The sequence below is a fragment of the Dendropsophus ebraccatus genome, chromosome 11 (genome assembly GCF_027789765.1).
Source record: "Dendropsophus ebraccatus isolate aDenEbr1 chromosome 11, aDenEbr1.pat, whole genome shotgun sequence".
Lineage (NCBI taxonomy): Eukaryota > Metazoa > Chordata > Amphibia > Anura > Hylidae > Dendropsophus > Dendropsophus ebraccatus.
Genome location: NC_091464.1, coordinates 13,234,121 through 13,378,299, shown reverse-complemented (window position 1 = coordinate 13,378,299; position 144,179 = coordinate 13,234,121). Strand labels below are relative to the sequence as shown.

Below are 144,179 nucleotides of genomic sequence, written 5' to 3'. Positions count from 1 at the left end.
CAGCATGAGAGAAGGAACCAATGTCATTGTGATCGGTGAAATGTCTGGTGTAAAGCCTTCCCCGAGCCCAAGGGTCCTATTACACGGGGCGAATCAGGCCGAATCAGGCAGACGTTGCCTTGTGTAATAGAGAAAACATCAGGCAAGGAGCTGATCATCAGCTGATCGTTGTCTATCAACTTGTTAAAAATCATCGGCTGCCGACCGTGCATCGCTCCTTGTAAGGCTGGGTTCACACTGTTTTTTTGCAGTCCGTTTAATAAAAAAAAGGATGCAACAACGGATTCATTTGTTTCAATCCATTTTTCCCTTGACTTCCATTATAAAAATAAAAGCGGATCAAAATGGATCTTTTTTTTTTGTTTGTTTTTTAGCGTAAACAGAAATGTGGTTGATCACATTTCTCTGTGTAAAACCATTAACCGGTAACCATTCAAAAACATATCTGATAAGTGTGATCCCAGCCTAAAAGCGAAGTGCCGCCGATGGCTGATGAAAGAGTATATAAAATAATAAAGATTATACTTACCTGTCCAGGCTCCCCCCACCCCAGTGTCCTCCTGCCTTTTCCCTGCTCTTTGCAGCCGCCATTGACACTTTTGAACCCGTCTCTACACTGGCTGAGATGGGACAGCACCGCGGGGGGCATGGGGGGGGTGTAGACAGGTCAGCATCTTTAATATTTTCTATTGTACCTTTTAAAGCAAGGACTGCAGGGACATAACTGATGTAATACAGCCCTAAGCCGGCAATACACATAAGATCATGTTTTCTTAAGCTCCTGATTTTGTGTTGGTGGGCCTTGTGTTTATAGAGGCTCCCTGACTTCACATAGAGAGAAGGAATTAGCAGCTGGATTTCAGCATGCCCCATCCCATCTCTCAGAAGGAAGAGAAGCTGCTAGAGAAGTGTGGCAGAACATACTGTATACATGCTTAGCCAAGTATGCCTGGGCTTGAGGCTTAAAGGGGTACTTCGGCGAAAACAATTCTTTCAAATCAACTGGTGGCAGAATAAAATATAGATTTATAATTTATTTCTATTAAAGTCTTCTATGAGGATTTGCTACTGCTCTGCACAGTTCCTGACATAGACAGAGGTGGCAGCAGAGAGCACTGTGTCCAACTGGAAAGAATATACAACTTCCTGCAGGACATACAGCAGCTGATAAGTACTGGAAGACTCGACATTTTTTAATAGAAGTAATTTACAAATCCATATAACTTTTTGACAACAGTTGCTGGAGTGCCCCTTTAATGCTACACTGCCTCAATATAATAAATTGATAGGACGGGGAGAAGGTGCATTGGTGTTCTGGTATATTGTAACAGATCTGCCTCCATGATGGCAGTCAGTACGTAGACACCTAACAGTATACTGGTAAATGTAAACGGTAGTGGGTTATTGCCTATGATATAATGGCTATAAGTGATATAATGTCAAAGAGCAGTTGTGCCTCAGTGTTTGTGATGCACTCTGGCACACCTCACCACTCCTTCCTCCTCCCTGTTTTTCATGAATAATCTCTGCTGCCCGGCCTCCTGCTCTCTCAGCTGTCAGTCAGCATCTGCCAACAGAGGACTGATCTGCATTCAGATATACTTGAAGATCCTTGCCTGTGTTGGAGCTGTGGTCTAGGGGTAAATCACCTGTCTAGAGACCAGCAGTTACTTCTTTGGTTGGATTTCCCTGATGAAAATGAAATATAATTATTGTATCATTTTTAAAAGTGCAAAAAATTCCCAATCAGGTCCAAATCAGTTTAGTTTTTTTAATACAATGATGAGAAAAATAAAAAAATAACTATATTGCATTTCTATGAGGGGAATCGAGCCAAAGAAATAACTGCTGGCAGGTCTCTAGACAGGTGAGTTACCCCTAGACCACAGTTCTAACACATCTTGCCTTAGAGATTCAACTATATGCGTGGGTTCACACTACGGAATCCGTGCGGATAAGTCGCTCGTATCCGCTCACGGCGTTGCGAATATCCACTCGTTCCATAGATACCATTCTATGGTCGAGCAGATTCCGCCGTCTGCCGAAAAAATTCACATGTAATTTCTTTTGGCGGAATTCGCCCGCCCATAAAATTGAGTTGGTACGGGCAGAGATCCATGCTGCCGTGAGCAGGTACGAGCGATGGTATCCGCCAGAACTTATCCATGCGGAATCCCTAGTGTGAACCCACCCTATGTGAGTGTTTCTTTCAGACATAAACTGCCTACAGAGGACTGATCAGCAATCAGAGACACTGACTGAAAGCTGAGCAAGCAGGAGGCCCGGCAACATTGATTATTCATGAAGAACAGGGAGGAGCAGTCACTGACAGATTCCCTTTAATGATGCATTATATATTAAGGATGAATAAGCAGCCATGTAAGAAGATGATTTTCCGTATAGCATGCTGTTTTATCTAACTTGTACATCACCTCCCCAACAGCACCTGAACACTGGGACCTCAAAATATCCCCCAACAGCCACTGGGCAAACATCACCTGGGTATATAATGTACAGATGGGCACTGAGGTTATGGTTGAGTATATTGACAGTAAGCATCATTCTGCATGTGGAGTGTGTGTAGCTGGAATGGACCTACTAGCCACCACCAACAACCAGCTAAGGCTGCACTGTGCACCGCCATGATCTAGGATGGCACTTCAGGAGGTGGTTGTCACTAACACAGAAGCAGAACATATTTGTGGACATATATACTAATAACCACCCCATCCTAGAATATATTATACCACCACTCCTGGAGTGTCAGCATCACATTTACTCAGCTTGTACAATAAAAGCTCAAGAAACGCACCGCCATGTAGTTACATAGACATTTATGGGGACTCTTACGGAAATGAAATTATTTGCGGTAATTTACAGCAAAGATTTGACACGGCTTCCTGATTGGCTTTTTAAAAATGGTCTGAAAGTCCCACACATGACTATGTATGCTGTTTCGTTAAACATTACATATATATATATATATATGAGGTGGTTGGGTGCGTACAGAAATTGTCCATGCTTAGAGGCACTGCATTAATTTAAAGGAGTTATCTAGCCTTAGGAAAACATGGCCGCTTTCTGCCAGAGACAACAAGACTCTTGTCTCCGGTTCAGGTTTTGTTTGCAATTGAAGGGGTATTCCACTCAAACATAGCTTTTCATATGTTGTTGCCCATGGTGAGACTAACAATTCCTTCCATACTTGTTATTATCTATTCAGTCTCCTTTTCCCAATTCTGAGCTGCTGTTTCTGTTGAAGACACAAAAAATCTATGTGTGAGTGAGCTTTTATCTCTGTCCCCCCCTCCTCCCCCCTCCCTTGTGTGACAGCTGATGTAAACAAGTCCCTGGCAGGCTGTATCAGCAACTTTGTATGTCAGGAGGGATAATCACAATGAGTACATCAGCAACTTAACCTCAGATTAACCCTCTCTGCATTAGAAAGAAGCTACAATGTTGCATATACAGCCTGCCAGGGACTTGTTTACATCAGCTTTCTCAGAAGGGAGGGGGGAGGAGGGGGACAGAGAAAAGCTCACACAGATTATTTTGTGTCTTCAGCAGAAAACAGCAGCTTAGAACTGGGGGAAGGAGACTGAATAGATAATAATAAGTATAGAAGGAATTGTTAGTCTCACTATGGGCAATGACATATGAAGAGTAATGTTTGAATGGCGCTCTATTCACTTCAATGCTGTCTCTGGAAGTAAGTGCCCATGTTTTTCTAACCTTAAAGTGTCTATTATATCTTTTCTGATTGAAATATCTTGCCACCTCATATATTAAACATCTGATCAGCATGCCTTGCATTACATATGCTTTATATCATATATGATTGGGTCGGCTTTATATGTTGTGTGTCACATGCCATCCAGATTGACACTTCTTGAACTATGAGGATCAGCGTATTAGATGAGTAGCATTTCGGTGGTTTTCCTGTTCATCTTCTACAAGCAGTACAGTATTATAGACTGGTACGCCTATATACATGTGTACTCTGTCATTGAGGATTCTTATCGATAGTATACATTTATAGTGATGACTGTGCTGGCTTTTTTCTGCAACCTTTTTGCCTTATTGCTTTAATATCTTGGAATCTGTGCACAGACTGATATTCTTCCATAGACTTTAATGTAGCATGTTGTTAGATTTAGAATACAGCTGTGTTTTATACCGTATTTTGCTTTTATCGTAGTAACTATTAGTAACAGTTTGAGTAGGTAAAGTAAAGGTTCTCGAGGTGAATAATAACCTGTTGGGCACTCCAGTACATTTTTTTGCACATATAATGCAAATTTAGCAGCAGTATTTCTGCAGTGTCATTTGTTTCGTTCCGGCTCAGTTGGATCCATACATTTCACTCTAGGCACCTCTACCATGTGATCACAGTGTGACCACCAGTGCGGAGCTTGTTCTTCTGTATAAACAGATCAGTCTCGGCCTCTGTCAGACCTCCCCCTCCCTGACATTTTTATCGGGTGTATGTCGCATGCTCAGGAGCTGCGTACACAGTGGCTGCAGTCTGCAAAAAACTTCCATTCCGTTATATGGCAAAGTGAATCTTAGAGAACCAAAAAAAAAAAAAAAATCTGCACAAAAAAATTGCTGGAGTACTGCTTTAATATAACGCGAGAGAAGATGGAGGAAGAGCAAAAATCTTATGTGGTTAAAGGGGTATTCTACTCAACTTTTATGTTGAGTTTCTTTTCTTTTTTTTTAATCAGATCATTTTTATTAAAGTTTTTCCACATTTTAAACCACAAGAATAGAATAGGAACAAGGTAACTGGCAGTTACACCAAAGTTGACTTTTAATATGTTGCTGCCCTTGGTGAGGCGAGAACATAACAAACAGCCTATTATTACCTCCAGCATCCCCCTCTTCCCACCTATTTGGGTACCGGCTGATGGATCCCACCTCTACTTCCGAGATGGCCACGTTTGACAGTCACAGCCCGCTCAGCCAATCACTGACTGAGATGGGAGCAACACTGAGGTCAGTGATTGGCCGAGTGGGCTGTCATCCCCAGACAAGTCAGTCTCAAAACGTGCAGGTGGGATTGCTCAGCCGGGACCTGAAGATGGCGCAGGAGGACACTGGGAGAGTGCGGAGAGAGTAGGCTGTTTGTTATGTTCTCACCAATTAAAATTTAATTTTGAGCGAAATACCCCTTTAAGCTATGAAGATCAAGAGTAGCATTTGGTACATGTTTGTATAGCCACGTATATAAAGTAGCTGTAGCAATCATTAAAATCAGGGCCGGTTGATTGTGGTATTGGAGAAGGACACAGCTAAAGTCGTTTTTCCTTAGTATAGAAGAGTGGTGTGTTTGGAATGGAGCAAGGACATTGGCACAGTTAGATGTTGTGATGGCTTTTATACCCATGTTAGTTTATGTAGTGTGTGTAATGCTCTAAAGGAAGATAAACGACAGCCTCCATGTACCCCAGAAGTCCAATGATCAGAGCCACCATCTACCTGAATGTTGATGTTCGCTTCATTTGCATGACCCATCTGCTGTGGCTACCCCGTCCCTTTCCTGTCCCGTCAGACGACCTTCATCCTCAGCTCTTTCCTATCAGGTAATAACATGAGCAGAACTGTTCCTGTTAGGGGTCATCCCCCCTCAGCCATCCAGCTCTCTGACCTGCTCCCTGGGATGACCTACCGGGTACGGGTTTATTCCCAGGAGCACCACTCGCTCACAAGCCCATTCGTGACTTTCGAAACCAACTCAGGTGAGGAGGGATTTCTCTTTTCTGTGACAGCAAAGACGCATTGTATTTTGTATCTTCAGAGTGACGTCCGCTCCGTATGGGAGATGCCTCGTACTTGTGCAACTTCACATGAAATGGGAAGTGATAAAGAGGAAAATTGCTGAGCAGTAATACTAGCGCCATGTTGCAGTCAGACGCAGCTCCTCTCTTGAGAAAAACAGGCGACAGCCGACTGGATATATATAGAACTTTTACTTATTACTCGTGCTGAGCCGAGGCCGAACTGTTAAGGTTCAGCAACTTTTTCTGAACCCAAATGCTGTATCCATCTTTTCCAGGAATTCCCAGGGCTTCATCCAACTTCTGCAGCCGCCAGCAGTCAAATACTGAGCGTTCAGGTCCAGAGAACATTGCCGAACCCAAACAGTCTGGCCTCTCCGCTCAACACTGCTCATCACCGTTTGCTTCTTGTCCTCTTTAGTCCTTATAAACAGTTATCATGGGCATTGTGCCAAATTTTTGTTAAATATATAGGTTTTGTGCCCATTTTTTGGACTAGGTTCTGTTTATGAACCAGTATTCGAAGGGCGGATATTTTTTTGGATGCAATTTAAAAAAATAAAAAATAAAAAATTCTACCTGCGTATTCCTCAAAAAAGTTGCATAATCTTGGATTTGCGCCCAATTTATCACAATTTTATCACAATTTTAAAAAAAAATCCTCAAAACAGGTGATTTTTTTTTTCCTGCTATTATTCTGCCGTTATTTTTATTCACGTTTATGGATATTTGGTAAATTCGGCAGAGTAAAAAACAGACGAATACTCATGTAGAAAAATAGCACGTTTGAGACTCAGTCGTAAATGTCCCCCTTGGTGTTTTTTTTTTTTTTTTGTGTGTTTTTCTTCTGTTAACGATAATAATCGACACAATTCCATATACGATGTATGTTATGGCTGAGTAGTTTGGAGATGATGAAAAGGTTGTCTCGGTAAATGCCGCCTTATGGAATTATTCTTAGTAGATAAAACCAATTCATTTCGAGCATCTTCTTTGTTAGCGTTTCCTTTATCATTAAGAGCAGTTATGAATTGTGTGCCGGTGGCCGTACCCGCAGATTTCTCATAAGATCAGCAGAATATTCAGTGTATTCACATGAGGGTATTCACCATTGGGAAAACAAAAATCACCTTCAAATACTCGATTCTTGTTTTTCTATACTGGTCCATGTTACTAGTGTTTGCAAGTGGACAAATCTAGTAACATCTCTCATGTAAGATGTCTTGTAGTTAGTGAGACAGGCCCTGTTCTTGGACACCTCAATGTTCTGCTCATCAGAACATTCAGAACAATCATAGTTTAGCAGTTTAGCATGGTGTAGCAGAATGTTGGCAGTGCCAGGCTTGTCATACAACACATATACAGTAAGGGCCCTATTCAACCGGCCGATTATCGCTCGCATTATCGTTAACGATTAACGATCTCAAACGACTGCTATTGCGAAAGACCTAAAAACGTTCACTCATTTCCATAGAACGATAATCGTTACTTATGATTGTATTTGTGATAGTTTTTTCTTCGCTATTGCGTGTGTATCTACTACGAACGACCGAACGATGTCTTATTCAATGCGAACGATTTGCGAACGAACAACGAAAAAAATAGGTCCAGGTCTTATAAAGCGATCAACGATTTTTCGTTCGGTCGTTAATCGTTAACTGCATTTCAATTGAACGATTATCGTTTAGATTCGAACGATTTAACGATAATCTGAACCATAATCGTCCGGTGGAATAGGGCCCTTAGTGGTGTTCAACAGACCCCTAGACTTATAGTGTGGTCCATAATAAGGTTCTATTGTGTCCGTTGAATTGTCATGAAGAGTAGCATTGCTTGCTGTGCTGTTCTTCCTGTCCAATATAACTAAACTACTAGCAGAAGCTCCGAATGCAGCCCCTGCTGGTGTTTGAGTGCAACGGTAATGTATAGTGGTTGAACTACCAACTATAGTGTACAGCAAGTATAGGAATTCTGTTACAGGATGTAAACTAGGCAGGAGGTAGGGCTAATGAGGACAGCAGAGCAGACGGAAGGGAAAGAAAGTGGTAAAATTACTTTATTCATCAATATTGGGCCATGTTAGACTTTGCTGAATGGTACAGCGATCTTATGTAAAATGTGCACTGGTATGGCCATCGTTACTTTGAGGCAGCTGGATTCTCCCTATAAAATATGTATGTATAGATATGGCTTTGTTTCTGGATGTAACGATTTGTTCACCGGCCGCCGCCGCCACCATTCTTATTGTTGCATGGACTGTGTGTACTGTATGTGAAGCGGGGGGGTTGGATCCATCTACATGTTTCTATATTCCATTGTTCCGTCTCTAGTTAAACATTGTTCTCTTCTGATTTCCTCTTGCTCTTGAATATTTAATTAGAGGATTTCCCATCTCTGGTCCTCAACAGCCCCCAAAATACTGCAATTCTTGGTCTCTTCCCATGAGCTCCAGAGAATCTGCCTGATTGACTCATACGGAGCCAACTTCTATGCTGTAAAGAGATCCCAAAAAGACTGCACTGTCTGGGTTGCTTGAAAGACAAGGTTGGGGATCAGTATTCCACAAATCTGTGATTTACAGAGTTTCATCATTCTTTTAATGCTACTATTTAGACTTTTTTTTCTTTCTCTGTGTGGATTCTGTGTCCTTTGTTATACATGTCATCGTTGTTACGTCTATGTATGTGCACAGCTCTGCTATAACCAGTCTTCTGCTTCTCTCAGCTTATACAAAGAACCAGGTGGATATAGCTACCCAGGGCTGGTTCATTGGACTCATGTGTGCGGTTGCCCTCTTGGTGCTCATCATTCTCATTGTTTGCTTCATCAAGAGGAGTCGAGGAGGAAAGTACCCAGGTAAGAGGCATATACCTCAATGGGATTTGCTCTAAGGCAGTAACCCAGTGGAAATGCAATGTAAATGCATCACTTAAAGGAGAAGTCCGGCCCTGGCTAAAATCTAATGGCCAGCAGTAGCAAACATGAAAACCAGTCCTTACTTACCTCTCCCCATGCCTGTGATCTGTCGCATGATTGGCTCCGGGAAGGCATTTTCCCCCAAGTTGTGATGACGTCATCACGACTCGGGGGGGGGGGGGACGGTGGTGAAGACAGACCCATGCCCCCCATGCCTTCACCAATGGCCAAGCGATGTTAATGGGAGCTATTGGCAACATTGTGCTACCGTTGGTGAATGCTTAGGGCAGGGATAGGGAACCTTCGGTCCTCTAGTTGCTTTGGCTGTCCAGGCATGATGGAAATTGTAGTTTTGCAACAGCTGGAGGGCCGAAAGTTCCCCATCCCTGGCTTAGGGGATAGTGTCCTCTGCATGTGCTCACAGACACTTGGCCTTTACAAATGTCAGGTATGGTGCAGGCCGGGCTGCATGAACAATCACTAGATTATTCATCTGATGTTTTAATTTCATCACTGTCAGCTACACATCTCCCATTTACATGAAGTGATATACGGCCAAATGGTTCAGCTGCAGAAACCATCCAGTTAGAGTGAATAATAGGTTTCTTGTTCATTGGTTGATCCCTGACCCATTTGTATAAATATATTATCAGGAACAAGTATTTCTGTGAATGCCCATCCCACCTATAATCAACCTGTATAAAAGATAAAGGGCTCCCTATTGCGCATGGGGCTCTGAGGATGAGGGCATGTCTCTTACCTTCATCCTCCTCACCATTCCCACGCAGTTGTTAATGTAATCCTGTCCGGTGAGGACGTTTGGAGCACTGCCCTGCACCCGGCCAGACCACTTCAATGATTAAAAGGAGTGGGGTGGTCGGGGACGGGCCAGTACTCCAAACAGCCTTACTAAACACACGATTACATTAAGGCTGGGTTCACCCTACGTATATTTGAGGCTGTATGTTTGAGGCTGTATAGCAACCAAAACAAGGAGTGGATTGAAAACACAGAAAGGCTCTGTTCACATAATGTTGTTATTGAGAGGATGGCCGTCATTTAATGGCAAATATGTGCTGTTATTTTAAAACAACGGCTGTTGTATTGAAATAATGGAAGTTATTCCACTCAGTTTCAACATTGTGTGGACAGAGCCTTTCTGTGTTTTCAATCCACTCCTGGTTTTGGTTGCTATGAGGACCAAATACTGCCTCAAATATACATAGTGTGAACCCAGCCTAAACTGCATGGCAACGACGCAGAGGATGAAGGTAAGAGATATATCTTCCTCCTCAATAAGGGGCTATCAGCAGGTTAGAGTCGCCTAACCTGCTGATAGTTCCCCTTTAAATTAGTTTGCATAACTTGCAATTTTGTATAAAGCTTTGTTCACATGATTTTTTTTTTTATATATATATATATATATATAAATATATTTTAACTTTTTTTTTTAAACAAAGTTATAAAAGTCAAACATTTAGTAGAAACAAAAGCCAGGAGAGCCTCTAAAAATATTCACACAACAGGACATATTAAGGAACTCCGCAAAGTCCCATCAGAGGTGGGCAGGTCTTAAAGGGCGAACAAAGCCCACATAACGTTTTTTTAAGGTGAAAATATGACTGTATTTTGATAATTACGGCAGTGATCAGGGTCAGGGGGCAAGGTTGTGAGATAGAGTCGCTTTTCAGAGCAATAAAATTTTCAAAAATATTAAACTTTAGCCTCATTGCATTTGGCTGAAATGACCGTTAGAGATGAGCGAATGTACAGTAATAACCAAGTGACGCACTTTGTTGGCTTATCAACCAGCTTATCATCCGCTTTTTGCCGCTCTTCCCCGGGTACTGGGAAAAGTTGGAACCAGTCCTAGGAAACTGGGAGGAGTTTACCAGGACTGGCTCCAGCTTTTCCAGACACCCGGGGAGGAGCGGCACAAAGTGGGCGATAAGCTGGTTGATAAGCCAACAAAGTGCATCGCTTGGTTATTACAGTAAATATTCTCATCTCTACTGATCATACATACATTGAGCAAGCAGAGTTGTTCAACAGCATTTACAGAATTTAATAATAAAAACAGATTTTAAGCATTTTTTAGCATTTTTGTTTGATGAATAACTTTTTTGTCTGTACCTTTAGTGAGAGAAAAGAAAGAAGTCGCTCTAGGAGCTGAAGATCAAAAAGATGAAGATGGTTCATTTGACTACAGGTAAGAAAAGAGGAATATGTAGGGTGATATATCACGACAACACACATAATACCTAGCTATATAAACACATACAAGGACAGGGTGATAACCTTGCTGTACATTGACTATTACTTTATACATATAACACATTAGACATTGCTTATTGTCCACATTAATAAGATGTTAAATATAAATGCCACCATTCCTTAGTATCTCAATGTCACACTTGTTCAGTGCCCAACACCCCAGGTCACAGCGCCACACACAGGACAGTCCTCCACCGCTGTCCAAGACCGGCCTGTGCATGTAACGTCTGTGCCTTTGTCTCCCACTTGCTACCCAGGAAGGAGCACAGGTGAGGGACGTCACTGCCTATGTGTCCCCCTCTGTGCTTTGTGTGTGGCAGACGCCTCCCTCATAGGATTATCCTTAGATAATGAAATGTATGGACAAGCCCTAAGAATGGCTGGGACACAGTAGTGCCTATCTGAGTCCTCGGCCAAAGGACGATAACCGTAACAAACAAAGCTGGATAAAACTCCAGACCTAACATGTGCTGAGCGTAACATGACGCCATTGGACATACATTGTTATAAGCCTCAGTGTTATGTGCCTCCCTGCGTCACATGAAGTGATCATTGTCGTCATTTATGTCCATGGTGTCTCCTGCTCTTATTACAGTGTCTGCTTCTCTCTCCCTCCTCCACTTGTCTCTCATCTCTCTCTATTCTATCACATATGGCCCTGTCTCTTCTCTTCATAAAACATACTCATGTGTCCATTTGTTCCATGAAGGTTTTTCGGAAGGTAGGAGAAATCTTTTTTGCCTTAAAGGCTTAAAAATCTACTGTGACTAACCCGATATATTAGCAACTTTAATCCTTATAACTTCAGCTGATTATAGCTTATGTGGTAGTACACAATAACCTGGTTAATTTATACTAATGTAGATGGTAGAATACAGGGGTGTATCTTAAAGGGGAACTCCAGCGATCTGATAAAAATAAAATGCACAAAAAGCATATAGGTGCACTCATTGATTATCCTCTAAATGTTTGACACCTTTTCCACTTGTCTACGCTGCTCCTAGCCCTAGATTCAAACTTTTACAAATGATCCCAGTTTTACATCATAGCAGCCGGCCAAGAAACTACATCTCCCAGCATGCATTTCACCTCAGAACTGGGTACCTGCCCCTGTCTTGTTGTATCTACTCACCACTGTCTCCATCTGCTTCTGCTTTGCACAGTAAACACAGTATCTATCTATCTATCTATCTATCTATCTATCTACTCATATTCATAGATAGATTAAAGAGAAAAAGAGATGAAACAACAGTGTCTCCTTTCCCTTATACTACTCAGGAGAGGCTGTTATTTCCCTGACCTTGGTCAGGTGGTCAATATGTGGTGCAATGTGGTGGTTGGTAATACAGATGAGGTGTTACAGATTGACTGGCAAAAAAAGACAGAGATCATGTGACCTGGGTCTCAGAAGGGACGGGGAGGACAGAGGAGTGGAGCAGGAAGTGAGGATTTTCAGCAGCTTCATAGTGTGAGTCAGGATGTGCTGCAGACAAACCAACTAGTTTATGTAATAGAAACCTATTACACACAAGCTTAGATTATGGGTGGGGATTGAACAGGGTTAAAATTTTCTTAATTGGAGTTTCCCTTTAATTTTCTAAAGATATTTCTATAGCCTAAAGTACCCCGTGTAGCGCAGCACACACTTTCCCTCAGCTGGATGAGCAGACAGGGTCCTATTACATAGAAAGATTATTGTGCAAAAATAAATTTGTTTGAATTTAGGCGATAATCTTTCCGTGTGTATAAAGACAACGATCAAACGAATAATGAAAATTTCTTCGTCAAACATAAGAAGTCTGCTGCCCATTGCTGATATTATTCTCATGTATAGTAAGTAGTCACACATTGTATGAGGCAGGTTTCAGGGAACGTCCAGCCAGCACTTCTTTTCCCAGTTCGTGTATCTGCTCACCAGTTCATTGTCCATTTTTTTTTTCAATGCCAAATAACAAAACGTGAACTCAGCAGAATCTGTGCATTTATATACGATTTGCCGTTCTCAGCACTGTCGGCCATCTGCGGTTGATGTCTACCGTGGGGTGCTGGGTATTGCTCCTTTAACACTAAGAAGCTCTTACTCCGCATCTCTTGCATAAAAGATCAGTGTTTCAGTGTGACCGCTGAATAAGAAAACATTTCAGTATTATATCAGTTCAGATGTATTGTTAGGGATCCGGAGCGTGACGGGGGGCACAGAGCTCGGGACTCCTCCATTCTGTTCCTGGTTCTACTGTTACTAATGTTCTATCTCCAGATCAAGGTTATTGTTCTGTAAGGCCCCTTTCACAGATCCATGGTTGTTGTTTTCAAGGTCAGGAAACACTGATCAGGAGGCTTCAGGAAACCATCAGTATTTCCTGACCATAAATCCGGAGGAGAAAAAAAAGAATCATACTCACCTGCTGTAGCGGTGCTTCCCTCCATCCATGGTAGCAGCCTCTTGTGGCCAGAGGTATAATGCTTCCTCCAGCCACAAGAGTGATTGACAGAGCCGGGAGCCAATGGCTCCCAGCTCAGTCAATCACAGTGCTGCATTTATGTATGCGTGTACAGTTAAAAGGCCAGCATCAGCACCCAGTGGCTGGGTAATTGCGCAGGCCTGGGCCTCCCTGCAATGCATCCGGAATTCTGGAGGCCACCGAATGTTCCTATGGGTCATCCGTGCCAGAATACGATTGTAAAGGACATGAAAAATCCTATAGGGGACCCAATAGAACCCTATGGGTCTGGAAATTCATCCGGATTTCCTGATAAGAAAATTACGGGATGTGTGAAGGGGGCCTTACCCGATAATGTTTTCTACATTTTATAGCACCCATTGGTACTTTCTCACTGACCAGTGCTTGGTTAACACTGTCTAACTAAACCGTTATCCTTACTGCAACGTTCACCGATCCCGCAGAGGCCGATATCCTACAACTACTAGATCCTTCGCTTTAAACTGACCCGCCTTTTTGTTCTTTTCTAGCGATGAAGACAACAAACCACTTCAGGGTAGTCAGACTTCAATAGACGGCACCATAAAACAACAGGAAAGCGATGACAGTCTTGTCGACTACGGTGAAGGAGGAGAAGGACAGTTTAATGAAGACGGTTCCTTTATAGGGCAATATACTGTTAAAAAGGACAAGGACGAGACTGAGGGTAATGAAAGTTCAGAAGCCACTTCGCCGGTCAATGCCATATATTCCCTGGCATAGGACAATATTCATCCCCCGTTCCGTCTCCGATACTACCACCTCCATGTCTTTGCCTCTAAACTCTCTTGGGAACAAACAATACCCTTTCCACCCAGCTAGATCACAATAGGAAACCTGCACAGATTCCTACTATTATAACAACCTCATCTCCAGCTGAGAAACCGGCCAAGAGACCTGTGATCACGGACAGCCCTGGTCTTCTCCAGCTGCTACATCCACAGTATTACCTGCTGGGACATCCCCTTAGCTATGCCTTGCAATCTATTCTCATAGTTCCATTCAGTTCCACAGGAGGAAGACGGTGACCGTATAATCATTGCTGTATGATGTGACTCCTCCATACAGGATTCATTCAAGGAAACCAAGGATTACAGTCGCCTGAGGACCATATTTTGCCCCTTTTAGGTGACAACTTCTGATCGGAATCAAAGGAACATGTTGTTTTTTTTTAAAAGCAATGGGATGGGTGATCTAAAACACCTCTAACTAATCCCCATCTATCAAAGAGGTTACGTTAACTATTAATTTTCCCCTACCTCCAATTTTTTAATGTGAATTTTTTTTTTTTTTTTTTTTTTTGTGCTCCAGGGTGTTCTGTAATATAGACCGTATAGGGCAATAAGGCACTCTGGATATGTGTTGCTTCATCATCATTATTCCCCTAAGGACAGTATTGAACCCACCGCTATATGGGAGCCTGGCACTGCCATTGGACATGCCCCAACATCATGGAGCTGGTGTCCATTGATTGTAGCTGCTACCATTTACATATCTCATTGTCTGGTTTCCCAAGGGCCATATTCATTTGAAGGTTATAAGCGGAGCAACACAGTTATCCCTACCAGAGGATATTAAAGGGATTATCACGTGTTAGAAAAACATGGCCGCTTTCTTCCAGATACAGAACCACTCTTGTCTTCAGTTTGGGTGTAGCTCCTATCAAAGTGAATGGAGCTTAATTGCAAACCTTACCCTGAACTGGAGACAAGAGGGGAGCTGTCTCTTGAAGAAAGCGGCCATGTTTTTCTAATGCTGGATAACCCCTTTAAGCAACACAGGAAATGGTAATAAGGACGTACATGTCCCCATTATATACATCCATCCTTATTCTTTGTGCCACTAACAATCTATGCAGAAACACGTCCATCTATGTCCTCAGTTTTTTTTCGGATCACCCTCTTTTCACCTTTTTTTCCCCTTGGGAAATAGTAGTTGTTGGCCCCAGAATGGGTGGGACGGAACCATCACTGACAATGGGTAATGCCAGTACCCAGGATCCGTGTAAATGATTGTGAATATGATGAATGTTTGTGACACTGGAGGTGGCACCGCTGCTGATCGGGACAGTTAGCACACTAAGCCAATATGTGTGTGTGACCTTGTGTGTATATAGGAATGTGTGTTTTCCCGGAGAGGATGCAGTTTTTTGTTGCTGTGCATCTGTTGTATGTGTGTCTACGTCATTGCAGAGGTGCAAGTAGGACTGACAGACGTGCTATCCCTGCTGAACCTGAGCTAATAATAATGCCTTTGGTGTGCAAGGAGGAGGCTGGAACTTCCACTGCTGTACCTGTCAATACATATCGGGTTTGGCAGAGTGTGTACATAATAAGGGGAGCTGGCACTGCCTTAGTATATCTATCGCTGTATTCTGAAGCTTTGCCATATCTGGCCTTAACAATCACCAGAAACAATATCCTGTCCATGGTCCCGCATAGACGGCTTCTATAACACACACACTCTGCCTTTGTCTCTCCTTTTGCACTAAAGATTTCCTCCATATCTTTTGGTTGAGTATGCCTTGTAAATAGGACTTATATCCATATTTAAATACCACTCAAAGAAACACTAATATATTTATATCTTCTTCACCATACATTAACCACAAGCCTAAGTACTGGACTCTTATAAGGATCGGGTAGCCCATATTGGTCTGTGGTACTGAAGGGGTTAATTGTATAACAAGCGGAAACCCGCAGTGCATTCTATGGAGACTCATCGCCCTCTTTAGCGCTTTTCTTTGCCGGTCATATTTTCTGAAGAAAGAAAAGAAAAAAAAATATGCTTTTAAAGGAGAGTCTGTGGACTGCTGAAGAGTCCTGCCCCTCCTAAAGAACGAGAGACGATGAACCTCCTGTCCAATCTGCTTTTCTGTTTTCTTATTGTTTGGAGCGAGCAGAGAACTGCATGAGCGTCACTAATGGGTTTCTGTCTGTCTCTTGTCTGTTCCTCGTTATGTCTTTTTTAATCACTGTAAAACAATGAAATAAATTCCTTTTTTTTCTTTTTTTCTTCTGTTTTATTATTTCTTCTCTTTTTTTTTCTACAGGACTTGAAGCTATATGTTATACAATTAAACGTTACATTTCTCTGTTAGATGGAGGAAAACTTAGGTGAGAAAATTTATCAAGGGCTTTGTGCTTATTTTTAGGTGAATGATTGGATTTTTTGCCCATTTTTGTTTATTGTTTATGGACTGGTATTCGACGGGCAAATATGTTTAGATGCAACTTAAAAAAAAAACAAAAAAACAACTCACCATCAAATTTACACTAGATTTATCACGACATGGAGAGAAAGGAGCGCTGCACCTCACACCTATGGCTGACACTAATGCCTCTCGGCTACATTTAAAAACCAACGCCAGGATGTTGGTATATAATTTGGTCAAACCATATTGCCTCATGTACCACGTGCAGGTCCCCTGGATCACGTGAGTCCCTACACTAAATCAACACTATGTCGGTCAGCGACCGCAAACCCCGCAAGGCGAGCACAAGCAGGGAAGAGAGGCCATAGAATGGCCCTGCAACCCCAATGTCACAGGACCAAACCCCAAGAGCCCGCCAAACCCAGCAGGCGCCGCCGGTGGAGAAAGCTGCTACCATGCAACACAAGTGTGAACATGGTCTTACTACTCACCATTGCTCCCGCAGGTAGAATGGGAAGAATAGGAGGTACTTGCCATGTGTGCCCAGGTGCTTCCTGCTGATTGGGGTCACATGGGTCTTACCTGGAGGAGTGCTAGCACTCAGAAAAGAGAGAAACGTAAAATACGACATGGAGAGAAAGAAGCCGCTGCACCTCACACCTACGACTGACACTAATGCCTCTCGGCTACATTTAAAAACCAACGCCAGGATGTTGGTATATGATCAAACCATATTGCCGCATGTACCATGTGCAGGTCTCCTGGATCACATGAGTCCCTATACTAACTCAAACTGTGTCGGTCAGCGACCACAAACCCCTCAAAGCGAGGCCAAGCAGGGAAGGGAGGGCATCGAAAGGCCCTGAAACGCCACTGTCACAGGACCAAACCCCAAGGGCCCCCCAATCCCAGCAGGCGTCGCCACGTGGTACATTAGGCAATATAGTTTGATCAAATTATATACCAACATCCTGGCATTGTTTTTAAATCTAGCCGAGAGGCATTAGTGTCAGCCATAGGTGTGAGGTGCAGCAGCTCTCTTTTTGTCTGCATTACACTAAATTAATTATTTGCAACTTTTTAAAAAGTCGCACAAACTGGTGCAGGCCTATGTCTGGTCAGTACCAGGGGCATTTGTTTGCACAATTTTTTGTGAATATTCTCTGAATATTTTATTCACAATTTTCTGAATATTTTGTTAAATTAGTCTTACAGTATTCAGCTGGTTAAAAAGTAGACAAATACTCTTTAAAAAAAGATTAAAAATATTAAATATCCCAGTATGACAGGAACTGTCCAGAGCAGTAACAGATCGCCATAGAAAACCTCTCCTGCTTTAAGGTCCTATTGCATGAAGCAATTATCTGCCGAATCGATTAAAGATAACATGTCGAGGAGCAGATCATCAGCTGATCGTTGCCCTTCATCAAGTTTAAAAATCATCGGCTGCTGACCTTGCATGTGCAGCCAACGGCTGATGAGAGTATGTATAAAATACACACCGGGGAGCCTGGAGAGGTAAGTATATAACTTTTACTTTCTATATAACTATTATTTTCTACATACTCTCAGAAGCCGTCGGCCACGCCAGATGGACACTGTGGAGTGTGGAGAGGTAAAAGATAGCTTTGGCTGTCCAGGCATGATGAGAATTGTAGTTCTGCAACAGCTGGAGGGCCTGAGTTTGACTCCTGTCATCTAGATCAGGGGTCAGTGGAGACCAGCTATCCGGACCCCGGCTGCAGCTTATGATACCTGTATACTGAGCTGCACTGTTCCCCTATGCACAGTAACTATGAGCGCTCCTAACGAGCGCTCATAATTACCGTGCAGGAGCAGCACTGACAGAGAGGGAGCCATCAGCTCCCTCCCTGTCAGTCACTCTTGTGGCCGCAGCAGTCACAAGAGGCTGCTTTGTCCTGTCTCTGGTTTTGGCGCCAGGACAAGGGGAGAGTGGCCTCTAGTGACTGCTGCAGTGCGGCCACAAGAGGGGGAGAGAAAAGGAGACGCCCAGACCCAGGTGAGTATAAGTGTTAGTTTTTTTAATGTTATATGCTATATAGGAGGGGGAGAACAGGGGGGCTATATAACTGTGGGAGCACACAGCAGGGGTGCTATATACTACTGGGGGAGCACACAGGGGGGCTATTTACTACTGGGGAGCACAAAGCGGGCATCTATATACTACTGGGGGAGCAACAGGGGGGCTATATACTACTGGGGAAGCGCAACACATTTACTAATGATGTGCAGCTCGGACCTTCACCTGACAATAGACCCCGGTAAGTGAACCTTCACTAAAAGTTGTTGAGTACCCCTGATCTAGATGATGCCAAAGCATGCGGGTGTCCAGACCAGGAATGCAACAATCAGGAATAAAATAAACTAAAACAGTCCAGCACTCACCAATATCTTTCAAAGCTTCAGTTTATTCCATATGGATAGTAGTGCAGGAAGGGGAGGACAGGTGCAGTGGTGCTTCCTGGATCATTGATACCTGCACCTGTCCTCCCCTGCCTGCACTACTATTTATAGAGAATAGACTGAAGCATTGTAAGATATTGGTGAGTGCCGGACTGTTTGTTCTCCTAATGTTTATATTAGCAAAGAATCTGCACAAAAATCTTTATGAACTGGTGAAGCTATGCTAATAGACTTTTTAGGCTGAAGAAAATCTTTATATAAAAAGAAAACAACCAAAAGTTCCTGCTCACCAGTATATAAAATACCCGGCATGTAATATATAAGGAGAATTCAGCCTGCTATATTTTATACTGCGGTTTATTCCCAATGATTAGTGAAGACTTCCAGAGACATTGTTCATCCAAGGACGGATCTATCAGATGACATCAAGACCCTTGGTTTATCCTGTGACCCAACTTTGTAAGCAGGAACATTCATTAAGATTCTAAATGAACAAAGAAGCCTTTCATATAGGATTGGGCAGCCAAGGTTATATGAGATAATTGAGGTGAGTGAAGCCGGGGCATTGATCTCTGTCCGTCCGATAGAGCAAAACATTTTTGATCTCTTAAATAGATCTTGGCTACTGTATCCCGTGTATGATGAATACGTCCTTCCTTTTAGTTTAATCGTGTTATACCTAAACTGAGATACGTTTCATGTAACCTCCTAAAAATTTCAGGGAAAAGAAGAAAAAGTCAGAGGCACAGACAGTGTTCAACTCAGAACTTAAAAAAAAAAAACACCCATGAGGAACCATCAAAACTTTTCATTACTGAACGATTTATCCTACCGGTCAAGAAGAGGTGCCCAGTATAGACATGAAAACATAGGGTCATCACTGACCAGGCAGAAGGCCATGTAACATGTACTGCATCAACAGAATAGCTATACTTACTGTATCCAGGTCCAGTCTCCTGACAGGAGCTATATAACAAAGCTATACTTACTGTATCCAGGTCCAGTCTCCTGAAGGCAGCTATATAACAGCTATACTCACTGTATCCAGGTCCAGTCTCCTGAAGGCAGCTATATAACAGCTATACTTACTGTATCCAGGTCCAGTCTCCTGAAGGCTGCTATATAACAGCTATACTTACTGTATCCAGGCCTAGTCTCCTGAAGGCAGCTATATAACAGCTATACTTACTGTATCCAGGTCCAGTCTCCTGAAGGCAGCTATATAACAGCTATACTTACTGTATTCAGGTCCAGTCTCCTGAAGGCTGCTATATAACAGCTATACTTACTGTATCCAGGCCTAGTCTCCTGAAGGCAGCTATATAACAGCTATACTTACTGTATCCAGGTTCAGTCTCCTGAAGGCAGCTATATAACAGCTATACTTACTGTATCCAGGTCCAGTCTCCTGACAGCAGCTATATAACAGCTATACTTACTGTATCCAGGTCCAGTCTCCTAAAGGCAGCTATATAACAGCTATACTTACTGTATCCAGGTCCAGTCTCCTGAAGGCAGCTATATAACAGCTATACTTACTGTATCCAGGTCCAGTCTCCTGAAGACAGCCGGTATATAACAGCTAAACTTACTCTCAGTGTCGAACTGGGATACCTTGGGCCCACCAGGGAATTTAATCCTAGTGGCCCACCCTACATATACCAGATATAACCAGCGTCAAACTTTTCACAATACTATAGTGACTTTGCACAGAGCTGTGGATGTGACCAGCGATACTAGCTCACTGCTAGTAACTTGTCAGTCACTCTATGCAAACAGCACAGTGTGCCACTTAATTTTCTTGAAAGTAGAAGTGTCATGAAACTAACAAATCTGAGGCAGCCAGGGGAGCGCAGCAACATAATAACGAAAGTATACTTACCAGTCCTCATGCCTTCATAGCGCTTCATTAACGATATCCGACAGACACAGGCCTCCTTCAGCTCCTCCAGCTGCAACGCTACACATTCGGCTGATGGATCATCCACTCAATCAGTGACTGGGATGGGACACCTGGCTGAGCAGGCAATCCATTAGCCGCTCCTTGACATTGCAGCTGGAGTAGTCAGGGCTGAGATGTACACTGAACCTGGGCGAAAATTACTTCTGGCAGCTGTGGGGGAGACCCGAGAGCAGCGCTGTGGGGCACAGGGACTGGTAAGTATACCTTCTTTATTATCTTCACACACCCTACTGCCTGCCTGTCATTTGTTAGTTTTACAAGACTTATCCTTTAGGGAATCTGTCAGCTGTAATTTATGTTCCAAACTGCTGATACTGTTAGACGCTGTTACATCAAGAAGACACATGGTACCTTAAATATATTTGTCTGTGCTTCCATTGCATAGAAAATGTTTTTATTCTATGGTAAAAAGAGTCAAAAAGGCTTCTCCCTGCTTAATTGACAGTTGGACGCTGAGTCCCCAGCAGGTGTAGGTATAGGAGGGGGAGTTACAAATTAGTGAATATAACGTGTACATACATATTACATACAAATATGCACAGTATATACACACATCATACACAGATATAAAGAAATGCACATTACCTATATGTGCGCTGGGCCACTCCGCGGAGGGTAGTAGTACTGGTGGTGGTGGTAGTACTGGGTAGGAACCCAGCTAGCCACTTGCCTGATGGTAGTCACGGTATGGGCACGAGGGATAGCAGCTGTAGACCGGGAACCTGACCAAGCGGAGGCCGAGCAATTCTTCGTTGTCCTTAGTCAGGGCACCAATAATTAAACCAATGCCGAGGTTCAGAAACAATGGTAGTTGTGCATTTATTGAAACAGTGATAACTAGTGGCAACAGTCTCTCCGGATGCAACCGGGAATAAGGCAGACTTGGATAAGGCAAAGCAATGGGTGATGCTGCAATAGGCTGTGATGGTAGCGTGCTGAATGATGGGAGTAGTAATACTGAGAGTAAGATACTGGGCGGAATGAAGCTGAGACAAATACTTGCTGTGAATGATGATGGGAGATGATGAGAGGAATGACTGAAGAATCGGCAACCAGATCTTTGGATGAGATGAGAATCTTTAGGACTTGAGAAGGAAGACACAGCCAGGTCCCGACTGGACCAGAGCACTTCTAGTAACGCTGGAGCAGCCGAGCACACGTGTCTCTCTCCTGACAGTGGAGAGAAGACACCCACAGCCTGTCCCCTTGAAGGTAGAAGACAAGACTGAGGTAGGGAGGAAGTCACATGGTATCCCCAGCCAAAGCTCGACGGCTATTGGGGTTACCATGGTAGCAGGGGCAGTCACGTGACATCAAGCCATTGCATCACCACACCATTAACACTGATAACTGACCATAGTTTCCAGAACAGGGACAATAAAATACTGACTGACTCACATATAAGGATACACTTTTGAGAAAAAATAACAAGAGGAAAACTCTGTTCTGGGACACTGCATATGCATACATAGTACACACACACACGATACATACATCAAATCCCTGATTTCCCTTCAACGTATATATATGATGTATATTTATGGTGGTGTCCATGTTGTTATGTTATGCTGTGATTACTGTGACCCTGTCACTTGAAAAAACCTTTTGACAAGTGCAGATATAGGTATAAACCTTGCGATGCATGTTTTTTCTTCAAGGTTTGAGTGCCCCTTTAGTCCAGGGATACGCACATACATGCAGGAGTTCTACCATCCACTGCTCCATCCTACTTACGCTCATTGTGCAGGTGATGGATCTGTGTAGCAGGCAGATGTCCAGCTTTACGACTCTGCTATATGTGATGGATCCCCAACTCCCAAGCATAATAAATTACACCAAAGAACGCAAAATAAAGACACATCACATTGTAATCAGGTCAAAGGCTCCCAATTTTATTTGAAATTACATGTCACTGAAAATGGCAGACCCCCGACTCACGAAGAGTCACTCTCCAGCACTCAGGTGAGGAAAAAACCCCTGTGGGGGAAACCTCGAGGAAGCCATGGCTGGAGAGTTGCCCCTCCCCTGGGCTTAGAGGGTAATACCATACTATAAATATAATAAACTGGATGTGATTGAGATCTGTCTGCAATATCTGTCACCTTATTGATGGCTAGGAGATGCATCTCTTCTACCTCACAGATCCAGGTCCACTCCTCAAAAAGATGGAGAATTGATAAAGGGGTAGTCTAAAGCAGACCACCCCTTTTAGGGGGCAGTAAAGTAGTCAAGCTCAAGGTCCTCTGGCGTATCCAAGATGGCACTGATCAGGGCGCGGTGCATTGCTTTATGGAACCTTTTTTATGACATAAGCGATTGTCATCACAGTGCACGGTTGCCATGGTTACTGCAAGCAAACACATCTAAAGCATTAACCCATTAATGTCTGGCAATGCGCTTACTGGCAATACTGCAGAGGGCACTAAACACACTTGTGACCAAGCAAACAGCTTATGGTTAGGCCACACTAAGAACATGGTTTGATGTTGCCCATAGCAACCAATCACAGCCCAGCTTTCATTTTTCAAATTACTCTGGTAAAATAAAAGCTGAACTGTGATTGGTTGTCATGCGCAACTTAGACAGTCTAACCTGCCCATAGAAACCAATCAAAGCTCAGCTTTAATTTTATAAGAGCTTGTTATGAAAGGTGAGCTGTGATTGGTTGCTATAGGCGAATCGGACTGTGTTTTGTCTCTGGCAGATTGATAAAGCCAGAGCTTATGATGATGATGGTGATGATGATGAGAGGCAGTAAGTGACCAGGTAAAAGGCATGTGCATCAGTGTTGGATGATTATATGTCATCCTGGAGCTGCCAGACAGGGAGGCCCACCTCCTGTTTGGGGCCCATCAAAGGGTAGGGCCCACCGGGGGATTCCCCTGGTCCCCTGTAGGCCAGTCCGAGCCTGCTTACTCTCCTGATGGCAGCTATATTCACTGTACCCAGGTCCAGTCTCCTGAAGGCAGATATACTCACTGTACCCAGGTCCAGTCTCCTGAAGGCAGATATACTCACTGTACCCAGGTCCAGTCTCCTGAAGGCAGCTATATAACAGTTATACTTACTGTATCTAGGTCCAGTCTCCTGAAGGCAGCTATGTAACAGCTATACTTACTTGTATCCAGGTCCAGTCTCCTGAAGGCAGCTATATAACAGCTATACTTACTGTATCCAGGTCCAGTCTCCTGAAGCTTTTTGTGCTTGTGCTGGTTACAAAAACAGACAAAACACAGGCAGTCCTGGTTATCTGTGCTCACTGTGGAGACTGGACCTGGATACAGTAAGTATAGCTGTTATATAGCAGCCTTCAATAGACTGGACCTGGATACAGTAAGTATAGCTGTTATATAGCTGCCGTCAGTAGACTGGACCTGGATACAGTAAGTATAGCTGTTATATAGCAGCCTTTAGGAGACTGGACCTGGATACAGTAAGTATAGCTGTTATATAGCTGCCTTCAGTAGACTGGACCTGGATACAGTAAGTATAGCTGTTATATAGCAGCCTTCAGGAGACTGGACCTGGATACAGTAAGTATAGCTGTTATATAGCTGCCTTCAGGAGACTGGACCTGGATACAGTAAGTATAGCTTTGTTATATAGCAACTTTCAGGAGACTGGACCTGGATACAGTAAGTATAGCTGTTATATAGCAGCCTTCAGGAGACTGGACCTGGATACAATAAGTATAACTGTTATATAGCTGCCTTCAGGTGAATGGATCTGCATACAGTAAATATAGCTGTTATATAGCTGCTGTCAGGAGACTGGACCTGGATACAGTAAGTATAGCTGTTATATAGCAGCCTTCAGGAGACTGGACCTGGATACAGTAAGTATAGCTGTTATATATAGCTGCCTTCAGGAGACTGGACCTGGATACAATAAGTATAGCTGTTATATAGCAGTCTTCAGGTGAATGGATCTGCATACAGTAAGTATAGCTGTTATATAGAAGCCTTCATGAATTTAAATTGCAAACTTGCTTGATATCACACCTCCTGCTGATTTAAGTTTTGAACGTTAAAACGACAGGGACACTTTAAAAAAAAAATCATGACCGATACGCTTTAAGGCCAGACTGAAACAACAATGCTATAAAAGATAAAGGTGGTTTGGGATAAGTGTATGTGGAAATGGTGGTTGTAATGACAAGCATAAGATGGAATTATCATTTAATAGAAATAAAGCATCTTCATTCACTTATCTTTCAGACTTCCTACAATTTCCTACATTAACAATCATTATTGTCTTCCTGCGGCCACCACACTGAGATGCTGAGAACGTTTACAGATATATCCACACAAGAACTAAAGACGGTCCAGCCAAGTGCCCACATTAGCTCTATAAGCTGAAAGGACATCTACAAGTGGGCACCAAGGGCACCACAGGGCGGCACTAAGTGACATACAGCTATATGGGTGACTTGTATAGAGACGCAAAGGCTTTTGTCCTTCGATCCAGAGGCTTCTGATTGCCATTTTAATATATAAAGTCATGAAGTGTGACTCCAGCATACTCAAGTCAGAGCGTTAAAGGGGTTATCCAGCGCTACAAAAACATGGCCACTTTCCCCCTCTCTTGTCTCCAGTATGGGTGGGGTTTTAAAACTCTGTTCCATTGAAGTAAATAGAGCTTAATTTGCAAACTGCACCTGAACTGGAGACAACAGTAGGGGGAAAAGTGGCCATGTTTTTGTAGCGCTGGATAACCCCCTTAAGCATTTGAATACTGGTGGCTGAGGGAGCTGGATGAAGCCCTAGGTAATCTAGGAAAACATGGATACAGTCTATGACCTATGGCTATGTCCTCTAGGGTTGTATCCAACTTCTTCAGCCGCTGGTAATCAAATGCTCCAGTTGCCCTCATCTCTAGTATATAGCTGTAATGGGGCTCACATAAAGATGGGACCTCCGCTGTACCACCATTTACATCTGGTTTTATATCGCTATATACTGTATATACAGCAACTGTTGGATCCTAGATGGCAGCACACTGAGGCCCCTGCATATTACTGTACATTGTATTGTTTAGAAATAGAAGCCACATCATTTACAGAAACAATACCATGTATAACAATTAAAATCATAATTTTCCTGGAGGCGGGGGTAGGGAGGAACATAATAAACAAGCTCTGGTTTACCACTCCGGTATAGTAGGCCAGATTAAACCCCGTTTAGATTATACCCAGTTATAGTTTGGCCTAGGCCAGAGTATACCACAGGGTATAAAATAGCTTAGGCCAAACTATACCTCTCCAGGCCAGAGTATACCCCAGGGTGTAAAATAGCCTTGGCCCTCTGACTATATCCCTCCAAGTTATCATGTCACTGATTTTCTCACTTCTGCCCCAGGCTACAGTATACCCCAGGGCATATATTCTATACCGGGATGTTTAAAATAGCTTAGGCCAGAATATATCCCTCCAGGCCATAATGTTATCACTTCACTGGTTTTCTCACTTTATCTCTAATTATCTTTATTATCTTTATTATTATTTTTTTAATCATACTCGGGAACACGGCTGCTTCCTCTTGTTGGGAAATACAGTACAGTGCTTACATTACACTGACAGTAGATGGCGCTGTCCCATAAGCTTACAATGAACTGACAGTAGATGGCGCTGTCCCATAAGCTTACAATGAACTGACAGTAGATGGCGCTGTCCCATAAGCTTACAATGAACTGACAGTAGATGGCGCTGTCCTATAAGCTTACAATGAACTGATAGTAGATGGCGCTGTCCTATCACTGCATCATCTGCACTATTTTTTTGAGCAGGAGAAGCTTTTTATGCGCTATGCTAAATTTTATGGTTGTGCAAAAATCATCATTAGACACAAGTGCCTTGATACATCTTGCACAATTCATGCCTAAGGCTGGGTTCACAGTGCATTTTTTGCAGTCCATTTTTTTGCAAACTTAAAAAAAACTGACTAACCCATAGCTGCACCAGGACGTTACTGAACCGTACCCGCTAATTAAGTATTTAGATGCAGCTGTCAAAGTTTACAGCTGCATCTAAGTACCTTCCCTGGTGGTGGAGGGGCGAACCCTGTATCCTCACCTGGCCGGGGTCTGCGCCGTAATGGTGCTGATCCCGGGTCAGCACTCTATTGCTTTCAGCTGCAGCAGCCCAGAGCAATAGATCACTAATCTTGTTATTCTGTGCAGTATAACTATACTGCATAGATCTCTATGATTTTAGAAGTTTTAGAACTTTTAGAACTCTAGAAGTTCCCCAGGGGGGAAAACCCTAACCCCAGGGGGAAATAACCCTAACCCCAGGGGGGAATAACCCTAACCTCAGGGGGAATAACCCTAACCCCAGGGGGACTTCTAGTATTTGTATAAAAAAAAAATAATATATATATATATATATATAATATATATATATTTTTTTTTAATTTATTTATTATAATTTTTTTTATTAATACCAAATCCCCTCCCCTAATAAAAAAGTTAGAATCACCCCTCTTTCCCCATTTTATAAATAAAAAATAAATAAACATTTTTGTTATCGATGTGTGCATAATTGCGTGATCTATTAATTTATCACATTCCTGATCTTGCACGGTAAACGGCGTAAGCGCAAAAAAGTTCAAAATTGCACATTTTTGGTTGCATCAAATCTTGAAAAATTGAAATAAAAAGCGATCAAAAAGTCGCATATATGCAGTCAATGTACCAACAGAAAGAACACATCATGGCGCAAAAAATGACACCTCACACAGCCCCATAGACCAAAGAATAAAAGCGCTATAAGCATGGTAATTGTAAGGAACATATATTTTTTTAAAAGCCAATAAATTAAATAAAAGTTATACAAAGTTACATATTGTTGTAATCGTAACAACTTGAGGAACATTTATAACAAGTCAGTTTTACCCCAGGGTTAACGGCGTAAAAACAAACCCCCCCACCACCACCACCACCACCCCAAATATAAAAAATTCCATGTTTTTTTTTCAATTTTTACCACTTATATATTTTTTTTCTGGTTTCACTGCATATTTTAGGCAAAAATTACACCTGCCATTAAAAAGTACAATTAGTGGCACAGAAAATAAGGGCTCATCTGTATCTCTAGGTGGAAAAATGAACGCTCTATGGCCTTTTATACACAAGGAGGAAAAAACAAAATCGCAAAAATGAAAACTGGCTGTGTCCCCTAAGGGTTAAAAAAATGTATCAAAAACGCGGTGAACCAGATTTTTTTTTTTGTATGCATTTTGATCAGGTTTTTTTTGGTCCTTTTTTTTTTTATTATGTGAGTCAATAGAAAAATGGATCAAAACGGACGCACACATATATATTTTTTTTTCCATCCTTTTTTCATCTGTTTTTTTTTATTTTTTTTTTTAATGGATTTAAAAAAAAAAAAAAAGCGGACTGCAAAAATGCAGCATAACCCAGCCTAAAACAGCTTGGCTAACAAGTTACCATAGGGTAGAATTTTGCGCAAAAACTGAAAATTTGCACTGCATCCCCTTCCAGTGCAAACATTGAAAAAAGGTGCAGGCATAGAAAATCATGGAGAATAGCGCAAAACCTTAATAAATCTTGCACAGATTTTTATAAAGTGCACAAAATCTTATTAGCCAAAAAAAAAAAATAGTGCAAACACAATGATAAATGTCTCCAATGTGTTTAGACTTTTAGGATTTCCGTCAGTAACTTCTCACTTAGCAGACAAAGCTGAATCCCCAATAAAATGTTGAAAAATTAAGTAATTCTTGTGTCTATCACTCAACACTACTCATTTCATGGGGGTATAAAATGGCCTGAGGGGGAATAATCTAGCCTAGGCCAAAATATACACGGGGGATAAACTAGCCTAGGTAAAAATATACATGGGATATAAGCTAGCCTAGGCCAAAATATACACGGGGTATAAGCTAGCCTAGGCCAAAATATACCCGGGGTATTATCTAGCCTAGGCCAAAATATACACAGGGTATTATCTAGCTTAGGCCAAAATATACACGGGGTATTATCTAGCCTAGGCCAAAATATACACGGGGTATTGTCTAGTCTAGGCCAAAATATACACAGGGTATTATCTAGCCTAGGCCAAAATATACACGGGGTATAAGCTAGCCTAGGCCAAAATATACACAGGGTATAATCTAGCCTAGGCCAAAATATACCCGGGGTATTATCTAGCCTAGGCCACAATATACACAGGGTATAATCTAGCCTAGGCCAAAATATACCCGGGGTATAATCTAGCCTAGGCCAAAATATACACGGGGTATTGTCTAGCCTAGGCCAAAATATACCCGGGGTATTATCTAGCCTAGGCCACAATATACACGAGGTATAATCTAGCCTAGGCCAAAATATAACCGGGGTATTATCTAGCTTAGGCCACAATATACACAGGGTATAATCTAGCCTAGGCCAAAATATACCCGGGGTATTATCTAGCCTAGGCCACAATATACACAGGGTATAATCTAGCCTAGGCCAAAATATACCCGGGGTATTATCTAGCCTAGGCCAAAATATACCCGGGGTATAAACTAGCCTAGGCCAAAATATACACTGGGTATTATCTAGCCTAGGCCAAAATACACCCGGGGTATTATCTAGCCTAGGCCAAAATATACACGGGGTATTATCTAGCCTAGGCCACAATATACACAGGGTATAATCTAGCCTAGGCCAAAATATACACGGGGTATTATCTAGCCTAGGCCAAAATATACCCGGGGTATAATCTAGCCTAGGCCAAAATATACACAGGGTATAATCTAGCCTAGGCCAAAATACACCCGGGGTATTATCTAGCCTAGGCCAAAATATACACGGGGTATTATCTAGCTTAGGCCAAAATATACACGGGGTATTATCTAGCTTAGGCCAAAATATACACAGGGTATAATCTAGTTTAGGCCAAAATATACACGGGGTATAATCTGGACTGGGGGTATACTCTGGCCAGTTACACCAGAGCCTGTGCTGCGGCACAGGAAGAAGTAAGTAGTGCTTGTTTATTATGTTCTCCCCTGTCCCTGCCTTTCGGAAAATGATCATTTTATCCTTTAAAGGGGTAGTGCGGCGGTAAAGAATTATTGACAGAATAACACACATTACAAAGTTATACAACTTTGTAATGTATGTTATGTCTGTGAATGGGCCCCTTCCCCGTGTCCCACCACCCCCACCCGTGTACCCGGAAGTGTGGTGCCCTATACATACCTGTCACGTGCCGATCTTCAGTCCGATCTTCGTCTTCTACCGCCCGGGCCGAATCCCTCCGAGCGTCCTGAGTGCCGGCCGCCCTATTCAGCGTCATCGGCTAGCCTAGGCCAAAATATACACGGGGTATTGTCTAGTCTAGGCCAAAATATACACAGGGTATTATCTAGCCTAGGCCAAAATATACACGGGGTATAAGCTAGCCTAGGCCAAAATATACACAGGGTATAATCTAGCCTAGGCCAAAATATACCCGGGGTATTATCTAGCCTAGGCCACAATATACACAGGGTATAATCTAGCCTAGGCCAAAATATACCCGGGGTATAATCTAGCCTAGGCCAAAATATACACGGGGTATTGTCTAGCCTAGGCCAAAATATACCCGGGGTATTATCTAGCCTAGGCCACAATATACACGAGGTATAATCTAGCCTAGGCCAAAATATAACCGGGGTATTATCTAGCTTAGGCCACAATATACACAGGGTATAATCTAGCCTAGGCCAAAATATACCCGGGGTATTATCTAGCCTAGGCCACAATATACACAGGGTATAATCTAGCCTAGGCCAAAATATACCCGGGGTATTATCTAGCCTAGGCCAAAATATACCCGGGGTATAAACTAGCCTAGGCCAAAATATACACTGGGTATTATCTAGCCTAGGCCAAAATACACCCGGGGTATTATCTAGCCTAGGCCAAAATATACACGGGGTATTATCTAGCCTAGGCCACAATATACACAGGGTATAATCTAGCCTAGGCCAAAATATACACGGGGTATTATCTAGCCTAGGCCAAAATATACACGGGGTATAATCTAGCCTAGGCCAAAATATACACAGGGTATAATCTAACCTAGGCCAAAATACACACGGGGTATTATCTAGCCTAGGCCAAAATATACACGGGGTATTATCTAGCCTAGGCCAAAATATACACGGGGTATTGTCTAGTCTAGGCCAAAATATACACAGGGTATTATCTAGCCTAGGCCAAAATATACACGGGGTATAAGCTAGCCTAGGCCAAAATATACACAGGGTATAATCTAGCCTAGGCCAAAATATACCCGGGGTATTATCTAGCCTAGGCCACAATATACACAGGGTATAATCTAGCCTAGGCCAAAATATACACGGGGTATTATCTAGCCTAGGCCAAAATATACACGGGGTATAATCTAGCCTAGGCCAAAATATACACAGGGTATAATCTAACCTAGGCCAAAATACACCCGGGGTATTATCTAGCCTAGGCCAAAATATACACGGGGTATTATCTAGCCTAGGCCAAAATATACACGGGGTATTGTCTAGTCTAGGCCAAAATATACACAGGGTATTATCTAGCCTAGGCCAAAATATACACGGGGTATAAGCTAGCCTAGGCCAAAATATACACAGGGTATAATCTAGCCTAGGCCAAAATATACCCGGGGTATTATCTAGCCTAGGCCACAATATACCCAGGGTATAATCTAGCCTAGGCCAAAATATACCCGGGGTATAATCTAGCCTAGGCCAAAATATACACGGGGTATTGTCTAGCCTAGGCCAAAATATACCCGGGGTATTATCTAGCCTAGGCCACAATATACACGAGGTATAATCTAGCCTAGGCCAAAATATAACCGGGGTATTATCTAGCTTAGGCCACAATATACACAGGGTATAATCTAGCCTAGGCCAAAATATACCCGGGGTATTATCTAGCCTAGGCCACAATATACACAGGGTATAATCTAGCCTAGGCCAAAATATACCCGGGGTATTATCTAGCCTAGGCCAAAATATACCCGGGGTATAAACTAGCCTAGGCCAAAATATACACTGGGTATTATCTAGCCTAGGCCAAAATACACCCGGGGTATTATCTAGCCTAGGCCAAAATATACACGGGGTATTATCTAGCCTAGGCCACAATATACACAGGGTATAATCTAGCCTAGGCCAAAATATACACGGGGTATTATCTAGCCTAGGCCAAAATATACACGGGGTATAATCTAGCCTAGGCCAAAATATACACAGGGTATAATCTAACCTAGGCCAAAATACACCCGGGGTATTATCTAGCCTAGGCCAAAATATACACGGGGTATTATCTAGCTTAGGCCAAAATATACACGGGGTATTATCTAGCTTAGGCCAAAATATACACAGGGTATAATCTAGTTTAGGCCAAAATATACACGGGGTATAATCTGGACTGGGGGTATACTCTGGCCAGTTACACCAGAGCCTGTGCTGCGGCACAGGAAGAAGTAAGTAGTGCTTGTTTATTATGTTCTCCCCTGTCCCTGCCTTTCGGAAAATGATCATTTTATCCTTTAAAGGGGTAGTGCGGCGGTAAAGAATTATTGACAGAATAACACACATTACAAAGTTATACAACTTTGTAATGTATGTTATGTCTGTGAATGGGCCCCTTCCCCGTGTCCCACCACCCCCACCCGTGTACCCGGAAGTGTGGTGCCCTATACATACCTGTCACGTGCCGATCTTCAGTCCGATCTTCGTCTTCTACCGCCCGGGCCGAATCCCTCCGAGCGTCCTGAGTGCCGGCCGCCCTATTCAGCGTCATCGGCTAGCCTAGGCCAAAATATACACGGGGTATTGTCTAGTCTAGGCCAAAATATACACAGGGTATTATCTAGCCTAGGCCAAAATATACACGGGGTATAAGCTAGCCTAGGCCAAAATATACACAGGGTATAATCTAGCCTAGGCCAAAATATACCCGGGGTATTATCTAGCCTAGGCCACAATATACACAGGGTATAATCTAGCCTAGGCCAAAATATACCCGGGGTATAATCTAGCCTAGGCCAAAATATACACGGGGTATTGTCTAGCCTAGGCCAAAATATACCCGGGGTATTATCTAGCCTAGGCCACAATATACACGAGGTATAATCTAGCCTAGGCCAAAATATAACCGGGGTATTATCTAGCTTAGGCCACAATATACACAGGGTATAATCTAGCCTAGGCCAAAATATACCCGGGGTATTATCTAGCCTAGGCCACAATATACACAGGGTATAATCTAGCCTAGGCCAAAATATACCCGGGGTATTATCTAGCCTAGGCCAAAATATACCCGGGGTATAAACTAGCCTAGGCCAAAATATACACTGGGTATTATCTAGCCTAGGCCAAAATACACCCGGGGTATTATCTAGCCTAGGCCAAAATATACACGGGGTATTATCTAGCCTAGGCCACAATATACACAGGGTATAATCTAGCCTAGGCCAAAATATACACGGGGTATTATCTAGCCTAGGCCAAAATATACACGGGGTATAATCTAGCCTAGGCCAAAATATACACAGGGTATAATCTAACCTAGGCCAAAATACACCCGGGGTATTATCTAGCCTAGGCCAAAATATACACGGGGTATTATCTAGCTTAGGCCAAAATATACACGGGGTATTATCTAGCTTAGGCCAAAATATACACAGGGTATAATCTAGTTTAGGCCAAAATATACACGGGGTATAATCTGGACTGGGGGTATACTCTGGCCAGTTACACCAGAGCCTGTGCTGCGGCACAGGAAGAAGTAAGTAGTGCTTGTTTATTATGTTCTCCCCTGTCCCTGCCTTTCGGAAAATGATCATTTTATCCTTTAAAGGGGTAGTGCGGCGGTAAAGAATTATTGACAGAATAACACACATTACAAAGTTATACAACTTTGTAATGTATGTTATGTCTGTGAATGGGCCCCTTCCCCGTGTCCCACCACCCCCACCCGTGTACCCGGAAGTGTGGTGCCCTATACATACCTGTCACGTGCCGATCTTCAGTCCGATCTTCGTCTTCTACCGCCCGGGCCGAATCCCTCCGAGCGTCCTGAGTGCCGGCCGCCCTATTCAGCGTCATCGGCTGCTCAGCCGCGATTGGCTGATCATAACTGTGCTCGGATTCGGCCCGGCCGTCCGAAGACGGCATCACAGACTGAAGATCGGAGACGGAGGTCGGCACGTGACAGGTATGTATAGCGCACCACACTTCTGGGTACACGGGTGGGGGTGGTGGGACACGGGGAAGGGGCCCATTCACAGACATAACATACATTACAAAGTTGTATAACTTTGTAATGTGTGTTATTCTGTCAATAATTCTTTACCGCCGCACTACCCCTTTAAGTTAATTTTTATGTGGTAGGATCTGTAAAGGGGTTGTTCAATAAAATCTTTTTTCTTTCAAATCAACAGGTGCCAGAAAGTGCCAGAGATTTGTAATTTACTTCTATTAAAAAATAGCCAGTCTTCCAGTACTTATCAGCTGCTGTATGTCCTGCAGGAAGTGGTGTATTCTTTCCAATCTGACACAGTGCTCTCTGCTGCCACCTCTGTCCATGTCAGGAACTGTCCAGAGCAGCAGCAAATCCCCACAGAAAACCTCTCCTGCTCTTCAGACTGGAAAGAATACACCACTTACTGCAGGGCATACAGCAGTTAATAAGTACTGGAAGACTAGAGATTTTTTAATAGAAGTGAATTACAAATCTCTGGCACTTTATGGCACCAGTTGAAAAAAAAACTTGCGGTGAACAACCCCTTTAATAAAAATAAATAAATAATAATAATCAAGGATGTAGGACAGCGCTCATCCAAAAAATAAAAAACAAACAAAGAAGATGGAACTCACCCGGTGTATGTGGGTATGGGACTTGGTCCCCTCCCCCACTACACCAAAATCCAAGGTGGCAGAAAATAAATGGCTCCAATCCCTGTTCACAAGGAACATCTATTCAGAGGGCGCTCAGCAGAACCCGGTGGGAATCATACGGACCGGTGAATTTATGGAGAGAGAAAATAACAAAAAATTGCAGCGCTCAGAGATAGGAACTATAGGGAGATAATGTCTTGCAATCACCAGTTGGTGTATAACAACTCACTTCACCATGGGGGAAAGGCCAATCGTCCAAGCCAGACCCCCTCCAGGATGCTTATATGTTATAATCAAATGGATGGTTACGATATCCAAATCCAATGTTCCATTTATTGTAACAAGTATGGTTCTCAGGTTCAAGACAACGCGTTTCGGTGGGCTATGTGCCACCTTTATCAAGCCTGACAAATACATTAAAATGCACAGTATATATAGGAGATGCAAAAACGTACATTTCGCAGACGCTGTACACCCGTGTCCCGCGCCAAACCGGAAGTGACGTACGTCACGTGACCAGAGTGATGCGATATCACATAATGTATCACAGGTCTCTCCGGCCTGAGAAGCCGGAAGTGACCTGCGTTCCAATGTGCGTTCCACTGGCTCCGGAGTTATCTCCGGGTACAGTAGACATTATATAGAATAACATATAATTCATTGGTAATTTACAAGTGAAGATACACTTATGGTATGAATAACAATCAATTAACATTATATTGAGGCTCATCACTCCGCTTCTATCAATAGGGGTATAGTTTGTTTAAGGGATAATTACCTCTATATATCGACCGGGAAACATATACACATATATACATTATGCACAAAATTCAAAGTACAAAAAATGTACATATATATATACACACATATATACATACACACATGGACGGGCGTATATCTACACCTCATCCGTGCACGTACATACACATGACCAGCAAAAAAACAATGCATCATATGATAACAGAAAAAAACAATCATTAAAGACGATTCCTATAGATTATCTATACATTACATTAGGATTACAATCATAATACCCCAATGTGTCCACCTGGGATACATCATAGCAACACAAATTATTAATTATACACACCTAAAATCATCAACATTAAAAAATTTAAAAGGACAATGTAAATTGGCCCCTACTAATATATATATAAAAAAGGTACCTCCTATATATACTGTGCATTTTAATGTATTTGTCAGGCTTGATAAAGGTGGCACATAGCCCACCGAAACGCGTTGCCTTGAACCTGAGCCCCATACTTGTTACAATAAATGGAACATTGGATTTGGATATCGTAACCATCCATTTGATTATAACATATAAGCATCCTGGAGGGGGTCTGGCTTGGACGATTGGCCTTTCCCCCATGGTGAAGTGAGTTGTTATACACCAACTGGTGATTGCATGACATTATCTCCCTATAGTTCCTATCTCTGAGCGCTGCAATTTTTTGTTATTTTCTCTCTCCTTTAATAAAAAAAAAAGTATATATATTATTTTGAGTTTAAAAAAATATACGACCTGTCAAATACAAATGACGGAAGCCAATTTCTATGCAGAGAATCAGCTCCTTCCCTCACAATATCACACTCTATAAAACTGGAGGTGGAATACATATTGGATGCAGACATACCGGAGCTCATCCTGTCCAGTTTAGTCAATACAGAGGCAGCTGCTCCATATGGCCGCTGCTCCCTAGAGGAGCATGCACTTGGCTGAGTGGGAGTTACATTGCACCATTACTGTCAGCGACACCTTCTCTAATTCAGCAGTCAATCGCCTCCTCGTCTGACTACATCACATGTTCTGTCACTTATTTTATTTTCTGTTACTTGAAAAATACTATAATAAAAGATTAAAGAAACATTATATAATATGATCCACATGGGCGGATCCTGCATATCAGGGACTCACTATCACATTAAGGCTGGGTCCACACACAGTAGAATAAAGGCAAAATACAGCAATGAAAAAAGGGTAAAACACAGCTGTATTTACAATTAGCTATCTGGGAAAAAAGAACTGTCTGTGCACAGCGTGTAAAAAACAAAAAAAAAATCTACAATGTCTGTTTTTCCATAGACTATAATACCTGTATTGTTTTATACCTATTCAGTGGTCATATTTTGCTTTTTATTTTACTGTGTAAACCTAGCCTTAAAGGGCTATTCCTTTTTTTAAAGTTTTACTGGTGGTAGAAAGTTATATAGATTTGTAAATTATGACTCCAGTACTTATCAGCTGCTGTATGTCCTGCAGGAAGTGGGGTATTCTTTCCATTCTGACACAGTGCTCTCTGCTGCCACCTCTGTCCATGTCAGGAACTGTCCAGAGCAGTAGCAAATCCCCATAGAAAATCTCCCCTGCTCTGGACAGTTCCTGACATGGACAGAGGTGGCAGCAGAGGGCATTGTGTCAGAGTGGAAAGAATACATCACTTCCTGCAGGACATGCAGCAGCTAAGTAGTAGAATTTTTTTTTTAACTACAATTAGTCTGTAGTTAATCTGTATAACTTTCTGGTACCATTTGATTTGAAAAAGAAAGATTTTCTCTAAAGTAGCCTTTTAAAGTGATTTTCTATATAATTATTGGCGTTTGAGGCTTTGGAGTTTTTGGTGTTTTATCTGGTGTTTCTCATACATTTTTGTTACTCAAAGACACCATGATCATAATTAAATCTATAACAAACTGTGTAAGTTTGCAATGTCGTGGCCCCTTCCCATCCACTTGAGCATTGAAAAGCAGCGTTCCTCTGTTCTCCCAGCTCCCCGGAAGATGTGTGATATCACTCACATGTCGGAGCGGCGCAGCATTTAACTGTGATAGTTCATCACAAACAGTTAAAGGGCCATGCGCCTGCGGGCCCCCTTTGTGCACAGGCCTCTATGGTAGCTATGCCATTGCTTTCATGAACGTCACAGTGCCAGGTACAGAGATTGTCACGGCCTTTTTCCTCTGCTGGTCTGTTGGGGTCCCAGGGGTAGGACCTCCAGCAATCATACACTCATAGCAATCATAAGGATAGGCCATCAGTGTATTAGGGTCCATTTACACAGAAAGATTATCTGCCAAAGATTTGAAGCAAAAGCCAGAAACAGACTATAAACATAGATCAGGTCATAAAGGAAAGACTGAGATTTCTCCTCTTTTCAAATCCATTCCTGGCTTTGGCTTCAAATCTTTAGCAGATAATCTGTCAAATAATCTTTCTGTGTGAATGGACCCTTAGGGGGAGATCTATCAAACTGGTGTACAGTAGAACTGGCTTAGTTGCCCCTAGCAACCAATCAGATTCCACTTTTCATTCCTCACAGACTCTTTGGAAAATGAAAGGTGGAATCTGATTGGTTGCTAGGGGCAACTGAGCCAGATTCACTTTAAACCATGTTTGATAAATCTCCCCCTTAGTGTCTCCTCATATAATAGACAGAATGCCATTCATCAATGTGTCCAATTCCTATAAGAACAGCTTCCCCCATCTTTGGACTAAAGTTGCTTTAAACTGGAATAACATGAATCTAAACTTTTACAGACAATCTTGGAGACATTTGGGGATTGGTGAATAGGAATAGAGGAGAAGATCTTCTTTTAGCTCTCAATCCTAATTAACAGAAGGAATTTATTTTAGATATAAAAAGAATCCTTCTCTCCCTGTCAGGGTAACGTCTCCGTCTTGGCTGCCAGGTCCCAAAAAAGATAACAGCAAGTTGGATTCAGATGTCAGCGTGGCAGCAAAAGTTCCATCTGTTCTGAGAGAAGTCTCGGGGTCTGTGGGGTCTCAGATTAATCACCACTCTTCTCCTCCTCCTCCTCCTCTTCCTCCTCCTCCTCCCTATCAATTGCATTAATGAAACCGGTCCTCAGATCAGTCCAATTAACCCCACTAGGGCCATCAAATCGCTAGTTTCCATTTGGGTAATGGCTAATGTAATTGATCTTCAGATTTAATGTAGGTGGAAAATAAGTTTTGGAGCATTTAGTGTCCCTTGGGTTATATAAGCAGTATGATCTGTTATTTCTATCAATTCCTTAGAGGATACAAGGTCCCTTCGACATTCCTACAGTGATCTAGGATGAGGACAAGCAGATAAAATGTCAGCTAATCCCATATGCTTCCCTCCATCATTTATATAGCCTTATAAAGGAGAAGCCCGGGCAGACCCCTTGTTTTTACAAGGAGGGGGAGGATAAAAGGAATAACCTGCTCTCACCTCCCTGGCTCTTGTCCGTAGACCTGCGGTCCATGGGTCCCCGGCCGCTTCCTGGTCTGATCACATCAGGGTCGCTTAGCTAGTCAGCGGCTGTAGTGGGGTCCCAGTTTGGTCACTGATGGGCTGAGCAGACCTGACGTGTAACGCCCTGGGACCCCACTCAGACCAGGAAGCGGACTGGAGTGGTGGGATACCAGCACCAGCGATGGAGTTCCATTATGCTCCATGTCAATTTTCACAATAATGAAAATAGCTCGCATGTAGATGTCTTTGTGGTAATATATAGACAAGGCTCACATGCCCAGTGGTTGCCAGGGTGAACCATCCCATCTTCTCTTGCCCTTTTTATTGACAACAGGCATGGAGGCATTGTATATGGGAAAAAGGGCTGGCTAACCCTGGGCTGTTGCCATGCTGCCAGTCAGAGGACGCCCCTATGTACTGCATTAATCCGGTATTTTGGCACTCAATTGCTACAGGCTGCTGAAGGCAACCTGTAGCAATTGCTGAGCCATGGCAGCAACTGAGGCCTAGCAGAGGCCTCAGGCAATGCAGTCACAGAAAGCGGATCCAGCCGCAAGACGACCAGTGACAAAAACCCACATTGTTTAAATGCTGCTTTCAGAACTAACAGCAGCTGATGAGTACTGGAAGACTGGAGAATTTTAAATAAAAGTACATTGAAGTGCTGCAGTCCTTTGCTTTCCCTATATCTACACCAGAGAGACCCAGGTGTAATGGCTGCACCCTACCATCTTATTTTTCAACGTGTGCTGCTTCTTCTTGTTGAATCTACCTATCAACCTATAAATAAGCTGCTGGCAATGACCAAACAACGTCCTTTTTGGCCATTTTGGATGGCCGTCATTGCAAAATGTCCGTTACTTGGCCTCGAAATGACAGCTGTCCAAAAAAAAAAAAAAAGACATTTAATGTTCATGGCCATATACCTTTTTTGCTCTCTGGACTCATTTAGGTGCTGAGCGTTGACAGGTAAGCTGTCTTTAACAGGTAGCACTGGGGATCTAGCTTTTTCTTCTGTATAAGGGCCAGTTCACACTGAGCAAAAACGGCAGAATTCCGCAGCGGAGATCTCCACTGTTTTTGCTCATTGTGAACTGGCCCTAAGCTATTTCAAGTAATTTTATAAGCAGTAAATGTTGTTGTTGTGCACGTACAGACAGACTGGCAGAGACACCAAGGGGGATTTATGGAGCTGGTACGCCACTCTTGTATTAGGCCCCGTCCCCTTTTTCACGGCAGGATTCACTAAGAGGCGTACGCCCACTAAGAGACCACTCCCCCCGGCAGAGAGAGCACTCACATAGACCACTCCCACCTGGCAGAGAGAGCACTCATATAGACCACTTCCACCTGGCAAAGAGAGCTCTCACATAGACCACTTCCACCTGGCAGAGAGAGCACTCACATAGACCACTCCCACCTGACAGAGAGAGAGCACTCACATAGACCACTCCCACCTGGCAGAGAGAGCAATTACATAGATCACTCCCACCTGGCAGAGAGAGCAATCACATAGACCCCTCCCACCTGACAGAGAGCACTCACACAGACCACTCCCACCTGGCAAAGAGAACACTCACATAGACCATTCCCAGCTGACAGAGAGCACTCACATAGACCACTCCCACCTGGCAGAGAGAGCACTCACACAGACCCCTCCCACCTGAAAGAGAGAACACTCACACAGACCACTCCCAGATGGTAGAGAGAGCACTCACATAGACCACTCCCACCTGGCAGAGAGAGCACTCACATAGACCACTACCACCTGGCAGAGAGAGCACTCACATAGACCACTCCCACCTGCTCCCCTATATCTCTATAATGCACTCTCAGAAGCAGCAGCAGCATGGAAGACATTGTAGAGTAGTAATGAGCAGTGTAAGCTGTGAATAATACACCGGGTTAGCTATAACCCTTACTACAAGGTGCTGTGGTCCCTCTTTGCGTCTCTTTGTGCTTCTGTCTCACTCAACAGTAGAGATGAGCGTAACTGGAGACGTTCAGCATTTGAATACCATTCGCTAGAGAAGTTAGATACAGTCCTAGGGAGTCCTCAATAACATACATACAACCTATGGACGCCCTAGGGATGCCCTAACTGGTAATCAAATGCCGAATGATCAGATTCGGGTACACTCGAGTTGCGCTCATCTCCTCCTTCCCATCATAGATATCTTTGTGCACAGGGAGGAGGGAGGGGGCCTGGTTAAGGGAGAACAAGGAATTTTTGTCTACTAGGATGTATTACAAGGTTTCTTATACTCACTTGTACTATTGATTTATGCAGAGTTTGATGCATGTGCATTGACCATTGAAGAGCTCAGGTTCAGTTATTTCTACAGCACAGTCTTATAGTTTTTCTATCCATAGACCCTCACAGACGCCTTATGTGTTAATTACAGAGGATGCTCCACAATGGGCATTTATCACCCAGCTAAATGGGTGAGAAGATAAATGGAGCAACGAGGTGTAAACAGAATAATAAACGCCGCCTATTGACACACCCCACAAATAAAACCCTCAGCACAAGATTAAGGAGCGCTCTTAATTATTTTACTAGGGCACTCCTCCCTGAACAAGAGGAATCAACTTCATGGCATGGGTTTAAGGAAGCCGGAATAAAATTATCAACCTGAGATACAAAACACAGAATAAACTCCCACTGTGTACACTGCTATACAAATAGTGTTAGAGCGGAAGTCTGGTGACATTTTAAATATTTATTTATTTCAGATCAACTGGTCTCAGAAAGTTCCATAGATTTGCAATTTACTTCTATTACAAAATCTCCAGTCTTCCAGTACTTTTCAACTGCTGTGTGTCCTGCAGGAAGTAATGTATTCTTTCCAGTCTGACTTAGTGCTCTCTGCTGCCACCTCTGTCTGTGATGGGAACTGTTTAAAGCAGGAAAAGTTGGGATTTGCTCCTGCTCTGGACAGAATATTCTATTCACATATTTATGAATAGTTTGTTATTAGTTCTATACGGCCGGGTAAAAAACAGACGAATGCACTGTAGAAAAATCGCACATTTTAGACTCAATAGTAAATGTCCTCTATGTGTTCCTACTGCATAAGATGCGGGATACATACAGAAATGTAGTACATGTGTACATTGCATGCATGGACAATGGTGGGTAAGGCCCTGCTATTACTACTGCAGAAAGAGGGGGCCCTGATGTGTCTCGTGTGGAGGGGGTCTGGCTGGGGCTATTAGAAGAGGGGGGTACTGCTTAAAGAAGCAGTTTACAAAAAAATATTATTGGTGGCCCCCCGCGGTAGGTGCTGGAGCGTATACTCAACAGCTGATCGGAGTCCTGCGTCGCGGCTTTGTTCGGGTCCTGCGGCGTCGTTCAATTCTGGCGCGCGCTTACTTCAGATTCTACAGTGACTTCTCTTCTCTGCCTTGTAATTAAACGCCGGAAGTCCCGCGCTTCCATAGAGAATGCATGGAAGCATGTGAGATCCGGCGTATAATCACAGGACAGAGAAGATGAGTTACTGCAGAGGCGGATGTGAGCGTGCGCTGGATTTGAACGGCGCCCTGGAACCGGAACAAAGCCGCGCCGCGGGACACCGATCAGCTATTTTTTTGTGAACTGACTCTTTAACTACTTGGGAAAGGAAGCAATGGTGTGATCTGTGGAATTACAGATGGGTCTGAGATGGTTTACTGTTTTATATGTTTAGGGTTAATAAGAATATTTATCTGTTTATGACACAAGACTCTATATTTACACCAAAAAGTAACACATTAGATGTGCAGATTGAAGATTCATCATTATTTCACATAAATAGGATTGGTCATAAATTCAAAATCTGATAAAACTGATAATCTGGAGATATAGGGTTAAAGGACAAGTGCCATGAAAAACTTTTTCCCAGTAATTGAAGAACATTACAAAGTTATATAACTGTGTAATGTGCTTCAATCACCTATCTGCCTCCCTTCCCTGTCTTTTCCCCCCTCCACCCCCCACCAGGAAGTGTCCTGACTCACACAGACCTGATTACTGTGGTCACCGTCACCAGGCAGCTCCTTCTTGTGAGGATGAGTCATCAGCAGGAGGGCTGCTCTAGCTCCTGTTACAGCAGCCCCCCCTCCCCAGTCCAAGTCATGGCCTGCAGTTGTTCAGCCAATGGGATGAAGTCTGGAATGTGGAGTCTAGTGAGGAAGTAACGACACTGCTAAAATACTGGGATTGATTTAGCATTATATATGATGAAAAGAATGGGGAGTGCTTCTTCAGGGGTCGGAACGCTTTCTATATGTTTATATATATATATATGTAGCCACAAACTTCAGAGGTCTTATAAGTAAATCTAATATTTTTTTTCCCCCAGTTATTAGATGAGGTTGCTTGTCCGCCAGCTTCTTCATATGCACTACAAATATTCACTGATACATCAGAACAACCAGAATTGTAATATAGAGAGGAGTGAGTATACTAAATACTTTCAGTACAGTACGGGGGGTGGTTGAAAGTACTTGATACGCGAACCAATACCGCATGGTACTCGTGTGAAATAGCCAGTCTCCCCGCCGCATGTTTGACAGCCTAAATTAGCTAATAAAGATGCAGGAAAGGGGCTAGCGCATGATGCTATGCTGCAGCCATGTTGGCTTCTGGTCTGGCTGTGATTGGCTAACTGCATCAGGTGACCTGACTTCATATAGACCCAGGTCACTTGATGCTCAATTCATTTGCGTTCTAGTAGCTGACAGGGAGAGCTGCTGGAGCAGGGACAGAGCAGGTTGAGGGCTCAATTTTAATAGTTAGGTAGGTGACTAACAAACACCCAAAATCTTTTCAGGACTAGTAATCTCACAGTGTGACAGAAAAAATTATCTTTCATACAGTATACAGTTGTTATGAACAGCCAGTGGCAATGGGTCCCTGCCTACTTGTCACTGACAGCCCTAGGTGGCTGCGGACAACCACGAGGACGGTCCCTGCTCTGGTATAGGTGGTACACAAAACAAGGACAGACAAACAAACACAGTAGTTTAGTGTGGACAGACTGGGTCAGGCAGCAGAAGTACAAAATCAGATCCTAAAGAATAGTCAGAGTCAGACGGTAAGATCGAGGCAGGCTGCAAACAGGGAAGGTCAGAGAACAAAAGCCAAAAGGTCAGAATCCAAAAGATATAACAGACAATAGCACAAGCAGGCAGAGAGATTAGCTCAATAACCAGCAAGGAGTATACAGACTTGGGGTGTTGTATAGGAGGCCAGGGGTCTGGTCCAGAATTTAATAGGACCATCCCCCTGATCTCCAACCACAAAACACATCCACTGGCAGGAAGACCGGCCCGTCACAGAAAGAACCAAAACAAAATTAACCATGAAGTGGCCAGACAACTTAGCAGGTGAAATCGTCCATGAAACAATAAAGTGACAAAATAAACCAGTGTTCGGACTAATACAAATTCAAAAAAATCAGCGCCTTCCCGGCTATACAGCACGAGCCGAGGGACGCATCAAGCTCCGCAAAGATACAGTCCTGACAACAATATTATATGGTATACTGGTAGTGGTACAGTATACTGGTATAGGTATATAGCTAGTATATGAACAATCCTAAAGGACAGAAATGGCTGCACATCGCACCCATGGTTGACAAGAAAGCTTGTTCAGCTACATTAAAAACCAACATCAGAAGTTAGTATATAGTTTGATCAAATCATATTGCCTCATGCACCACGTGCAGGTCTCTGATACACATGAGTCCCTCCGCTAAATGACACTGTGCCGGTCAGTGGACGCAAAACCAGCAAAGCGAGCACAAGCAGAGAAGGGGGGGCCTTGGGGTTTGGTCCTGTGACTTTGGGGATGCAGGACCATTCTGTGCCCCCCCTTCCCTGCTTGCACTCGCTTTGCAGGATTGGCGGTCACTGACCGGCACAGTGTCATTTAGCGTAGGGACTCATGTGTATCAGAGACCTGCACGTGGTACATGAGGCAATATGGTTTGATCAAATTATATACTAACTTCTGATGTTGGTTTTTAATGTAGCTGATAGGCTTTCATATCAACCATGGGTGCGATGTGCAGCCATTTCTGTCCTCCAGGCTTGTGCATATAGCTAGTATATGCAGCTGTATACTGTGCTACAGTTTGCATTATTGGAGTACATTTTTTCCACTTTAATTTGCGCATTATTGTCAGTTCATAAAAGTGGCGTAAAACAGTGGCCTGGGAGTCTTAGATGCATCCATGCATGCTCCACCTGCTGTTCTCCTTCCATTTCTGTGATGTTTGCATCACTTTCTGAGGTTTTCAGGTGCAGCAGACACTTTTCCCTCTGCCGAAAAAAAAGCTCCTGAAAAAATGCTCGAGTCTCCCATTGATTTTAATAAAACGAGAATTTTAGTACAAGTACAGGGTTTTTATAAATAAAAAGTAATAATAATAATATGCGTCTAAATCATTGAAGTCATGTATACACATGTACATAGATACTAACAATATCCTCCAGAACAGCAGACACTTCCTCGGATGCCTGTATGTTTCCTTTTCTTCCACCTACATGAGTTAAGTAAGGAGGGCTCCCAGACATAAATTATCCCCGTCAATGGAGAGGAAGCCTCCCGCACCTCTTTAGTATATGGATGGTGTATGGGCTGAGGGTCCTTAGAGAAGATCTCTCACTGATGAGCTCTTCTCCTGATTATCCATTAAGCCCCTCACTCTCACCCGGCATATTCCATTAATCCACCTGCATTATTAATGGTCCGGGAGCAGAGCAGATGGGATGCAGCCAGCGTCCATGTCACCCCCTACTATCTCTCCATTGTACTTCTGACTGTTGACACCTTCTGTCTGGCTCTGCTAGTCTTACGCCCTGAAGGGTTAACCTCATCTTCTGAGGATATATTTAAAGCAGGGAGGTAACAGATCACATTGTGAAGAAAGAATAGACAGGCTGGGTAGCTAGAGGCAGATTATGCCGCTAGATTCAAGACACTGTTTTTGTTACATTACTTTATGAATATTCATATAATAAGGATTCATCTAAATTTACACTGCATATTCATAATGTCCTCCCAGTGTAAAGGCCATGTGTTCTATCCAGGATGGGATCCGGGTTATAATTGTATTTTAGAATTGTATAAATCTACCTGCTCACTGCTTCTTTGCAGTAAGTCTGTTTTTTAACTGCAATGGCTCATCCTGGTTATTAAAGGAATATTTCCATCTAATAATGTGACAGTGTACTGCCAGGATATGTCAACATGAGGTGCCTGACATCTGGGGCCTGACTAATCTTGAAAGAGAGAGAGAGAAAAAGAAAAAAAAAAAAAAGAAAGAAGGAAAAAAGAGAAAGAGAAAGAAAGTGAAAGAAACAAAGATAGAGAGAAAGAAAGTCAAAGAAACAAAGATAGAGAGAAAGAAAGGGAGAAACAAAGATAGAGAGAAAGAAAGAAAAAGAGTGAGAGAAGAAAGAAAGAAAGAAAAAGAGTGAGAGAAGAAAGAAAGAAAGAAAGAAAGAAAGAAAGAGAGAAAGAAAAAGAGTAAGAAAAAGAAAGAGAGGAAGAAAGAGAGAAAGAAAGAAAGAAAGAAAGAAAGAAAGAAAGAAAGAAAGAAAGAAAGAAAGAAAGAAAGAAAGAAAGAAAGAAAAAGAAAGAAACAAAGATCAAAAGAAAGAGAGAAAGAAAGAAAAGAGAGAAAGAAAAAGAGAGAGAAACAAAGTTCGAAAGAAAGGGAGAAAGAAAGAAAGACAGAATGAAAGAAAGAAAGAAAGAAAGAAAGAAAGAGAGAGAGAAAAAATAAAAGAAAGAGAAACGAAGATAGAAAGAAAGAAAGAAAAAGAAAGAGAAAAAGAAAAAGAAAGATTGAAAGAAAGAAAAAGACAGACAGAATGAAAGAAAGAAAGAAAGAGAGAGAGAAAGAAAAAGAAAGAAAAAGACAGACAGAATGAAAGAAAGAAAGAGAGAGAGAGAGAAAGAAAAAGAGAAACGAAGATCAAAAGAAAGAAAGAGAGAAAGAAAGAAAAAGAAAGAGAGAGAGAAAGAAAGAGAAAAAAAATTGAAAGAAAGAAAGAGAAGGAGAAAGAAAAAGGAAGAAGAGAAAGAGAGAGAAAAAGAAAGAAAGCTTCAGCACTGATTCAGCCCTGTGGCCCCTTCCCCGACTCTCCATACATTGCAGCCCCCGACCACCTGCCTAGCATGGACACTGCAGCCGTCCTATTTACCTGACTATGTATGAGCCATTTCCCTGCACAGCTGGCGGCCAGGTATACCATATATCCCATATTCCATCACTTTATAAGGTGGGAATAACACTTTGCATACAGACAGGTTTTGGACCCGTGTGATACCGATCCATGCAGGGTCCCAGCAGCACAGAGGATGTCAGGAGAGGAGGGTACTGATCTTATAAGGGAGGTCACAGCGTCCCAGCAGCACAGAGGATGTCAGGAGAGGAGGGTGCTGATCTTATAGGGGAGGTCACAGCAGCACAGAGGATGTCAGGAGAGGAGGGTGCTAATCCTATAGGAGATGGTCCCCCTCTGCCCCCCTTATAGCTGGTCCCCCCTTTTCCCCCCATTATAGCTGGTCCCCCTCTCCCCCCCTTATAGCTTCCCCCCCCTCTTCCCCCCCCCATAGCTGGTCCCCCCTCTCCCCCCCCCTTATAGCTGGTCCCCCCTCTCCCCCCCTTATAGCTGGTCCCCCCTCTTCCCCCCCCTTTATAGCTGGTCCCCCCTCTTCCCCCCTTATAGATGGTCCCCCTGCCCCCCCCTTATAGCTGGTCCCCCTTTTCCCCCCTTATAGATGGTCCCCCCTCTCCCCCCCCTTATAGCTGGTCCCCCTCTTCCCCCCTTATAGCTGGTCCCCCCCTCTTCCCCCCCCCTTATAGCTGGTCCCCCTCTCCCCCCCTTATAGATGGTCCCCCCCCCCTCCTTATAGATGCTCCCCCCCCCTTATAGATGGTCCCCCTCTCTCCCCCCCCTGCAGATAACACACACCAAAAAAACAACACAACTCACCTGCTGTCCGTTCCCTGTCGAGCCTCTCTCCTTCTGCAGCCTCCGGCTGATGTGCGGCTGCCGGGGGTGTCCCGTCTTATCCCCGACAGCGCGCGCATCAGAGAGCTCCCCGTGGAGCCGGAAGTCACAGCCACAGGAGCACGGGGAGCTCTCTGATGCGCGTGCTGCCGGGGATAGGACGGGACACCCCCGGCAGCCGCACATCAGCCAGGGGACAGTCAGTGGCGGATTATAATGTGGGCGGTGTGGCGTGGGCCCCCCCCCAGAGCCTCGGGCCCCTGGCGGCAGCCCAAACCGCCCATATTATAATCTGCCACTGCATACTTGTCATTGCTTTTTGGGTCTCTTTCTTCCAGTTCTGAGCTGCTGCTTTCTGCTGAAGACACAGAAAACGGTGTGTGGGCTATTCTCTCCGTCTCCCCTTTGTATATTAAATAGCACATGAAATGATAATTTTGCAAAGTTCAGTCTGACACTATGAGCTTGTTGTATAAGTGATCGCATTTACAAAAATAATAACTAATGAAATTTCATAACTTTTACAAAAATAACATCTCAATTAAGCAGTCGGAACGGTATCTGTTTTTGAATTACTATGATCTTCCCTGTCTTTGGCAGGCAGATAGCCAAATATGCCAGAATGCTGCTACACACACATCTTTCCTGGGGTTCTGATCGGCAGCGTATATATGTCCTTCCTTGACTTCTCATCAATATCCAGAACCGGAGATATAATGAACTATATGAACTAAATGACACGATCTTCTGAACTAATCTTTTAAATGAACTAGTTCATAGTGAAGTAATCCCCAAAATGAACTAGATTTCCCATCACTAATATGCAGCTCACAGCTGAGCGTGTGATGAAATTGTATCCAGTCTAGGCAATCCTCTGTGAACTAAAAACCCTGGATTTCATACCCACACTGATACTTTGCAGCAAACGCAATTAAGATAAAAGAGATGTTTGTGCAGCTGATGGACGGTACAGTTCAAGGGCACAATTCATTGCTCAGTAAATCCATGGGACATAATGTTATACGTTTCCTCCCTCCACTTCATTGGGACAGTAATAGATGTTACAGAAGCTACAGGCTACATGGCAATTGGCCGAGTGGCCACTATAAAACATGCACGAATCATGGGAGCCCCCCCCCAATAGTTGCGAATATATATATCACAGAGGAAAATTGCAAATTTCTACTTTTTCTACATTTTTTAAATTTATATTTGTGCTCAGACAGGTGCTGACCCTGACCCTGCTGCGCGGCTGTGGAGCAAGGAAGATAAGTAAAGGTTTTTTTTCTTCTTAGCACCTGCCTGAGCATAATTATAAAAAAATACTCCCTGCACTACTCCTTTAAGTCCAATATTAATTGGATCCAGGAGGGCAATGCTACAGTGAGTCCAAAACTCTATGGAAAACTGGTAATTGGTTCCGAAGCCCCCGAAGTGTCAATCAAAAAAAAGAAAATGTAAAGAACAGTAAGAACTAACACAGTGCAAATAAACATTGTCCTTAAATTGTCAGAAGAAGCAATCTAAAAACTGGCTAATCGCGTTCTGTATGACAGTGCACGGCTATCACTATCACTATCTCACCTCTATATGGCTGGGAGCACAGTGCACGGCTATCACTATCACTATCTCACCTCTATATGGCTGGGAGCAGAGTGCACGGCTATCACTATCACTATCTCACTTCTATATGGCTGGGAGCACAGTGCACGGCTATCACTATCTCACCTCTATATGGTTGGGAGCACAGTGCACGGCTATCACTATCTCACCTCTATATGGCTGGGAGCACAGTGCACGGCTATCACTATCACTATCTCACTTCTATATGGCTGGGAGCACAGTGCACGGCTATCACTATCTCACCTCTATATGGTTGGGAGCACAGTGCACGGCTATCACTATCACTATCTCACCTCTATATGGCTGGGAGCACAGTGCACGGCTATCACTATCTCACCTCTATATGGTTGGGAGCACAGTGCACGGCTATCACTATCACTATCTCACCTCTATATGGCTGGGAGCACAGTGCACGGCTATCACTATCTCACCTCTATATGGTTGGGAGCACAGTGCACGGCTATCACTATCACTATCTCACCTCTATATGGCTGGGAGCACAGTGCACGGCTATCACTATCTCACCTCTATATGGCTGGGAGCACAGTGCACGGCTATCACTATCACTATCTCACCTCTATATGGCTGGGAGCACAGTGCACGGCTATCACTATCTCACCTCTATATGGTTGGGAGCACAGTGCACGGCTATCACTATCACTATCTCACCTCTATATGGCTGGGAGCACAGTGCACAGCTATCACTATCACTATCACTATCTCACTTCTATATGGCTGGGAGCACAGTGCACGGCTATCACTATCTCACCTCTATATGTCTGGGAGCACAGTGCACGGCTATCACTATCTCACTTCTATATGGCTGGGAGCACAGTGCACGGCTATCACTATCTCACCTCTATATGGCTGGGAGCACAGTGCACGGCTATCACTATCACTATCTCACCTCTATATGGCTGGGAGCACAGTGCACGGCTATCACTATCTCACCTCTATATGGCTGGGAGCACAGTGCACGGCTATCACTATCTCACCTCTATATGGCTGGGAGCACAGTGCACGGCTATCACTATCTCACCTCTATATGGCTGGGAGCACAGTGCACGGCTATCACTATCTCACCTCTATATGGCTGGGAGCAGAGTGCACGGCTATCACTATCTCACCTCTATATGGCTGGGAGCACAGTGCACGGCTATCACTATCTCACCTCTATATGGCTGGGAGCACAGTGCACGGCTATCACTATCTCCATCACTTCTATATGGCTGGGAGCACAGTGCACGGCTATCACTATCTCACTTCTATATGGCTAGGAGCACAGTGCACGGCTATCACTATCTCATTTCTATATGGCTGGGAGCACAGTGCACGGCTATCACTATCTCACCTCTATATGTCTGGGAGCACAGTGCACGGCTATCACTATCTCACTTCTATATGGCTAGGAGCACAGTGCACGGCTATCACTATCTCACTTCTATATGGCTAGGAGCACAGTGCACGGCTATCACTATCTCACTTCTATATGTCTGGGAGCACAGTGCACGGCTATCACTATCTCACTTCTATATGGCTGGGAGTACAGTGCACGGCTATAACTATCTCCTTCAGGCTGGCTTTAAACTGCCTTAAAATTTAGCAAGAGCTGTATATAGACATAAATTGTTAGTGATGTCCATGCAGCCCTTGTTTTATATAGTAAACAATAAAGTTATATACTTACCTCTCCACGCTCCCTGAAGTCCTTCTAGCTTTTCCCCTCTGAAGCTTCTACAGCCATCTCTGAAGTGACAGGCAGCTCAGCCAATCACTGATTGAGGCAGGACAGCACCACAACCAGTGGTTGGCTGACCTGTTACTTCAGAGACTGGTGTAGAGGCTTCAGCGGGGGCTGCCGTGAGCGGGAAACACGCAGGAGGACACCAGGGAGTATGGACAGGTAAGTATAATCTTTATTATTTTCTATATAGTTGGCCACTGATTACACACCTCCTATTACACAGAGTGTTGCGCAGTAGTCGGCCGATGGTTTTATATCATGCTGAAAGGCAACGAACAGCAGATCGGCTCTTTGGCTGATCATTGTCTTTATGGGGTGAAATCTGTCCTAATCAGCCTTATTGGGTAGATAATCGCCAGATTTAATAGGGCCCTGAGACACATTGGATCTCTAAGGACTTTAAGATTCAATGAAACACAAGGTACAGTATATTAGAACTTTTCATTGTACATTGATGAAACCTCATGCTCACAAAGCTGAACATCTACTCAGAGACACTGCAGTAGAGATGAGCGAACCAGTTTCGGGTTCGAGTCCATCCAAACCCGAACTTTCGGCATTTGATTAGCTGGGGCTGCTCAACTTGGATAAAGCTCTAAGGTTGTCTGGAAAACATGGATACAGCCAATGACTATATCCATGTTTTCCACGTAGCCTTAGGGCTTTATCCAACTTCAGCAGCCACCGCTAATCAAATGCCGAAAGTTCGGGTTCTGATCGACTCGAGCATGCTCCAGGTTCGCTCATCTCTACACTGCAGTAGTTTGTTGCTGTTGTATACTGCAGATTACAGATAGTGCTATAACAGTGGCTGGTGGTAGAAACATTACCCCTTTGGTTCCACTACAATCGGCTTCTTCACAGTCAGCCCCCTGCTCTGTACTAACAGGGGGCAATATCCCTAAGACAGACATCTTCAGATGGGTATACCTTCCTTCTGCAGAGATCTCTGGGCCTAGAGGCTACCATCACACGTTCTATTCTTTTGTCCGTAATTGCGGATTACAGAAAATGTAGGGCCCATTGATTTCAATTATTGGCAATCTCTAGGCCGGACCATAATTGCAGCAAAGATTCTCCCATAGGAGTCAATGGGAGTGTCCATAATTTTTGTGTATTCATACCCGTAATACCCGTAACGTCCGCAGATCCGTAAAAAATACAGACGAGAAATCATATTAAACCATTCCTACTTATTAAACTTGCCCTTTTTTTCTGATCCGCAAAAAAATACAGATTACGGATGCAATATGGATGATTTTTTTGCGGACTGTAGACATCATATACGGTCCTGAAAAATTACTGAATGTGTTAATGCAGCCGGAATTAGAGTTTAAGAGTAGATTCACACACTGTATCGCAGCCGATTTTATACTGTGAATCCGCAGTATAACTGAACACAGCATCAAATCAGCACCATCAAATCTGCTGTGGATCCTTTACGTGTGAACACACCCTAAGGCTAGGTTCACACTATGTCTGGGGTAGGGAACCTTGGCTCTCCAGCTGTTGCAAAACTACAACTCCCATCATGCTTGGACAGCCAAAGCTTTAACCCCTGCATAATGTGAAAATGCCGTCCATCTTTCATAATAATGGCCATTATTTTTTAAAAAATTTGCACACACAGGCCATATCCCCACGTAGTCAAAGACTGGCCATTCCATGACCTGGCCGGATCACGGAACGGCTGGTGTCAGAGAAGATCATCCCCAATGATCTTCACTGCCCCTGAATTCAGATGCAGGCGCATCCGTGCGCGCCCGCATCCAAATTCCCCGTCGCACGTAATGGAGCATGCAACCGGAGCCGCACGCTCCATTGTGTGCACTGACAGGTTTTCTGCGGCTGCTATTCACTGAATAGCGGCCGCAGAAAACTGACATGTCAGTGTCTTGCAGCACCGCTAGGGATACACATAGTTTACACTCATGTCAGGATTCCTTAGAAGGCAGCTCTATCTAAGTTCTGTAGTAATCACAGCCGTTGTTACAACGGCCGTGATTATTACGAAACTTACGTAGTGTGAACATAGCTTAACGCCCGATGTTATGAAAGACGGACGTCATTTGCACATAATGTGAACCTAGCCAAGCACCGACTTTCAGGGCTACTTTCCCTCCCCTCTGTGCTAAATGACAAACACAGAAACACTACACTAGAGCAACTCAGCTCTGCTCCATGTCCTGACTGCGGCGTGAAGCATCTAACGTAAGGCACATTATGGAGCATATGTTAATCTCTGTTATATGATGATGTAACGGGAGAGCGGCGTCTACAGTATAATGTACCAGTGCGAGGAAAGCTGGCACAGGCTGTACATCTGCCAAAGTGTCTGTGCTCCTGCCCTCTCAGGGAGGACTATGGAGGGAAAGGGAGGGAGCTATGGAGAGACTGAGGGATAAGGGAGGGAGAGAAGAAGAGAGAGAGAGAGAAGGAGGGAGAGGAGGAGCGTATACTGATGCAGTCAGCTTGCAGTATCCTGATCCACACACACACATATATATATATATCCCCAGCACTGAACCTGCACCCTCCCTCCTTGCTGCAGATCTCTCTATGTGATGTGAAGAAGTAACCACCGCTGTAGCATTGGCACCTGTCCCCATCATCCAGGTAGGCTTTATTGGGCACCGCTATAACAGGCTGGCACTGAAGCATATGTTTTTAGTGGACTTTTGGCTTTTTTTATTATTATTAGTGTTGTTGTGCACATATTGCGGGGCAGCTAGTTTCTTAATAGATTTTATTTGGGATGATATCTCACAGCCTTATTACATTAGATGCATATGGTATAATGCACTAGAGGTGCACAGGAATGTATAGCCATCCAGAGACTGCTGACTCTATAGATCAGCCTTATTAGTGGATAGGCTAGCAATAGACCAGCAGCTTGCAGCATGGCCTGAAGAGAAGAGGAGGATAGTGGTGCTGCTGCATGAAACTACTGTTTGGGTGACTTCATACTATGACAGCAATGTAATATAACTATGAGATCAGCCAGGAGCAGGAAATGTGCAAGGAATGACCTGCAGGACCCCAGCAGCCCAGGGACTGATCACTGACTCACTACTGTGTGTCTTCTAGTATTATTATAAATGTGTGTGAGGCGGGGATGACGTCCTGCAGATTTATGGGATGGGAATAATATAGTATATCCTTGTGTGCCTAGAGAATGGGTATATAGTTATACATAGTTATAGAATGGGTATTCAGATATATATAGTTATACAATGGGTATATAGTTATATATAGTTATAGAATGGGGATATAGTTATATATAGTTATAGAATGGGGATATAGTTCTATATAGTTATAGAATGGGGATATAGTTATATATAGTTATACAATGGGTATATAGTTATACAATGGGAATATGGTTCTATGTAGTTATAGAATGGGTAGTATATAGTTCTATATAGTTATAGAATGGGTATAAAGTTCTATATAGTTATACAATGGGTATATAGTTCTATATAGTTATACAATGGGTATATAGTTATGTATAGTGATAGAATGGGTATATAGTTATATATACTTATAGAATGGGTATATAGTTATAAAACAGGTATATAGTTATATATACTTATAGAATGGGTATATAGTTCTATATAGTTCTAGAATGGGTATATAATTATAGAATGGGGATATGGTTATATATAGCTATAGAATGGGTAGTATATAGTTCTATATAGTTATACAATGGGTATATAGTTCTATATAGTTATACAATGGGTATATAGTTCTACATAGTTATACAATGGGTATATAGTTCTATATAGTTATACAATGGGTATATAGTTATACATAGTTATAGAATGGGTATAGTAATATAGAGTTATAGAATGGGTATATAATTATACATAGTTATAGAATGGGGATATGGTTATATATAGTTATAGAATGGGTATATAGTTCTATACAGTTATACAATGGGTATATAATTATAGAATGGGTATATAGTTCTATATAGTTATACAATGGGTATATAGTTAAATATAGCTATAGAATGGGTAGTATATAGTTCTATATAGTTATACAATCGGTATATAGTTCTATATAGTTATACAATCGGTATATAATTATAGAATGGGGATATGGTTATATATAGCTATATAATGGGTAGTATATAGTTCTATATAGTTATACAATGGGTATATAGTTCTATATAGTTATACAATGGGTATATAGTTCTATATAGTGATAGAATGGGTATATAGTTATATATAGTTATACAATGGGTATATAGTTATATATAGTTATACAATGGGTTTATAGTTATATATACTTATAGAATGGGTATATAGTTATAAAACAGGTATATAGTTCTATATACTTATAAAATGGGTATATAGTTCTATATAGTTCTAGAATGGGTATATAGTTATAGAATAGATATATAGTTATAGAATGGGTTTATAGTTCTATATAGTTATAGAATGGGTTGTATACGCTTCTATATAGTTATAGAATGGGTAGTATACGGTTCTATATAGTTATAGAATGGGTATATAGTTCTATATAGTTATAGAATGGGTATATAGTTCTATATAGTTATAGAATGGGTATATAGTTCTATATAGGTATAGAATGGGTATATAGTTCTATATAGTTATAGAATGGGTATATAGTTCTATATAGTTATAGAATGGGTATATAGTTATACATAGTTATAGAATGGGGATATAGTTCTATATTGTTATATAATGGGTATATAGTTATAGAATGGGTAGTGCAGTATATAGTTCCATATAGTTAAAGAATGGGTATATAGTTATATATAGTTATGTAATGGTTTTATAGTTATATATAGGTATATAATGGGTATATAGTTATATAATGGGTAGGCCTTCAGTGCTGAGGAAGCTGGGCGGGTGGCTGGACATACAGTAGATAATATAGCACAAGAAGAACTTGAAGACAAACTTCTAATAAATAGAAGAGAAGGAAGAGTAATATTTTGTATACCATTGTGTATAATATTGTGTATATTGAGTATACCGGAGTCAGGGGTAGGGAACCCTGGCTCACCAGCTTTAGCTTTGGTTGTCCAGGCATGATGGGAGTTGCAGTAGCTGGGGGGCCAAGGTTCCCTACCCCTCATCTAGGTAGTAATAGAGAGGATGGTTTATGGCTGTATAACCTGGATGCATACATTGCTTTCCTCTCAGCTCTGCAGCAGATTTTGCTCTTTTTGCCTCATGTAGGATGCTGTAAATGACTCCATTCAGTGGTTCTTGCATACTTGTTTATTATTCATTTCTAAAGTGAATGATGGCAACTATCCCGCAAAGTAGCCAAAACTTCAAGGTACTTTTTAGATTCGAATAGATAAAAAAAAAATCTATAGTCAGTGGTGGTGGGGTTACACATAGTATATAGATATGTCTATAGTCAGTAGTGGTGGGGTTACACATAGTATATAGATATTTCTATAGTCAGTGGTGGTGGGGTTACACATAGTATATAGATATGTCTATAGTCAGTAGTGGTGGGGTTACACATAGTATATAGGTATGTCTATAGTCAGTGGTGGTGGGGTTACACATAGTATATAGGTATGTCTATAGTCAGTAGTGGTGGGGTTACACATAGTATATAGGTATGTCTATAGTCAGTAGTGGTGGGGTTACACATAGTATATAGATATGTCCATAGTCAGTAGTGGTGGGGTTACACATAGTATATAGGTATGTCTATAGTCAGTGGTGTTGGGGTTACACATAGTATATAGATATGTCTATAGTCAGTGGTGGCGGGGTTACACATAGTATATAGGTATGTCTATAGTCAGTGGTGGCGGGGTTACACATAGTATATAGTCAATGGTGGTGGGGTTACACATAGTATATAGGTATATCTATAGTCAGTGGTGGTGGGGTTACACATAGTACATAGGTATGTCTATAGTCAGTAGTGGTGGGGTTACACATAGTATATAGGTATGTCTATAGTCAGTAGTGGTGGGGTTACACATAGTATATAGGTATGTCTATAGTCAGTAGTGGTGGGGTTACACATAGTATATAGGTATGTCTATAGTCAGTAGTGGTGGGGTTACACATAGTATATAGGTATGTCTATAGTCAGTAGTGGTGGGGTTACACATAGTATATAGATATGTCCGTCCATACTCACTAATGAGAAGTTTCCCTGCAGTTCTTTCTTTCCCAGTCTTGGAGCTTGTCCTAACCATCCATCTACTTATCATAAAACCATTTTTGGCAATCGCTTTGTATCTTATATTACACGATTTTAATGTAGATGTCGTCCTGCAAGTTATACATCTCCAGAGGGTGAAGAGAAGCTTCCAGGCAGGTGTGCAGACTACTACCTGCGGCTTGTGCGGACCTTATATTAGAGATGGGATATACATTGCCATGGACTATGGCCGCACATGTATAGGCTTCTCTGCAGAGCCCCCAGTACAGGCCCATCCACACTGAGCATTATATTCATACAGGTCTACCTGAACTCTAATCATCATGTAAATGATTCTCCTGAATGAGTGTAAGTGCATCATCGGGTGTTCATGGTCAGACATGGAGGACGGACATGGGGCAATAAAGGGTTAGAAAGAGATACTTAGATAGGAGGGGAGGAATTTTTGTTGTCATGAAGCTGATATATACCTTTCTTTGTAATGAATTATGGGGCTTAATGGCTGTGTCATTATTTTGGATAATGTGGAATTTAAAAAAAAATAATTAAAATGCTAATAAGGGAGTCCTTAAAGTTATGTTTCCTTGTGAACAGACTTTTTAAAACCGACCAGAAGTTATATATAAGACGTGATCCTTTCTAGGAATTCTCATGGCATGTTATAATACACTACCTCGTAGCTGTCATAATATACTACCTCATAGCTGTTATAATATACTACCTCATAGCCGTTATGATACACTACTTCCTAGTTGTTATAATATACTACTTCATGTTATAATATACTATTTCTTAGCTGTTATAATATACTTCTTAGCTTCTTATAATATACTTTTTAGTTGTTATAATATACTAATTCTTAGCTGTTGTGCTTCTTTGCTGTTATAATATACTACTTAGCTGTTATAATATACTGCTTAGCTGTTATAATATACTGCTTAGCTGTTATAATATACTACTTCTTAGCTGTTATAAAATACTGCTTAGCTGTTATAATATACTACTTCTTAGCTGTTATAATATACTACTTCTTAGCTGTTATAATATACTACTTCTTAGCTGTTATAAAATACTGCTTAGCTGTTATAATATACTACTTCTTAGCTGTTATAATATACTACTTCTTAGCTGTTATAATATACTACTTCTTAGCTGTTATAAAATACTGCTTAGCTGTTATAATATACTACTTCTTAGCTGTTATAATATAATACTTCGTTTTTATAATATTTCTTAGCTGTTATACTATACCACTGCTTAGTTGTTATAATATACTTATTAGTCGTTACAATATACTACTTATTTTTCTACAAGGTATCTATACAGGTTTGTTGACTTTTAAATAGGAGGAAGCAGTCACAACCGATTGAGTTCACGATGCAGACACATTATTATTATTATTATTATTATTACTATTATTATCCTGCATTATTACTCCACCGCACCATTCTGTTACATTTAGATTCTCGTCCACATTTTCTTCCTATTTTTTGGTGAGGAGTAAAACACTTTGAAAGCAGCCATTTCATCTGAGCACAAGGCCTTCATTTAGTTCATTGATTCCTTTTGGCCCTTGATGGTTTCTGACCCATCTGTTGCTGCATACTTTGAGTAGAAGTAGCCTGGAGTGAAAGACGTTGTATGAAAGACACGGACAAATAGTCAGTGTCGCTGCCCGGGACCACACACATCTGTACAATATGTTCCCTCTGTTATTGATCTGTATGTACTATGTATTCCTATATGCAGGATGTAAGTAATAGGATTATTACTGTAATATCATATATTATTATAAAACATGTATGGATGAGATTTTAGCCATAGTTAGAATAAGATACAAGTGTTGGCTATAAAAAAAAAAAATAATCAGTGACCCACAGGAATTGTGTAAGTGCTGATATTGACTGAGAATTAACATAGCTCCAAATTCTATTGAAAATCGGATGAATGAAACCCTAGTACAGGAGTATGGAACTTTAGCTCTCCAGCTGGTGCAAAACTACAACTCCCATCATGCTAAAGCTTTAGCTGTGCGGGCATGATGGGAGTTATAGTTTTGTAGCAGTTGGAGAGCCGAGCTTCCCTACCCCTGGCCTAGTAGATGGCAGCAGCCGCAGCGGCAGGATGTTAAAAGTAATGAACCGTGTTTTACAATTTCGAGTTCGTAATTTTTAGTGCCTGAGACTCAAGTAAAAATGCATTTTACATTCTAAAAATGTAACCGTGTCCTCGTAAGAAGAAATAGGGAGAAGGCAAACAGACAAATTATCCAAGGGGAAATGTACTGGCGACAACATTTACATATATACACATAGAGACCACTCATAGACATATCATAGAGACCGCTAATAGACATATAGAGACTACTCATAGACATAGAGAACGATCATAGACATATCATTAAGACTGCTCATAGAAATATCATAGAGACCGCTGATAGACGTATCATAGAGACTAATTATAGACATATCATAGAGACAGCTTATAGACATATCACAGAGACCGATAATAGACATATCATAGAGACCTCTCATAGACATATCATAGAGACAGCTCATAGACATATCATAGAGACCGATCATAGATGTATCATGGAGACCGATCATAGACATATCATAGAGACAGCTCATAGACATATCATAGAGACAGCTCATAGATGTATCATGGAGACCGATAATAGACATATTATAGAGACTGATCATAGACATATTATAGAGACCGATCATAGACATATCATAGAGACAGCTCATAGACATATCATAGGGACCGATCATAGACATATGCTAGAGACTGCTCATAGACACATCATAGAGACTGTTCATAGACATATCATAGAGACTGCTCATAGACACATCATAGAGACTGTTCATAGACATATCATAGAGACCGCTCATAGACACATCATAGAGACCGATCATAGATGTATCATGGAGACCAATCATAGATATATCATAGAGACTGATCATAGACATATCATAGAAACTGCTCATAGACATATCATAGAGATTGCTCATAGACATATCATAGAGACCGCTCATAGACATATCATAGAGACCGCTCATAGACATATCTTAGAGACCGCTCATAGACATATCTTAGAGACCGCTCATAGAAATATCAATGTTGTATAGATGCTCCAGCTTCTGCCCTCAGAAAGGAGTCAGGGATGTGCTGCTGTCCGGACCGACAAGACTCCCATTGCTCAGTCAATGTAGAACAAAGGATCAGACAGCTCATAGTCTTTCCTGTATAGCCCTGTATCATTACCCTACAGATATTAACACAGCAACAACTAAAACTGGTAAGGTACATGGCATAGCACGTATGGTATAACAAGATAAGGCACATGGTAAGGTATAACACATGGTATGGCACATGGTAAGGTACGTGGTAAGGTATGGCACATGGTAAGGTACATGGTATGGTATGGCACATGGTAAGGTACATGGTAAGGTATGGCACATGGTAAGGAACGTGGTAAGGTATGGCACATGGTAAGGTATGGCACATGGTAAGGTATGGCACATGGTAAGGTATGGCACATGGTAAGGTACATGGTAAGGTATGGCACATGGTAAGGTACATGGTAAGGTATGGCACATGGTAAGGTACATGGTAGGGTGCATTTCGTTTGTTTTTTAAATTTAAGATTTGTGAGCAAAGGCTACTAACACCAGTTTGGTACAGCAGGTTACACTTTACCAGTAATACCAGTATGGTACAACACACTTTACTACTAACCCCAGTATGGTACAACGCATTACAATTTACAATCCACCAGTAACCCCAGTATGGTACAACATATTACAGTCTACCAGTAACACCAGTATGTTACAACACGTTACAATCTACCAGTGACACCAGTATGGTACAGCAGGTTAAAATCTACCAGTAACACCAGTATGGTACAACACATTTCAATCTACCAGTAACACAGTACAGTACAACACATTACAATCTACCAGTAACACAGTACAGTACAACACATTACAATCTACCAGTAACACAGTACAGTACACTGCTTGAGAAAGGTTTGTTTATGCCGAAACGTCGCAAACTGGTGTGATATTAAAATTCCACTTAACTGCTGTCTCTTTTCTTCTATTGGATTGTGTACCAACTCCGGGCCGGTTTGGTGAGGCATGCACCCACTGTATACCAATATATATTTTTTTTCTGTGCTGTTGTATTACAACTTTGTACAACACGTTCTACCAATCTACCAGTAACACCAGTATGGTACAACACGTTACAATCTACCAGTAACACCAGTATGGTACAACACGTTACAATCTACCAGTAACACCAGTATGGTACAACACATTACATTCTACCAGTAACACCAGTATGGTACAACATGTCACAATCCACCAATAACACCAGTATGGTACAACACGTTACAATCCACCAGTAACACCAGTATGGTACAACATGTTACAATCCACCAGTAACACCAGTATGGTACAACACATTACAATCCACCAGTAACACCAGTATGGTACAACACATTACAATCAACCAGTAACACCAGTATGGTACAACACATTACAATCTAGAATCAAGTCAAGTCTAAAGAAAATGAATACTCCCCATGGGTCCTCCCTGTGCCCTCCCCACCTTCTTCTTCCCCCTTGAGCCCTCTTTGGAGATATTTTACATATTCCCCTATAATTAATATGCCTAGGAGGGCGGGATGGGGTCCGGTGACGCCCCCCATGTTACCTTCTGTAGGTTACATTAATAATAGATGTTCTATATACTTATTGTTCTGCACTTGTATACTTGGTTACTTTGCATTGAGAACAATGGTGGGCATGTCACTGTTTCACCTCTTGAATTCCGGAAAATAAAGAATTGAGAAAATAAAAATCAATAGCTTTTTCTGTATATAAGTATTGATCAGCCTGTTCTCTGCAAGGATTACAAAAAATCAATAGTTCACCAATGGCCGATGAAGCAGTGAATGAAAACTTCTGTCGGACAACAGTAGTAGAGTCTGTAACACACAAAGTCCCTGTGTGAGGAATATGGGTCATACACTCAATCAAACACTGACTAATCCCAAAGCTTCTAATAAACAACATCAAAAGAATTAAAGGCAATTGAGGCAAAGGATAATTGGTAGTTTTAAAGGGGAACTCTGGCGGAAAAAAAAAATATTTTCATATCAAATGGTGTCAGAAAGCTATATAAATTTGTCATTTACTTCTATTTAAAAATCTCCAGTCTTCCAGTACTTATCAGCTGCTGTATGCTCTGCAGGAAGTGGTGTATTCTTTCCAGTCTGACACAGTCCTCTCTGCTGCCACCTCTGTCCATGGCAGGAACTGTCCAGAGCAGGAGCAAATCCCTATAGAAAACCTCTCCTGCTCTGGACAGAGGTGGCAGCAGAGAGCACTGTGTTAGACTGGAGAGAATACACCACTTCCTGCAGGACATACAGCAGCCAATAAGTACTGGAGATTTTTAAACAGAAGTAAATTACAAATCTATATAACTTTCTGTCACCATGTGGTTCAATGTGGTACCAAGTATAAACTGGAAGCCTGCACAAACACACATACAATATGTATATATATATATATATATATATATATATATATATATATTAGGGATGGTCCGAACCTGCCGAGGTTCGGGTTTGTACTAACCCAAACTCTCGGCAATGATTCCCGCTGTCTGCCCGCTCCGTGCAGTGGGTGGATACAGCGGGAGGACCGCTTGGAAAACTGGGATACAGCCATAGCCATAGGCTGTATCCCAGTTTTCCAGGCGGTCCTCCCGCTGTATCCAGCCGCTGCACGGAGCGGCCTGACAGCGGGAATCTGATGCCGAGCGTTCGGACCATCCTTAATATATATATATATGAGGGGGAAGATTTATCAAACATGGTGTAAAGTGAAACTGGCCCAGTTGCCCCTAGCAACCAATCAGATTCCACCTTTCATTCCTCACAGACTCTTTGGAAAATGAAAGGTGGAATCTGATTGGTTGCTAGGGGCAACTGAGCCAGTTTCACTTTACACCATGTCTGATAAATCTCCCCCTTCATAACCCTATTACACATACTGTCCCCCTACTTTTGGACCACCCTGTATATATCAGTGGTAGGGAACCTTGGCTCTCCAGCTGTTGCAAAACTCACAATTCAGATTCAGAGCCCATCTCTTACATCTCTGATCTCATGGGGTTATTCTGAATGCCTCCACAATGTACATCCACCTTTTTTTTTAAATTCATTACACACAAATTCATCAGTAAATCTCCTTCCAGAACTTAATCCAATAATTTAGCATTACTGTATTACATATGTTACCATATCTCTATAATAAGTATGAAAGATTATCTGAAGAAGCTCACTTCGCCTTATCGTAATCACTTTAAAAGGCTACTTTGTACTGTGTCCTTTCTTGAGATTGACTGTAATGGGTAGGGGGGACTTTCTGGAGGGTTTGATAGAGAAGATACAGGGTCGAGTGTCATCTGTAACTTCAACAAACACTAATGGAAACCCATAAGTCAGAGCCGCTCAGCTTCTCCCTTCCACCCTAAGTAACATCTCGTAATCTGGAATGAGATCATAGAAATTAATTAGGGATGCGCTCTAATGAGATGATGTATGGGGGGCTAAGTTATAGGGCCCACTAACCCCCAGCTGATATCTCTTATACTGTTCATTAATGCAGATCCATTTAATATTTTTAATCACTTAGAGATATTTTACGTCAATTTAGAAATATACATTTTACTGTGGGTCAAAGTGTTGAGAATAGATGAATAGCAGAAGACGGCGATGAATGTAATCTTCATCTTCCCTTTTATGAGGAGCACTTAGATTGGCAGAATCTTTTATGCTAAATCAAACCATGAAAATCTCGGCAGACGGGTAATAAGGTAAATTATCCGGCTATCATTACAGGAGACGACATAAAATTACCATTTGACCAATGGAATCAGCACAATATATAAAAATGTCAGAAGACAGAATGTATCCTTCTTGGGACTCTTATGGCACGTCCATGAAATTTATCCAGATTTCTTATCACGAAATACAAGTAAGTTTCCATACCCACTGGGTTCTGTTGGGCAAGGATATCCTTCAGGATTTTTTCTGAAGGGTGTCCGTGGTGGAAAATAGCTCCGGAAAATGTAGGACAGGTCCTATGTCCTACATGTGTCCAGAATTCTGGCACAGATGACCGATACATCCATATGGGAGCATACAGAATTTTGAACAGCTTTTGGTGCACATCCGGAATCTCTCTGCATTGCATGGAGGAATTTGTCCCTAGGAATATGTCCCTATTGTGCAGGAGACGCCAAGGAGAAAGTCTGTTACCTCCCTCCTCTGTACTGTTCCGGTGCAGTTGGTATTTTGCTCCACAGTCCGGTGAGATCGTTAGGAGTACTGCCCGTCCCCACAGCGGCAACCATAGCGGGCCGGATCAGCACTATGGGGGTGGGCAGTGCTCCTAATGGTCTCCCTGGACGTGGAGCAAAAGACTAACTGCACTGGAACGGTGCAGAGGAGGAAGGTAAGAGGCATAGCTTCCTCCTCTACATCTCCTGTGCAGTAGGGACATATCAGCAGGTTAGATTCGATTTACCGAACCTGCTGATAGTACCCCTTACTGTATAAGTGCCTCATCAGGAGTGCATACAGTTAAATGCTGCAGTGTGATTGACAGAGCTGAGAGCCATTAGCTCCCAACCCTGTCAATCACTCTTGTGGTAGGAGGCAGCCTTATACCTCCACAAAAGGGCGCTACTTCCCCCCACCAACGTTGTGGCACACGGGTGATGTCACTTGTGTGCACACGGAGCCAGAAGAGCAAAGGAGAAGAAGGACGAGGACACGGCTGCAACAGGTGAGCATGTTTTTTTTTTTTTACTCCTCTGTTTTTATAGCCAAGAAACACTGATAATTTCACGGTAAGAGATTGTTGTCACTCATATCAGCCCTGATGGGCCTAAAATGAATCTCTATAGGTCAAACACACACAACTTAGGGCCAGTGTCATAGGATGCCTCCCATATGTTTTAGACTATGAGAGAAAAGAGGAACCCACACACATAAACCTGAAGAAAATTTTGATCTGTGGGAGTCAGTCTGTTTGGGTAGTCAGCGTTCTCAGGATCAGACTACTTTTGATCCCTTCCATAGTTGCTTAGCCAGCATCCATTGCAAACAGTTGCTGTTGAGTACACCTACGCGATTCCATATAGTGCTATGGTAACAATACAGAGGAATTATTTATGAACTAACACCTACAACCTTATCCTTAGTGTATATACAGCCATGAAAATATCCGTTCACAGTCAAATTGATATAATATATAAAGTTTTATTAGGTTCCAGGTACCAACAATAAGGCAAGTCATTATATCCGTACCAGGTGAAGGCCCCACTATTGCGGATCGTACAAACGAGAGACACCGTCGTAAAAACTGTGCAAACTGAAAACTTTAATCAATCAAGTGCATAAAAATATTATAAATAAACCTGCACTGGTAAATTACACCACATTACTGTGGGTGCCAATACAAGGAACGGTACAGAGAAAATATATCCATAATGCCTATTATATGCTCGGCCACCAAATTTAGGCCCCAATGCACATTACGCACCAGGAGATGACTATTGCCACCCAGTGTGCCTCCAGTCTGTTGAAGGTGAGGGTGAGCACACGTATGTGTCCATCTTTAACAGGATTCTCTGATTACTACAAAAAATTCACATTTACCCAACCAGCAGGTCATGTGTTATAGCACAGGAGTATTGCATATTTGCTGACTTGCTTTCCAGTTGCCTGCCCAATATGCTTACTCTACATACTTACTCTCTATATAGTAAAACTTGACATCTGATATTCCCCTGAGTTACCCCAAAACTGCTGGCAATGGAGATTTTCCAGTAGTGGCATAGCATACATACAGTCACGAGTTGGCTTTCTTCTTTACCTTTCGTAAAAAAAAGAAGTTTGAGACCACTCAAAATTGCATTAAAAATTGGCCTTCCAGGGGTGTTGTCTTTTCAACTAAAATGGCTGGATAAGAATGTTTGTACAGTATAATAGGCTGTGTTCACACACAGTATTTACTTTCAGTCTTTTTGCAGCCAAACCAGGAATGAGCTGAAAACACAAAACTGGGCAATTCTTTCCATAATTTTGCCCTGTCAGTTCCACCCCTGGTTTTGGTTAAAAAAAGATTGACGGAAATACTATGTGGAACATGTATTAACTGGTAAAACAGGGCGTGTGCCGAATTGAAAATTTTTCCAGCGGAAAAAGGTTTCACTAGGTGCGCACAAATTTATGTAGAGGCATTGCGCCTCTACATAAATTTTGCAAGCCTTGGCGCTGCATGGAAATTTTTAAGTTAAAGGGGTACTCTGGGCAGGAGAGTGGGTGGATAAAAGCAAGAATGTCCGCCATTCAGCTGATGTAGCTCGGTCAAACCTCTGTCTGCTATGGCTGAGCGGGTTTAGCCACATCATAGACCATGAAGGGCTGAGGACTGGAGCAGCACGTTACAGGATCCAGCGCTGGAACCACAGAGGTAAGCCGACGTCGTCACTTTCATCCATCCCCTTCCCGGCAATAGTGACAAAGGCTCTCCCATCCGGAGTACCTCTTTAATAAATGTCCCCCAATATGTGAACATAGCCTGTTCATGTACAGTACAGTGCAAGGGTTTTCAGCAATTGTGGAAAAAATGCTTTAGGGTAGCTTCACACACACTGTATTGCAGCAGATTATCTGATGCAGTTCTGCAGCAGATCCGCAGCAGATTTGATCGAAATAACTGAACGCAGCATCAAATCTGCACCATCACATTTGCTGTGGATCTGCTGCGGATCCGGTGTGTGTGAAGGCACCCTTAAAGTAAAACGGCATTTACACGTCCGTCATATATGGTCCACAAGTGGTCTGTATATCACTGAATTTTTGTGAATTCTGCCGTTTTCTGTTAACTGGGCCTAAGAGCTGATGAGACTGTGAAATCCACCTGGTGGTGCTCTATTAGTTCAGATAGAACACAGGCAGTGCCAGGCCTTTGGGAGTTTCAGCCAAAAGGACCTGGTGAAACCAGTGAGTGCAACTGGTCCAAAAAGGACGGCTAGGGAAGCTGTGGTGTAGTCAGGGGCTAGACGGCCTATAGTTGGGAGGAAGGCACCAGGCACTGGATCAATAATGTCCAATAATTTCTTATTGATGCTACGTGTTTCGAGGGCTGACTGCCTTCTTCTTCAGGTGGATCAGCTGCCTGATGACCACAGACAATGCTGCATCCTGAACAAAGAGCAAGACAACCCTCAGAGCTCTGCCTCTACCAATAGGGATGAGCCATTTCTCAGGACTCGCTAGCACATGTCCACAGAGGAGAGCCGAGCTGTCTGGAAAGCTTGGCAATAATTTTATTATAATAATTCCTTCACCTTCAGGCCCTACGGTTGTTCCACCACCGCGGTCGCAGCGGTCATCGAGAAGGCGGCGAGGAGGCAACAGACGGGCCAATCGCCCGCAACAGCAGCGGGATCCTGCCACCCCGTTGAGGAGTAGTCCGCCCTCAGCCTAGGAGTCTTCTTATGAGCCTTTGGCTATCCTGATAACACCCCTCATATGCTATACCCCTGGCTAGTTCTTCAGTTGGACTTTGTTGCATTTATGTTGTGGGTTATTTTCTGCTGGGGTGGCGTTCCTTTGTCCACCCGCCGATCCTCCCAGCGCTCTGCCTTAGGGATACGCCTTCTGGTGCACCTATGGTCGGAATGGCTTGAATACTGTAAAAGTATAATAATAGTGCGCTCGGCGGGGGGGGTGCGGTGCTTGGACACGGGTGACGCCACCACTCCAATTTTATCATACTGTTTCTGTTATATGCCGGGGGGTATGCCTGCCTTTCTCTGCTGTCCGGGGGTGGGAACTCTTGTATTCAGTTTGTGCTATGTTGGTCGTTCTCCCATGATGTTACATTGGGCTCCGGGGGACAGGGGGGAGCACTCCTACCTGGTTAGTCTCGCCCTCACCGGGATCCGTGCCCTTAGGGTACACGAGTAGTTTGGTCCCACTCTACCTTCCCTCTCTGTGGAGCCTACCCTTTTCTTTACTTGGGTTTTTCCACTTGTTCTCTTCTATCTCTTTTACTGCTCTTTTGTCTACTCTTTCTACTCCCCTTCCCTTCTCAGCCTCCCTTCCCTATCGTTCCATCCTTCCCCGCCTGTACCGTCCTCTTGCCCTGACCAAGGATGTCGACCCTAAACATCTGTTCACTGAATGTCCGGGGATTTAATGTGCCCCAGAAACGGTCGCAAATTCTGTATCACATGCACAAGAAGAAAATACAGGTAGTGTTGTTGCAGGAAACACATTTTAAATGCCAACACGTCCCTAACATTAGAGATAAATATTATACTCAATGGTACCATAGCCCGAACCCGGACGCTAGGGCCCGGGGGGTCTCTGTTGCGCTTCATAATTCTCTACCTGATACTGTCTTAGACTCCTGCATAGATGAAAAGGGTAGATTTTTGATCCTAAAATTGAAGATAGGCTCCATTACATATACCATTGCTAACTGGTACTCTCCTAATCAGAATCAGACTGTAGCATGTCGATCCTTTCTGACTACTCTTTCTCAATTCACAGAAGGGATTCTGCTCATTGGAGGAGACTTCAACCTTCCTCTGGATCTGATTATGGACACATCTGTGGGTAGGAGCGCTGTCCCCCCACGACGGCTACGCGCTCTTAAGTGCGATCTGCATGGGCTCCAGCTGGTGGATGTCTGGCGCGCATTGCATCCTCAATGTAGAGATTACACATACTATTCCCCCTCCCACACGTCCTATAGTCGCATTGATTATTTCCTGATCAGCCAATACGCCCTTACTTGGCAACCATCTGCCTCTGTAGGCGACATATTATTTTCCGATCATGCCCCCATCTATCTTTCTATTTCTCTTCCCAACTACCTTAACCCCTCCTGGTCTTGGAAGCTTAATGAACATCTTCTGAAAGACGTGGCGTGTGTGGCCGATATTGAGAAGACTATTACTTCCTTTATCCACACCCACGCCTCAGACCCCACTCCACTACCCACGCAATGGGAAGCCATGAAATGCGTCCTTCGTGGCACTTTCATAAAGCACGGCACGCGCTTAAAGCGCGAGAGGGCCTCTAAAATCACTTCTCTCCTGAACCGCATCCACACGTTGGAAACCGTGCACAAACGTACACTCTCCTCCGTTACTTATGCGGAATTGGTCAAATTGAAAGATGACTTGAGAGCGCTTCTTGATCAGACATATACCTACCAACGCTTGCAGTATCGTCGCTTCCTTTATGACCATTCTGATAAGTGCGGACGTCCCTTGGCCCGTCTCATTCACCCTCGGCAGGGGCGTGCTTACATCCCGCGCATAATACAGCCCGATGGTACAGACTCACAGAACCCCGCAGATATTCTGAATGCTTTTCACACCTATTACTCCCAGCTTTATAACATTCATCCCAATAACACGTCTAACACCACGGCCCCCTCTGACGAACAGGAATACATTACTGACACGGCCCTGCCCACTCTGAACACAGAGGATGTAGAGATGTTGGAGGATGATATTTCTGAACAAGAAATTAGGTTCACCATCAAAAACACCCCGGCCGGTAAATGCCCGGGCCCTGATGGGTTCACCCCTTCCTTCTACAAATCCTTTAGCAACCTTCTCTCCCCCTTTATGGTGAAGGTGTTTAACTCTGTCTCGGATGGCTCTTGCTGGGTGCCTCAGTCTTTGGAAGCACATATTAGTGTTCTACCTAAACCAGGCAAGGATCACACTCAGGTTACTAACTACAGGCCCATTTCCCTTATCAATGTGGATATTAAATTGTTCTCCAAAGTACTTGCCAACCGTCTGACGCCGCTCCTGCCTGGGATCATACACTTAGACCAAGTTGGGTTTGTACAGGGGCGGGAGGCGAGGGACAACACCAACAAGACTCTGGCTCTCATATCTAGGGCCAAGGCTCGCGCACTACCGTTTTGCCTTCTTTCGGTTGACGCGGAGAAGGCCTTCGATCGTGTCGACTGGGGCTTTCTCCAGGCTGCTTTGCGGCAGGTTGGTGTTGGTCCTCGCTTCCTCAGCAGAATCATGTCGTTATACACAGGTCCCACGGCGAGAGTGCGAGTCAACGGGGCGCTGTCAGGCCCCATTTCCATTTCCAATGGCACACGACAGGGGTGCCCCCTTTCTCCCCTTCTATATGTCCTGGTGATGGAGCGCCTAGCGACAGCCATACGAGACAACCCTAATATTCATGGTCTTTCACTACAGGGGACTGAATATAAAGCCGCTCTTTACGCAGATGATCTTCTCCTGTACGTTACTCAACCCCACATCTCTTTCCCGTCTATTATATCTGAGTTTCAGCGCTTTGGTCGGGTATCTAACTTCAAGGTAAATTACACAAAATCTGAAGTACTCAACATCTCTCTTCCCACTGACGATGCCGCCTCCATTGCCCATAATTTCCCTTTTAGGTGGCAACGGGATCACCTCACATATCTTGGAATAAATGTCTCTGCCGACCTCACCCGTCTATACTCCCTTAACTACCAACCCCTCTTGGATCGCACACTGAAAGACCTCCAGGCATATAATAAGAAACCCCTGTCCTGGTTTGGCCGCATCAATGTTATAAAAATGGACATTCTCCCCCGGTTCCTGTATATCTTTCAAACTACCCCTATCATGCCCCCCCCCATCTTTTTCCGCAGATTACGTACAGCATTCCTAAAGTTCATTTGGAATAGTTCCCGCCCTAGGATCAAATACTCCACGCTTTCCCGACACAAGGTAGATGGGGGCACGGGTTTACCCGATCTGCGCCTGTACCATCGGGCCTCCATTCTCATGCGCCTATTAGACTGGCGGTACAGCACTGACTCAAAACAATGGGTCAGGCTTGAACAAATGGAGATACAGCACCCTATATCTAATGTTCCATGGCTCCCCCTGACTGTCGCTCCGCCTTTCTCACCGGACTTCCCCTTACCCAGAGTTGCATTGCAATTATGGCGTCGCCTAGTGCGGGGTAACATACTTTCCAGACCCTTTAGCCCACTCACCCCACTCTTCTATAACCCTGACTTCCCCCCAGCGTACGGGAAAGACACGCTTTTGCTTTGGAAGGCCCAGGAGAATCCCTGCTTCCAGACTGTGCTGGGCGCCAAACCCCTTCCCCCCCTTGAGGATCTGCAGATGCGCGCTGGCTCCACCGGGCTCTCCAGGCTCGAATACTCGCAGCTCAGCTCCTACCTCAGCCCTCGTGGGGGCCGCAGCTCCCTGATGTCTACCCCTTCCTCCTTTGAATCCCTATTTCTCTTGGACTCTCCTCCTGAGCACTGTATCTCTGTGATATATCGCCTTCTTCAGCAGGATGGGGTGGACAACCCTCCTGGGTTCTGGTCTGCTTGGGAGAGAGACCTAGCAGCTACAATCTCACCTGAGGATAGACAGAAAGCACACATTTTCACCCACAAATTGTCCACGGCCTGCTCTGCACAGGAACGGAACTATAAGGTACTATCCCGATGGTATCGGGTCCCGACGAAGGTGCACTCTATGTTCCTGTCGGTATCTGACCTCTGCTGGCGGTGTAACAGTGAAAGGGGCACCATGCTCCACGTGTGGTGGGGGTGCGACAAGCTGACTCCGTTTTGGTCAGGTGTCTTCGATGCTTATCGGTTGATATCAGGGCGGACAGCGACGAAGACTCCCCAGGTGGCGCTTCTATCTATTCTCCCTGGCGCTATAGGCCGACAGAAGAAAAGTATTTTACGTTTCTGTCTGTCTGCAGCTCGGACAGTCATCCCCCGTCACTGGCGCTCTACGCAGATCCCCACCATGGTGGAGTGGCAGGCCGAAATGTCGCACCTACACCGCATGGAGGAGCTATCGGCTGAGGCTATGGGGTCCAATAAGCGATATAAGATGGTTTGGACGCCTTGGTTGCTCTTTCGAGAAACTCCTGCCTTCCAAACATTGTTTGCTGAGGGGGTGACCCGATGAGTTTCTGGGATTCACGATTTCCTTTCTTATCCCTGTAGGGGGTTGGTCCCCTTGGTCGGGGTAGCTACCCCCTCCCCCCCCCCCTCCTTTTTCCTCCTGTTCTGCCCCGTCCCCTGTCTGTCAGTTCTTCTGCTTCCTTTGCTTTTCTTTTTCTTCTTATCTCTTCTAACCTCCAACCGAGGTTTCTCGTCTATAGAATGTTTTGGTACTGGTTGTCCCGTTGCAGTTTTCTTGTATTGATAGTGGCCCACTGGGCCCGGTGTGGCTTATGATTATCGAACCATTAATGGTCCTGGGGGGATTCTTGGACATTATTGTGCCAGTCGTTGGGAACACTTAGGGGTCTTTGACCCATGGGCTACCTGTTGAGTCAGCATGTTGCGCCCACCCCCAGGCATAATGTTTTATCCTATCACCGAGTGCTCCTATAGGTGCCCTCTTCATTTCACTTCCTGCTCACAGCGGACTTTTGTTTATGATGTGTTCTGCGTCCTATTTTATTTTATTCTTCTGGTCCTGTATTTGTTATGATGGACCCTCTTTGTATACTGTTTTATGTTTTTTTTTGTCTTCCATTGAAACTAATAAAAATTGATTACACATAATAATTCCTTCAGCCATAACAGTTATCCCATGTGCAGGATTGCTGACGAGGTCGCACTTTTCAATTTTATGATCATACAAGTTGCCTAAAACTAACAATACATTTGGATCCAACCACTTCTGTTTCGCCTTGAATTTTGCTATTAATCCTTTCAGTACGAAAAAAAAGAAAGAAAACCAAAGCAGCCTAGTGTCAGATCCATACAAGGTTACCAGCAACGAATGGCTGATGCTTGTGCTTGGCTTTTATGAACTGGAGTCAGGGGGTTACAGATAGCTTTTATTACATATAACTTGTGGTCCGGGATAACCTTCCTGCACAGTCCATAAAAGCCCTGGCTCCACACAATGCATACAACTCATTTACTGCAGCTGAGGAATAGATGGCAGGCAATAGATTACTTTACTGAAAGAGTAGTAGATGCTTGGAACAAACTACTAGCAGATGTGGTTGGTACATCTACAGTAACTGCCTGGTATATACATATATCTATCCTAAGATAATTAGAAGGGAAACACTAATAGGGAATACTAGATGGACCAGGGGGGCTTTTTCTGCCAACAATCTTCTATGTTTCTTACACTATATGGCTATGTTCCCACTATAGGAAAATATCAGGGAAGGTGGCCGTCTTGTAACATAGACCATCATGATCATTGTTAGCGGCCGTCTGTTTAACAAGACGGCTGTCTTTATCCGATACGTTCCTAAACTGGTTGCCAGATGACAGATATATATCAAGTTTCACACTAGGGATGGTCTGTACCTGCCGAGAGGTTGTTGAAAAATTTTTTACTTTTCCCCTATCCACAGGATCGCAGGGGGTCCGATCTCTGTACACCCCACCGATCTCCATATTGGATCCCCAGCTTCTCTGGTATGAATAGAGCCGCGGGTACGGCATGTGACCCTCTACTCCATTCATTCCTATTGAGCCAATGGAAAAGCGGAGTAAGCGATCTTCTGGCGTACTTAGCTCTCTCCAGTGGCTCCATAGGAATGAATAGAGCTGTGGGTCACATGCTGTACCAGCGGCTCTATTCATACCAGAGAAGCCAGGGGCAGATACAGAGATCAGCAGGGGGTACAGCGTGTGGACCCCTCACAATCTCTTAAAGGGATTGTCCAAGTTAATTTTTCTTGGACAACCTCTATGTTAACATGACTCGTTGTTTAGCATGTTTCTACAGATGACACTGCAATGTCAGCCATAGGAACATTATTTTAATTCAACATTGACAGCTGCCTCTTTTGGGGCATGTCTTGAAATAAAATGTCCATTGACTTTAATGTGAAGGACAGTTGAAAAAAAAATTACAGCGTGTGAACAAGTTAAAATAACGTCCATTGTTCGCGCAGCAACGTCCCAAAAAATTGACATAAATGTTATTTGTACGGCTGCTGGGGACCAATGGGCATTGTTTGCTGCATTGTGTGTAAGATCGGCCATTCTTTGCATCAACTTCTATGGAAATGATTGCAGACAGAAAAGAATGGACATTGCTTTCTTAAAAAGTAGGTAGTGGGAACATAGCCCAAAGCTCCTGTGTGATCTGCACATGTCACTGTTATACAATAGAAGAAATAGGCCAACATCCTATGAAATGGTTGATTCCTCGATGTGTCTGATACCTCTCCAGGCTGACTCAGTTAATAGCCGTAGAGGTATTAGGAGTAGAGGTATTAGGAGAAGAGGTATTAGTGGAAGAGGTATTAAGAGTATAAGTATTAGAAGAGGTATTAGGAGAACAGGTATTAGGAGAAGAGGTATTTGGAGAAGAGGTATAAGGAGTAGAGGTATTAGGAGTAGAGGTATTAAGAGTAGAGGTATAAGGAGAAGAGGGATTAGGAGAAGAGGGATTAGGAGAAAATGTATTAGGAGTAGAGGTATTAGGAGAAGAGGTATTAGGAGTAGTGGAATTTGGAGAAGAGGTAATAAGGGAAGAGGTATTAGGAGTAGAGGTATTAGGAGTAAAGGTATTAGGAGTAGAGGGATTAGGAGTAGAGGTATTAGGAGAAGAGGGATTAGGAGAAAATGTATTAGGAGTAGAGGTATTAGGAGTAGATGTATTAGGAGTAGATGTATTAGGAGAAGAGGTATTAGGAATAAACCATCATGTGAGGCCATAGAATTTCCAGGATTTCTCCTCTGCAGCCGGTTTTATTCTTTTTCCTGGTATACATTGAGAATCATTACTGGAAAGATAATTTTGTGCTTATATGTGTAATTGCCACATATTACCGGTGATTAAATGTGTATAAATAGCAAATGAGCCTAGATAAGGACTGTAATATAACTACCTGGAAGAAGCAGTCAGTGCTGGGGCAGCCAGGAGAACCACTGCTTCAGAGCCTCTCTTAAAGGGGAGGCCTTGTAGGATGTTACTATTGTGCCATAGTTATAACTGACCAACAGTGGTCAAAGAAACTAAAAAATAGACAACCAGTGACACGGGCATCCAAGGCTCGGCGATGCAATCAATAGAATGTCTTGTTACTGTAGAAAAATGGGTAATGACTATAATTAAAGGGATACTCCGGCTTAACAGTTTGTTCAAGTCAACTGGTTTCAGAACGTTATATAGTGAAGGCCGGATGTAACACAGTTTAAGGGAGGCCGCCATGACAGGGAAAATGGAGTGCAAGGGTTAATGGGAGAAGTTTGCTTGAGAAGGAACTGGGAGGGGTGAAGCCAGTTGGGAGGGGAGGTTTTATAAGCCTCTTCCGGTAAGGGGAGGCAGCACACTTGGAGCGGCAGTTTGAGGAGCCCCGCCCACCCTCCCTGACTAATTCCGATTTCGGTAACTTCTGTGTTGGCCTGGGGGGTACGCCTGGTTGAGGTTAATGAGGAGTAGGGCAGCGTTTTTTTGGCTCAGTTTTCTGTCATAGCAGCTGGTGGCGGGTTAGGGGGTCCTTGGGGTTGGCTGAAATGGAAAGAAGGGGTACACAAAGGAATGTTCACCCCCCTTCTAATTAATGGATCATCACGTTAATTGGTGGACATTGTGCTCCTGACAGGGTGGTGTCCCGGAGAGTAGTTGGGTATTATGGGTAAACAGCCAATGTAATTGGAATATGGGCTCCTGAGCTTGTGGTAACCGACTGGGGGCAGAAATAATTATAATATGTTTATCAGCAATATGGATAGTGCAATTTATGGTGGCCGGTTATATTTTAGCTTCAAGGACCCCCTCCCGTACAGGATAGTTAGGTAGCATATTTATAGCTATTTATATAGTGGTTATTTATGTTATATGGTATTTTTGTTAATAAATTTGGCTGCTGTGGCCAAATATTTTCCAAAGACTGAAGTCGGTGTCCTTATTTTCGGGTTAAAGGGTTGTACAAGTAAGTGGTTACAGAGGGATCATTTTTCCCATGTCAAGATTTGTAATTTACTTCTATTGAAAAATATCAAGTCTTCCAGTATTTATCAGCTGCTTAATGCCCTGCTGGAAGAAGTGTGTTCTTTCCAGTCTGACAAAGTGCTCACTGCTGCCACCTCTGTCCATGTCAAGAACTGTCCAGAGCCAGAGCAGCAGCAAATCCCCCCCCAAAACCTCTCCTGCTCTGGACAGTTCCTGACATGGACAGAGGTGGCAGCAATGTAAGTCTAATAAAAACTAACAATATTGGTCACTATAATGGTAATTTAATATTCCCGCTTCCTACACACAGGTTGACATCCATCTTACATTTCCCACTATCTGGGAATTCTGGCAATTTCTACTCTCCTTTAAACCCTCCCCCCAGGGTTTTCCACCAAATACACTTCTTAGTAGACTATATCTTTCGATTGGGGCACTAGACCTGACTAAGGGCCCTATTCCACGGGACGATTATCGTTCGTATAATCGTTAACGATAAACGATCCAAACGACCGCTATTGCAAAAGACCTGAAATCGTTCACCCATTTACATGGAAAGATAATCGTTACTTACTCTTGTCGTCGCTTTTGCGCTTGTCACTACTGCGAACGACCGAATGACTTCTTATTCAATGCGAACAACTTGCGAACGAGCAATGATAAAAATAGGTCCAAGTCTTATTGAATGATCAACGATTTCTTGTTCGGTCGTTAGTCGTTAACTGCTATTCAAATGAACAATTATCGTTTACATTCGAACGATTTAACGATAATCTGAACGATAATCGTCCAGTAGAATAGGGCTCTAAGGCCTACCTCTAGATCTCATCAGGGAAAGAAAGGGACATTGTGTTCCTACACATCCCACTCTGAGGGCCCCTACTTCACTATCTCTTTGACTGTCTCTGTGGCCCTGGTCACTGCTCTCTGGACTCTTCCAACCAGTCCACAACTCCACTATCTAGTTGTCACTTCAGAAGTAACTGTCTGGGCCCCAAATCCCGGGTCAGGTGTTCCTGCTTAGCTGAGCTCCCAAACAAGATCTAGCTACAGCCTCCCTGGGGTTTGAGTGCATCACTGTGCGCCCCCTACAGGCTGCTAATACTAGACTAACGTCACGTCTACTGCCTCAATAGACTCCCCAGCCAACACCGACACTGCACTCAGCCTATACTGCCTCAGGAGCCCTTACGAAGGATACAGTTCCCACAGGGTTCCTCCCTTTACAGACACTTTGGGGGAGATTTATGAAGGCTGCGTCCTAGGCATACACCAGAGAGAAGATGCAGATTCACCCCTTCTCTCTGGCATGCGCTTGCCGTATCCCCTGCTCGCCTATTGGGGGGGGGAGTGGCATGAGGGGAGGAGGTGTGGCCTCCTTTTGCACCTGATTTACCATGATTTACACCAGGAAGCAGGTGCAGATTTGTTGCAAAGAGGTGTGCGCCTCTTTGTAAATTCGGCCGTGAAAAGGGGGCAGGGCTTTAAAGGGGTTATCCAGCGCTACCAAAACATGGCCACTTTCCCCCCTACTGTTGTCTCCAGTTCAGGTGCGGTATGCAATTAAGCTCCATTTACTTCAATGGAACTGAGTTTCAAAACCCCACCCAAACTGGAGACACCAGTAGGGGGAAAGTGGCCATGTTTTTGTAGCGCTGGATAACCCCTTTAAGACCAGTTTACTTGTACGCCGATCTTCTTAAATGTCCCCCTTTATGTTCAGTGGAAAAAGTATAACCAATCAGTCGGTAATAGAGACGTCAGCAGAGCTCAGGCGAGCACCCAGGGCAGCAGGGAATGGCGTGCTGTTCGCCAGCGATTATCATACGGGGTGCTCTAACCCCCATAGTAATCCTCCTTACATCATTCCTCCATCACTGGTTAGTTACAGGCCAGGTAACAGCTCCTTGTTATATTCTACATTGTGTGGAATAATTTCAACAAGAAGAGGATGTGGGTGACATGTCATTTCCTATAATCTTCCATCCTCCTCTGCAACCCACACATCTTATATCATCATAGTATTATGAATATTTTAGGCTCTCGATGGCGGAGGGCTTCCATTGTCCTGCCCCTAGAGAAAGGATAATGCTTGGACACATATTCCATACATTTTGGCCTAGGCATCACTTAATCATATTGGAACATGTGAGTGCTCCATTATGTCCCTCTACTATAGGGGCCCTGGCTTTGTACCTCTCTATGGAGTGTGTTGCCGTCCTATAAATAAATGATGACATTGTGTCTTCATCTTCTAAGAGCTTGTAAATGAGCCGCCTCTTCCTGCTATCCTGTAAGTAGCCTTTAGCTAAATGACTATGTAAGGGGGGTAAAAGAGACAGACCGTGAGGGTAGTGATAGAGTGGGGGTCTGGATTTTACTGTGTGACCTGCTGTAATGGATTCAGTGACTCCTCAAGGGAGCAATGATAAGAGATTAACAACAAGGGAGGGGGAGCCGACCGCTCAACATCAATCCCCCCATCATATCACCCCAGGGAGATGGTCATTAGAAACAAATTTATTAGCCGAGCCCTGGCAGCTTGTGTATGTTCTGATAAGAGACTGCTTGGTATATTATATGGCTGGAATGATTTCCTTGTAACGTTCCTATATTGACTCAGGGACATGAACATACAGATGGATGAGGCCTATAAAGTATATACACCGTCTTATAAAATATATAGTGAGTAAATTGTAGACCTGGTTTACATAGCACATAGCAGCCATGGACTGAAAGACGCATTACAGTGCAGGAGGATAGCCGAGGGGTCATGTAAGGTGGACAGCTGGTGCCAGTCTCTGAAATAGTACCAGGAATTTTTTGTATTTTAAAGGGGCACTCCAGCGAAAAATTTATCAACTTGTGGCAGAAAATTAAATAGATTTGTAAATTACTTCTATTTAAAAAATCTCCAGTCTTCCATTACTTATCAGCTGCTGTATGTCCTGCAGGAAGTGGTGTATTATTTACGGTCTGACACAGTGCTCTCTGCTGCCACCTCTGTCCAGAGCAGGAGAGGTTTTCTTTGGGGATTTGCTATTGAATTAGTCAGTTCCTGACATGGACAGAGGAGGCAGCAGAGAGCACTGTGTCAGACTGGAAAAAATACACCACATTCTGCAGGACATACAGCAGCTGATAAGGACTGGAAGACTGGAGATTTTTAAATAGAAGTTAATTACGAATCTATTTAACTTTCTGCCATAAATTTATAAATTTTCACTGGCGTGCCCCTTTGCAATACAAAAATTCCTGGTCCTATTTCAGAGAATGAACTGGCACCAGCTGTCCACCTTACATGACCCCTCCGCTATCCTCCTAATACTGGTTGATTTTAATTTTTTTGCCGCTGTTCCCCTTTAATGATAGTATTTCAAAAGGGTCTTCTTTCTAAGGCTACAGAACAGACTGAACAGAGAGCGACCACAAGTAGATGAGAACTTATTATTACAAAAAATCACGTCTGATTAGAATCTTACAATCTCTGAGAAGGTGAATAGGGAAAACTCACATTCATCCCAGTAGAAAGAGTCCTCACATCCATCCTGTGGTCACAGGAGCCGCACCCTGACTGTTCTTTATGGAATGTTCGATCAGCGAGTCTTTGAAAAAAAAACATTACTATATTAATTAAGCTACATGACATAGATCATAGAGAGCTCCCCGCTGCAGAGGCGTATAGACTGCTACATGACATAGATCATAGAGAGCTCCCCGCTGCAGAGGCGTATAGACTGCTACATGACATAGATCATAGAGCGCTCCCCGCTGCAGAGGCGTTTAGACTGCTACCTGACATAGGTCATAGAGCGCTCCCCGCTGCAGAGGCGTATAGACTGCTACATGACATAGGTCATAGAGTGCTTCCCGCTGCAGAGGCGTATAGACTGCTACATGACATAGATCATAGAGAGCTCCCTGCTGCAGAGCTGTATAGACTGCTACATGACATAGATCATAGAGCACTCCCCGCTGCAGAGGTGTGTATACTGGTACCTGACATAGATCATAAAGCATTCCCTGCTGCAAAAGCGTATAGACTGCTACCTGACATAGATCATAAAGCGCTCCCCGCTGCAGAGGTGTGTATACTGGTACCTGACATAGATCATAAAGCGTTCCCTGCTGCAAAAGCTTATAGACTGCTACATGACATAGATCATAGAGCGCTCCCCGCTGCAGAAGCGTATAGACTGCTACATGACATAGATCACAGGGCGCTTCCCGCTGCAGAGGCGTATAGACTGCTACCTGACATAGGTCATAGAGCGCTCCCCGCTGCAGAGGCGTATAGACTGCTACATGACATAGATCACAGGGCGCTTCCCGCTGCAGAGGCGTATAGACTGCTACATGACATAGATCATAGAGCGCTCCCCGCTGCAGAGGCGTATAGACTGCTACCTGACATAGGTCATAGAGCGCTCCCCGCTGCAGAGGCGTATAGACTGCTACATGACAAAGATTATAAAGAGCTCCCCGCTGTAGAGACATATAGACTGCTACATAACATAGGTCATAGAGCGCTCCCTGCTGCAGAGGTGTATAGACTGCTACCTGACATAGATCATAGAGCGCTCCCCGCTGCAGAGGCGTATAGACTGTTACATGACATAGATCATGGAGAGCTCCCCGCTGCAGAGGCGTATAGACTGCTACCTGCTAAAAATCTCCAGTCTCCCAGCACTGCTGTATATCCTCTCCATGTCAGGAACTGTCCAGAGCAGCAGAAAATCCCCTTAGAAAACCTCTCCTGCTCTGGACAGCTCCTGACATGGACAGAGGTGGCAGCAGAGAGCACTGTGTCAGACTGGAGAGAATACATCACTTCCTGCAGGACATCCAGCAGCTGTAAAGTACTGGAAGACTAGACATTTTACAAAAGAAGTAAATTACAATTCTATATAACTTTATGACACCAGTTGATTTGAATATATGTATATATGCGATGCCCTGGCCCCTAGGGGCCACTCCGCAGTATAGATGGTGCTAACAGGCAGGAACCGAGGCAGCTGTAGGATAATGTGGTCACGGTGTAGGCACGAGGGTGATACAGCTGGAAACCGGGCTCCTGACCATGCGGGAATACTGGGCGTGCGATTCTTCGTTGTCCTTAGTCAGGGCACCAATTATCACACCAATGCCAAGGTTCAGAAACAACGGTAGTTGTGTATTTATTGTAACGGTGGTAACTAGTAGCAACAGTCTCTCCGGATGCAACCGGGAATAAGGCAATCTTGAATAAAGCAGAATAATGGGTGATGCTGCAATAGGCTGTGAGAGTAGCGTGCTGAATGATGGGAGTAGTAGTGAAACTGAGGATAAGATGCTGGGTGGAATGAGACTTGCATTGAATACTTGCTGTTGATGATTAGAGAAGATGATGATGAGAGGAACTGAAGAATGACTGAAGAATCGACACCCAGATGAGAATCTTGAGACTTGAGACAGGAACACAGCCAGTGGACTGGAGCAGCAGAGCACACGCAGGCCTCTCTCTTAGCAGGGAGAGAGGACAAAACCACAACTTGTCTCCTGAAGGTGGAGGACAAGACTCAGGTAGCACAGGAAGTCACATGGTAACCCCAGCCAAAAGCTCGATGACCATTGGTGTTACCATGGAAGCAGGGCACAGTCACGTGACATCCAGCCATTGCATCATCACACCATTAGGCATATACAGAGAAATATACATGAGAAGCACCATCCTTGAACACTAGGAGGCGACACAATACCTTTAGACACTGATACCTGAATACACATGCAATAAATGAATGAAATAGCAGACCTGAATACTGAGGAGGGTAACGCAATACACGCAGTTTGCAGTGGACCATAGCTTTCCAGAACAGAACTAGTTATAATAAAAGTATGAGCATGAGAAGGGCTGTTCTGGGACACTGCATATATATTTTTACCAGAGTGCCCCTTTTATTATGTTTTAATACAGTGATAAGTCTCTTTTTTAATTTAAATGGGTTTTTGATTCCAGATAATCTGAAAAACAATGGCATACAGTATTTTAAAACTAGGCAGCAGATCAGTCACTTCATGCTGTGTCCTGCCGCCACAAATGTCCACAGATGTCCCCTGGTATACAAGCAGCCTGCTAGAATCCCTGCAATAGTAACATTATAACCCGTCCTTTATTCAGTAGATGCATCGGAAATGATCTATGATAAATTTACTACCAGCAAGATAGATTTTCATCTACTTATAGTATCCACAATACAAAATGTCCCCATGCATCTTTAAAATCACTTTAAGCAACTCTGTATCCACCAACCCACTCTTTAACCCTTAGATGACAGAGCCAATTTCAATTTTTGCTTTTTCGCTTTTTCCTCCTTGTGCTTAAAAGGCCATAGCACTTGCATTTTTTTACCTAGAAACCCACATGAGCCCTTATTTTTGTGCCACTAATTGTACTTTGCAACGACAGGCTGAATTTTTGCATAAAGTACACTGCAAAAGCAGGAAAAATTTAAACGCATTTTTTTTATTTGGGGGGGGGGGGTGTTTTTCCGCCGTTTGCCCTGGGGTAAAACAGTCTTGTTATATATGTTCCTCAAGTCGTTACGATTACAACAATATGCAACTTGTATAAGTTTTATTTTATTTGATGGCTTTTAAAAAATTCAAACCATTTTTAGGAAATATATGTTTCTTAAAATCGCTCCATTCCCATGCTTATAGCGCTTTTATCCTTTGGTCTATGGGGCTGTCTCAGGTGTCATTTTTTGCGCCATGATGCGTACTTTCTATCGTTACCTTGATTGCGCATATGCGACTTTTTGATCGCCTTTTATTACAATTTTTCTGGATTTAATGCGACCAAAAATGTGCAATTTTGCACTTTGAAATTGTTTTATGCTTGCGCCGTTTACCGTTAATGTGATTAATTAATAGTTTGGGTGATTACGCACAGGCGATAACAAACATGTTTATTTATTTTTATTTATAAAATGGGAAAAGGGGGCTGATTCAAACTTTTATTAAAAACATTTTCTTTTTTTTTACACAGACCTGGGGCCTACCTAATAATGAGGAGGGTGAGGAATAAGAAAGGAGAGGCGTTGCAGACCTGGGGCATACCCAATAATAAGGAGGGTGGGGAGGAAGGAAGAAAGGAGAGGCGTCGGAGACCTGGGGCATACCCAATGATGAGGAGGGTGGGGGGAAGGAAGAAAGGAAAGGCATCGCAGACCTGGGGCCTTCCTAATGATGAGGAGGGTGGGGAGGAAGGAAGAAAGGAGAGGCGTCACAGACCTGGGGCACAGACACTCTAGGCCACTCCAGTATGACACAGCGCTGCAGGTTAAGGATAATTTTTTCCTCTAACCTGTGCACCGGGCACATGACCAGTAAGGATTTACTCTCATCACGGATGGTACTAGCAGTTTGTTGGGGTGGGTTGGTGGATACAGAGAAGTTTTAAGGGTGCCTTCACATGTAACAGAATAACAGCGGATTTCAAGCTGTGAGCTCCAGCTTGTTCTGTAGCTCCCGGTGTCTGGATGTCCTGCTCAGCCAATCATTGCGCTGTCCCAACACACCCTCATTTTGGCTAAGCAAGACGTCCAGACCCGCCCCCCCCCCCCCCATGTGTTTAACATACTGTTATGTGCCAGTCAATGTTTTTGAATCTTTTGATTTTATTTTTGTTCTTCCTAATCTTAGGGTCAATTTACACAGAGAGATTTATCTGACAGATTTTTGAAGCCAAAGCCAGGAATGGATTTGAAAATTTCAGTCTTTCCTTTATGACCTCCTCTGTTTAAAGTCTGTTCCTGGATTTGGCTTCAATAATCTATCAGATAAATCTGTGTGTGTAAAGGCACTGTTATGTTACGTTATTTTCGCGATAACGATCGAATTCGAACGATAATCGTACGTGTAAACGCGGCGATAGATCGATAAATCGTTCATTTTGATCTTTTAACATGTTCTTAAATCGTCGTTCGCAAAAAATTCGCCGATCGTTCCGTGTAAACAGTCGTTCACTGATTTTACCTATGTGCGAGATAGGCTTAAGCGATCGCAAAACGATCGCAAAACAAACTTTCTGTACGATATATTGTTCCATCTAAACGCTGATCGTTATAAAAAAAAATCGTTACTTCGAAATCGTTAATCGTACGATCGGGCCAATAATCGCCTCGTGTAAACTTAGCATTACATTCTAATGTAGGAAGATGATGGGAAGTAGCAATACTGTATACAATCAATCCTTTATCACAATGAATACAACTAGAACATACTTTAGTTGGAGCAGTGTGTCTTGATGAGTTTTGCTTATGGTGCGTTTACACAGACAGATGTATCTGAAAGATTTTTCTTTCAAATCAACTTGTTTCGGAAAGTTATATAGATTTGTAATTTATTTGTAATCTATTACATTCTTCCTGTACTTATCAGCCACTGTATGTCCTGCAGAAAGTGGTGTATTCTTTCCAGTCTGACAAAGTGCTCTCTGCTGCCACCTCTGTCCATGTCAGGAACTGTCCAGAGCAGGAGAGGTTTTCTATAGGGATTTGCTGCTGCTCTGGACAGTTCCTGACATGGACAGAGGTGACAGCACTGTGTCAGACTGAAAAGAATACACCACTTCCTGCAGAACATACAGCAGCTGATAAGTACTGGAAAACTGGAGATTTTTTTTTTAACCTCTTCAGGATGGAGCCCAAAATGGCCTTAAGGACCTTGACAATTTAAAATTTAGCATTTTCATTTTTTTCTTCCTGGCATATATTTTTCCAGCTACAGGGCCATGTAAGGGCTTGTTTTTTTCAGGAGCAGGTGTATTTTGTAAAGGCGCCTTTCGATCTACCATACCATGTATGACTGAACCCCCAAAATATCATTTATGGAGTGAAATTGGGAAAAAATACAATTCTGCAAATTTGCAAATTTACTTTTTTTGGGGGGGGGGGGGGTGGGAGGGGTCCCGTGTTTACATAATGCACTTTACAGTGAACTGACATTTTATGTGTATTCTAAAGTCGATCTGAATACAGGGATATGCAGGTTATATTGCTTTTCTAATGTTTTACTATTTTTAACAGTGAAATTTTTGCAAATAGGTATGATTACAATGGCCTTTTGTAACTCCTTTAACACTTTTATTTTTTCACGTATACGGCTGTATGGGGTGTCATTTTTATGCGCCATGATCTCTAGTTTTTACTAATACCATAATTGTGTAGATGAGACACAACTGATCAATTTTTTTAAATTTTATTTTAAATAAAATGTAATAAAAATAATCAATCCTGGCATTTTTTTACCTCTTTTTGTTAACGCCGTTCACCGTGCGGGAAAAATATTGTTTTATTTTTATTAGATCGGACGATTGCGCACGCTATGGTATATAATATGTTTATTTATTTACTTATTTTTATATGTTTTATTTATAAAATGGGAAAGGGGGGGCATTTTTATTTGAGACAGAATTAGTTTTTTTGCCAGAGTTCCCCTTTAATTACTGCAATTAAGTGATGCAGAAACACAATGATGTGATGCAGCACTGCAATAAAATGATCAATTACTGCAATGAAGTAATGCGTTCACATTCAATTTACATTGCGTTACTGCATGTGTGAACACAATCTTAGTGTAAAGCAGGAGGAGTGAGGAGGACCAGATGAGATGAGAGGTGGATTCAGAGAATGCTAAAATACAATGTCTGCCTCCAGCAATACTGTTATCGAGCATGAGTAAGAAGCAAGCAATACCAAAGAAACTGCAGGGGAGCACTGCCTGAAGGAACGGACCAGAACGTTGTAAGCACTTCAATAATGTGTTTATTAGGTTCCTCTATGTTTTTCTAACACTAGAAAGCAGAGTAAGGATCTTTACTTCGACTTTCCGTTTTACTTTTCAAGGGCTCCATATCATTAGGCATTCTGCCTAGAAATGGTAAAAGTGCAACCGTAAAGGACAATGGCAGAGATCACAACCTGTAATTACTGAGCGGCGTGTCCAACATCGATGTACTCGCTGTATTTTAGATGCCGGTGTGAAATGTGCCAGAAATATTTATACTGAAGCTTAAATGACTTTTTGTTAAAGTGTACCTGTCGTAAAAAAAATTTTTTCAAGGAACCAACAGGGGTTGTGATTGCAAGCAGTTTTGCAATTCCCTCCCCACCCCCTTTTTTCTATGTTTAAATGAACATTATGTGGTGTCCCAGCACAGGGTGCTGTCTTTTGCATCTGAGCAAGTAACTCCCTCAGGTTCACACAAGTGGGAGATGCAACTTTATGCACAGCTGAAGTTACTAAGGGTTAACTATTTTGTACCACATGTTGTCTTCTAACCACTTACAGGTGCAGGTGCTTTCCCTCTTGTTCTACCCTATCCTATCCTCTCTTTCTCCACACACTCACAGCCCCCACTACTCACAGGAGGGTTTAGTTTAGCCCCTGTAGGAGGAGTTAGTTCTTGAAGGGAAGAAGTCAGTTTTTAGTCTAGTTCTCAGAGTGCATATGTGAGAACCAGCTCAGCTATTGCGTTCCTTTACCGAGACTTCAGACAAGTATGCAGTGCTAAGCATACACCATTAGAAAGAAGCCTAACAGGGATTCACCTTGCCGACACCAGGAACCTCTCTAAAAAGTGCAGGGCAGTTACCTGAAGCTATAGGAACTGATCCCAGTGGGACAAAGCTACGGGACGTCTACGTATCCCACTGCGCAGTGCAAGACAACTGGGGAACACCGGGAGTCTGTTTTACCCGGGTAACAAAGGTCTGGGGCTTGTACAACCCACCTAGGATGGGTAGCCCGCAGCTAGGGGACATAAGGCTGTCAGTGACTAACAAGTGCTCTGTGAGTACGAGTATTCTCTTTAAACTCTTTTATTCACTCCAACTGTCCCAGCAGAGCACATTACTACATTGGGCAGGGCCCCTCTGGCAACTCCTCTCCCCTCTCTCTCACTACTGTAAAGTACCTACTACTACTACAAGCACATGCTCTCTACCTCAACTGTGAGCACATAAGTTATTGCCAACTGTAACGATTGTATTGCACTGGACTGTATCCAGATACCTGTTTACTTGTATTGCACTACTGTTACTTCCAGCAAACTGTTCTATTTTTGCCAACGCACTAGAGTCTGACTTCCTCCTTGCATACCTGCACCTACAAACACCTGTACACTTGGGTTACCTCCTTCTTACTGTGTTGCTGCCGTGCCAACTGTCTGGGGTGGGTCCAATACCACTCCGTACAGGCTGACCCGGCAGGAGGAAACACTACCAACTCATCGCACAACCTGGCGCAGCCGAGCAGCACCACAATTATACATTTGCCCACTAGGTGTCTCCCTTCCTGCCCTTCCTGTGCTCCATGCTTCCTTCGTGATGATATTTGGTCTTTTCTGTTCAAAAATTAGACCAAACGCAGGAAGTCCCCATCCTCTGTGCGGTCACACAAGGAAAGACACCTGTTCATCATGCAGGTTGTATATCAACTGAGGGCAGGTAACTTAGGATAATCCTGCGGGAATCCAGAGCTGCATTCATAATTCTGCTGGAATCCAGAGCTGCACTCATAATTCTGCTGGAATCCAGAGCTGCATTCATAATTCTGCAGGAATCCAGAGCTGCACTCATATTTCTGCTGGAATTCAAAGCTGCATTCATAATTCTGCTGAAATACAGAGCTGCAATCATAATTCTGCTGGAATCTAAAGCTGCATTCATAATTCTTCATAATTCTGGAAATCTTTTTCTTTCAAATCAACTGAGAAAGTTATATAGATTTGTAATTTACTTCTATTTAAAAATCTCAAGTCTTCCAGTACTTATCAGCTGCTGTATTTCCTGCAGAAAGTGGAGTATTGTTTACAATCTGACACAGTGCTCTCTGCTGTCACCTCTGTCCATGTCAGGAACTGTCCAGAGCAGGAGAGGTTTTCTATGAAGATTTGCTACTTCTCTGGACAGTTCCTGACATGGACAGGGGTGGCAGCAGAGAGCACTGTGTCAGACTGCAAAGTAACAACACAACACATGCAGCAGCTGATAAGTACTGGAAGACTGGAGATTTTTGAAGAGACGTAAATTATAAATCTGTATAACTTTCTGACACCAGTTGATTCGAAAGAAAAAAAATTCTAGAGTTCCCCTTTAATTGTAGTGTGGAAGCAAACTAGAATCCTTCTTTTGTACTTGTACGGTACATTCTCAATGCATCATTCTGACTTATTGTAACTGGCCATAAAATATGATGAAGAAAATGTTGGGAAGCATTATCACCTATATGACAGTGTCTACACTCGGGGATATGCTGTGAAGACACATTTCCTCCTTCCTACTTTATAGTCCCAGGTCAAGGGCAGCACAAGATGAGAGGTAATATCAGCGAGTGGAGATTACTCAGGGGATCCTGGAGGCTACGTCCATCTGCAATAACTCTAACAGGCTGTCACACATCTATCACTGCGGATGGAAAGCTTATAGATTTCAACAATTAGAGAGATTTATCAAACATGGTGTAAAGTGAAACTGGCTCAGTTGCCCCTAGCAACCAATCAGATTCCACCTTTCATTCCTCACAAGCTCTATGGAAAATGAAAGGTGGAATTTGATTGGTTGCTAGGGGCAATTGCGCCAGTTTCACTTTACACCATGGTCTATAACTCTCCCCCTATATGTGTTATATAGTTATACATAGATATAGCTATATGTGTTATTAAAGACACCCCCCTCCCCCATTAAAAATAAATAAATAAAAAGGTCGTCCACACATGCACCCCTACTAAAGTATCAGGTTACAGCTGCCTATAGAAATCTTTGAGGTTGGCATTGGTCGAAGTGGCTAGAGACAAAGACATAAGGAGAGACACTGGCAGCTTGTAGTGAGTATTATATCTCACGGCAGGTTTTGATTCACAGCTTACACTGCTTCATACTGCTTTATAATGCCCTACATGCTGCATGTAAGGTTGTACCACAGAGATCCCTTCTTCTGGGTCGTCCTGTTAGAGAAGAGGGCTAATACCTATAGAATGATCTGGTTTATATCTGGTCGTCCCAAAAAGGTTGTGTTTAGTAGAAGTATCACTAACTATAAAAGAAATAGTCACCACTGGATACAGTGTATGTGAACACTCGCTGCCTCTGTCTTTTCCCTTTCTCTTACAAGTCTCTTTTCTCCCTGTGCAGAAGCACCATGCTGCCTCCCTCCTCTGCCCTCCTCCTGTCCTCTGTTCTTCTTTGCTGTTCAGGTAAGTTCAGGACTTTTAGCTTCAGAGCTTCAGTTCCATTATTCTGCTTCTTGCTTTGCTTGCAGTCTGTACCTTTTCATTATGTGAGATTTACTTGATCCTCATGGTATAGGAATATTCCGATGGAAAGAAAGTTTCGGTGGAAAGAAAGTTATACAGATGTGTAACCATCTTAAATCTTCCAGTACTTATCAGCTGCTGTATGTCCTGCAGGAAGTGGTGTATTCTTTCTAGTCTGACTCAGTGCTCTCTGCTGCCACCTCTGTCCATGTCAGGAACTGTCCAAAGCAGGAGAGGTTTTCTATGGGGATTTGCTGCTGCTCTGGACAGTTCCTGACACGGACAGAGGTGGCAGCAGAGAGCACTGTGTCAAACTGGAAAGAATACACCACTTCCTGCAGGACATACAGCAGCTGATGAGTACTGGAAGACTGGAGATTTTTAAATAGAATACTTTAATGTTTTTCAGGATAGATCTTAAACAATAGAAAAGCTCCTTCTCGTGTAGTTTCTTCAGTAATAACTAATTTTTCCAATTAGCTTTTGACCCAATCAAAGGATCCGGTGGCGGCTATGGACCAGTGCTGGAGGAGCAGCCACAGAATACATTATTTCCAGAGGGATCAGAGGAGCAGCTTACCCTGGCATGCCGCGCCCGGGCCATCCCTTCTGCCACCTACAGGTAATAACACAAAATCATATAAACTATGAAACCATATTAATCTACATAAATAGGTCCCAGGACTTAGTCCGGCAAAATTTTTATTAAAGTATTGTATTGCCCCCCAAAAGTTATACAAATCACCAATATACACTTATTACGGGAAATGCTTATAAAGTGCTTTTTTCCCTACACTTCCTGGATAACATGGTGATGTCACTTCCTGGATAACATGGGGATGTCACTTCCTGGATAACATGGGGATGTCACTTCCTGGATAACATGGTGATGTCACTTCCTGGATAACATGGTGATGTCACTTCCTGGATAAACATGGTGATGTCACTTCCTGGATAACATGGTGATGTCACTTCCTGGATAACATGGTGATGTCACTTCCTGGATAACATGGTGATGTCACCACCCGACTCCCAGAGCTGTGCGGGCTGTGTCTGCTGGAGAGGATGATGGCAAAGGGATGCTCAGTGTCCCTCAGTGTCCCCCTGCCATCATCCTCTCCAGCAGCCACAGCCCGTACAGCTCTGGGAGTCGGGTCGTGACATCACCATTTTATCCAGGAAGTGACATCACCATGTTATCCAGGAAGTGACATCACCATGTTATCCAGGAAGTGAAGCCTTGATGCAGTAGTAAGTGCAGGGAAAAAAAGCACTTTATAAGCATTTACTGTAATAAGTGTATATCGGTGATTTGTATAATTTTTGGGGGGTAATACAATATTTTATTAAACATTTTTGCTTCTCCTTTAATGATTTCCCTTGAGGAAACACCATAAATATGTGAAGACTTACAGGCCATTCATGCTCCACTGGGAATTCTGGGAAGAAGCATATGCAAAGCAATTCACTGATTCCCCTTTTGGAGGTAGCTTTTTCTTCAAGAGCTTAGTAGCAGCTCTCAGCTGCCACCTCTGTCCATGTCAGGAACTGTCCAGAGCAGCAGTAAATCCCCGTAGAAAACATCTCCTGCTCTGCACAGTTTCTGACATGGACAGAGGTGGCAGCAGAGAGCACTGTGTCAGACTGGAGAGAATACACCACTTTCTGCAGGACATACAGCAGCTGATAAGTACTGGAAGACTGTAGATTTTTAAATAGAAGTAATTTACAAATCTATATAATTGTCTGGTACCAGTTAAATTAAAAAGAAAAAATCACCACAGTTCCCCTTTAAGAAGCCCTGTAATATGAATGAAGGGGAAGTTGCCCATCTGTAGACAGGGTTACAACCTCTAGCGATAAGTAACTAGCCTTCTGCAGAGTTTCTGGATCTGCTTATTAAATCCCCAGTCATGTTCCAAGGCTCCTCAATTGAGTAAAACACTGAGTTTAAGGGAGAGCTACCCCCACAAGGTGGCGTCCGACCTGCTTTGCATATCCTTTTTCTATGTACAAAAAGGAACATGATCATTGTCTGTGACTTAAAGGATTTTTTTCCGGCGCTACAGACTGGTAAGATATCCACAGGAAAGTCACGGATCAGCAGGGGAACCTACACCCAGCTCCCCTGCTGATCAGCTGATCATCACCTATAGTACACAGTGGACAGGACCAGAAGCAAATAGCGCTGTTCACTGTGTAGTGGTCGGACCCAGTTACTGCAGCTCAGTTGCCGTTCACTCTGTAGTGAGGATGCTGAGCAGCTGATTGGCGGGGTGCCCCGTCCTGGTTTCCTGTAAAATCCCTTTAAAATGACTAGGAATGACCAGCCTGTATGCCACAACAGCCATGTTCTTCTTCGGTGTACCCACAGGTGGAAACTGAACGGCACGGAGCTCAACTTTTCCGCAAACTCCAGTTACCAACTGGTAGGAGGAAACCTGGCCATTTCTAACCCGACCCAGTCTAAGCATACGGGAACCTATCAGTGTGTGGCGTCCAACCCCAGGGGCACCGTCCTCAGTAATGAAGCCTCGCTGCGCTTCGGATGTGAGTCCCCGGAAGTCGTCCGTCCACTCTTATCACAGCATTATGGCTGTATTAGCTTGTATAGAATTATCGGTCAGAGACTCATCTCTTGTTCTTTGTCTTCCACCTCAGATTTGCATGAATTCCCCCCCGAGGAGAGAGATACGGTGAAAACAACAGAAGGATGGGGAGTGATGTTACCGTGTAATCCTCCGCAGCACTACCCTGGTAACTCACCTATCAGAATGGATCTCCTGTCTGTCTATCCGTCTGTCCGTGTATCAGTATCGTCACTTATTTATCATGCCCTGTGTCCTAAAGAGGCATTGTTAGGAACTTTTCTTTAAAGGGGTTATCCAGCGCTACAAAAACATGGCCACTTTCCCCCTACTGTTGTCTCCAGATTGGATGGGGTTTTGAAACTCGGTTCCATTGAAGTAAATGGAGCTTAATTGCAAACCGCAACAGTAGGGGGAAAAGTGGCCATGTTTTTGTAGCGCTGGATAACCCCTTTAAGAAGTCAACCTGCTAAGTTGTTCCTGGTGACGCCCCATCTATGGTGGATGGTCAGTGGAATATAGCTCAGCTGTGAGGATGTAGTCATGACGCCAGTACTGGTTCAGCACACAGGTGTAATGGAGTACCTGTTTTTTAGATTTTTGTGGCTGGCTATATTGTCTCCCAATGGTCGGTGACCTGCCGGGTTGTAATGGGTCCCTTGGGCTCCTATCACCCACAGAAAGGGGAAAATGACCCAAGGGCAGTGTAGCTTGTGTGTAGGTGCTAGTGCAATGATCACTGAGTCCCAGCAGAATGAAATAAACTGATCTTTACTGATAAGTCTTTTGTAATCAGTCACGAGTAAGGGTGTTATTACACGGGCCGATGGGGGCCTGATAATACCAGTAAACGAGCAACGATCTGCTAGATCGTCGCTCGTTTACTGGACCTATTACACGGCCCGATAATCGTTAAACAAGGGCTGCAGGGACATTGTTACCGATGTCCTTGCAGCCCTTGTTTAAACTACATACATTACCTATCCACGTTCCAGGGCTGCTGCTGCGGTCCGCTTCTTCACAGGTCCCGCACGCTCTAACGTCAGAGTGGCCTGTCAGCTGACAGGCCACTCAGCCAATCACAGGCCGGGACCACCGCAGCCTGTGATTGGCCGGGCGGCCTGTCAGCTGACAGGCCACTCTGCAGCTAGAGCATGTAGGACCTGGGGAGAAAAAGACCGCAGCAGCAGCCCTGGAACGTGGATAGGTAATGTATATCGTCAGTATTACACGTAGCGGTGCGCGGTCGGCGCCCAACGAAAATAGGTCTAAACCTATATCAATGATCAGCCAATGATCGTTGTCATCGGCTGATCGTTGTATTTATTACATGGAGCGATAATCAGCCGAATCGGGCCGATTATCGTTCCGTGTAATAGTACCCTAACTTCTGAGGCACAGACTTGAGTTCACTGAATAATTCACTGTTGACATGCTGAGGTAGAATAGGAGAGTTCAAAGGAGTAGAGAGCCCAAACCCAGTTTAGTAATGTGCTCTCACAGAACTTGTGAAGAAATACTTGAAGATGAAATACTTAAGAAAACAAGAATACTTGAGCCCGTCTGCAGGGCCATATTACCAGCTGTCGCTGCCCTGGGCACCAAACCTGAATCCGCCCCATCTTCACTCACCGATTAGCATCATGATTTTCTTGGGCATATTGCCAATAATCCTGGTAATCAATGATTAGAGCCGTCTGCATATTGTCTGAAGGAATTCTCACCACAGGATTGGTAGATTGGGAGGTAATAGCTCCAGTTCAGGTGTCACATTTAACACCGCCACACCAGATCTGACAAATACTGCCATACTGTGACTGGATAACACCACCATACCAGACCTGACCAATACCACCATACTGTGACTGGATAACACTGCCATACCAGACCGGACCAATACTGCCATACTGTGACTGGATAACACCGCCATACTAGACCTGACCAATACCGCCATACTGTGACTGGATAACAACACCATACCAGACCTGACCAATACCACCATACTGTGACTGGATAACACTGCCATACCAGACCGGACCAATACTGCCATACTGTGACTGGATAACACCGCCATACCAGACCTGACCAATACTACCATACTGTGACTGGATAACACCGCCATACCAGACCTGACCAATACTACCATACTGTGACTGGATAACACTGCCATACCAGACCGGACCAATACTGCCATACTGTGACTGGATAACACCGCCATACCAGACCTGACCAATACCGCCATACTGTGACTGGATAACACTGCCATACCAGACCGGACCAATACTGCCATACTGTGACTGGATAACACCGCCATACCAGACCTGACCAATACTACCATACTGTGACTGGATAACACTGCCATACCAGACCGGACCAATACTGCCATACTGTGACTGGATAACACCGCCATACCAGACCTGACCAATACCGCCATACTGTGACTGGATAACACCACCATACCAGACCTGACCAATGACACCGTACTAAGACCAAATATCAGCAGGAGGGGAGCATGTAGCACAGGAAGGGAGACACCTAGTGGCCATATATATAAAGTTGATTTAAAGATAGAAAATTTAAAGGGAAACTGTCATCCCCACACCTGGGGGTATGAGTGGCCCTATTGGGGGGTCAGGTAGGTTCCGACCCAGGTGGGAGGGTGTCAAGTTTCCTTAAAAAATAATAATAATATACCATTTATACTGCAAAAACCCTGTTTATAAAAAAAAAAACAAAAACAAAAAAAAAACGGTGCTATGGAACGCTTTAAACCATGATGCAGGTATTTTAGATTGAGTGAGTCCAGTGGATGCTCAGCTCCATCAGTCATAGAATAGGGACTGTATGGTGAGTATTACAGGGACTGTATGGTGAGTATTACAGGGGCTGTTTGGTGAGTATTACAGGGGCTGTTTGTGAGTGTTACAGGGACTGTATGGTGAGTATTACAGGGGCTGTTTGGTGAGTATTACAGGGGCTGTTTGTGCGTATACAGGGGCTGTTTGGTGAGTATTACAGGGGCTGTTTGGTGAGTATTACAGGCGCTGTTTGGTGAGTATTACAGGGGCTTTTTGGTGAGTATTACAGGGGCCCTTTGAGTATTACAGGGGCTGTTTGAGTATTACAGGGGCTGTTTGGTGAGTATTACAGGCAGGGCCGGCTCCAGCTTTTTGTGGGCCCTTGGGCGACAGAGCCTCGGCGGGCCCCTTTGAGCAAATCATGGAGAGACAGGCGAGGAAAGATTTGCAGCAGAAGAAACATGCGGCTGCTGCATATCTTTCTCCTCCTGTATCTCCTGATCTCTGCAGTAGTCAGGACTCTGGAGGAGTCAGACCCAGTCACAGGATTATATATATATATATATATCATGCTGTTGCTGCTAGTTCTCTAGTATACAGCTCCTTCTGTGTGTGTGTGTGTGTGTGTGTGTGTATATACATACACACACACAGAGCAGGAGCTGTATACTAGAGAACTAGCAGCACCAGCATTATATATATATATATATATATATATATATATATATATATTTATAATATGAACATGGTGAGACCTCTAGTTCTCCTATATACAGGCCCTGCAGTGATATACAGTGTGTGTGTGTATATATATATATATATATATATATATATATATATATATATATATATATATACATATATATATACACACACACACACACACACTGTATATCACTGCAGGGCCTGAATATAGGAGAACTAGAGGTCTCACCATGTTCATATGATAGATAGGAGATAGGGAAATAGATAGATAGATAGGAGATAGATAGATAGATAGATAGATAGATAGATAGATAGGAGATAGGGAAATAGATAGATAGATAGATAGATAGATAGATAGGAGATAGGGAAATAGATAGATAGATAGATAGATAGATAATAGATAGATAGATAGATAGATAGATAGATAGATAGATAGATAGGAGATAGATAGATAGATAGATAGATAGATAATAGATAGATAGATAGATAGATAGATAGATAGATAGATAGGAGATAGATAGATAGATAGATACAGATATCTAGTTGTTTTGTGTATAGAGGTCCTGCTGTAATATATCTATATCTATTACAGCAGGATATATATATATATATATATATATATATATATATATATATATATATATATATATATATATATATATATATATATATCCTGCTGTAATAGATATAGATATATTACAGCAGGACCTCTATACACAAAACAAGTAGAAGAACCAGCACATACAGGACACTTAGTTTGCAGAGCCTACCTGCTGCCCTCTATCAGGTCATGTGTCCGATCACATGACCCGTGACATCATCAAAGGTCCTTCAGACTCAAAGGTCCTCTTTCCTACTCGGCTGTAGGGAAGATTTGTGATGGAAGACAGGTGCTCGGGGGCCCCAGTATGGATCGGCGGGCCCCTAACTGTCACATGCGGCCTCTAGGGGCCCAGTCCCCTTTGTTACTACACTTTTTTTTCTTTTTTACTAACAAAAAAAATGTAGTAACAAACGGGAGTGGGCCCCTAGAGGAGCTGGGGGCCCCGGCATTTGCCCTACTTAGCCGGGTGCTGACGCCGGCCCTGATTACAGGGGCTGTTTGTGAGTATTACAGGGGATGTTTGTGAGTATACAGGGGCTGTTTGTGAGTATACAGGGGCTGTTTGGTGAGTATTACAGGGGCTTTTTGAGTATTACAGGGGCTGTTTGAGTATTACAGGGGCTTTTTGGTGAGTATTACTGGGGCTGTTTGAGTATTACAGGGGCTTTTTGGTGAGTATTACAGGGGCTGTTCAGTGAGTATTACAGGGGTTGTTTGGTGAGTATTTACAGGGGCTGTTTGGTGAGTATTACAGGGGCTGTTTGGTGAGTATTACAGGGCCTGTTTGGTGCGTATTACAGGGCCTGTTTGGTGCGTATTACAGGGGCTGTTTGGTGAGTATTACAGAGGCTGTTTGGTTAGCATTACAGGGGCTGTTTGGTTAGTATTACAGGGGCTGTTTGGTGAGTATTACAGTGGCTGTTTGGTGAGTATTACAGGGGCTGTTTGGTGCGTATTACAGCGGCTGTTTGGTGAGTATTACAGAGGCTGTTTGGTTAGTATTACAGGGGCTGTTTGGTGAGTATTACAGTGGCTGTTTGGTGAGTATTACAGGGGCTGTTTGGTGCGTATTACAGGGGCTGTTTGGTGAGTATTTACAGGGGCTGTTTGGTGAGTATTACAGAGGCTGTTTGGTGAGTATTACAGGGGCTGTTCAGTGAGTATTACAGGGGTTGTTTGGTGAGTATTTACAGGGGCTGTTTGGTGAGTATTACAGGGGCTGTTTGGTGAGTATTACAGGGCCTGTTTGGTGCGTATTACAGGGCCTGTTTGGTGCGTATTACAGGGGCTGTTTGGTGAGTATTACAGAGGCTGTTTGGTTAGCATTACAGGGGCTGTTTGGTTAGTATTACAGGGGCTGTTTGGTGAGTATTACAGTGGCTGTTTGGTGAGTATTACAGGGGCTGTTTGGTGCGTATTACAGGGGCTGTTTGGTGAGTATTACAGAGGCTGTTTGGTTAGTATTACAGGGGCTGTTTGGTTAGTATTACAGGGGCTGTTTGGTGAGTATTACAGTGGCTGTATGGTGAGTATTACAGGGGCTGTTTGAGTATTACAGAGGCTGTATGGTGAGTATTACAGGGGCTGTTTTTGAGTATTACAGGGACTGATTGGTGTTTATTACAGGTACTGTTTGGTGAGTATTACAGGGGCTGTTTGGTTAGTATTACAGGGGCTGTTTGGTGAGTATTACAGGGGCTGTTTGGTGCGTATTACAGGGGCTGTTTGGTGAGTATTACAGAGGCTGTTTGGTTAGTATTACAGGGGCTGTTTGGTGAGTATTACAGTAGCTGTATGGTGAGTATTACAGGGGCTGTTTGAGTATTACAGAGGCTGTATGGTGAGTATTACAGGGGCTGTTTTTGAGTATTACAGGGACTGATTGGTGTTTATTACAGGTACTGTTTGGTGAGTATTACAGGGGCTGTTTGTGAGTATTACAGGGGCTGTTTGGTGAGTATTACAGGAGCTATTTGGTGCATATTACAGAGACTGCTTGGTGACTATTACAGGGGCTGTTTGGGGCTGTATGGTGAGCATTTACAGGGCATACGAGATACAGATGACAGACACGGCCTTCAAATGAGTGCCAGAAAATGCCACAGCCATGCCCTAGTGTATTAACAATCTGAAGGCGTCCGGATCTTATTATAGTCCTCCAGACGTGACACTTCAGAACCTGTCCTTTTGGCTGCGGCTCTCTTGCTATGCCCTTCAAAATAATATAAAACAAATGGAGATGGCAGGAGCTTAGAGAAACAAGTAAAGTGTTAGAACAAAGAGGAAAAGCCGGGAGAGAAAGCCCTAGTCACCTGCTAATCCTCGCAGCCACATAGCGGGTGTCACATCTCATGCTGTGAAGTACGTCCCTGAACATCTGCTGACCCCAGACTCTGAGAATAGGCCAACCGAGAAGACAATTCACTGGTGGCACAAGGTTTCTGCCCTGTGAAAACAGAATCATTAGGAATATGTAAAAATACGGGGGGGGGGGGGGGGGGGGGGGGGGGGGGGGGGGGGGGGTTATTACTTTATGTATATGCTTTATGCTAACAAAGATACAATGATCTCTTATATATCTTGTATCTGTGTTAGATATAAGATGCATAGCTGGAATACACTCACTAGATAGAAAAGCAGGAATGGGAACACAAGCTAAGGGCTACAGATGGGGGATATAATTATTTATATAAAATCCCACAAATCACTGGTTGCTATACAGACAAAGAAACAACAACCAGGGGATTGCACAGGGTACTGATAAAAAAAGCCACAATAGTTACACACCAACATGCAGTGTCATAACATACAAGAGTATTAGATTACATTGTACTCTGGCTCCATCTGCTGGCTACACACAATAATGCATATAGAGTAATGAAAGTGCTTTGTGCATTTCTGTGACTACCTATAGCCTTTACACCAACATCACAGAAAAAAAAATATCCAAAGAGACAAAAAAAAAATACATTTTTACAAAAAAGAAAAAAAAGGAAACAATGTTTCCTTATTTCACCATCATCCCTAGGACTTCTAGTACTTTGTACTATATACCACAGTCAGTCCAGGTGGCTGCTATAGATGAGAACCAGGTAAAGGGAACAACCACAGGGCAGCCTTAAAAGGCTTATCTAGTCTTTTAAAATTGCCACAGTACCCCTTTAAGACAAGTAGAGTTCACATAAAAGGAGTGAGGACCCTGCTTACAAGAGTTTACAATTTATGAGGACATAGGGGTAAAACATAACTTTAAAAAGTGCTTTTTCTGTACAATGATCCAGCTATTTTTATACTTGAGCATGAGCGAGTCTCCCATAGAGAACCTGTACATGTGCGGATATGAAGCGGATAGACGAACAGACAGGGTGCTGGGCAGAGGCATAGCTAGGGGTTCAGCCTGGGGGGGGGGGGAGGGCGAGTGAGTCTCATTGGGCCCCCAACTGATTATATTACCCATAGGGAACCACAGTAGATGACAATGCTTTCCGAATAATAAAGGGTATTTTCTGCTACATCGTTCATAGTGAACAGGGACTGGGAACAGTGGAAAAGACTTTCTACATTTCACATATATAATCATGTAAAAATTAAAGGGGTTATCCAGCATTGCAAAAACATAGCTGCCTTTTTCCAGAAACAGCGCCACTTTTCCCCAAAGCTTGGATGTGGTAGTGCAGCTCAGTTCCACTAAAATAGAATGGAACCAACCATGAGAGCAGCCAATCTATGCCTCCATGTAGTATTTAGACCCAGTTTTAGCCCTGATATAGTTTGCAGGGTCCCTCTATTCTCTCATATAGTAAAAAGCCCACCATCTATACCCTAACATAGTACATTATCCCCCCTTGTTCCTCCATAGAAGATAGACCCTCCATGTACACCCCCATATAGTAGTGAGACCCCTCTGTACCTTCATATTGAAGTTGAGCTTCTCTGAGCATACATATAGTAGTTAGGCCTTCTGTGCCACAATATAGCTATTATTTCCCTCTTTTTCCATGTAGTAGTAGTTAGGGCCCTCTGTGCCCTCATATAGAAGTTAGACTCCCCTCTGTGCATCTATCTAGCATTTAGAGCTCTCTGTGCATGCAATTCTCCCCCCCCCCCCCCCCAAAGGTAGTATCCTCCATGTAGGCATCCCCTCCAACACCATCTCATGTAGGTAATCCCCCTGATATGTATTCCCCATGCAGCCACCCTCTCCCCCAGCAGTAATCTCCCTGGTAATCCTCCTGGTGGATAGACACCACCACCACCACCACTAGGGGCCGCCTACAGCCAATAACCATTAGTAACGTTACAGTAATCAGGACCAGAGGGGAGGAGAGCAGCCATTGCTATAGCACTGTAGGAGGGAACCTTGGCTCTCCAGCTGTTGCAAAACTACAACTCCCATCATGCCTGGACAGCCTTTGGCTGTCCAGGCATGATGGGAGTTGTAGTTTTGCAACAGCTAGAGAGCCAAGGTTCCTTACCCCTGTGCTATAGTATCCAATGAATCCTCTACTATCTCCAGTAACATCCAGAAAGCCGAGCTGGCGGATAATGATTGCCAATAATGGTTTCCGTTTATTATATTTCAAGCTTCAGATGGGATTCTACTTGCGATCAGCCGGAGATAAATCAGGAATACTTATCGCCTATCAGGCTGAATCCTATTATTGTACCCGATGAATATACAACCAATCTCATTTGGTTTTATTCCGAGCTGTGAATCATGTCTCATCTCTTTGTCTTTCAGGGACCTCTTAAAAAAAGCGTCGCTATCTGAGTAAATCAGGAGTGACGGTAGCCGCCATACTGTGCTTATTAGGTGTGATTTCCTTAGAGAAACAGCAGGATTTATCTATACACTTGTGCAATTGGCGTCTTATGTCATCTATCAGTTAGCTGCAGGGAAGAGAGACGGAAGGCTGGGAAGGTTTTTTTAAAAAACATTACTAATAAGTACAATAATAACAAGATCACAGCGATTCACTGTAAAAACACATTTTTTGCAATGCATTTTTCTCCTTGACATTAAAAACATGATTAAAAAAAAAAAACATGAAACCAGCCGTACACTATCATTTTGATGAGGATTGAAGGGGTAGTTCAGAAAATTTGTAATTGTAATTTATTTCTATTAAAAAATCCCAAGTCTCCCAGTACTTATCAGCTGCTGTATGTACTGCAGAAAGTGGAGTATTCTTTCCATGCTCACACAGTGCTCTCTGCTGCCACCTTTGTCAGTGTGAGAAACTGTTCAGAGCAGCAGCAAATCCCCAAAGAAAATCTCTCCTGCTCTGGACAGTTGCTGACATGGACAGAGGTGGCAGCAGAGAGCACTGTGTCAGACTGGAAATAATACATCACTTCCTGCAGGACATACAGCAGCTAATACGTACTGGAAGACTTGAGATTTTTTAATAAAAGTGAATTATTTGAAAGAAAACTTTTGAACTACGCCTTTAAATACATTTAGAGATGAGCAAGCCGAACTTCACAAACCGAGATATATTATGAACTTTGCAAAATGTTTGGTTCCTTACCAAACCAAGTTTTCTGCAAAGTTCGTAACAAATTCATAAAAATGACATAATAGACATAAAAAAAACAAAATAGAGAATATGGTTACCAGTCTGTGCTCCCCTGGTGTCCTCTATGGGTCTCCGGTGTCCCTCCACAGCTTCTTTTGGGTATATTTACATATTACAGCATGTTTTCGTTTAAATGCTGCAATTGAAAATGAAAAACAGTCCGAATGGAACAAAACATGCTGTGATAAGTAATATGATATACTCAAAAGAAGCTGGCGGGGAAGAAAGCAATTGGCATACAAGGGGATCATATCTATGCAAAGCTAGCATATAGAAAACTGACTGCATGCAACTGCTTAATCCCCCAAAATAATATAATTTGGTAAATAGTAGGTGTCTATCTGTGTCTTTACCCTCATACAGCCTGAACATCCTGTCTGACAACTATTACATATGTCGTAAGGTTAGTGGTTACTTCTATTGCCAAAAATTTACAATACTGACCTGTATAGCAGGGTTTGGCTGTAGAAGTCTATTATTTACCACATTGTATTATTTTAGGAGATTAAGCAGTTGCATACAGTTAATTTTCTGTATGCTATCTTAGCATAGATGTTATCCCAGTGAATGCTGATTGCTTTCTCCCCCCCCCCCCCAGCTTCTTTTGTGTATATTTACAGCATATTTTCGTTCCAATGTTGCTGTTTTTCGTTTCCAAAAAGAACTTTAGAGTTTAAAACATGCTGTTTTAGTGCGGTTTATTTAAATGTTGATGCTCATGGTCAGACTAACAATTTCTTCCATACTTGTTATTATCTATTCAGTCTCTTCCCCCAGTTCTAAGCTGCTGCTGCTGCTGCTTCTGCTGAAAACACAAAAATCTGTGTGTGAGCTTTTCTCTCTGTTTCTTTCTCCTCCCCCCTCCCTTTGAGGTGGCTGCTATGCTATGGCATATCATTGATCAGTGAATGCAATCCAAGGCATGTATTTAAAAGTCCCATAGGGGGACTAAAAATGTGTGAAAAAATAAATTAATAAAGTTTTTAAAACTGCCCCAAAGTCCCTCCCCCAATAAAAGTCTAAATCACCCCCCCTTCCCATCTTATAAATAAAACACATATAAATAATAAAATTAACGCAAGGATTGTTCATTTTTATTACATTTTATATAGAAAATAATTAATAAAAAGTGATCAGTATGTCCGATCTACTCAAATGTATATGACACCCCATACCGACCCATAGGTGATAAAATAAAAGCGCTATAGGAGTCCCAGTGGGGCCATTGTAATCATTTATTTGCTGGGTGGAGAGGGTATGCCCTCTCAGGTTTTTGTTTGTACTGTGGGATAAATTGGTTTAAAAAAAAAGATTTGATTTAAAAAAAAAAGAAGGTAAATTTAGCAGTTTTCATACCTTATTTGATCACATCATGGTGCTTGTTCAAGTAAAAAGTGATCTTTTATTATCTGCAGATTGTGCTAAGTGGGCCCCTCCATGACGTCATAGGCACCGGCCCCGCCCCCTTGTCGACCATTGGAACAGTATGGCTTAAAGGTCTAGGCTCCACCCCCTCTAGGTCGGCCCATACCAGTGGGCATCAAGGGGGCGGGCCTATGTGCCGAAGACGCCATGGAGGGGCGGGGCCAACGGTGGCCATGTGAGGGGGGTAAGTGACACAGTTGCCGCCCACTTAGCACAATCTGCAGATGATAAAAGATCACTGTTTACTCGAACAAGCACCATGATGTATGATATAAAATAACGTATGAAAACTGCTAAATTTACCCATTATACCTGTGTAGAGAAGTCAGAATGCAAAAAAGGGGGGGGGCAGTGTCACTTTAAGGTTAAGCGGTTAGGGTTCGTTTCGGATGAATCCCAACTTGGCTTCAAAGTTTGGCGAACCTGAACTTTTGAAAAGTTCCCTTATCTCTAACTATACTAGAAGATGATGGTCAGCCTCAGTGTGACACACAGAATGGCCGCACTTGTCGTCGCTTTTGGTAAAATATTCGCAGAGAACAGAAAAAGGGACACTGTCTGATTCTGATTTCTCTAACCCTGTAAATATTTGATCTCCCTCAGGTCTGTCGTACAGATGGCTGCTGAACGAGTTTCCGGTGTTTCTCCCGACCGATAACAGGAGATTTGTGTCCCAGGTGACAGGAAACCTGTACATTGGGCGCACAGAGGCACAGGATGAGGGGGGGTACTCCTGTCTCACCACCAGCCACATCGCTTTCACTAAGAAAAGTGTCTACAGCAGCTTCGCTCGGCTCAGTGTTACCCCAGAAGGTTCGTGCCGTTGCAAAGGACCACGAATGTTTCATTTTTTACTGATGTCTTCGATAAGTCATTAATAAAGCTGGATTTTAAAGGATTACTCTGGTGAAATTTTTCAACTGGTGTCAGAAAGTTATATAGATTTGTAATTTACTTCTATTTAAAAATCTCCAGTCCTCCAGTACTTATCCTGCAGGAAGTGGTGTATTCTTTCAAGTCTGACACAGTGCTCTCTGCTGCCACCTCTGTCCATGTCAGGAACTGTCCAGAGCAGGAGAAAATCCTCATAGAAAATTATTACTCATATAGACAGAGGTGGCAGCAGAGCACTGTGTCAGACTGGAAAGAATACACCACTTCCTGCACGACATACAGCAGCTGATAAGTACTTGAAGGTTTGAGATTTTTAAATAGAAGCTATTTACAAATCTGTATAACTCTCAAGTACCAGTTGATTTGAAGAAAATAATATATATATATATATATATATATATATATATATATATATATATATATATATATATATATACACCGGCCACTTTATTAGGTACACCATGCTAGTAACGGGTTGGACCCCCTTTTGCCTTCAGAACTGCCTCAATTCTTCGTGGCATAGATACAACAAGGTGCTGGAAGCATTCCTCAGAGATTTTGGTCCATATTGACATGATGGCATCACACAGTTGCCGCAGATTTGTCGGCTGCACATCCATGATGCCAATCTCCCGTTCCAGCACATCCCAAAGATGCTCTATTGGATTGAGATCTGGTGACTGTGGATGCCATTGGAGTACAGTGAACTCATTGTCATGTTCAAGAAACCAGTCTGAGATGATTCTAGCTTTATGACATGGCGCATTATCCTGCTGAAAGTAGCCATCAGATGTTGGGTACATTGTGGTCATAAAGGGATGGACATGGTCAGCAACAATACTCAGGTAGGCTGTGGCGTTGCAACGATGCTCAATTGGTACCAAGGGGCCCAAAGAGTGCCAAGAAAATATTCCCCACACCATGACACCACCACCACCAGCCTGAACCGTTGATACAAGGCAGGATGGATCCATGCTTTCATGTTGTTGACGCCAAATTCTGACCCTACCATCCGAATGTCGCAGCAGAAATCGAGACTCATCAGACCAGGCAACGTTTTTCCAATCTTCTACTGTCCAATTTCGATGAGCTTGTGCAGATTGTAGCCTCAGTTTCCTGTTCTTAGCTGAAAGGAGTGGCACCCAGTGTGGTCTTCTGCTGCTGTAGCCCATCTGCCTCAGAGTTGGCCGTACTGTGCGTTCAGAGATGCTCTTCTGCCTCCCTTGGTTGTAACGGTTGGCTATTCGAGTCACTGTTGCCTTTCTATCAGCTCGAACCAGTCTGCCCATTCTCCTCTGACCTCTGGCATCAACAAGGCATTTCCGCCCACAGAACTGCCGCTCACTGGATGTTTTTTCTTTTTCGGACCATTCTTTGTAAACCCTAGAGATGGTTGTGCGTGAAAATCCCAGTAGATCAGCAGTTTCTGAAATACTCAGACCAGCCCTTCTGGCACCAACAACCATGCCACGTTCAAAGGCCTCAAATCACCTTTCTTCCCCATACTGATGCTCGGTTTGAACTGCAGGAGATTGTCTTGACCATGTCTACATGCCTAAATGCACTGAGTTGCCGCCATGTGATTGGCTGATTAGAAATTAAGTGGTAACGTGCAGTTGGACAGGTGTACCTAATAAAGTGGCCGGTGAGTGTATATATATATATATATATATATATATATATATATATATATATATATATATAAAAATATAAATATTTTTTTTAATTTCATTTTATTTTTATATTATTATTTTTATTTTTTTAATACTATTTATTTATTTATTTATTTTTGCTGGAGTAGCCCTTTGAGTCCATGAAATCATGGAGGTAATTCTATCTGTTTTCTCTTACAGCGGAGCCACGGTTATATGCCCCCAGCATTAAAGTGCGTTTCCCAGCAGAGACATACACTCTTTCCAGGCAGTCTGTTACATTGGAATGTTTTGCCTTCGGAAAGTAAGTAGCTTCAACTTCTTAAGTAAGCAGACATGGAAATGTCTATTGTTAAATATTGATTTAAAGGGGAACTCCGTTGAAAATAAATTCTCTCACATCAGCTGGTGTAAAAAAGTTATATAGATTTGTAATTTACTTCTATAAAAATCTCAAGTCTTCCCATACTTATCAGCTTCTGTATGCCCTGCAGGAAGTGGTGTATTCTCTCCAGTCTCACACAGTGCTCTCTGCTGCCACCTCTGTCCATGTCAGGAACTGCCCAGAGCAGCAGAGATTTTCTATGGGGATTTGCTGCTGCTCTGGACAGTTCCTGACATGGACAGAGGTGGCAGCAGAGAGCACTGTGTCAGACTGGAAAGAATACACCACTTCCTGCAGGACATACAGCAGCTGATAACTACTGGAAGACTGGAGATTTTTAAATAGAAGTAAATTACAAATCTATATACCTTTCTGAAACCAGTTCACTTGAACGGAAAACATTTTCATCGGAGTACCCCTTTAAGGGGTAATTGACAAGACTGTGAGAGTCCAGATCCATGATCTAGAGTGGATAATGACACATAGTGGGCCTAGTCTGGACTGGTCTTATATAGTATTAATATAGAACGTGGATGATGACTTACAGCCCAGTGCCTCGTATTCGGTGGAGGAAGGTGGACACATCGCAGCCCCCCCAGTGGTTCGCCTCAGACCCTGTCCTGCACTTTGAAAGTGTCAGCTTTGAGGATGACGGAACCTACGAGTGTGAAGCTGAGAACTCTAAAGGCAGGGAAACTTACCAAGGCCGTGTCATAGTCCAAGGTAAGAAAAAAAGGGAAAATTTGGCAGCACATTTATGACTCTGTTCACACAAGGTAAGGACCATTGTACACTTCTGGGTTCTTCCTGAAATCCCAGCATCACTCTTAGTATGAGAGGTCAGAGTAGCGGCTAATAACATCTGGCAATCTGTATATTACAGGGAACAGCAAATCCTGAAAGCCATTTTGTTCTTTTAATGTAGCAGTAATCTTTTAGAGGGGAACGATCAGCAGGTGAGACAAATTTAACCTCCGTATTTGAACAAGGCGCTGAGGATGAGGGTATGTCTCTTACCCTGCGCTGTTCCCGGGCAGCTTTAAAGGGGTAGTTCAGCAAATGTAATTCTCTTTTAAATCAGTTGGTGCCAGAGATTTCTAATTTACTTTATTCAAAAATCTCCAGTCTTCCAGTACTTATCAGCTGCTGTATGTCCTGCAAGAAGTGGTTATTCTCTCCAATCTGACACAGTGCTCTCTGCTGCCACCTCTGTTCATGTCAGGAACTGTCCAGAGCAGCAGCAAAGCTTCCCTCTCCTGCTTTCCACACTGGAAAGAATGCCACTTCCTGGAAGACATACATCAGCTGATAAGTACTGGAAGACTGGAGATTTTTTTTAATTGAAGTAAATTACAAATCTCTGACACTTTCTGGCACCAGTTGATTTAAAAGATTTTTTTTTCTTCTACAGAACGCAATGCTTTATATCTACTTGTTCTAGGCATGCCCTAACAACTCTACACATGGGTGGGATTTACGAACATACGCCAGAGGCATACGCCAGGGAGAAGGTGCAGATTCGCCCCTTCTCCCTGGCGTACGACTCCCGTATACCCGGCTCACCCGATGGGTGGGCTGGAGGAGTTTGCGGGGTTGTGATGAGGTGGCCTCCTCCCGCACCTCATTTATCGTGATTTACGCCTGCTCGCAGGCGCAAATCATGACGCAAATCTACACCTGCTGGAAGCAGGTGTAGGTTTGGTGCACCAGGTACATATTTGTGCGCCCGGTCGGCGGAATTTACTAAGAGGCGTAGTGAGGCTTAGTGAGGCTTAGTGAATCTTGCCAGAGAAGAGGGGGTGGGGCCTAATATAAGACCGACGTACTTGTATGCCGGTCTCCGTAAATCTTCCCCCCATAATGTCTTCAGGAAACCATCAGTATGTCCTGGCCGTGAAAAGCGGTGACCCCTCCAGCTCCTTCTTTCCTCTACTGGTGCTGCATGGGTGCGAGTGATGTCACTTATGTGCTGCAATGCTGGGGGGGGGGGGGGATAGCGGTCTCTTGTGGCTGGAGGTATGATGCTGCCTTTGGCCAAAAGAATAATTGACAGGGCTGGGAGCCATTGGCTCCTGGGGCGGTCAATCATAGCACAGAATATAACTGTATGCTCGCCTGATTAGGAGCACTTAGAGTTAAAGGGCCAGCGTCAGCAACTGGCGGCACTTGCCCAGGGGCTGCCCGGACTGCTGTGCAATGCATCCAGAGTTCCGTACAGTTTCTGGATGCGCCTCTGGAGCTGTCCGGGATTCTGGATTCTATTTTTTGGACGCTTTTTCCTTGCTACATCACACATGTCCAGTGTGAATTTCTTTGGTTTTGTGTGGTTACTTGCATCATTTCCTCCTTACTCGACAGCACAGCCAGAGTGGCTCCAAATTATCTCTGACACCGAGGCCAAAATTGATTCTGATCTTCTATGGACCTGTGCAGCATCGGGAAAACCCCGTCCTACCATTCGCTGGTTGAAAAACGGGGAACAACTGGCATCAAAGGTGAGAAAAACGGGACCAAAAAGTCACAGGAGGCGGGTGATCACTTACTACAAAGGGCTTTGTAGACATAGGGGGAGATTTCCCAGACCTTGTAGGAAAATACATGGAGCAGTCACCCATAGCACCAGACTCCAGGTTTTATTTTTCAGGGATCTTTCTATAAATGAAGTTGTGGCTTTCTGCTTTGTAGGTATTAGAGAAGATGGGGGTTACACACCAGCTCAGATTGAGAAGGGGGGGAGATAATCCTTGAGGGACAGCTCACACAGGCTGGTGAGAGCAGAAGCAAGTGTCTAAGAGAGAATATTATAGGTTGTGCACAAGTGTAAACAGAAAGTACAGCTTATACAGCAAGCTGCAGAGCCTACAGACGGAAAAGGGAGCAACATTTTTATTGTTTTTGCGCTATGCTTTTTATGGTGTCCATAGCCTTCAGTGTCTCACAGTGTGGTAAAATAGCCTCTTAGTGACTCACTAAAGGGGTACTCCGGTGAAAATAAAATCTTTCAAATCAACTGGTTTCAGAAAGTTATATAGTTTTGTAATTTGCTTCTGTTTAAAAATCTCCAGTTTTCCAGTACTTATCAGCTGCTGTATGTCCTGCAGGAAGTGGTGAAGTCTTTTCAGTCGAACACAGTGCTCTCTGCTGCCACCTCTGTCCATGTCAGGAACTGTCCAGAGCAGGAGAGGTTTTCCATGAGGATTTGCTGCTGCTCTGGACACATCTATATAACTTTCTGAAACCAGTTGATTTGAAATAAAAAAAAAAAAAAAAAATCCTGGAGTGGCTCTTTAATTATAAATAGGCATAGGTAATTGTCTACTAAATTTGAGGTTTTAATGGATACAGTAAATGCACAACATCACAACATTTCCAGCCTCTAATACGAAATATGGTTCAACCCTGGCACAGGGACGGATAGAGGTGACCAATGGGCAGCTGAAAATCACCAATCTGAATCTAGAAGATTCCGGCATGTACCAGTGTGTAGCAGGAAACAAGCACGGCACAATCTACACAGGGGCCGAGCTCACTGTTCAAGGTAAGCGGCAGGACAGAAATAGCACTGTCCGTATTCTTACTAACATTGTCATCTCCCCTGAAAGACAACATAGTAAAATACATATCTCCAAAGTGTCCCTCTTTTGGAGGGACAGTCCCTATTTTTGAGCCAAGTCCCTCTGTCCCTCTTTGCCCCTTACATGTCCCTCTTTCTGACCTAGGAATTAGATTTACATTAACAAACTTAATATGTTGTTCTAAAAAAGTGTCTAGTAAGTTTCTTACAGTATAATAGACCCAAAGCTGCAGATTATTCCATCATGTGCTGCAAGTTGGATCATAAAACTTTTTATATTTAGATGAATCATGTGACATTATGGCCCCTATCACACATTATTTCACTCATGCAGTTCTTATGGCCCCATACACACATCTGTAGGTTCTACCGATCTGTTTTGGGGCCATAATAAAAAATAATTAAGCCATTGTGCGTCCGTGTCACCTATTTGACAGTGGGTTCCTGCAAATGCGGATCGAAGGATGCATCACACATACAGGATCTGCTGCAGATTTGCGGATATCAATGTGACTAAATGTGACATCAATGTGCAGCAGATCCTGTATGTGTGATTGCATCAATCTGCAGTAGATCCTGGATGTGTGATTGCATCAATGTGCAGCAGATCCTGGATGTGTGATTGCATCAATCCGCAGCAGATCCTGGATGTGTGATTGCATCAATTTGCAGTAGATCCTGTATGTGTGATTGCATCAATCTGCAGCAGATCCTGTATGTGTGATTGCATCAATCCGCAGCAGATCCTGTATGTGTGATTGCATCAATCTGTAGCAGATCCTGTATGTGTGATTGCATCAATCTGCAGCAGATCCTGTATGTGTGTTTGCATCAATCCGCAGCAGATCCTGTATGTGTGATTGCATCAATCTGCATTAGATCCTGGATGTGTGATTGCATCAATGTGCAGCAGATCCTGGATGTGTGATTGCATCAATTTGCAGTAGATCCTGTATGTGTGATTGCATCAATCTGCATCAGATCCTGTATGTGTGATTGCATCAATCTGTAGCAGATCCTGTATGTGTGATTGCATCAATCCGCAGCAGATCCTGTATGTGTGATTGCATCAATCTGCAGCAGATCCTGTATGTGTGTTTGCATCAATCTGCAGCAGATCCTGTATGTGTGTCTGCATCAATCCGCAGCATATCCTGTATGTGTGATTGCATCAATCCGCAGCAGATCCTGTATGTGTGATTGCATCAATCCGCAGCAGATCCTGTATGTGTGTTTGCATCAATCTGCAGCATATCCTGTATGTGTGATTGCATCAATCTGCAGCAGATCCTGTATGTGTTATTGCATCAATCTGCAGCAGATCCTGTATGTGTGACTGCATCAATCCGCAGCATATCCTGTATGTGTGATTGCATCAATCTGCAGCAGATCCTGTATGTGTGATTGCATCAATCTGCAGTAGATCCTGTATGTGTAATTGCATCAATCCGCAGCAGATCCTGTATGTGTGATTGCATCAATCTGCAGCAGAGTATGTGTGTTTGCATCAATCTGCAGCATATCCTGTATGTGTGATTGCATCAATCCGCAGCAGATCCTGTATGTGTGATTGCATCAATCCGCAGCAGATCCTGTATGTGTGTTTGCATCAATCTGCAGCATATCCTGTATGTGTGATTGCATCAATCTGCAGCAGATCCTGTATGTGTGACTGCATCAATCTACAGCATATCCTGTATGTGTGATTGCATCAATCTGCAGCAGATCCTGTATGTGTGATTGCATCAATCTGCAGTAGATCCTGTATGTGTAATTGCATCAATCCGCAGCAGATCCTGTATGTGTGATTGCATCAATCTGCAGCAGAGTATGTGTGTTTGCATCAATCTGCAGCATATCCTGTATGTGTGATTGCATCAATCTGCAGCAGATCCTGTATGTGTGATTGCATCAATCTGCAGCATATCCTGTATGTGTAATTGCATCAATCTGCAGCAGATCCTCTGTATGTGATTGCATCAATCTGCAGCAGATCCTGGATGTGTGATTGCATCAATATGCAGCAGATCCTGTATATGTGTGATTGCATCAATCTGCAGTAGATCCTGTTTGTGTGATTGCATCAATCTGCAGTAGATCCTGTATGTGTGATTGCATCAATCCGCAGCAGATCCTGTATGTGTGATTGCATCAATTTGCAGTAGATCCTGGATGTGTGATGGCATCAATCCGCAGCAGATCCTGTATGTGTGATTGCATCAATCTGCAGTAGATCCTGTATGTGTGATTGCATCAATTTGCAGTAGATCCTGGATGTGTGATGGCATCAATCCGCAGAAGATCCTGTATGTGTGATAGCATCAATCTGCAGTAGATCCTGTATGTGTGATAGCATCAATCTGCAGTAGATCCTGTATGTGTGATAGCATCAATCTGCAGTAGATCCTGTATGTGTGATTGCATCAATCTGCAGTAGATACTGTATGTGTGATTGCATCAATTTGCAGTAGATCCTGGATGTGTGATGGCATCAATCTGCAGTAGATCCTAGATGTGTGATTGCATCAATCTGCAGCAGTTCCTGTATGTGTGATTGCATCCTTGAATTAAAAAGTATAGAAATGTCTGTAAAATATTCCTAGCGTGAATTACAAGTGTCCCCCCTTTGGCCGTCCAAAAAGGTTGGGAGGTATGAAAATGAGATCAGACTCAATATGTGTTGGATACTTACACTCAGAACTACTAGAAAGAGTAATTTATAGTACAGCCATTGTATGCTCATGTAGGGGCCTGGATCATGCAGTTGTTATTTTAAACACTAGATGGCACTGCATTATAATACATTATAATAACTTTTATTTTTCCATCAAGACAGATTCACACAGAAGACACAGAACACAGATTCAAGGCCGCATTCACACGTTCCATGAACTCGTACGTGGAATGCCTGTAACAGATTTGTCCCCCACCCCGGGCAGCATCTGTTATAAGATCCTGGGGGCGGGGGAACTGTATGCATATGCGCCACGCTGTAATGAAGCAGCTGCGCGGCTCTATCATTACAGCATGGCGCATATTGATACACTTATTACACTTTTTATAGTTCCTCTATATGACTTGACCACTAGATGGTGCTGCACTAACTAGGTGCTGCCACTACACAGTGAGCAGAGCCATCTGATTGCAGCCCAGTATACAGGGTCGGCTCCAGGTTTTTGCGGGCCCTCGGGCGACAGAGCCTCAGCGGGCCCCTAATCCATCCACTATGCAGCCATCATCCACACTATACACAATCACTTGAGACATCAGTAACATACACAAACACACATTACTGACACTAACTGACTGACAATAACTGACTGACACAGACACTAACACAGATTGACTGACACTGACTGACTGACACACAGCACTTACAGCTCAGTCTTCTCCCTCTTCCTCTCTGTCAGGCTGCTCTCCACACTGTTTGGTTGAGGACCTTCGGGTCATGTGATCAGGTCCTTCACCTTTCTCTCTCTGTGCAGGTCCTGCTGTCGCCTGTGTCTTCTGATGTTCAGCCCCTCACCCTGGCCTACAGTGAGTGGGCTGAACATTAGAACACCGGGCCCTCTTAGGGCCCCTAGATGCAGTGTGGGCCCCAGCACTTGCCCGGGTAAGCCCTGTGCTGACGCCAGCCCTGTCTGTATACTGCGTAATATCAGCAACTTTGTAATCGAGAATAATGGATAATCCATCAATAATATAAGCCCTTCAACCAATATGATACCTAATTTTTCCTTCTGTATCCTTTTTCGTGAAGCTATGGCCCCTGACTTCCGCCTGTCTCCGGTGAAACCATTGATCCCTGCAGCTCGTGGTGGGGAAATCCAGATACATTGTAACCCCCGAGCTGCTCCCACCCCAGTCATCCTATGGAGCAAAGGGACCGAGCTTCTACGTAACAGTAGCAGGTAGGGGGGTAAATGCTGGACGCCAAATATATGTACTGGAGCAGTGTCCATAGTCATCATTCTATCTCTCGCCATTGTTACAGGGTGACAGTCACCGCTAATGGAACGCTGATCCTGAAGAATATATCTCGGGGAGATGAAGGAAACTATACTTGTTTTGCAGAGAATCTCATGGGAAAATCCAACAGTACTGGCATCCTTAGTGTGAGAGGTGAGATGGCCGGGTATATAGCAGTACAGGCTGAGCGGGGTGGCACAGTATTATTTTTTTTTTCTTTTCTATTTTTTTTTAACTTCTATTCAAAAAAATCTCAATTTATCCAGTACTTATCAGCTGCTGTATGTCCTGCAGGAAGTGGTGTATTCTCTCCTGTCTGACTGTCTCTGCTGCCACCTCTGTCCATGTCAGGAACTGTCCAGAGCAGGAGAGGTTTTCTATGGGGATTTGCTGCTGCTTTGGACAGTTCCTCACATGGACAGAGGTGGCAGCAGAGGACATTGTGTCAGACAGGAGAGAATATACAACTTCCTGCAGGACATACAGCAGCTGATAAGTACTGGAAGACTGGAGATTTTTGAATAGAAGTAAATTACAATCTATATAACTTTCTGACACCAGTTTGTTTGAAAGAATTATTTTTTTTTTTTGCTGGACAACCTCTTTAGTGTATTTAGAAATAAAACTGGCGTACATCCTTCCACTATGTTTTTATACATAGGAAGTATCTATGATATGACAACATAGGTGACTTGCTGCTCCTTTGAAAGAACAAACCTTCATTGCTATTCTATTTCTATATTACAGAAGCCACAAGAATTACTTTGGCCCCTTCGGGAGCGGATGTCAATGAGGGGGACAGCATTACACTACAGTGCCACGCTTCCCATGACCCTACCATGGACCTGACATTTACATGGGAGCTGGAGGGAATGCCAATAACCTTCGAGGAGGAGGAAAAACATTATCAGAGAGTTTCAGGGGTGAGAAAACATTTGCTTTTCATTCCTGAGCATGTTTTACACTTTATTAGACAAAGGGGCATGGACTATGTGGAAGTGGGCAGGGCAAGGGAATAGGGGCACGGCTGGAATGCATCCTAACAGATGGTGAAAACTTAGACTAGACAGTGTCATGGACTCTTATCAGGTCTGTATAAGGTACAGAGCTGCAGACACAGGCAGATAGGTGATAGGAGACAAAACAAATGATGCCTGTGGCTTTGCTGATGGCCGTTTGCAGAGTTATATAATTGCATTGTAACTTGGAGGCTGAAGTGCCACAGAAGTAATGCTGAGCCACAACATGCATGCCTCCTCCCTCCCCCACCTTTTCCTGTCTAGACTAATTGACACACAATGCTGGAGGCTCAGGGTCCATTTACACTGACATATTATCTGGCAAAGATTTGAAGCCAAAGCCAGCAATGGATTTAAAAAGAGGAAAAATCTCAGGCTTTCCTTTATGACCTGATCTCCGTTTATAGTCTGTTCCTGGCTTTGGCTTCAAATCTTTGGCAGATAATCTTTCTGTGTAAATAGACCCTCAGCCCTGTACATCAATCAAGACAGGTGGGGTGTGAGGGTGTGGGAGGGCATGCATGCTGTGGCTCAGCATCACTTCAGCTCGCAAGGAAAAATGCAAGCTCTGTATCTGGTACAAACCGCCACATTGAAGTCAGCAGGGCCGTGGGCGGCAGACTGATCATGGTCTTTCGACAGCTATAACACTGACCGATTGTCGGCCTGAACGGTCAGTAATCGGCCAGGTACGGCCGATAATCATTGAATGTACTAGGGCTCCGCCTCTTAGTCATCTCTGTGAAAGAATTAGAATAGTTCATTTATCTCCCTTTATGGTCCTTGCTGTATTCTGCTGCCTATTAGATGATTATTCATAGGGACCCATATCTCCAGGACTTAGGACGCTATTACACGAAGTGATAACCGACCAAATTATCGCTCTATGTAATAGAGACAATGATCAGCCGATGACAACCATCATTAGCTGATCATTGGTTTAGATTTGGGCCTAATATCGTTCGGCACCGACCACGCATCGTTACTTGTAATAGCTGCTTGTAATAGCGGAGCACGGCCAATAGCTGACGATTGCCCAAACAGCTGACACCTTACCGCTCTCTGCTTCTGGTCTTCTCTCCTGTGCTCCGCAGCTTCCTGGTCCCGGCAGCTGCTTTGGGCAAGGGCTGCATGGACATCGCTAACGATATCCATACTGACGATTATCAGGCCGTCTAATAGGTCCAGTAAACGAGCGCCGATCCAGCATTTAGTTCGGGCCGTAGTTGGCCCATTTAATAGTACAAGGACCTATGTAGTATACGCCTGTGTTTCAGCCCCAGCAGCCAGGATCGGAGAGTACTCCAGTCCCAGCAGTTAACCTGTTCAATGCCTGAACATTTCATGTGGATTTAAAGAAATGGAGAGAACGTATCATACATCATGTCAGACTGTCTGTATGATATTGCAAATAATATTGATAACGTTCATTCAAAAGACAGGTATATAGTAAATTGATTGCTCTTCTGATTATAGAGATGAGCAGGGGTGTAGCTAGGATTCACAGGGCCCCATAGCAAAAATTCTTAAGGGGCCCCCCTACGCACAACACAAAGTACTGCATATATATTATACTTTACTGCTGGTGCACTGATAACTTCTGACCTCTGCATGGAGCTCTGCACATTTTCCTTTCCTACTTGATTGCCAGCTGGAGAACAGAAGTCAGAGGTTATCAGAGCAGTGAAGCAGAGATCTCTGTCTTCTGCTTGTTAACCCTTTTCTTTGTGTTGCACCATGTAAGTAAATGTTGGGTCACATACACACTGCAGTACATAAGGGGTTAAGCAGAAGGGCACAGCTCTTTCCTTCTCCTTAAGGCCTCCTGCACGGGCCCCATAGCAACTGCCTACCCTGCCTCTACGGTAGCTACGCCACCGGAGACGAGCGTAACTGGAGCATGCTCAAGTGCGATAGTTCGGCATTTGATTACCAGCGGCTGTAGAAGTTGGATGCAGCCCTAGGGAGTCCTAGTGGATATAACCTATGGCCATAGGTTATATCCATGTTTTCCCAGATTTCCTAGGGCTGCATGCAACTTCTACAGCCGCCAGTAGTCAAATGTGGAATGATTGGACTGGAGCACGTTCCAGTTGGGCTTGTTGCCTATTATAATTCAGGTGATAATTTCCCTATAAGTTCAATGTATCTGCCCATACGATAGCGCAGTCAGATTTCATCCCATTTGTATAGTTACACCTGACATTGTGATACCTGCGTTATGAATGTGTCCATGTGGATGGCTTTCCTTGTAACACATTGATAGAATCGCTGTCTGAGACGCTGCCCTTCTTGTAGGATGAATCTGTCGGAGATCTTCATATTATTCATGCTAAATTAAGACACGCTGGGAAATACACCTGCACAGCCCAGACGGTGGTGGACCGAGCCTCTGCCGCAGCTTCTCTCCTTGTGCGAGGTAACTCAGCGGCTTCCATCTTTGAAGTCATGTTACAAGTATAAGTGGCCTATAAAGGACTCTCAGTAACCAATATCCATACGCATCAGTCCTATAAACAAAACAATGATGGACAATACTATTAAATTATTGAATCAAATATTACTGTATTATTTAGAACAGAATTAAAAAATATATATATATATTTAAAAGACAACAGGAACAGAAAACAATACAGTACATACCTTGGATGGCTTACAAGGTAGATAATGTAATAAATATGATGCATACAAGTTGATGGTATATTGGTCAATCAGCGGAGGTAGGAAAGAGGTACACTGAGTGTAAAAAATGCACAAAGTGCAATACAGGAAAAGTAAGATGTAACTGCAAGTGCAAACAGTTATAGGGGCAAAATAAGATATTACTTAACAAGTTAACCTCCTACTGTGTAATAACCTGCCTGGTACTACCACACTGTGCTCTCTGCTGCCACCTCTGTCCATGTCAGGAACTGTCCAGAGCAGCAGCAAATCCTTCTGCTCTGGACAGTTCCTGACATGGACAGAGGTGGCAGCAGATAGCACCATGTCAGACTGGAAAGAATACACCACTTCCTGCAGGACATACAGCAGCTGATAAGTACTAGAAGATTGTGGATGTTTAAATAAGCGCAAAAATTCTTATTAGGCAAAAGAACTCTGTACTCACAGGGCTGGTTTCCCTTTTCCAGCATATTTAGATAAAGGACTAGAGCAGCAACAAAGCCAAAAGCCAAAATGGATTTGAAAAGACTCAGTCTTTCCTTTCGGACCTCTTCTCTGCTTATAATGTGTTTCTGGCTTTGGCTTCAAAAATCTGTCAGGTAAATCTGTCTGTGTAAGAGGACCCTTAAGGCCCTATTTCACGGAACGATTATCAGCTGTATTTGTGTAATAGAAGGCAACGATCAGCCAATATGAATGATGTCGGCTGATCGTTGCTGTCATTTGTCTTTCAACATGTTAAAAGACAAACAACTAATATAGCAGCGATCTGCTGCCGTTGCTCTGGGGAATAGGAGCGGGGGCAGCGGACTGCCGCTATCCTCTATGGGCCGCCCGGACGATCTAGTGATCACCCAGGCAGCCCCCCCCCCCCCAGGAGCGAGGAGCAAACAAGCACTGACAGTGCTCCTTTGCTCCTCTATCGCCCTGTGTAATAGAGGCTTTATAATATCATCCATTGAGGGTACTTGAGGACTGATGCTGAGAAATCCTGCACTAAGGGTGGGTTCACACTACGGAATACTACGGAGTAAGTTCCGGCGGATTCCATTGCTTGTACCTGCTCACAGCAGCACGTGTCTCCACCCGTGCCATAGACATCATTCATTTCCGTCTGCCGAAAGAATTGACATGTCAGTTCTTTTGGTGGAAGGCAGAATCCGCCTGGACATGGAATGGTGTCCATGGCACGGACTGACACGCGTGCCGCCATGAGCGGGTACGACTGACGGAATCTTATCCGCGCGGATTCTGTAGTGTGAACCTACCCTAAGATGGTGATGCCTAATTTAGCTGTCAACATTTTATACATGGAGAATCCATCTACAAAGCTGCTACTGAAACAAAGTGGTGACGTTTCTATCACAGGTCTCATACGTACTGTATATTGTCTAAACTTGGAAGACTGAGGCCATATACAAGAAGAAAGGTGTCATGTAGCACATAACAAATATATGCTTCGTCTTTCATCTGTTCTCCATCATGTGTCCTTGCTCTTATAGGCCCCCCCGGACCACCAGGAGGAGTGGTGGCAAGAAATGCAAAGGAAACCAGCATTGAGCTGAGCTGGAGTCGAGGGTTTGATAACCATAACCCAATCAGCCGTTATACTGTGGAGGTGACGGAACCGGGGAAGGATGAATGGAAGACGGCACGGACAGGTCAGTGTATTATGATAATTATAGAAGCAGGAAGCTCGAGCCTTACCACTAATGCTGCTGTAGGTATCACCATTGCAGTGTGGATGTTGTAGTCAGGTGAATGGAAAATTAAAGGTTATTTCTTCTAGAACTTCAGGTATCAGGTTTTGTTTAGCCGCCATGTTGGTAAATCAGACAGTGGTATACATGGGGGCTGTTGCATGGATATCATGTATGTACTCCTGCCTTCTACATATTTTCTAAGTGGTCAGGATAAGAAAGGTTTTCTAAGCACTTGCAGTGATACTTTGGCTGTGGATAATGTTTGACAGCTAAAGATATCGCCGCTGGGTGACGGTGTCTTTACACAGACAGATTATCTAACAGAAGCCAAAGCCAGGAATGGATTAGAAAAGAGGAGAAATCTCAGTCTTTCCTTTATGACCTGTTCTGTTTATAGTCTTTTTCCGGCTTTGGCTTCAAAAATCTGTCAGATCATCAGTGTGTGTAAACGCACCATAAGTGGGCGATGGCTGATCACTTACATGTCTTGGTCAGGATTTTACAGCAGTGTGTAATGGGTCAACCTGCACTGACAGACGATCTTCCTGCAGGAGTGTGACATTTACTTATCCCGACCCTGCCGTAAAAAGGCGTATTGGTCGGAATAGGCCCCATTAGTGATCTGTCTTACTATAAGTTTAGGGAACTATGAAAAGCAATATGTGAACAGAGAAGAGTATCATCCTGACTCCCCCCCCCCCCCCCCAGTGTATAGGCTTTGGGTTATTTGGGTGAACTCTGAGGTCTTTCCCCCATCCAGATCCTGCCACTGTGGAGGGCAATGCAGAATCCGCTTTGGTGGTGGGACTTACTCCATGGACTGACTATCTATTCCGAGTGGTGGCTAACAATATATTAGGAGCCGGTGAACCAAGCGCCCCATCAGCTGTAATAAGAACAAGAGAGGCTGGTGAGTAAATGAATCTAATATTTCCTATGCTCTATCATCCAGCCTGTTTGTGACTATAGAGGTGGTCGGGGAGCATAACTCCCACTGACTTTAATAGGAGTTGCTTAAACAGCATAGCCCCAAGAGCAGACCGGAGGGGGGTGGGGATCCCAGCGGGTGCATCCGCATCTAGGGAGTAATAATAGCAGATATGTCCCAGATGGGTATACTCCTTTAAGGGGTTAAAAATTATGGTAATTATACACAGGACAGAGTAATTGATGTCACAGCTCAGGGGTAACTAATGGAGTGATGTCACAGCTCAGGGGTAACTAATGTAGTGATGTCACAGCTCAGGGATAACTAACATAGTGATGTCACAGATCAGGGGTAACTAATGGAGTGATATCATAGCAGAGGTGTAATAAGCTAAAATTATTATGTTAATTTGTTTTCCCTGAGACCCATTGGCATCACAACATATGGGGTAAATTCGCCCCTGCGAGCCCCTGGGATGAAGGAATATTTAATGAAAAAATAACAATTAAATTTTAATCCCCTCCTCCATGAGGTATAAATAGGCTCCACCTCCCCCTAGACCTCAGTCTAATTATAAAGAAACATAAAACACAGGGAGGGAGTCTTGTGATGCCAATGGGTCTCAGGGAAAACAAATTAACATAATAATTTTAGCTTCCCTTACGTCCCATTGGCATCACAACATATGGGGAATTAGCAAGCATTATCCCCAATGGGCGGGTTATTTATTACGTCCGCATTAAGAACAGATCTTGCAAAGGTTGTTCTTGACAAGAAAGAAGTATCCAGCCTGAAATATCTCACAAAGGTAGTCAAAGAAGACCAGGTAGCTGCCTGGCATATGTCCTCAAGTGGCACAGCGGCACGCTCTGCCCAAGTGGAGGCCACAACTCTAGTAGAGTGAGCCCTGGTAAATTCTGGTGGATCCAGATCAGCAGAGGAGTAACATAAGGCAATGGAGTCACAGATCCATCTGGATATTGAAGGTTTTGAAGCCTTCCTCCCCTTGTTTTTTCCTGCGAAAGGGATAAAGAAATTCTCGTCTTTACGAAAATCACCTACTCTATGTAGATAGATCTTGATAGCTCTGGATACGTCCAATAAAGAAAAATCCAAGTCTTCTTCAGATGATCCAGTAGGAGAAAATACAGGCAATACTATAGGCTGGTTGATGTTGGCAAATGAAGCCACCTTAGGCAGGAATCCTGGAAGGAACCTAAGGATAACCTTGTCTTGGGAAAAAATCACGTATGGAGGTGCGCAGCCAAGGGCTTTAAGATCTCCAACTCTCTTAGCAGAGGTAATGGCTAGTAAAAGAGAAACTTTCAATGTTAACTTGGAGTCTACTTCCTCCCAAGGCTTAAAGGGAGGAAGACACAGGCGTCTCAACACAAAGGATAAGTCCCATGGGTCTACCTGCTTTACCAGGTTAGGCCTAGTCTAGCCTTAACAAAATTCTTTACCTCCAAGATCTGAAAAAAACGTGAGTTTAGGTGTGCAGAGAGGGCTGCTATCTGCACCTTGATGGAACTAGGTTTTAATCCTTTATAGAAGCCTTCCTGTAAAAACTCCAATGACTGGAGTAGAAGGTTTAAGTCCATCAATACTCGCACACCAATCTTGAAAAATCTTCCAAATACGTGCATAAGATTTATTTGTAGTGCTACTACGAGCGTGAGAAAGGGTATACTATACCTTCTCAGAAAAACTAGAGTCCAATACGGTCCTCTCAGTCTCCAAGCTGTCAAGCTAAGGCTGGAAAGATTCCTGCACAGATGTTGACCCTGGAATATTAGATCCGGATGCAGAGGTAACCATATTTATGGGCAGGGTGAACCATGACCTCTTCGGCCAGAAGGGAGTTATTATTATTACTGACGACTGATCTAGACTGATCTTCGTGAAACTCTGGGAATTATGGCTATGGGAGGAAAGATATACGCCAGCTGGTATGTCCATGGTATTGTCATTGAGTCCACTACCGTGGGATTGTCTGCCCTGTAAAGGGAACAGAAATTCCTCAGTTTGGCCTTGCTTGCTGATGCCATGAGGTCTCTCTGAGGAGGCCCCCACCTCTGGGTTAACTGAATGAACACTCTCCTTGAGAGAGACCATTCCCCCGGGAATGTCAGGCCTCGACTCGATCCGCCAATGTATTGTAGACACCCCTGATATGAATCGCAGAGAGTCTGGTTATTCTGGTTTCTGCCCAACAGAAAATCTTCTCTACTTCCTTGAGGAGAAAAGGGGATCTGGTACCTCCCTGTTTAGGTACGCCACACATGCCATGTCGTTCATCCGGATTCTGACTGCTCTCTGTAAAATAAGAGGAGAAAAATGAAGAAGAGCTGGGTAAATCGCTCTGAGCTCCCTCACGTTGGAGGGCAGAGCGGATTCCTGTTGACTCCAAGATCCTGCAGTCGTGATGACTATCAGATGAGCTCCCCAACCTGTTCCTGAAGCATCTGTCGTGATGGATACCCAGTGTGGTTCTGAAATTAAAACTCCATGTTTGACTTGTCTCCACCACATTAGAGAATGTCTTGTTTGAGTCGATAGAACATGCATCGCATCCAAGTCCTTCAGGCCTCGGTTCCATACTGTTAGTGCTTCTCTCTGAAGAAATCTCATGTGCCATAACGCCCATGGCACCGCGTCCGCAGCTGAGGCAAGGAGCCCTAGAAAGCGCATTAATGTTCTTATGGATACCTGACGAGGAGGAATTAGGAATTAAGTCTGATTTCTCTATGTTGATAAGCCAACCTAATTGTTGAAGTATGTCCTGGACATAGTTCAACTGAACTCTCAGAAGATCCTGAGTCTGAGTCATAATCAACCAATAGTCCAGGTAAGGGATAACTTTATCCCCTGTAAACGGAAGCGAACCATCATGGTGACACTACCTTTGTGAAAACAAAGGGTGCGGAGGTATTCCGGATGGAAGGACTTTGAATTGTAAGTGTCTTACCTTCCCCTGGATTTGGATGGCGATTCTTAAACTCCTGTGCGCCTTCAGAATCGGTACATGAAGATATGCATCCTGTAGATCTATGGTGACCATAAAATCTCCCTCCTGGAGGATAGATTTTACCAATCTTATGTTCTCCATGTGGAACGTCTTCTTTACAATGCACCTGTTGAGATATTGCAAATCTATAATAAGCCTCCACTTTCCGGATGGCTTCAGCACTAGAAACACTGGGGAGTAAACTCCCTGACCGATCTCGGATAGAGGAACATCCATTAGAGCCTCTTTGGAAAGGAGGTGAAGAATTTCTGTCTCTAGGACTAAGTGTCTTTCTGGCTTAAGATTTCTTGACAGAAGAAATCTTGGAGGAGGAAGAGATGATAAATAAAGGACATAACCATTTTGAATAATATTTAACACCCAGTGATCTTTCCTTAATTCTTCCCAGGCAGGGAGAAACAAACTCAGACGTGTTCCCATTGGACTGCTTCTGGCATCAGAAGTCTGGTTTCTTGTTGGTGTCCTTATTCTGCTGCTTCCTGGAACCTCTTCTGGAATAGATTCTTGACTAGTTTTTTTACGCTAACCTGGTTCCCTGAGATGCAGCATCGCAGAGGAAGTCAATGACCATAATGACCTTTTTTAAGGAGCGAAGGACCTTGTCCCTGCTAGCTCTACCTTCCAAATTTTCCTGGACCTTGGCCAGCCATCTTCTTAGGCTTCTAGAAACCTCAAAAGAAGATATGGAGACTGCCCCTTGGGCTGCCACTGCCGTATATGATCTCTTGAGGGCTACCTCCACCCTTCTATCCATCGGATCCTTAAGATTGGATCCGTCCTCTGCAGGCAGCACAGTACATTTCGACTGTTTGGCTATGGCCGGGTCCACCTTTGGAGGCTCAATCCAGTCCTTACATTGTTCTTCCTTGAGAACATATAAGGTCTTAAAACCTCTTGCTCAAACCCGGAGCCTCTTCCGGTTCCTTCCATTCCGCCTGTAACATAGACAATGAAGTCTCTCCCACAGAAAAAGCCCTAGGCTTTTTTTTTTTTTTTTTTGAGGAGGACGAATCCTTATCCTCTTCTATTTCCACAGGGTGTATTTCAGCTTGCACAGCTTAGCAGAGCTTGTGAATTCTATCAGCTGTGAAATACCCCTTGAATAATTCTTTCTCATCTTCAGAAGTAGAAGAGGTTTCAGAAGAAGAGGATGTTACTTAACTTCATCAATCACAGTAAAACTGAAAATGACCATAATCCTACAGCCATAAAGTAATATACTCAAAGGCTGGGAGTAGAGAGAGAAATACTCCATTTGGTCTTTATCTTAGGACACGGGCGGCGATTCTCATTAGCCGCTAAAGTCTTTTGCACATAGTCCTTGACCCATACTACTACATCCTGCACATCAGGCTCCTCATAGGTTTAGGTCTGCATGAAGGACAGCGTACTGAAACACATAGGCATTCATAAATATTTTTATGAAAGAAAGGATGAATCTTATCTGGAAAAAATGATCCTCCTACGGTATCCATAGCCGTCAGGTAGAGGAGTCTCACACTCGGCACATGAAGTGCTTCCTTAGAAGGTCTTTTGCCAGCAGCAGGACTGGTCTCCATTTCAGACATCTGCAAATAATCAATGGATTATAATACATATAAACCACTAGCCTGGCTAGAGTGATACCGGAAAGAGACACTAGGTGGCAGCAACACTTACTTTTAAGTATATAGAAGAGAGATCACAGCACTTTGCACAGATGATTTCTATTAGACCCAGATGAGCCACAGAAAACCCTTCCAGAGGAAGACAGCCAGACCTAGAGGTAGCAAAGCTTACCTTCTGCCTTAGACACGGCTAATCCGGCGTGCAGAGAGCGCGCGCGCTGACACCGCAGTGCTGAGACCCACGCAGCGCTGTGGGGTTCCACAGTCGAACGCGACTGGAAGAAAAGCCAGCGGCTCGGGTGACACGCAGAGTGCGTTCCAAGACGCACTAGGTAAGAAAAACTTAAAAGCTAAGACCTGCAGAGGCAAATATCAGGATACTACCTGGACACCGGCTCCAGCGGCATCCCAGCAATCATTACCTGGAGAGAAAACCTGAATGCAACAGGTAAACAAAGCATAAAACCGGAGGAGGGACAAAGTCCCCTAGGGCTAACAGCAACGAAGTAAAAAAAAAAGACTGAGGTCTAGGGGGAGGTGGAGCCTATTTATACCTCATGGAGGAGGGGATTAAAATTTAATTGTTATTTTTTCATTAAATATTCCTTCGTCCCAGGGGCTCGCAGGGGCGAATTTACCCCATATGTTGTGATGCCAATGGGACGTAAGGGAAGCAGGCTAACTACACTGAAATATTCTGCACATAATGATGTCTTAGTACAGGGATATTATTACGGGGTTATTATCTTTTAGGGTGGCTGTTGTGCCTTATGAGGAGCTAGGGTTTAGGCGTGGCTGCAGCCTCTTCTCCCACTATAAATATGCTTGTAGGCCCCTTGTTCTTAAAGGGGTTATCCAGCACTTTAAAAACATGGCCACTTTTCCACCACTCTCCAGTTCAGGTGTGGTTTGCAATTAAGCTCCATTTACTTCAATGGAACTGAGTTTCAAAGCCCACCCAATCTGGAGACCAGTGTGGTGCAAAAGTAGCCATGCTTATATACACCATATACACTATGACCAAGATTCATACTTAAAGGGGAAAAAAGAGAAAAAATATTGTTTCTAAATCCACTGGTGTCAGAAAGGTATATAAATTGGTAAATTACTTCTATTAAAAACTTATCATCTGATGTATGTCCTACAGGAAGTGGTGTATTCTTTCCAGTCTGACACAGTGCTCTCTGCTGCCACCTCTGTCCATGTCAGGAACTGTCCAGAGCAGCATCGAATCCCCATAGAAAAATTCTCCTGCTCTGGACAGTTCCTGACATGGACAGAGGTGGCAGCAGAAAGCACTGTGTCAGACTGAAGCCATTTATTTTCACAATTGTCCTCAGCTCTATTGCAGTGAATGGAACTGAATTGTAATACCATATGCAACCTGAAGACAGAGGTGGTGCTGTTTTTGCAAAAAAAGAAAGTTTCCTTGTTACTTCAAATCCTGGAGAACTCTTTAAAATAGAAGCAATTTACAAATATATCTGATACCAGTTTATTTAAAAACAATTTGTTAAATGGAGTACCCCTTTAATAATATTCATAATTCTAGTAAACACTTCATCTTTGCCGCTCATAATTGTGATACTTAACACTTTTCCCATTTTTTCCTCTAGTGCCAATTGTGGCCCCATCAGGACTTAATGGCGGAGGAGGGGCCCCAAATGAGCTCACAATCAACTGGAAGGTTAGTAAAAAAAAAAAATTATAAAAAACAACTAAAAACTTATCTGCTCTGGTTTTTATTTTAGTTGTTTTGAGTAATACCTGAGGTGTGTTTGCTAAGCAGAGTGCTTCAGAATTCTGTTGTAAGTTGCGTTTAAAATGTGGCGTACGGGCTGTGCACCGAGTTAAGGGCTTGTTCAGACAAGCAGAAAATGCCCCCAGAAATGTGCAGTCTCATTGACTTCAGTGGTGAATGCTCAAAACAGCCCAGAATAAAAATAATAAAAAGTGACGTTACTTTTTCAGAGCAGAGCAGCTTTCAGAATTCAAAATTAAAGGAGAAGTCCGGTGATTTTTAAAATCTGGCAGGGGTGAATTTGATTACAAGTAGAAACTAACCTCCCCCGTGCCTGCGGTGAGCGGTGGGACTGGTCTCAGGACCTCTGCCGGAAGGCATCCTCCCCCCCCCCCCCCCCCCCCCCCACACACACACACACACACACACACACACACATAAGTTGTGATGATGTCACAGCTCGGGGGGAAAAGGCCTGTCCTGGGTGATGGACTGGTCACTCAGCCAATCACTGACTGAAGCGACATCCTGTCACTGACTAAGTGACCAGTCCATCAGCCAGGCTGTGACATGTCAACTTCGGAGATCACAGAGCCCGGCAGGGGTCTCGAGGCCAGTCCTGCTGCTCAGCGCGGGAACAGGGAGAGGTAAGTTTATACTTGTAATCAAATTCGCCGCTGCCAGATTTTAAAAATGGACGGACATAATGTAAAAAAATCTGAGGGGTCTGGGGGAACATAACAATCAAGGGATACTTACCCATCCCAGTGCCCCTGCATCTCCACCGCTTACTGTCAGCCTCCGGTGTCCTGTCTCTCCCAGGTTCCTGTGTTGTCGCGATCTGGCAGGAAGTACCCGCTCAGCCAGTCAGTGACTGCAGAGGTGTCCCTCCCCAGTCACTGATTGGCTGAGGGGGCATTTCTGAGCAGGGTCGTGACATCACCATTGTTTCCCAACAGGTCCTAATGACTTGGATGGGGTCTGTCAGCCTATCCTAGCTAAGTGAAGCTTTGGCTGTCCAGGCATGATGGGAATTGTTGTTTTGCAACAGCTGGAGGGCCGGAGGTTCCCCTATTCCTGATGTAGACCCTGTGGGCCCTAGAAGAATATTTATAGGCCAGAGACATTTTTTTTATCCATTTTCCCCCAATCCAATGCTTTTTTATTGCACATCCAGCAGATTTGCCATGATTGTGACTACAGTATAAGCAACAAAGTAGACGTCAATCATTGCTTTCTCTATCTTTGTATAACAGCCCCTGGAGAGGCAGTACCAACATGGGGATGGCTTTGGATACATTGTTGCATTCAAAAGAACCACTGAGGAGTCCTGGCAGACGGTTAAAGTTCTTGGAGTGCAGTCTCAGCACTTTGTGTACAGAAATGAGAGCGTAGCAGCGTACACCCCCTTCAATGTCATGATCAAGGCTTTCAATCAAAAAGGAGAAGGACCCTTTAGCCTGGAGACCATTGTACATTCTGCAGAGGAAGGTATGATATACATGGGATTATCTGGTCCTGGAACAGTATTCGGTATCTTGGGTGCAAGTTACTGTATACCCATGTCCATTTCTTTATGCAAGTTTGACAGAGATGAGTGAACCTCGAGCGCACTTGGGTCCGTGCAAATCCGAGCGTGCTGCATTAGATTACTGGTGGCTGAAGAAGTTGGATGCAGCACTAAGGCTGCCTGGAAAACATGGCTACAACCTTTTGTCTATGGGCATAAGCATGCTTTTCAGGACTTCCTAGGGCTGCATCCAACTTCTTTAACCACCAGTACGCTCGGATTCACTTATCGCTCAATGTTTGACTGTTAGGGTATGTTCACACTGAGTAAGTATAGCGGAATTCCGCCGCCCTCAGTGTCCCACTGTCAGTGAATGAGAGGGTGCACGCTCCTCCGCAGACACTGCTCTTCTCAAAGAGGTGACATGTGAGAGCTCCACAGCAGAATTCCACCATACATACTCAGTGTGAACATACCCTTAGATCTTCCACTTTCTAAAAAGAAGTATTGGGGTTGGGGGGGGGGTTTATATATATATATATATATATATATACAGGGTGGTCCAAAAGTAGGTGGACAGTATGAGTAATAGGGTTATAAAGAGGGAGATTTATCAAACATGGTGTAAAGTGAAACTGGCTCAGTTGCCCGTAGCAACCAATCAGATTCCACCTTTCATTCCTCACAGACAGTTTAGAAAATGTAAGGTGGAATCTGATTGGTTGCTAGGGGCAACTGAGCCAGTTTCACTTTACACCATGTCACCATCTCCCCCTTCATAAACCTATTACACATACTGTCCACTGGAAAATGAAAACTAAATAAAAATGTTTAATTTTTTTTTTTGTCCCTAGAGCCAAGCGTGTCACCATCTGACGTAAAGGCGACATCTCTATCATCTTCTGAGATTAAGGTTGAGTGGAAGTCTGTGGCAGCTGTGAAGGGAGTCTTACTGGGCTATGAGGTAAGGGGCGCCCATTTTCCATCATGTACCCATGTTTGGAAGAAAATTACTTGGCAGTGATATAAGAACCGATAAAGGAGATCAGACCTTTATATGAGAACAAATAAGGAGATTAAGATAATGGCCACTTAAATGCTTTATAAGGGAATTTGTGGCTCTGGGGGTGGGGTTTTCGGGGGGTGGGGGGGACTCTGGCAATTTTATTTTTCTTTCAAATCAACTGGTTTCAGAAAGTTATATTGATGTGTAATATACTTAGATTTAAAAATCTCCAGTCTTCCAGTACTTATCAGCTGCTGTATGTCCTGCAGGAAGTGGTGTATTCTTTCCAGTCTGACACAGTGCTCTCTGCTGACACCTCTGTCCATGTCAGGAACTGTCCAGAGCAGGAGAGGTTTTCTATGGGGATTTGCTACTGCTCTGGACAGTTCCTGACATGGACAGAGGTGGCAGCAGAAAGCATTGTGTCAGACTGGAAAGACTATATCACTTCCTGCAGGAAGCAGCTGATAAGTACTGGAAGACTGGAGATTTTCAAATAGAAGTGAATTACAAATCTGTCTAACTTTCTGACACCAGTTGATTTGAAAGAAAAAAGTTTTGCCGGCGTTCCCCTTTAAGACCGTGTTAATTAACTGTGTAACCACAAACAGATCAGATACTGGAAGGCCGGTGATAGAGAAGGTGCCGCTGATAGGGTGAGATCGGAGAGCTTGGACACAGTTGCCATAGTGAGTGGTTTAAAGCCAAATACTCTATACCATGTGACAGTTCTCGCTTACAACAGAGCCGGCACTGGGCCACCGAGCCCCATCGCCAACGTTACCACCACCAAATCACGTAAGTAATACACAAGAAACTCCTATCATTAGTATGTTACTCTTTTATCATGCATTATATTATATTTAGACTGTGACTAGAGGACACTAAGCCATTTGTCCCTCCTCAGCTCCAAGCAGACCCCCAGGTAACATCTCCTGGACGCTATCCCGTTCCAGTGTCAGAATCAAGTGGGACCCAGTAATAGCAATGAGAAATGAGTCTTCTGTAACGGAATACAAGGTATTTAGTAACAATGGGGGATAAAGCCTCATTCTTTTTTGGTTCCCTTAGTTACAATGAATTCTACTATTTGTGCAGATACTTTATAGGGTGGATTCCCATTCAACTCCTACATTATATGTAACAAGCAAGACCCAAGCAGAGCTGCCACTCCCTGAAGGTGCCAACCATGTGACTATTCAGCTCCGTGCCACTGGACTGGGAGGGGATGGGGAGCCGGCAGAGGTGCATATTCCCACAACTTCAGGTACTGTTGTTTCTGCACTGTATGTTATTGGTAAAGGCAGCCGACGGGCAGTATTATACGGCCTGATCACAGTAAACGAGTTCTGATCTGCTAGATCCTCACATCTGCTGCACCTCACACCTATGGCTGACACTAATGCCTCTTGGCTACATTTAGAAACCAACGCCAGGATGTTGATATATAATTTGATCAAACTATATTGCCCCATGTACCACGTGCAGGTCCCCTGGCCCACAAGTCCCTACACTAAATCAACACTGTTGGTCAGCGACCGCAAACCCCGCAAAGCGAGCACAAGCAAGGAAGGGAGGACCAAACCCAAGGGACTCATGTGGGCCAGAAGACCTGCACCTGGTACATGAGGCAATATGGTTTGATCAAATTATATACCAACATCCTGGCGTTAGTTTTTAAATGTAGCCGAGAGGCATTAGTGTCAGCCATAGGTGTGGGGTGCAGCAGCTCCTTTCTCTCCATGTCTATCTATTACAGGGCTTGATTATGGTGTAGTGATATATATATCGTTAGGCGGGTTTGTCCAAGTCTGTCTTTACTCAGGCTACAATCACAAGTTCAGTAACTTTTCAGGACTAAATATGATGTCCGCAATTTGCAAAAAATTAATCCGTAATGCATCCATCATCCATATTTTTTGCAGATCGGCAAAGCTAAGGGAAGGTGATAAGTAAAATGAATCTGTCCCGCCTGAACAGCCCCCCCTATTTCCCCTGACTATTTCGATGTCCTAAGATAAGTCCGGTCCTGGGGTCAGCCTCAGTCTCTTGAGGCCGGTATTCGTGGGTTAAGGGGGGCGGCATTTACATACTTGCAGCAGAATTAAAATTCTCCCTGCTGCCACCTCTGTCCATGTCAGGAACTGTCCAGAGCAGCAGCAAATCCCCATAGAAAACCTCTCCTGCTCTGGACATTTCCTGACATGGACAGAGGTGGCAGCAGAGAACGCTGTGTCAGCCTGGATAGAATACACCACTTCCTGCAGGACATACAACAGCTGATAAGTACTGGAAGACTTGAGATTTTTTAATAAAAGTAAGTTACAAACCTCTGGCACTTGCTGGGACCAGTTGATTTAAAAGAAAACATTTTTGGTGACCAACCCCTTTAATGCTGCCCATAGTTTGGGCAGCATGAAACAAGTGATGGGTGATCTCTGAATATAGCACACACGCAGTGGCGGTCTTTGGCACCAAGCACCCCAAGCGATCGCTTGGGGCCCCCAACATCCAGGGGGGCCCCCACGCCCCGCTCTTGTGCTCAAGACCGCTGGAGAGGGCCGCTGCCCAGCTCGCTGCTGCCATTTGAACTGTAACTATGAGCACTCGTAACGAGCGCTCATAGTTACATGCAGCAGCACTGACAGGGTGGGAGACATTGGCCCCCTTCCTGTCAGTCACTCTTGTGGCCGCAGGAAGGGTTTTCCCTGCGGTCACAAGTGGCAGCTTTGTCCTTGTGGTGCCGGCGCTCCAGTGACATCACTGGAGCATCAGCGCCAGGACAAGGGGAGTGCGGCCTCTTGTGATCGCAGGAAAACCCTTCCTGCTGCCACAAGAGTGAAGAGAAGAGGAGACGCCCGGACCCAGGTGAGTATAAGTGTTTGTTTTATTGTGTTATACACTATAGGGGAGGGGGAGCACACAGGGGTCTGCTTAACTGGGGGAGCGCACATCGGGGGTCTATATAAATGGGGGGAGCACACAGGGGGGCTATATAACAGGCGGAGCACACAGGGGGGCTATAGACTACTGGGGCTTCACAGAGGGGTCTATATACTACTTGGGGCAGCAGAATGGGGTCTATATACAACTTGGAGAGCACACAGAGGTCTATATCCAAGTGGGGGAGCAAACAGGGGGCTATATACTACTGGGGGAGCACACAGAGGTCTATATACTACTGGTGGGGCACACAGGGGGTCTATATACTACTGGGGGAACATACAGGGGGTCTATATACTACTTGTGAGGCACACAGGTGGTCTATATATAACTGGGGGAGCACACAGGGGTCTGTATACTACTGGGGCAGCACACAAGGGGTCCATATAATACTGGTGGGGCACACAGGGGGTCTATATACTACTGGGGGAACCACACAGGGGGTTTATATACTACTGGAGGAGCACGCAGGGGTCTATATCCAAGTGGGGGAAGCACACAGGAGGTCTATATCCAAGTGGGTGAGCACACAGGGGGCCTATATACTAGTGGGGGAGCACACAGGGGGTCTGTATACTTCTAGGGGAGCACACGGGGGGGCTATATATAACTGGGGGAACACACAGGGGTCTATATACTACTGGGGGAAGCAAACAAGGGGTATATACTAGTGGGGGCAGGACACAAGGGGTATATACTATTGGGGGCAGCACACAAGGAGTATATATTACTGGCGGTAGCGCACAAGGGGTATATACTACTGGGGGCAACACACAGCGGTCTATTGTTTTGGAACGCGTGTCAAGGGGGGGGGGCCCCAGACATAACTTCGCTTGGGGCCCCAGAAATGCCAAGACCGCCCCTGCACACACCTTTACCATAGTGTCATGTGATATGTTTCTTACCTCCATGCTATCATGTAATTTATCGATTATAATGGTCCATTAATAAATTTTTCCCTCCACAGGAACCAGCATGATGGTAGAAAACTCTGCTTCTCAGACCTGCATGACTAAATCAGTGGCAGTCTTGGTTCTGATGAGGTATCTCGCAGTTTGAGGTGCTATGACTATTGCCCTGAAGATGGAAGATGGTTGACTCTAGCCTCTCACCTCCCAGAAGATGAAAATCCATCCCTAACAGCTAAAGACACCATTTTTCTGTAGAAGGCAGTACAGTATAAGCAAGAGAAAAAAAACACGAAAAACTTTTTGCTGGCGGAGCGTAAGTGTCCTATAGAGGCTAAAGGCATAGCGGCAGATGCATTTTCCTAACACTGACGTGGGCTTTCCTTTTAGAAGGTGGGGAGGGATGCAAGCACTTTTTTGATGGGACATATTTGGGGATTTTGTCTTATGAAGCCATGTGTACATGCTTTATAAATAGCAACCTTCTTTTTTTTACAATTGGCCTTTGTGTCCTTTTATTTCTCTCTTGCGGTGAACGTCGCAAAGCATCGTGCTCCAGAAGAGATTATAGCGGGTTTGTCAAGCTGGATTCTTTGGTAATGTTAGAAGGCAATAATTGAAAAAAACACAAAAACCTAAGGGCCCTATTACACAAATCGATAATCGCCCACATTTGGCCGATTATCGCTCAGTGTAATAGAGAGAACAATCAGCTGATGAAAAGGTCTGCTGAAAAGTCCTGCGTGCTGCAGCTTCAGAGCGACCTGTCTGAACTGACAAGCTGCTCTGAAGCTGCAGCGCACAGGACACGGGAAGAAGCAGACCGCAGGAGGAGCCCTGCAGCATGGATAGGTAATGTCTACTGTTAAAGCAAGGGCTGCAAGGACATGGGTAACAATGTCCATGCAGCCCTTGATAAACAATTATCGGGCCGTATTCATTGGGCCCTGATCGGCCTGTGTAAAAGGACCCTAAGGACTTATTCACACGTCCCGTGATTTAGGATCCATGATTACGGGCAATGTTAGGGGCCGTTATATTCTATGAGCCTATTTATATGATCCATGGCGCAAAGAAATAGGACATGTCATAACTAAGATGCATGTTTTTCACCGATTTCATGAAAAAGAGGGATCCCATGTCACCTGTATTGAGGGGGGGGGGGGGGGCGTTCTAAGGGATGTAGGGAGACCTGGCAGTGCATCCAACATCCCTCCATCCCTGGCAGCGCATCCCTAACCCCCTCAGGCCGGCATAGACATATTCACCAGAACCAGCATAGTCATCCATTGCTTCCTTCTCCAGGCTCCCAGGCACACAACTGACATCACTTATGCGCCAGGGAATCGGGAGAACGACCGCTAGGGGGATACGCTGATGTTCTGCAGAATGTTACACATTTAGCTCTGCTACATCTGTGGGATGTAGCACATATACGGATGCAAAATTGAATGTTTTTTCATGAATCAAAGAGGTAGATAGTGGACTTCAGTAGTGCCGGACTTTCTACTCTTTATACAAACTCAAGCATTCTGTGGTTGGTCCAAACCAGAGCCTGCAGCATTTGATTACCGCCGGCTGAAGAGGTTGGATGCAGCACTAGGGAGTCCTGGAAAGCATGGATACAGCCTATTGCCTATGACTGTATCCATGTTTTCCAGGCAGCATCCAACTTCTTCAGCCACTGGTAAATTTAAAAAAAATAATAAATCAAATGCATGCTCGGGTTTGGACAGACCCCAGAATGCTTGAGTTGAGTTCATCTCTGTATAAGGGATAAGAGCCAGTTCACATGACATTTTTGTATCCTGTTTTCATGGACAAATTTCACCGACCAACCAGCAAGAATATTGTCTCTTACAGACCTGTTAGTTTCTCTTTCAGAAGCTTCTCCTACTCAGCACTCATTACTGAGATTAACTGCACCAGTCCACACACTCAGTCAATCACACTCCAACCTCTCCACCATGGGCAAGTTGTCTAAGGACATGTAGACCTGAACAAGGCTGGGATGGGTGATCCAAAGGCAGCATGGGAAAAGGTCATGTGGTCAAATGAGACTAAATTAGAACTTATTGGTATTACCCCCAGTGCTGTGTTTGGAGGAAGTACAACCCCAAGAACACAGTTCCAGCTGTGAAGCATAGGGGTGGTAACATCATACTTTGAGGGTGCTTTTCTGCAAAGGGGACAGGACAACCGCACTGTATTGAAGGAACGATGAATGGGGCCATGTATTGCAAGATTTTGGACAACAACCTCCTTCCCTTAGTTAGAGCATGAAGATGGGTGGTGGCTGGGTCTTTCAGCATAACAATGACCTGAAACACACAGCTAGGGCAACTAAGGAGCCGCTCTATAAGAAGTATTGGCCTAGCCAATGTTCACACCTAAACCCAATAGATCTTTGAAGACTGCATTCACCCATTCTGTGAAGTTGTTCGTGATCACGTATCCATGATCATGGACAATTTTATAGCCCATTGCTTTCTACTGGGCTACTCACATCAAGGATTCGCAATCCGTTCCGTGAAATAATAGGACACGTCATAACTCGGACGAGATCACGGCACAGAATCCCCCATAGAAGTCTATGAGATCACTGATTGGAACAGATCTGACATTCGTGTACATCCGTGCAATCCGTAAAAAACATGGATGTGTGATTCTCTGGAATTCTTTTGATTGCATCCGCTTTTTTAAACAGGTATATATAGAATGTGCAGCATCTAAGATTGTGGATGGTGTGGAGCACATAAAGTAAGAGGGGTGACAGTATCACTTTTTACAGAAACAAACCGAATCATACTTGTAATAGACATGAATACAAACACAGCAGATTATGTTTGTTCATTACTAAGAAGATCCAATTACCGATAGGTAAAGTGTACAAGCAGGCCATACATACAGGTAGTCGACTATAAAGGAAACTTTTTATTGATGTATTATCCAGTTTCTCCAGTTTTTACTATTCTTCTACTCCTCTAAGACCTCCTTTTTGGCTGTATGTTTAGACCAGACCAACACTAAAACAACTATGGCTGTGAATAGACCTGCAGAACTCGCAATTCCAGCATAGGTAATGGATATTCCTCCATCGGCTTCCACTTTGTTGTCCACATGCTGTGTGGTCAGTCCTTCCGCCATCACGGCCAGCTTCTGCTTGTTGATGACATACTTGTCAAAGTCGATATCGATAATTCCAGGGGTAAAGATTCTAACGGCAAAGTAAACGCGTTTAACAAATTTCAGGTCGTCTTCCGTTTGCACGTCGCAGCGATAGGTTCCGGCATTTTTCTCCTGAATGGATTCAAATACAATGGTGGAATTCTTATTGTTCAGTGGTCGAAAACGGTTATCATTATTGCTCACCATCCCCAGGGCTACTTTCCAGTGGTAAAGTTTGGTGCCGCCTCGAGTTGCGGAGGATGGTAGGTGACAGTCCATAGAGAACCGATCGCCAACCTTCATGGTGAAGACTTGCATGCCGCATACCCAGTTAGTGAGACAATCCACCCTCACCACCTCACAGTCCTGCTGAATGCCAGACCTGTCCACAAGGCAACGTTTTTCTACCTTGCTGCCTAATCCACAGGTTACGCTGCATTCTGTGGTCTCTACAACCGCTCGGATAGAAACACTTTCCAATTCACGAGGTATGGTAACAGCAATAGGCGCCATATCTTGGGCAGAAGAATCAGTCATCTCGTATAAGAGTAGAACTAATGAGGACAGTATAAGGATTACCGGTCTTCTGCAAAATCCCATTGTGGTGAATGGACTGGTCCACTATTGTCCGGACATGGAATGATGATGAGCCTTCAGATTCTATGGTGACATCATAAAGAGATAAAAATCTCACTAACTTTCCTTTCTTTATTCTTAAAGGGGTTATCCAGCGCTACAAAAACATAGCCACTTTTCCGCCTCTCTTGTCTCCAGTTCAGGTGTGCTTTGCAATTACGCTCCATTTACTTCAATGGAACAGAGTTTGAAACCCCACCCAATCTGGAGACAAGAGAGGGGGCCATGTTTTTGTAGCGCTGGATAACCCCTTTAAAGGGTATCAATCAGCACGATTGTGGCCATATGTTTCCCAGCAGCAGTATAGATCTTCTGTGCAGCTCACAGAGCATATACCAGTCACAGCTGCAGCAGTAGCTTTACATAGCAGAAAAAGATGTTTGATTATGGAGAGGAGCAGCAACTAGTCATCTGGGTGGGGAACCTCCAGTGACTAGTCGCGGCCCTCTGTTTATGGAGTGAGATCAGTTGCTAATCTGTGCCTCCCTGAACATACAACTAATGGAGATATATACCAGCACACTGGTGAAAGGCTACAATTAAAATCTGTCTTTGCCAACATGGCTACTTTAATCAGTTATTGAGTGATTCAGGAGACATATTTAAAGGAGTACTCTTCCAGCCTTCAAGTACTTATCAGTTGCTGCATGCCCTGCAGGAAGTGGTGTGTTCTTTCCAGTCTGACACAGTTCTCTCTGCTGCCACCTCTGTCCATGTCAGGAACTGTCAAGAGGAGTAGAAAGTCCTGATAGAAAACCTCTCCTGCTCTGGACAGTTCCTGACACAGACATAAGCGGCAGCAGAGAGCACTGTGTCAGACTGGAAAGAATACACAACTTCCTGGCAGGGGCGGATCATACTGTACAGCTGCACAGGGCCTGAAACACCTGAGGGGACCAAGGCTCTTTAAATCACCCAGATCTGATCTTGTGATGGGCCCCTGAATGATGAGGCCTCCATGATGACAATAAATGGGAAGAAGAAGAAAGACTCACCTCCTACACACTCTCCTGAAGGCTGCTATATAACAGCTATACTTACTGTATCCAGGTCCAGTCTCCTGAAGGCTGCTATATAACAGCTATACTTACTGTATCCAGGTCCAGTCTCCTGAAGGCAGCTATATAACAGCTATTCTTACTGTATCCAGGTCCAGTCTCCTGAAGGCAGCTATATAACAGTTATACTTACTATATCCAGGTCCAGCCTCCTGAAGGCAGCTATATAACAGCTATACTTACTGTATCCAGGTCCAGTCTCATGAAGGAAGCTATATAACAGCTATACTTACTGTATCCAGGTCCAGTCTCCTGAAGGCTGCTATATAACAGCTATACTTACTGTATCCAGGTCCAGTCTCATGAAGGCAGCTATATAACAGCTATACTTACTGTATCCAGGTCCAGTCTCCTGAAGGCTGCTGTATAACAAAGCTATACTTACTGTATCCAGGTCCAGTCTCCTGAAGGCTGCTATATAACAGCTATACTTACTGTATCCAGGTCCAGTCTCCTGAAGGCAGCTATATAACAGCTATACTTACTGTATCCAGGTCCAGTGTCCTGAAGGCAGCTATATAACAGCTATACTTACTTGTATCCAGGCCCAGTCTCCTGAAGGCAGCTATATAACAGCTATACTTACTTGTATCCAGGCCCAGTCTCCTGAAGGCAGCTATATAACAGCCTTCAGGAGACTGGACCTGGATACAGTAAGTAAATATAAGTAAATATTAATGTAAATGACTAACATGTTTTACATAACATCACCTGCTGATTTAGAAAGTTATCGACAGGTACGCTTTAAGCACCAAACTTTTTTTTATCATCGTATTCCAAGAGTAGTGGCATGAAAGGTGTGGAGCGAGGACTAAACATATTAAAAATTAAAATTTTCCTATTGCCCTCTGGTCCTCATGGTTTTTAGGGCTGCATACGGCTTGTAATGTTTACTCAACGCGGGTGCATATACAGGACGCCAAGTTCAAGGAGTTCTGTCAGGTTCCTATAAGGTAGAGAGCTGCAGACAGGCATGAGGACTAGGATTTACAACCGCTAGTCACATGTATTGGGCTGTAAAAATGTGCAACATACTGTATCCTCCATGTCTGAACTCACCCTACATCATTCTGAGAGGCCATAAAAGCCTACGTCACAGTTTGATACTGTATAGAAGGTGAAATGGCTAAGACTGCTGTGCAATGTGCCCCAAGCTGAAACAACAACTTCCATTATGTCAGGACACACTCATGACATCAGAATACAACAAGCAGTGACCTCAAGTAAGTGACATAATTGGTGATGTCATCCCAGGGCACTAGAAAAGAAGGTGCAGAACCCCAGACTCTCTGTCCTCAGGGACTCCACACTAGCAATCATGCTGTCTGGACTGCCCGTATGTTCTGCCTGCATATACTGCCAGTTTGCTTCTAGTGCTTCTGACTTTTGAGAGGAAAGGATTGACAGGGGTTTTGCCATTTTTGGCAACCTCCTGTACTATGTGGTTCCAATCCTGGTGGCCTGTCTCTCCACCAGACACCAGAAAACCTTGATAGAAACCTTCAGCAACCTTCTGAACTGGGGCAACTCCATCAGCGACCTGCTCAGCTGGGACATCATCAGGGACCTGTGGAGGCTGAATGCTACCATCAGAAACCTGTTCAGGTGGAACTCTACCACTACCAACCTGCAGAGGCCCAGCTATAGGACCAACAGCCTACACGGTCCAAACTAGACTGCTCAGCAGGAATACGACCGCTGGAGATCCGATCAGCCTGATTTCCATCACCAGCCATCTCCACGGCGTGGCAACTGCCTTTTTTGCCCTGCCCAGCTGGATTAGCGCTATTAATGCTGTGCTCAGCTGCGTATTCACCACCAGCCGCCTACCAAGCTGCATTTTCACTAACAGCGACCTGCTCACCTGGATCACTGCCACTGTTCAACAGCTGAGTTGGATCACCACCACCAATGATTTAATGTCCTCGAACTGCACCACCAGTGACCTGATCATCTGGACCACCACCCTCACCTGCAACAGCTCGCGGCACATCTAGACAACCACAGCCAGCTGGATCACCACCAGCGCCGGTGAGCTGCTAAATTTGAGGAGCAGACTCAGCGAGAAGCTGGTGCCACATGTATTCAGCTACTCACCTGGTGACCAGCCTCTGCAATAGGTGGGTCTGGCATAATTACCAGTGACACATTGAGCTGCATCAACACCACCAGCAGGATACTGATCAGCTGTATAAACATCTTCTACGACTGATTCTACAATGCTTCACCAGCACCAAGGAGCTGAGGAAATGCATCGCCATCATCTCCCAGGCGCTGCTCAGGGGCTTCCCCGCCACCACCACCACCACACCCTGAGGGGCATCCCTACCACTGCCAGTAAATGATTTAAAATGCTAAATAAATGTTTTATTTGCTAAAAATTTATACTTATTGTACATAGGTGGGAATTTATTATAGACCAGCATTTTATATGTTGCTTTGAAGCAAAAATACATTGGAGTAAGGTGTTCCAAGGATGCAAGTGTGAAACAATGACATAAACACCATACACCACCTCTTACACTGTACCTGTCAGCTCTGCTCGCCCTAAGATGGCCGCTCCGCACAACTTACCGTTATTGTGTGAGGTGAGAACTACAACCAAGGTGGACGGCACACAGGACCTCCCCCTGCTGGTCACTCTCCTTCTCCAGCTCTTCTCTCTCCCGCTGGCTGTAGGAGTATATTCTCCCCGTTTTTCTGCTTGACACCAATCAAAAACAGTGGGCGGAAGTCTCGGTTGTGTCCTTATTTGCAGATAGTAACCAGTCACATATTAATTTGCTGTGGTAAAGGGGAGCTCTGATTGGTTGCTATGGGCTACAAAGGACACTAAGGGCAATTTATTGTGCCGTCTTATAGTAAGAGACCCATAGCAACCAATCACAGCTCAGCTTTCATTTCTTACATTGCTCTGGAAAAATGAAAGCTGAGCTATGATTGGTTGCTATGGGCAACAAAGAGACTCTTATCATTAAAAAGCTTAAAGTGACACTGTCACCCCATTTTGTCATTTTAAAATCATTAAAAAGATTTAAATGACTTATGTAGCTGTCTCCATACCTTATTTCAGATTATTAATCATGGTGCTTGTTCTTGAGAAAAGTGTACTTTTATCCGCTTGTTTCTGCGCCACATGGGCGTGGCTAAGTCTCTGATGCGCACAGCCAGCAGCAATTCCATGCGGTATTGCGCAGGCGCAGTGCGGCTGTCCTGCTTGTACTGCGCCTGCGCAATACCGCATGGAATCGCTGCTGGCTGTGCGGACGCAGATGTACTTTACATGAATGACCCCACCGTGCCTGGGCCTGATGAAATCCGCGGCTGCAGGATGGTGCTGGTGGCTGGCTAATGCAGGACAAGCGCAATCAGTCAATGCGCATGCGCGGGACATAAACGGGATGCACACGCATCACGCTAAGGCTGATGTGAACGCGCATGTCCACAGATACCAGCACGGGCTGGGAGGGGAGGGCCAAACAAGATGGAGGCCGCTGCTGCAGAGGGGCCTAAACAGATGACATCACAAAGGGGGCGGAGTCATCAGGGTGTAGTGGGCGGAATGATGTAGCGCATTAGAGACTAAGCCACGCCCATGTGGCGCAGTAACAAGCAGATAAAAGTACACTTTTCTCAAGAACAAGCACCATGATTAATAATCTGAAATAAGGTATGGAGACAGCTACATTAGTCATTTAAACCCTTTTAGTGATTTAAAAATGACAAAATGGGGTGACAGTCTCACTTTAACAAATCACCCCCATTCTTAGTAAAAGGTTGCGTTCACACTTGGTGTTTTTGTTACATTTTTGCCAATTTCCTGGCTAATTTGCTGCGAATTGTGCAAATTCTTTAAAATAGCAGCATTTTTGGCCTTGATTATGGTGAAACTGGCAAAAGGGCACAATGTTATTGCAAATTGCAGGAAAAATGTGGCAAAAACAAATCAAAAACACAATAAAGACACTGTAAAAACCCAAGGGAGATCTTACACAGTTCCTTGGCTGCCGAGGGCAGCTAGTAACAAGTTCAGGTGCTATGTTATAATCGTTGGGTGGGGAGGCGCCAATGCTCACATGTGGTGCTAATTTATAATTGGGGGGCACTGATCAATGCTCACATGTGGTGCTAATTTATAATTGGGGGGCACTGATCAATGCTCATATGTTGCGCTAAATTATACATTTACTCCCGTTAACTGATCTTCTGCAGCCCTGCACTTTTAGGGTGCGCTTACACACATCCGCAGCAGATTGATGCTGTATTCAGTTATCTAGTCAGATCTGCACCATCAAATCTGCTGCGCATCCTGTATGTGTGAAGCTACCCTTAAAGCCACTCTGTACCCACAATCTTAGTTCCCTCTGTACGACTGTACCCTCAAGCCTGCTCCATAGCAGGTACAGTAGCTGCACCAGAGAGCCGTTGATGTCAGTTATGACCCTGAAGGAGCCAATCCATTGTGATAGCAGTGCAATGCCTAGGCTCATACCATATGCCTGTGGCAAATCATACCATCAGATTACTGGTAAACCAATTCAATGCATAACATTGCAATGGCAATGCACTAAATTGAATAGGAAATCAAATGATTGCCAAAAGGCAAGTCAAAAAGTGTTTTTAAAAATATCACCACCAGGATAAAAAAAAATCAAAATCACCAGCTTTTCCCATTTCAAATTTTAAAAAAAATATAAAAACATAAAGCCCCCAGACAGCTTTGTAGAAAAAAAAGTGAATGAAAACATGACAGACACCTGGGCCAGACAGTCCATCTGGCAAATGCCAGATGAGCCGTTGTCCTAAGTTTGTCTGGTCTCACGTACAGCCTGACGGCTCTTCCCCCGCATGGTGTGTACGATCATCAGCTATAGTAGTAGTATGCCCATCTGTCAAGGGGACAGGGTTTTAGAGCAATGCCATGGGACCTAGTCACTCACCTCCTCAGTATTTCAGTCAGCAAAGTCCAAACGGTAAAGCAAGGCTGACATTAGCTGCCGTAAAGTTGTGGGGGGTGAGCAGCTGTGTTACTGTATGTGATGTTTGCGCAGCTCTCAGGCACTGCTCATTGCCCTCCCCAGCTGGGCTGTAAATTCATCTAGATCCTGATGGATTGATCCTGGTCCTGATGGTCCAGCATTGAGAAAACAGCAAAGTGTGGGGTCTCCTGACTTTAGCATTGTTACCAAGTCTTCTTGTGAACTTGCGCACTGCTATAGACAGAGACAGCGGATCAGCCCTTCTCTGGACACAGCCAGAGAACTTTCAGATAACTCAGTTTTCTACCTCTATGACTGGACTGGTAACAGAGGAGGTTGTAAGCCCCTACAGGACCCTCATACATGAGACTAGGATGAGAGGATCCTTGGAGTACAGTCATACATAGTGGAAATAGAGCCCACAGTACAGCATGGACCACAGGAAAAATGGGGTGACAGTATCACTTTAAAATCACTAGCCCTGCAAAATTTCCCTGTGCTGTTTAGGTCTGATTAACAACTGGGTGGTACTGTCCCCAATGTGATAAGTCCATCCATCCTCTGATACTGACAGCAAAGCTTAGAAACAGGCCTTTGACAAGGGAAATTGTAACACAGTCGTCAATTTATTTACACACTTCTGGGAGGGGGAAAAAAAAAAAAAAGATTTAGTCTGTGTTCACATTGCAGTCCATTCCATCAGTTTTATGCAAAAAAAAAAAAAAATAATGCATTTTTGTGCATCTGGTTTTCAATTGACTTCAAATTATCTATCTATCTATCTATATATATATATATATATATATATATATATATATATATATATATATATAAACACATCCATTTTTTAGCATACACACACAACAATGTTGTCAATCACCCCCCCCCCCCCCCCATAAAAGAGAAAAAAAAAACACTGCAAAAGCACAGTGTGACCGCAGCCATCTGTGAGAAGACCACCCAGAATTGTTATTTTATAACAGGAATGGGGAACCTTCAGCCCTCCAGCTGTTACAAAACTACAAATTCCCATAATGACTGGACAGCCAAAGCTAAAGCTGGAGGGCCGGAAGGTTCCCCATCCCTGTTTTATGAG

The 144,179-nt window shown here is 43.7% G+C and overlaps 3 protein-coding genes across 10 annotated transcripts in view; 2 read left to right on the top strand and 1 right to left on the bottom strand.

Annotated features, from left to right (window-relative positions):
- Positions 1-16,421, top strand: part of NFASC (neurofascin) — a 109,597-nt gene extending 93,176 nt beyond the window's left edge. For 3 of the 5 annotated variants that reach the window (XM_069945787.1, XM_069945785.1, XM_069945784.1), the window contains 5 exons: positions 2,444-2,551; positions 5,586-5,741; positions 8,505-8,636; positions 10,836-10,905; positions 13,942-16,421. In XM_069945787.1, the coding sequence (XP_069801888.1) occupies positions 2,444-2,551; positions 5,586-5,741; positions 8,505-8,636; positions 10,836-10,905; positions 13,942-14,173 (698 nt within the window). In that variant the 3' untranslated portion in view covers positions 14,174-16,421. The remainder of the gene's footprint in view (positions 1-2,443; positions 2,552-5,585; positions 5,742-8,504; positions 8,637-10,835; positions 10,906-13,941) is intronic. The other 2 variants (XM_069945788.1, XM_069945786.1) reach the window with 1 other exon arrangement.
- Positions 16,422-53,953: 37,532 nt separating this feature from the next.
- Positions 53,954-133,718, top strand: CNTN2 (contactin 2). 2 transcript variants are annotated; one of them, XM_069946359.1, is made up of 23 exons: positions 53,954-54,125; positions 89,891-89,952; positions 90,493-90,634; positions 92,387-92,562; positions 92,674-92,769; positions 104,315-104,524; positions 106,459-106,561; positions 107,190-107,365; positions 109,001-109,137; positions 110,051-110,180; positions 113,977-114,127; positions 114,211-114,338; positions 114,933-115,108; positions 117,503-117,623; positions 119,371-119,529; positions 120,332-120,481; positions 126,751-126,821; positions 128,132-128,366; positions 129,240-129,349; positions 130,003-130,189; positions 130,299-130,411; positions 130,490-130,658; positions 133,302-133,718. In XM_069946359.1, the coding sequence occupies exons 2-23, from the start codon at positions 89,898-89,900 to the stop codon at positions 133,391-133,393; spliced, it is 3,087 nt and encodes a 1,028-aa protein (XP_069802460.1). In that variant the 5' UTR covers positions 53,954-54,125; positions 89,891-89,897; the 3' UTR covers positions 133,394-133,718. The 2 variants fall into 2 exon arrangements, with proteins under 2 accessions (XP_069802460.1, XP_069802461.1); XM_069946360.1 differs by lacking the exon at positions 53,954-54,125 and adding an exon at positions 89,358-89,583.
- A 2,470-nt stretch (positions 133,719-136,188) lies between these two features.
- TMEM81 (transmembrane protein 81) lies at positions 136,189-143,118 on the bottom strand. Of its 3 annotated transcripts, none has more exons than XM_069946362.1 (3): positions 143,045-143,118; positions 140,679-140,804; positions 136,189-137,070 (listed from the first exon to the last, which is right to left on the bottom strand). In XM_069946362.1, exon 3 carries the CDS (start codon positions 137,008-137,010, stop codon positions 136,219-136,221), a length of 792 nt encoding a protein of 263 aa, XP_069802463.1. In that variant the 5' UTR covers positions 137,011-137,070; positions 140,679-140,804; positions 143,045-143,118; the 3' UTR covers positions 136,189-136,218. The 3 variants fall into 3 exon arrangements, with proteins under 3 accessions (XP_069802463.1, XP_069802462.1, XP_069802464.1); XM_069946361.1 differs by lacking the exon at positions 143,045-143,118 and adding an exon at positions 142,483-142,559; XM_069946363.1 differs by lacking the exon at positions 143,045-143,118 and adding an exon at positions 141,168-141,182.
- Positions 143,119-144,179: the final 1,061 nt, after the last annotated feature.

Coding starts and splice junctions, on each gene's coding strand:
- TMEM81 (XM_069946362.1), bottom strand. CDS start 137,010: ATGGGATTTTGCAGAAGACCGGTAATCCTTATACTGTCCTCATTAGTT.
- CNTN2 (XM_069946359.1), top strand. CDS start 89,898: ATGCTGCCTCCCTCCTCTGCCCTCCTCCTGTCCTCTGTTCTTCTTTGC. Junction 126,822..128,131: donor AGCTCACAATCAACTGGAAG/GTTAGTAAAAAA, acceptor TTTGTATAACAG/CCCCTGGAGAGGCAGTACCA. Junction 130,659..133,301: donor GCATATTCCCACAACTTCAG/GTACTGTTGTTT, acceptor TTCCCTCCACAG/GAACCAGCATGATGGTAGAA.